We start from the raw sequence: 143,473 nt of genomic DNA on the forward strand, positions 1-143,473 counted from the left end.
GACTTTGCCAGCGTGACCCAGACGTTTTCCTTGGGCTGTGGCACGAGCCAGCTTCCTGCCAGGTGGAGCCATAAGATGGTGACGAAGGCAGCTGCAGGAAGCCGGTCGCTGCGGGGTGTTCTGGCTGATGTAATTGCCATCTGGGTGGTCGGTAATCTAATAACTCAGACATACAAAAAGAAGTAAGACCAAGGGTCCCCTCAAATCCCCATCCTCCCCCGTTTAAATTAACATTGAAACAGAAAAAATGTGGGGTCAGGTGTGAGGGTAAGGGGGGCGGGGAAAGTGGTAGGACGGGAAAGGGTAAGGAATGGTTGGGGATGGGGTCAGGGGGTAAACTGTCCAAGCTGGTGGGAAGTATCGATTAGTTATCAGAGTCCTTGTGGCGGTGTCGATGGGTCTGCTTCCCTTCCTTTTCCTCCGACTCCAGGCGACGGTGGTATCCGCTGGAGCTGTCGTCTCGGGGGAGTGGTCCGGGGGGTGGCTTTCCTTCACGATGTCTTCCCGGTATGGTTTTATAAACTTGCCTGGGATCCACCTGGGACCCTGTTCTGTGGAGACACAGCCATACCCTCTCCCCCACGTTATCAGCGGGTATGGACCTTTGATGTTCCTGGACTCAGGGTCTTTAACGAGCACTGGTGGTCTTTCTTTCAACTGCGACCTGGTGTTATTGTGAAAGTGGCGTAGTATCGGGGGGTTTGGCTCGCGGTCCGAACAGTTCATGAAATTGAGAACATATAGGGCTTTGCACAACCTCTCTACAGGGCTTGTGGTAAGGGCCGAATCGTTTTGCTGCTCTAGTAGTTTTTTAATTTCTTGATGTTTTCTCTCCACAATTGATTGTCCTGTAGGGTTGTGTGGGATACCTGTAATATGGTCAATGCCCCATTGTTGCACGAATTCCATGAATTGTTTGGACACAAACCCTGGTCCATTATCTGTTTTGATAGTTTTAGGGACACCCAAGGTGGAGAAAGCCATGTATAAGTGTTTGATGATATCCTTTGTTTTTTCCCCCGTGTGGGTGGAGGCAAACACTGCCCCCGAGAACGTGTCTACAGACACATGGATGTACTTCAGCCGCCCAAAGGAGGGAAAGTGTGTTATGTCTGTTTGCCAGGTTTCCAATGCCCCCAATCCCCGAGGGTTAACCCCCGTCGCTAAGGATGGTAAGGCGTGGGATTGGCAATTGGGGCATGTGGCTAAGATGGCCCGCGCCTGCTCCTTGGAGATTTTAAACTGACGGCAAAGTGCCGGAGCATTCTGGTGGAAAAAGGCGTGGCTCATCTTAGCCTGCATGTGGACGTCTGGCAAGGTGGGTCTTAGAACTGTAGGGTTTACAGAGGTGGAGGTGGCCAGCATCGCCAGGGCGTCTGCTCTCCGGTTTCCCTCAGTGATGTCACCTGGCAGGTCTGTGTGTGACCTAACATGCAGAATGTGATACGGTTGCTTCCGGTGTGAGATAAGCCAAATGAGTTTTGAGAGCAAGCTGTACAATACTTTGTTTTGAATTTCTTTGAGCAGGGCGTGTTCAGCCCTTTCTGCTATCCCGGCCACATAAGCTGAATCAGTGACGAGATTGAAAGGTTGTTGAAATTTTTTGAAGGCTCTCACGACCGCTGCAAGCTCAGTGATCTGGGGGGAACCCTGAACTATTTGGACGTCAGACTCCCACTTCTGACTGTCCGGGTCCTTCCAGGTGATCACCGACTTGTGGGATCTACCTGACCCATCGGTGAACACCGTGAGAGCACCTTTCAATGGAATCTTACTTTTGAAAGATTTTGGGGCCAAATACAAGGTGTCTTTAAAAAGTTTGTGTTTGGGATAATGTATTAAAATTTGACCAGGATAGCTGTCTACCGAAATCTGTAAATTTTCATTTGTTTGTAAGAGGAAATCCAATTGGTCCAAATTTAATGGTAAGTAGATGCATGCTGGGTCACACCCTGCGAGGGTCCAGAGGCGCTGGCGGGCCTTGATAATAAGTTTTGCCATTAATTCCGGAAAAGGTGTAACCATTTTTGCAGGCCGATGTGGGAGGAACAACCACTCTATGATTAAGAGTGAGTCCCTCTGGCTGTTGTCCCACTGGAATAAGAGGGCATGTAAGTTCGGGGACTTACCTAAGATGGCACAGTTGATGGGGAGGGACCGCACGACCCGATGTGCCTGGCGGGACTTGATGGCAGCCGCGACTCTCTCCAGGGCCTCACGGGCATCCGGGGTGAGATGGCGTGGGGATGCCAGGTCGCTGTCGCCTTTCAGCAGTTGGAACAGCGGCGACAGCTCCTCTGTGGTGAGTCCTAGGAGCGGTCGGATCCACGTGATGGTGCCGCAGAGCTGCTGCAAGTCCCGCAGGGTTTGAGGGTTGTCCTTGATGGTGAGGGACTGGGGCGCGACGGTTCCTCCCGTGATTAGGAAGCCCAAATATTTCCAGGGGGATGACAGCTGGATCTTTTCCTCCGCAATTTGGAATCCTGAGTCTTTGATGGTCTTTACTGTCTTTTCCAAGGCCGCTTTCAAGTAGGTCGCGTCAGCGGCGCAAATTAAAATGTCGTCCATGTAGTGCAAAAAGATTGCCTCGGGAAAGAGGCGATGAACCGGGGAAAGGACCTGAGCCACAAAAGTTTGGCAGAGCACAGGGGAATTTTTCAATCCCTGGGGCAGAGTGGTCCACTGATAGCGTTTATATGGCTCTCCTCGGTTGATGGAGGGAACCGAGAAGGCAAATCTGGGAGCATCTCCGGGATACAAAGGGATGTTAAAGAAGCAATCCTTGATATCAAGGATTGCAAGCTGCCAATCCCGGGGCAGCATGGAGGGAGAGGGAAGGCCTGGTTGCAAGGGGCCCATATCTTCGAGGACATCATTAACCCTGCGTAGGTCTTGGAGCAGGCGCCACCTGTCTTTGCCGGGTTTCTTAATCACAAAGACAGGTGTGTTCCAGGGGCTGGTGGAAGGTATTAAATGCCCCAGGCGCACCTGCTCCTCCACAAGTTCATTGAGCGCCTTTAATTTTTCAGATGGTAAGGGCCACTGGTTCACCCACACCGGTGTGTCTGTTTTCCAATTGAGCGGTGGGGAGGTGCGCTCTGCAGTGGCCCAGACTAAAAATCCCACGCAGGACTAGGGATGTCAAGTCGGGCACCCCATTGGGACAAAACGTCCCTACCTAACAATTTGATATTGGAAGATACCACAAAAGGCCTAATCGTGGCAACTTGACCCTCCGGCCCCTCCACACATACCAGATGCTTGCTCCGGCGGGAATTGACAGCACCTCCCACGCCGGAGATTGTGCCACAAGGGGACACCAGTTCCCAGTCGCGAGGCCACTCTGCCTGGGGAATGATGGTAACATCCGCGCCGGTGTCTGCCATCAGGTCTAGTGAGATGGACTTTCCCTGTAAAACAAAAGAAGTCTTAATAATAGGTCTCTGTCTGCTTATGTTTTGCATGAAAAAGGCAGAAGAGTCAAGATCCGAAGGAAGGTCCATTAAAAGGTCCATGCCGGTGTCTTCTGTGTGGACATGCAAGATGTAGCAAAGGGCTAAAGGAGACCCCTTAGGCAATGAGAATGGAGGCTGGTAACATACCACGGAGACGGTGAGCTCTGTCCCCGGCTCGAAGTAGACGACCTCTGGGATGATGGTGAGGTCATCCGGCGTGTTGGCGGTGTCTCCTAACAGCAAGACAGTGGTGGGGTAGTCACAGTAGGGCGGTGGCAGGAATCCCGCCGGGACGCAAACCAAGTCCTCATCTGGAAACATGACGTGAAGGCTGAGCCGGAGCCCGTCCTCCTGGCTGCGGACGTCCGGAGAAACGTACCGTTGGGGCCGTGGTTCTCCGGGAGGGATGGCAGCCCCAGGCGCTGGGACGGGCCATTTGGTGTCATGGCGCGGCCCTTCATCGCGCTCTGCCTTCCATTTCCCGGCCGATGGAAGCGGGGATTCCTGTATGTTGGTCTCGGGGAGGGGTTCTAAGGGTGGTAAGACCTATCTGGCGGCCAGTGTGGGCAGTTCGCTTGGATGTGGCCCAACTGGCCACAGCCGAAACAGCGAGTGTTCATCAGGTCTACCATCGCCTCCCCCACCCCTTTGCTCACCGTAAATGCCACTGTCTGCTCCATCGAAGTCGCCTTGGTGCACGCCTCTACCATCTTAGCGATGGTAGGCTCTGGATCCTGGGGAAGAGCCCTCAGGATCTCCTTGCTCTCCGGGTTGGCATTGGTCAGGGCCATCTTTCGCAGAAGTTCTTCTCGGGCCTCGACGTTCTCAATCTTCCTGTCGATGGCCTCCTTTAACCTGTCCACGAACTTGATAAAAGTTTCATAAGGGCCTTGAAGAATTGATGAAAAGTTTTGGAGAGGGGTGGTACCATCGGGGATTTTCAGCAGTGCCTCCTTCCCAGCATCCCTTATGTCACTTAACAAATTCTCGGGAAGGAGGATTTGGTCCTCAGGTCTGCTAAATTCCCCCTCCCCTGCCAAAGCTTCAAGTCCCTCCGCGCCGTCTCCTAACACCTCCCTGAGATCATACTTTGTTAGGAGAGGCTTAATCAATTTTTTCCAATGTATCTCCCACAGAAGGAATTCTGTGGGGGACAGCAGGGCCTTCGCTATATAGCGAAGGTCATGTTGTACAAGGGAATGTCCCAAAAGGTAAGGTCTAAAACATTTTTAAAGAAGGGAGAATTTCTCCCATAATCCTTTGCGGCTCTCCTCAACTCCTTCACTTCCACGTATGGTAACTGTTCCCACCTCGGCTCTGTCGTGGTTTGACATGGAAGTGAATTTTTTCCAGGAAGTTGGGTCAAACCAATCAGTGGTCAGGTTTGGATATTGGCACCTGGAGTGACCACTGAAAGTATGGACACGCCTCTGAGAACACAGGGGGTTAAAAGCAAGAACTCCCAGGAGAACTCTCTCTTTTGGTTCCGGTCGTCAGAGAGTGCAGACACTCCCCTGCCCAGCTACGGGCTGGGTGGGGGAGGGGAAGCCACGCGGCCTTGCCCAGGTAGGCCGAGGGGCTGAGGGTCTGGAAACCAGCCAGCTCCTGTGGACGGAAGGGTGGAGAGAAGCGGAGATGCCTTTGCCTCCCCCCCCCCGCCAAGAGGGAAAGAGACAGAGAGCCTGGCGGCACCTGGAAATTTGCCGGCAGAGGAGAAGGAGAAGGGGGGGGATGGTGCCCAGCATGGGAGGCGGAAAGCCGGACCGAGATATCAGCCGTCCAAGGAGTCTCAACATTTAACCCTTTCCAGGAAATGAGGGCTTTTTAAAAGTATTACTCCTCCTTGATTTGTAGTGGAAGAGAGATGGTCCGGGACCTGAGATGTTAGAAGAAGAAATATTTAGGTGGGAGGAGATGATGAAGTAGCTTTTAGCTGGACTTTTCTTGTTAGCCATGGACTGAACTAAAATCTCCTACAATAGAGACTGCATTTTAGGGGGATGCAGTGGTGACCCAGGGAGACCTGTTTCACCTTCGAACAGCACAAGAATGGCGAGAAACGAAGAAAGCTGAAGAGGGAATGGTGATACCCTCTGTCTTCGGGAAGAAGATGAGTCCTGTTTTTGGACCCCTCGGCCCCAGGGGAAAATGGGGGGGACTGTAGTCCCAGGATGAGAAACTGAACTGTTATATCTTTGGGTCTTGTGGCAAAGCATCCTTAAAGGAGCCCTATGAGCAGTCTGTCCATGCACGGTGGTGAGAGCACTGTGACATGGAATGGAGAGTGTCACACTGGCAGATTTTTTCTTCCGGGCGGTGGCCATGTGTGACAGGGAAACACAGGGTGGCAGCTGTGTTTCCTGGGGGGTCTGTGGTGCAAGAGAGACTTCTCTCTCCCTTGATAGTTTGAGTATGGATTACCTGAAGGGTGGTAATTTGATCAGGAATCCCGGGTGATGTTTCATGGCTAGGTGTTTTTGGAAATTGGGAGGAGGAGGGGTGTTTTAAAAAGTCTTCATCCTAGATTTAGTTTATGTGTTTTCTGTATTAGTAGTAGTTTAATAAAGTTTTTTTTTCCCTTTATTATTAAGCTTGAGCCTGCTCTGCTCTGTTCCTGGTAGCATCTCACAGCATTTATTTAGGGAAGGTGCATTTTCATGGGGACGCTGGCATTGCGCCAGTGTCCAACCATGACAGCTCTTTTCCCCTCTTATGCACAATTGGTGCCGCAAATGGACCTAGATCCCTTGCGAGATCTAGGTCCCCATCCTTAATGGCCTCAGCCCGGATCCGGGCCCAGCCCTCCCCCGGCTTGGTTGTGGGCCGGGGGTTGTCACTGTTTTCATCCTCTTCCGATGATGAGGCAGGACGGGCTAGGGCGCGGAGCCTCTCCCTTGCCGGTGGGTCCTGGTGCAGGGAGACCCTGCAGGTGAAGATGGCCTGCTTCCGGCCGTGCCTACTTTCGGTTCCGGTAGCGTGGGAACCGGGGGCGGCATGAGAGGGGGCGTGGCCTGACCCACCCACCGGGGCGTGGCCTTCCAGCAGGCCTGTCCCACCCACCAGGGGCCCACCCGGGGGGGTGGTCAAGGAGGCAGGATGGGAGGGTCCCGACGTCACCGAAATCGACGCGTGATGGGGGGCGGCACCCTACGCGGGGGCGGCAACCGACGGAGGGGGCGGAGATGTTACAGTGGCGGGAACCCGAGGGGGTGAGGAGGAGGCGCCCTTTTGTGCTGTGCGGCGACCGGCCACGAGGCCGTCGCCATTTTGAGGTATTAAAACAGCATTGGAACAACCATGACAACTGGGGATACAACTGGGGTCAGGGACTCGTGGAACGAGGGAGTGGGTAGGGCTCGTGCTGGGGTGGCCAGTCCCAACACAAGGAGAGGACAGGGTGGGACGGGAGGCAGCAGGGAGACGGCAGCAACCCTGTGCCTCATTCTGGCAGGATCTGTCTCCCGATCCATCCTTAGGGGAAGTGGGGTTAGGAGCGGGGAGGGGGCGGAATGAGGGGTAGGAGAACTGGGACCCAAACTTTCCCTTTTTGATTTAACTAAATTAAAAATGGAATCATAAATTGGAAAAAATCTCCCCACTTTAAAATTCCCCGTAACCTGAACATCATAAATGTAACGTCCAACTTTCCCCCAAAACGAAACAGAAAAGACGTCGTCCATGGAGACGTCGGGAAAATGGTCAAAAATAAATTTAACAAAAGTTTTTGAAACCCCTTTTTAAAATGAAACATTCCCCAACACAAGGGCGGACTTAACTTGGATATAAAACTCCCGTCGTGCAGGGGAAAGGCGGTTGCCCATTTTTCCCGCTGCAAGAGAGATCCCCGGCCAAAGCAAAAAAGGAGAAAAGAAAAGAAAAGCCTGCGTCGGCTGCTCGCCTCGAGCAGCGAAACTCACCAACACCGGGACGCAGCGAAAAGAAGAAAGCTGTGGCGGGGCGGTGGAGTGCTGCCGATCTCGTGAAATCCGGCGCTTCCCTCGAAGCTGCAGGGTCGGATATCCACGAGTTGTCAGCAGCGCCAGGAGGCAAAAGCCTTCTAAGAATCGAAGTACAGCTGCCCCTGGAAGCGGCGGCAAACGGCGCTTGAAATCCCGGAGCACGGGGTCACGGATCCGGACGCTCACGGGAGACGCTCCTCGGTGACCTGGGCAGTGGTCGCCGTGTTCGGGACGCCACTTGTATTAAAATACAAGTCCTCCGGGCTTCACCCGGGTGCCCAGCCTGTCCGGGGGAAAACCCTCAGAGGACTGGTCCGCGGGGAGGATGTGGCGGGACCCGGATAGCTCCACCGTAAGGACGAGAGGGCTCCGAAGTGGCTTTATTCCTAGAGGCTTTATTTCAGGAGCGTCGCAGGAACAGGAGGGTGAAACGAGGAACACGAACTCTCCAGAATGGAGCGAACTCCGGAAGCCCCGAGGAAAGGCGGGGCTGGGTATTAAGGGCAAAGAAGTGGGTGTGGTTAGGGTACAAAACAGCCAATAGGCGACGGGTAAAGGGGGAAGACAGAGTGGGGTGACATACAGAGAACTAATCAGGGTACAGAGGAGGAGTGGTATTCTAACAGGAGCCAATGGGGGTAACAGAATAACTGAACTTTCTGGAACTGGGGAGTATGCTAAACATTGATGGACAGCTCTTCTGGGGTGGAGAGCAGCAGCTGATTTCTAAACTGTTGCTGCCTCCCAAGGGAGAGCAGGAACCCCTCCCACATTAGTAATAAAATTAGAGTAATAAAAATTTGGACAATGAGGATTAGGACACTATGAGACAATAAAAAGCAAAGAATTATGGACATCCGGATGTTTTTGGGCACTAAGTTGCCAAAAACATGCCTTGCGAACAAAGGAATAACCCTTAAAAGCAATAGCCTGTTGCATATTCATATATCTCATACATGATGCATAAATTCCTTGCAAATTAGGAATTTTTCTGGTTTTTGTCAACTTCTTCCCCTTAATCCTGGTGGTTCCATAAAGATGGAGAGAAGGTGGAAGAATGTTTGTCTTTTCTGATAAGGAGGCCATAACTCTTAATGTGCCCTGTCACTGTTATCTCTGTGCAAAGAGTTTCTTGATTATCTTATCCCTTTTCTTGAGCTAGTAAAAGATATCTTACACTGCACAGTTTCTATTTTAACATTATGTTATAACCTAAAACTATATTTAACACACTACTTAAGAGAATTAATACAGCATAACTTTCTAACATTACACATATAATATTCATTTTAATATTTGCGAAAAGCCAGTCATAAAGTATGCATTTTTCACATATGTGTAGTGTTAAAGTAACTTTGTTATAAAGATATAGTATTTATTTCTGTTGTTAATTAAGCTTAGTGAAATAGCTGATATAAGTATGCTTGTGTTAAAATGCCTGCTTGGATGGTATAACATCCAATGAACATAGGATGAGGACACCTGCTACAGATATGTCAATTATCATCACTCACCGTCTGAAGACAATGTGGGCCGGGGCCAAAACTGAAGATGATGATAAAAAAGGACTAAAACCACAACCAAGGAATATGCATACTCTAAAAAGGCGGATCCAAGGAGGAGATATGCTAAACAATTCTTGGAACATGTAAACTAGTTTGGGGGAAAAGTTTACTATGCACAAGTGTCTATGAATATGCAACAGGCTGGTGTAAGGAAAAAGGTATTTAAGGGGTATTTCAGAAGATAACAGTGTGCTCTTGGCTGAGTGCCGGCCGTAATAACCTTTGCTCTATGGTCCTTGTCTCCTATTGTCCTTTATTAAAATTTTTAAATTTTCACAGGAGAATGAACATGTTTTTCACATCGTGAAATACACTTCAAAGTAGCTTCGGATTTCGAAATGAAGTTTCCTGGGTTGTGACTCGGAGACCTGCCCGAGGCAACCCCCTCGAGAGCCTAGAAAGAACAATAGAGAGCGCTCTCTATGTCTGTTGCCTGTTTTAAAGGGACCCTGCACCTCCACCCCCACCACCCCCCTCCCCCTTCTGTGAACTTGGGTAAAGCACAGAAGTTCCGCTTCCCGAGTGCGGGTCTTAAAGGCAGTAAACAAATTTGGGCGGATTGACTTAGAGAAGATATGGAATATATGATTTTTGGTCACCCTTCATGTTAAACTCTTCCTCTTATCTCTGTGACACCCACACAATTATATTATTAATGTATTGCAGGTGTTCTAGAGCTTCACCCTGTTCCAGTACAGTCTCTATCAGTCCACGGCAGATGGTAAGGCTGTGTTTCCACCCCTGGGGTAGTCGATTCAAGGTGTACTGGACATCCCTTAAAGAAGACCTGAACCATATGCAGCAACATGCTGGCTCCTAGCAAAAAGACTAGATTAGTTTCAAAGGTATTCAAAATCTTCAAAGTCCTCAAATGTTACTGCAATCAGCCTGGAGGAGAAGGAAGGAAAGAAAGAAGGAGAAGAAGGAGGGAAGAAAGATGTAGGAAGGTGTCTCCCCCATATGTTGTTCCTCTGAGGAGAAAAGGCTGAAGTTGTGATTATTAATCATTCCCTATAGGTGCCTCCCAAAGTACAGAGGTGCCTGCAATACTGAATACATACACCAGATTGGTGTCCTGACCAGTGATGTTGTCATATCATAAGCCAATACTAAAAAGTACCCCACAATGATAGTCTTAGCCCAGGCCCCAAGGACAATAAACATTATGCCAGGGAACACATACTGCAAGTAAGGTATTACTGGTATTACAAAACACAACCCCGAGACAAAATTCAACAACTGTGAGAGCAAATAAATCCACATTGTAACCTGCAACTATTAAACCAGTACAATTAATGTTTATAACAATCTTGTTTTAACATGCTCTGGTCAGATCTGTTGTTATCTCAACCCTTCAAGCCCCACACTGGGCACCAAAAAGGACTGTCGTGGTTTAAGCCCAACTAGCAACTAAGCACCACACAGCTGCTCGATCATTCTCCCCCACCTCCTCCTCACCCTGGCGGAAGGGGGAGGAGAACTAAAAGTAAAACTTATAGGCTGAGATAAGAACAATTTAATAATTGAAACAAAATAAAATATTATAATAAAAATATTTTTTAAAGTGAGATATGAATATTGTGTGAATATTAAGAGAAGCTTTATTGATGTATAGTTATGTTATTGTAGTTTAGATGTCCTCTGTTCTCCCCATAGTTCCCTTTCCCCACCCCTCCCCTGTATTGTTACCATCAGACAGCCTGGGTTGTCTAGGACAGGTAAAAAGAAGGCATGCACATGTGCCCCTTCCACGGGGCAGTTAGGAAAAGCTTCTTGCTTAGGAGGTGCGACATGGCAACACCTGACCTCCAATTAAGTTACAAGAAAGCAATCTCCACCAATAAATGGCAAAGAAGAGCTGACTGACAGACTTTGGGAGGGGCCAGGGTTGGCTGATGCAAACCCCCCCCCCCCCGGGGTATAAAAGACTGAGCATCGATCTTGAAGATGAGGTAGTTGTGTGGTACCCGTGAGGGCAGTTTTCAGCACTGCAAATTTTTCCTTATTTAGTCCCTTTGTTGTATTTTTGTTAAGGTTTAATAAACCTTTTGAAATTTTCAAAGTGAATAGTTGTTTTTCGCGCTGACTGATGCCAAAAGCTGTCCCCAAAACACGATTGGCCTCCCTTCTTAGTACCTCTCCCAGTTTATATATTGGGCATGATTTCTATGGTGTGGAATATCCCTTTGGTCAGTTCAGGTCAGCTGTCCTGGCTGTGCTCCCTCCCAGCTTCTTGTGCAGCTCCTCATTGGCAGAGCATGAGACACTGAAAAGCCCTTGACTCAGGGTAAGCACTGCTCAGCAACAACCAAAGCCATCAGTGTATTATCAGCATTATTCTCATACTGAATCCAAAACACAGCACTGTACCAGCTACTCAGAAGAAAATGAACTCTTATCCCAGACAAAACCAGGTCACCTGTGTTTCAAACTGTGGACAGTTTAGCTCATCGATTGCTAGCCTGCACCCACAGCTCCAGTCTGTATTAAGAGCTTCCCCATGTGTTTGCTCTGAGAGACCATGGGCTGTAGCTTTGCAGGACTCCCCAGGGCACAAAAGAGCTGACACCAAGCCAAAGCCGGGTTCTGTGATGGCAAATGGGAGGGCAGAAGTTGGGGGCGGGGTAAACTTCTTAATGCTGCGATACTCCCTCTCTTTCAGGCCTTTCCCTTTGTACGTGGTTTCGTGTCTGTGTGAGTTCACAGAGGCAGGCAGCCGGAATAACCACAAAAACATGGCTGAAATGTAAAGAGTAAATTTATCTCATTACCTCGCTATCCGGAGGATCCCAAAGCAACACCTGGGTGGAGACACTCAAACAGGAACACAGCACCTTCAGGCTCAGTCCACGCTAGTAGGCAGTGAGGCTGCTGTTTGCACCCATTTATCAAGGGCCTGCGCACACGTATTTTACCACCATGCTGTGATTTCTGTGCTTTTTTATGATCTCTGAGCTTTGCTCTTCTCTCTCCCAAAACAGGGAGCTCAAGCATGTCCGTGAGAGGGCCTCCAAGTCTCTTCAAAGACCTACGTTATCTCTACACAGAGATTCTACTTCTCATAACAGACAGAAGATAAACAGCAGTAGGCATAATACATGGAGTTTCCCACACTGTTATTCTCTAGGCATTGGCATTCCCAGCTACAAGGTCCCTTGAGGAAATCTACCATCCTTCTTGAAATGAACAGGGCTAATGCCTTTATTAATGTTCAGCTCTTTATTAAAAAGATCAGCTGGGCAGGGGGCTCGACGCAGAGCTCGCCCCCGCGGTTGTAGCTTTCCCAGGCAGCCGGAAGGAAGGCGGCGTGCAGAGTCGGTCACTGGAGTCCCGAGCAGCAGCTGTCCCTTCTTCTTTCCTTGTAGCACACCGGTGGCCCGAGGATGAGGAGGCGTGGCGTGCAGAGTCTGTTGCTGAAGTCCAGAACAACGGCTGTCCCCACTCCTTCCGCGGTGGCAGCACCAGGGCTCTCTGTCTCTATCTCCCTGCTTCTCAGAGCCTAATATAGTCTGTTCTTTCTTAGGTGATGGCGATGGTTAAAAGCCAGTCAGGGGATGTGTTTCCCTCTTCCTCAGCTAGGGCATTTGCCTAGACTCCTCTACTGTGTTCAGTTTTTGATTTATATTCTTTTTTTCCTTCTAAAAATACTCCCATGATCCTAAGGGGTTTCTATTAGCATGTTAGTCTCAGAGTGGCAGCGTGGAGGGGTGGGGAGCCGGTTGTCCCCAGGTAGTTTAGAGAAAACAAACAGAGCAATTAGCTAATTAGCATTTCAATATCGGTACTTAGCTAGAGTTAGTAGTTTTCTTTTAGTGTTGCCATGGGAACTAGGAAGGCCCTGCCCGCGTCTCTGGGGAACACCTGGAAACTGTTCATAACACTTCTCACCATTCTTCTACTTTTAAACCTTTCCTCCCAACAGTGTCTGAAGCAGACAACCTTTCCACACAGTGAGTCTCTTGTCAGGAGCATACAGGTTTACTTTGGGACTACAAGCCAGGACCCTTTGAGCTAACCCAGTCAGTCTCCCCATCCCCAGCTGCTGAAGTCCCCCTGCACCAGGTTGGCATGAGACTCAAAATTACTCTCGGATAAAGCTTGATTCCCAAAGGAGTGAAACAGACTAGATCTTTTCTAATAGAGCTGAGGCTTTATTAATTTAAGTTTTACTGTGTCCTTTTTCCAGAGTGAACATTTGCAGTCATGGCCTTGATGCTGCCTAGAGCTGCTGTGAGCCTGTGGGCTATGCCCTGGGTTTGTGGGAGATCAAGGACAGAAATGTCCTCATTCCTTTGAAATTGGCATTGACTGTGCTGCTGTATACAGTGGGGCCAGCTCTGTTCTCCCTGCTCCAGGGAGCTGGTATCAGAGCCAGACCATCTCATAATGCAAAGGGTTTGTCAAATTGTCTGTCCTACCTGTGCTTTGTATACCGGTGCTTCACTCGATCACTGTAGTTTGGAGCTCAGAGAAGTGGTTTTGCCTGAAGCACGCAGCTCTAGGTCCGACTTCAATCACCTTGCACTAGCCAGGGAAGGTGGCAGTGTTGAGACCTGTGCCTGTGTGTCCCCTCTATCCCTGGGGTGGAGGGGTCGGTCCTAACCAGACTGCATGGCTCTGGGCCCCTTTGTGTGACAGTGAGCAAGGGTGAAGGGGCACCTGCTCCCACTTGGTGTTTGGTGCAGCTAATTTTGTATGAGGAAGGTCCCACAACCGCATTAGCCAAGCTTTTGGCAAGCCTTTTCTCCCACAAGAGGGAAGAAATAGTTTGGAACTGCAAGGCAAAGGGTGAGTTGAGGGAGAGGAAACAGGACATGACAGAGAAGTGCGAGGTAGGAGCTGCTGTGGCCTCCTCTGAATGCTGAAGGGGCCCTAAGTGGACTTTGCCCTGCAATTCTTTCAGAAAAAGTAACTCGGACAGTGAGGGATGAACAGAGGGGATTGAAAACCCAGATGCTGGGGGAAAACCTGGTTCTGGCCAGGACAGGGTTCACTTTTGCAGTGGTCAGGAGGGAGGTTATTCTATACCACCTCACATCATTGCTGGGTGTGGGGGAAAGGGATTCTTGCTTCTGAGGAGAAGGAGTTCCTCCAGGTTGAGAAAACATGGCAGACTAGTCTGGCATTTGTTTATTGTTGGGGGCTTTCCATGTAAATTGTTTCTTTTCTTATACCTTTTGTTATTAATATTGTTGCTGCTACTGTTCAGTTTTCTGATTTCATTGTTGTTTCCAGTAAATTGTTCTTATCTCAACCCATGTTCTTCACCTTTTGTGCCTCAAAGTCTCAACTCGATCCTAATGACCTAGTGGGAAGCGGGAGGGGAAGAGGGAGAGAGAGAGAACAGCCTGTAGTTTGGGAGAGTCTAGGTGGGGGCACCAAATTGGGGAGTACCATTCCTAAACCATGACAAACACCTTGCTGGGAGAGGTTTAATTCAGCAGACAGACTCATCTGGGCTGGAAGAGCCCAACGGCTGCTCTTCTTCAGTCCCACCTTACTGCTTGGGCTTTAAAAAAAGGAGGGCAGATGAGAGGAGGCAGGGTTTAAGTACTAGTCGGCTCCTTGGAAGAGACCACCAGATAATTAAATTATTCATAAGCATCTAGGAGAAAACAAGGCAGTGCCTGCCAGCACTGGATGCTTGAGAACAAGCATCATACATGTCTGGTTCCTCCTGATATGAGCAGGGCTGGGGCTGTAGATGCAATGCCACTTGGCTGCAGCAATGTTTCTAGCCCTAAGGAAATGCCACCCAGGTGAGGATGTGAGTGCCCAAACAGACCGAGAAGTGGTTGTGGAGGGGTGACTGGTGATGGAAGAGCTGTGGGATGGCTGTTTCAGGTGGTTCAAGGGGAACTAGAGCTTCAGCCCTCTGGTAGAACAGGGTCTGTGCTGGGACGAGCGGCTAGGAACGAGTCCTGCAGTGGGGCCTGGTGGGGCAGTCCAGTCTTGCCTAAAAAATCAATCAGGGAAAAGAAAAACCTGCAAAGAAAAAAAAAATGAGGAAAGGAGTCCTACAGGTACCTTTGGGTGGAGAGGAAGGGCTGTGTCTCTATACACACCTTTTCACTCGAGGGGAAAGCCTCTGGGCCATGTTCCCCACAAAGCCTCGCCGAGGCAGCAAAGAGACCACCTTCTACGGGTCCAAACCTGCCTCACTGCCCGAACCTAGGCGCGCGGTCCAGTCAGCCGAGCCCGGGCGCGCAAAGCGCACTCGAGCACTCACCTCCCGCCCCTCCTGCTTGGCTGCAATCCTTCCCACACGTTTCCCTTTCCTCGGGTGCTTAGCCAATCGCTAGGCGAGAGTAGCTCGGATGGCTGTCGTAGTGGGACTTTCCGCCTGGATTTTCGCGTTGGTGGATTTTTGCCATTGGCTGCTCGACCCGTATTGCCCTATAGAACAGCCACAGCAAGGAAGGCGCTGCATTTGGCTGACGGGTGTTGCTATTGGCTCGTGATGATTGGGAGAGAATAGGAGCGGGGCGGAGGAGGGAGAGTGCGCGTTTTTTTTTTTTTTTTTTTTTTTTTTTTTTTTTTTTTCCCTCGTCTCCTCGCTTCCACCTTTCCGATTGGCTGAGATGGTGGCCGGACGAAATTTCCGATTGGTCAGCGCACGCTGTTGTTAGGCGGGTGAGGCAGCGCGAGGCGGAGTTTCCTCTTCCGATGAGTCGGTTCCGAGGTTCAGTAAACGCGAAGCGTCCCGACGTACCATCGCTTCTGCGAGTCTGTCCGAGACCTACCGTCACCCGTCTTGAGGAGCTGTTGCTGGCCGCCTCGCCTCTTTTCCTCTCAGCGCCATGGCCTCAGGATCCGAGTAAGTGTGGGCCGTCCGCCGGCAGGCCGCGGCCTAGGCCCGGCTGCGGTGGCGCTGGGCCCGGCTCGGCCTAGCTCTCCTTATCTCGCCTTCGCGCGACACTACCCAGGCTGGGCCTGACGGCGGGCCCAATCCTCCTCCCGATCCCGCTGTGTCATTCAGGTTCTGAGGAAGTGGGGGTGGGGCCAGGAGGGGGATGGGCTGCTCTTCGTGTTTGCCCAGCCAGAAGCTTGTCCGCAGCGGGGCCCTGGGTACCGCCGCCCCTCGCCTGCCGGGCTTCCTCGGGAAGTGTTGAGTAATGGGGGGCGAGGCCTGGCCGGGGCCGTCTCGCCTGGGCTAGGCCTCATCCAGGGAAGGCTTTGTTTTCCAGAGCCCGGAGCGCTGGGGTGAGCGGCTGGCCGGGACATGAGGGGGAAGAGGCGTGTCCTGGTTTCCTCCCCGCAGGTCCGCAGCGGCCCTCGGATCCGGGGCTGGAAGAGACTTGGCATTGGAAGAGGAAGATTTGTTGTACCGGACTAGCCCCTCTGGCAGCTGAAGCAATCAGTTATATTTTTGTCTCTAGTGTCTTGCCTCACTGTCTTCAGTTCCAGGCTGAGGATCATATTTTGTGCTCCTCAAAAGTCAGTTGAGTAATACTGGCCTCTCTGTGCCCAGCCCATGTGTGCAAGTCACTTCACAGTCCCTTGAGGGGAGTAAAAATAAAACCTAAAGCTAATTTCCAAATCCAAGAATACTTAAGTGACTTGTTGGCTTCACCAGACACTCTTTCAGTCCCTTTAGTGTCTGTGGTTTATCTTCTCCTTTTCTTTGGCAACTTCTGCAATTTCGACCCACTTGGTCTTATTAAGTCAGTCTCAGCAAGGTGTGCCAAGAATTTAAGGTCTGTGGTAGAGCTTGTGATGGAAGTGATGGTCTCAGAGGTGTATTTTGAGTCTGAGGTGAGCAGTGTTATTAAAAAAAAAATATGTTTTTACAAAGTTGTTCTCACCACATAGGAATCAAAAAAAGTTCCTGTACAACTGGAAAACAGTTACTTAGTTACAATTTTTGGGTCAATGCTGTTGGCAGCCATCTTCTCGAATTGAGCTTTATCACAGAGTATAGCATTGCAAGACGTAATAGAGTGTTTCTGAAAAAATTCTTGGATTCGTGTGTGTACCTGTCTGAAACAGTATCTGAGAATTTGGCATCTTGAGCATGGGTATGAACTTGCTGCTTGTCATGTGGTGTTCCAGTAAAGTGGCTGCAATCATCAGATATTCCACTCATTTACTTCAAGGGATTTTTAAAAATACTTAGCCAAAGAAAGTAGTTCAGACTGTAATTAGGATGTTCAGGGTGGTAAAAAAACACTGACAGATTTTATCTAGGAAGTGAGTTCATGAGGGTATTGATAAAAAGGTACACCAGCATACAGGAGGCATGACTGTTTTCACTTTTGTTACTAAAGCTGGAATAATTTTGAGTTGGTGACTTTTCATTGTATATTTAACACAGACATGCAGGAACAAGTTAGTTCCCTACTTTATGTGGAGCTCCAAAGGTTGGTGGTTGTTTTCAGAAGATTCAGTAATTACTTTCTGATCTCAGTCTTCATACTGTCTACCACAATGCATAGCCTCTGGGCATTATCACATGCTGAACAAGGAAAGCTCTGACACAGAAAAGTGATGAAGTGATGTAATTGTAGAATCACAGACTGGTTTGGGTTGGAAGGGACCTTAACAATCATGTAGTTCCAACCCCTCTGCCATGGGCAGGGACACCTTTTGCTAGACCAGGTTGCTCAATGCCCCATCGAGCCTGATCTTGAACACTTCCAGGGCTAAAGGCTGGAACTAGATGATCTTTGAGATCCCTTCCAATCCAAAGTATTCTATGATTTTATGAACCCTCAGGAGAGATGTAGTGATAGCAAATGGTGATAATAATATTCTAAATTGCTATTGGAAGATGGGTAGTGCTTGTCTGTCAAAGTCCTTACTCTTGTCTGTAAGAGAAATAACATCACTTTCCTGTGTAGCTGTCATAATTTCTTAACACCTTTTTTTCTTTTCAGCAGAACTGTTAGGTCAGATAACTGAAGCTGACCCCATGCGTTTAGATGCTTACATGCTGTGTTTCTTGGAGAGCTTTATTCCATTCTTAATGCCTCCAAGCTTTTCAATTGCTTTAAGTGCAGCAATGTACTGGCAACATTGATCCAGTTTTGCTTCTTACTTAGGAAACTGCAGATTCAGTTCTTCAGTACTAAAACTTTTTTTCTCACACTCAGCAGAACTAAGTGGACATCTTGCTGTGCTCTTCAGCACTGCTGTGTGTTCAAAGGTATCTGAACTTTTTTTCCAAATATATATAATACAACTTTTGATTTATTGGAAGTTTTGGTCCAAAAGCTTCCACTTGCTGCCCAGTTCCTCTTCCATTTATTTTTATCTTGTATCCCAGACCATTTTTTAGGCTGCACAGCAATTTCTGCATTCTGAAAGACAGCTGCTCAGTTTCAGTGATGACTTATATAGCCAAAGTCTGGCAGTGGTTTCTTATCAAAAGGCCTTTGGATCCACATTTCATGTGCAGAAGGATATGATTTGCATTTACACTTTGAATAGGCTAAATAGGCTAAATTGTTTTTTTTTGTGTCCCTTAGCTTAAGTTTTAAAATATACATGCTAAATTAATTTCCAGTGTCCAGGAATGTTGAGGCAAGGTCCTTGCAAGTAGGTGGTTGTTTTTATCCACTGTTTTAAGCACAAGATCCTGTTTGGCCTGATGATGTATTGGTTTCTTGTTGCACTCTCAGTTTTCCTGGAAATCCCAGACCTTTTAGGACTTTACCAGGACCATATTTTAGGTTTAAGATGGAATGAATTCATGAGCTCCTCCCTGGAGGTATCCAATAGCCTTTCTTGTGTCTTCTTTGGGTTTAGAAAATGAATCTGTAACATCTCACATGGTCATTGAAAGGGATGGATGTTGATTTCTTACCTCTTGCATTCTTTAATGAAGAGAGGGAAAAGGTGGCTTTTAAAAATGCAGTGAACATGTCAAGTGATGCACTACTGATACAGTCTGTGTTTATGCTGTGTAGCTGCTTGCTCTGCCACTTCCACTCAAAGTTTGATTTCTTCTGGTTATTTTGTCCCTAAAACAGCAAAATGGAGCCAAAGTGTACATCCAGCACCATTGTCCGCAAAGCTTCCTACTCTTTGCTGGTGCTTGCTGTTTGCTTAGGACAAAGGAAGACTTTTTTTTTTTTTTTTTTTTTTTTTTTTGTGAGAATCAAGCCAAACTGTGCTAAGTTTCTGTTTCGACCTTAGTCACTGGCACATCTGGACTGCTTTGAGAGAGTAGTCAGATGCCCACCAAGGCAAGTTACAGTAATCTGCTGCTTTTGTGGCTGGCTAACATACAACTTCTAAGAGCTCCTTAGGAATCAGTTGGTTCAAGTTCATATTTATTTTGTAAAATGAACTATTTGCTATATTAGATTTTGAAGTAAATAAATTAATCTGCTTTTCTTCCATTTCCTTGTTGTTTGGTGTGCTCAATTTTGTCAAGGCAAATGAATTATGTCACATATCTTATGGCGTAGTAGGCTAGAGCTGCAGTGAGTCCTGTGAAGGTATTATGAAAAGGTGCTTATATCCAAAAAAAAAGCAAACCCGATTTTTCATGAGCACTTGAATATTTCTACTGGCTTGCTAGGTTTAACTAATAGGCTTTGACAGGCTAAACTCTTACAACTCTTCCTGTCAGGAGAGCTACAGCATTGTCCTTTAATTCCCCTATTTATCTGGGATTTGACACTAAATAGACTTGAACTTTTGTTTCTGTGGCAGCAGTTATATGTGATTTCAGATGAGTCTGACCAATTCTTTTAGGCAAAGCATCTTAGAGTCAACAGCATCTCACTGACCACTTCTTTTTATAGATAGCTTCATAGCTTGTATCCATTTCAGTAGTAAATTGACTGATGCCAGATCCCCTTCCCAAACTCAGATTGGCTCCTCTTCCAGGTACCTCCCCCAGTTTATATACTGGGCATGACATTCTATGGTGTGGAATATCCCTTTGGCCAGTTCAGATCAACTGTCCCAGCTATGCTCCTTCCTGGTTTCTTTTGTGCAGCTCCTCACTGGCAGAGCATGAGACACTGAAAGGCCCTTGTCTCAGGGTAAGCACTGCTCAGCAACAACCAAAGCCATCAGTGTGTTATCGGCATTATTCTCATACTGAATCCAAAACACAGCACTGTATCAGCTACTGAGAAGAAAATTAATTCTTATCCCAGACAAAACCAGGACACTTGCAAACAAGTATAGTTTCTAAAAGACAAGACAACAAAGAAACCTGTAGAAAATGGAGAACAAAACAGGGGTGGGTGTGAAAGGGAGAGGAATATCACTTGGACTCCTTAACTTCTGTTTTCTCTCCCAGCTCTAAAGCCGATGACTTATCAACTGCTATTCTGAAGCAGAAGAACAGGCCTAATCGGTTAATTGTTGATGAAGCCATCAATGAAGACAACAGTGTTGTGTCACTGTCCCAGGTGTGTCACCCATAAAAGCAAAGCATTTACTCTAACAATTTGCAAGCTGTTGTTGTCTTTTAACTTGAAATCTAATTTTGCAACATGAATCTAAGTATTTGTGTCAGAAGCTGCAGCAGTTACAAGTGAGGCAGGTGGGTTAAATAAATAATCATATATAATAATTATTAATAAATGATAACATACGTTCTGATTCTAACTTTTAGGATTCACTTGAGCTCATGCCCTTAGTCTGGCTTTAGGAGTAGATCTTGACTAGTGTAGTGAAAACTCCTGTCTTTGTTGATCTAGTATATTGCTACTAAGATGTAATCCTTCAAAGTCAACTCGCTCTCCTTCAAATGCTTGAATTCATAGAATCATTAAGGTTGGAAAAGACCTCCAAGATCACTGAGTCCAACCTTTGATGAAACAGCACCATGTCACCCAAACCATAGCACTAAGTGCCATGTCCAGTTGTTTCTTAAACACTTTCAGGGATGGTGACTCTATCACTTCCCTGGGCAGTCTGTTCCAATGCTTAACAACCCTTTCCGTGAAGAAATTCTTCCTGATGTCCAACCTGAACCTCCCCTGGTGCAGCTTGAGGCCATTTCCTCTTACCCTGTCACTGGTTGCCTGAGAGGCCAACCCCCACCTGGCTACAACCTCCTTTCAGGGAGTTGTAGAGAGTGATAAGGTCTCCTCTGAGCCTCCTTTTCTCCAGGCTAAACAACCCCAGCTCCCTCAGCCACTCCTCATATCACTGACTCTCTAGACCCTTCACCAGCCTTGTTGCCCTTCTCTGGACATGCTCCAGCATCTCAACGTCCTTCTTGTGAAGGGCCCAAAACTGGACACAGTACTAGAGGTGTGGCCTCACCAGTGCCAAGTACAGGGGAACAATCACTTCCCTCAGCCTGCTGGCCACACTATTTCTGATACAAGCCAGGATGCCATTGGTCTTCTTGGCCACCTGGTCACATGCTGGCTTGTGTTCAGCTGCTGTCAACCAGCACCCCCAGGTCCCTTTCCACTGGTCCACTTTCCAGCCACTCTTCCCCAAGCCTGTAGCACTGCATGGGGTTGTTGTGACCCAAGTGCAGGACCTGGCACTTGGCCTTGTTGAACCTCATACCATTCACCTCAGCCATCAATCCAGCCTGTCCAGATCCCTCTGTAGAGCCTTCCTACCCTCCAGCAGATACACACTCACACCCAAGTTAATGTCATCTGAGAACTAACTGAGGGTGCAGTTGATCTCCCCATCCAGATTATCAATAAAGATATTAAACGGGACTGGGCCCAACACTGATCCCTGAGGGACACCACTGGTGACTGGCCACCAACTGGATGCAGCACCATTCACCACTACGCTCTGGGCCACACCATCCAGCCACTTCTTAATCCAGCAGAGTGTACCTGTCCAAGCTGTGGACTGCAGCATTCTGCAGGAGAATGCCATGGGAGACAGTGTTAAAGGCTTTACTGAAGTCCAGGTAGATAACATCCACAGCCTTTCCCTCATCTACTAGGCAGGTCACCTGGTCAGAAAAGGAGCTCAGGTTGGTCATGCAGGACCTGCCCCTCCTAAATCCATGCTGGCTGGGCCTGATCCTCTGGTTGTCCTGTATCTGCTGTGTGATTGCACTCAAGATGATCTGTTCCATAATCTTGCTGGGCACCGAGGTCAGGCTGACAGGCCTGTAGTTCCCCAGATCCTCCTTCCAACCCTTCTTGCAGATGGGTATCCCATTGGCCAACCTCCAGTCCTTTGGGACCTCCCCTGTTAACCAGGACTGCTGATAAATGATGGTGAGTAGCTTGGTGAGCTCTTCCACCAGCACCATCAGTACTTTCAGGTGAATCTCATCTGGCTCCATAGACTTGTGAGGGTGTAAGGGGCTCAGCAGGTCACTAACTGCTTCCTTCAATTGTTTTGTCAAAAGTTTGTTCTAATGCTGTTATTGGTTACAGGCAAAAATGGATGAACTGCAGCTGTTTAGAGGAGATACTGTCCTGCTAAAAGGAAAGAAGAGGAGAGAAGCAGTCTGCATTGTTCTGTCAGATGATACCTGCTCAGATGAGAAGATTCGCATGAATAGGGTTGTTCGAAACAACTTGAGAGTGCGCCTGGGTGATGTCATCAGGTGAGGACTAGTTTGTTAACTGTTGTGTATCCCTGGGTTGCCTAAATAATTTGTGCCCTGGCTTTGAATTGTTTTGGTCCGTAGCAGGTTCTGCAGGAAGTATTCTTGAATCTTCTGGAGGAGGTCACAGAAATGTTTTCAAATGTGTCTTACATCAGGGATCTCAGTTTACTTTTGCATGTCTTTCTGGCTGTATGCATATTCAGATTAATACTAAGATTCTTGAAGACTTTTTGGGACCTTCACAAGCCCTGGTCCTGTCATTAAGTAGTTGAATTACCCCACTGTTGTCATAGTATTCTTCCCAAATCTACATTGTCAAATGAATTCACAAGTTTTTTCCATCTAAATTTTTTATGTTCGCAAGATAACGGAAAACTAGTAAGCAACACTGTAATTGATCCTATAGTATGGCTAGCTCAAGCACTGAGCTGCACTATAGCAAACAGAAGTTAAAACTTGAAGCAGTCAAATATCCATATTAAAAATCCCTGAAGGTTGTTTATATACCAATTTTTGTTATAAAATGATTTTAAAATTAGGAATGCCTGAAGTGTTGCAGGAATTTTGTACAATGCTTGAAGAAGGTAGTGGGAAAGCATTGAAGGATACGTTTTGGCTTACAGGAGGCAGGTTCCATTCTATGATGGGAGTGGAAAAAAAGAATATGTCAGCATTTCTTAAACATAAAAATGCTAATTTGCAGGTTTAGATATGTGAGAGCAGACAGTTATTTCTCCTGAGCATTCTTCTAATCTGGAATATTGTGCATGTTCTGGGAAAATTGGAACCTGATTTCTGACACTAGACTTTCCTGGGGTGATATATGAAATAATCTTTAAATAAAAATGTGTTTCATATGAACTGTAGAGGAAAGGGACAAGTCTGTTCCACCCATCTCTCTACCATTAGAAAATGCAAGTTTTAAACATGACTGTAGTTGGAACAGTGTTTTGAGCTAGTCTGTGGATTTAAAATAAAGGTGAATCCTTACTTTATATGAGGTTACTGTTGGAGTAATTTCTAGTGTGGCAGTTCAGCTGGTGCTATCCCCGTCTCTGCTTGGACTGTCTGTAATAATTCTCAGCCTTTCAGATGTGTTACTGATTGTCTTGGCTTCATTGCAAGGGTCAGAGAATTTTCACATCTTTTGCCCTCAAAGTTTTTCTTCCTGATCTTTAAGTACTTATTGTGTTCATTTCTTTGGCTTGGTTTCTGCCAAAATCCAGATTCATGCACTAATTGCTTCCTGTTTGTAGTCAGCTGTTTTCCTTCTGTGGGTCAGTCTGTCTTTTCATTTACTCTTCTGCTATATCCTCACTGTAAAGCATGTAGTTAAAGAATCTCCTTATAGTCTCTAACAAACTAACATATGAAACTTGTGTGCTCAGCTGCAGTTGCCCGTAGGCTTTTTTTCGCTGGCAAAGCCAGTTTGAGCTTTCTGCCTCTGCCACAGCTTGATGCTCTGATGTATTGCTACAGTAGGCTGTTGGCCTACGTTGTGAAATAATAGCTGAAATTTTTATTTAAAAAGGGGGGAGGGGCCTTCAGACTTTAACCTAAATGTTAATTTCCACAAAAAGGGATTGACAGACACCTAGCTATCCCTGGTTGGTACTGAGAACCTTTGTTCAGAATCAGGTTTATCAGCAACAGGAACTCTATTCTAAGTTATGAGGAAGAGAGGAAGGAACAAAGATTTCCTCTCAACTCCCTTTCCCTTACAGTTAGTTAGCAGTAGCTCATGGAATCACAGAATGGTTTGGGTTGGAAGGGACTTCAAAGATCATCTAGTTCCAACCCTCCTGCCATGGGCGGGGACACCTTCCATTAGACCAGGCTGCTCAGAGCCCTATCTAGTCTGGCCTTGAACACTTCCAGGGGTGGGGCATCCACAACTTCTCTGGGTAACCTGTGCCAGGGCCTCACTACCTTCACAGTAAAGAATTTCTTCCTATTATCCAATGTAAATCATCTCTCTCTCTGTTTGAAGACATTCCTCTTTGTCATGTCACTGCATGCCTTTGTAAAAAGTCCCTCCAGCCTTCCTGTAGGTTCCCTTTAGGTGCTGGAAGGTGCTATAAGGTCTTGCTGGAGCCTTCTCTTCTCCAGGCTGAACAGCTCCAACTTTCTCAGCCTCTCTTCATAGGAGAGGGGCTCCAGACCTCTTATCATCTTTGTGGCCTCCTCTGAGCTTGCTCCAACTGGTCCATGACCTCCTTATGTTGGGGGGGCCAGAGCTGGACACCATATTCCAGGTGGGGTCTCACAAGAGCAGAGAGGGAGAATCCCCTCCCTTGACCTGCTGACCACGCTGCTTTAGATGCAGTCCAGGACACAGTTGGTTTCTGAGATGCAAGTACACATAACCAAGTCACATCAAGCTTCTTGTCCACCAACACTCCTAAGTCCTTCTCAGCAGGGCTGCTCTCAATCCATTCTCCACCCAGCCTGTACTTGTGCTTGGGATTGCCCTGACCCAGATGCAGGAGCATGTGTTGAAACAAAAGTTAGCTCATGACTCTTACTGGTCTTGAGGCTGCATTAGTAACTTGTGAATGTATCTTGGGGACAGCAAAGGGGAGCTACAGAAGAGCGGGGATTGGGGGGGAGATAGTACAAAACCCTTCAGCAGTTTTGGATAGGGCTGAGAGGAGTGAAGGAAAGCATGTGTTGAAAAGAGTAGCTCTTTGATGGGCATGATTTTTGCCTTGTCAGCATTCTTATGCATGTGGGAAGTCTCCATAGGGCTTTGGAGGGTCCTTTCTGGCATTTATACTGGCCTGAGAAGGGACATCACTGCCTTTCCCAAACTTGGGTTTAAGTCCAGCATGATATGGTTAACTGGAGTTTTCTTCTGTTGCAGCATCCAGCCTTGCCCAGATGTCAAATATGGCAAACGTATCCATGTGTTACCAATTGATGACACAGTAGAAGGGATCACAGGGAATCTGTTTGAGGTCTATCTCAAGCCATATTTCCTGGAAGCTTACAGACCCATCAGGAAAGGTAATAGCACCTGTTATTGAAGTCCTGATGGCAGTGAATGCAAGCTAGTCCTGAATCCAAATAAAAAGAATTTCTGGAAGCTTGCACAGATCTCCATGGAGCATTAGACTGACAACTGTAGAGTAAGATTTTGCTGTTGTGGATTTAATTTTTTCCTAAACTTCAGAAGAAAGAGTAATATCTGTTGCTGGCTGGTAGAGCAGCTTGATAGTTCTCTGTTATGGTTTAATCCCAGCTAGCAACTAAGTACCATGCAGCTGCTCGCTCACACCTCTTCCCTCCTTCCCAGTGGGGAGGAGAATTGGAAAAAAAGTAAAACTCATGGGTTGAGATAAGAACAGTTTAATAATATTATAATAATACTAATAATAAATTGAGAGAGAGAGGGAGGGAGGAATAAAACCCAAGAGATACAAGTGATGCACAATACAATTGCTCACCACCCACTGATGCCCAGCCCGTCCTCAAGCCGCAATATGTGGCTCCTGGGCAATTCCCCCCAGTTAACATACTGGGCATGACATTCTATGATGTGGAATATCCCTTTGGCCAGTTCAGATCAACTGTCCCAGCTATGCTCCCTCCTGGTTTCTTTTGTGCAGCTCCTCACTGGCAGAGCATGAGACACTGAAAAGCCCTTGTCTCAGGGTAAGCACTGCTCAGCAACAACCAAAGCCATTAGTGTGTTATCAGCATTATTCTCATACTGAATCCAAAACACAGCACTGTACCAGCTACTCAGAAGAAAATGAACTCTTATCCCAGATGACACCAGGACATTCTCCTGTGGATTTTTGCTACGTGGGATGGGAGGACATCAGAAAAGGCTTAGGTCGAAGTCAGTTTAATGAGATTTTTCTCCTGAGTTGCTACCACTTGATGGGATTGGGGAGTTGCCTACATATTAATCAATGGGTTAGATATACTAGCTGGCACCCTGACTAAATGCACTTTTTCCAAAGTAATTTAATTAATAACTGGGAAAGTGCATAAAAAACAAATATACGTTTAGAGTTGTGCTAGTAGCACTTCTGCTGGAACAAATAGGTCCTAATACAATATATACACAAGTTGAATTTATCCAGCTTCTGTAGTCCAGTTTACCTAGGATTCATAGTGCAGTATCATATATTATTCTGTTTTTGGAGACAACCAGTCTAGTTATAATAACTTCAAAATTAATTTAGATTAAGTCAAGGCTTTTTGCCATTTTTAGAAATGTTAAATTGAAGCTGGATGAAAAAGAAACATGATTCCTTGCCTTTATGTTTTGTATTTAAGCAGAATATTATTTTTCTATTGTTTACTGTTTGTTTCTCGAAATTTGATGGTGCTCGAGTGGTCACAGTACATGCAGCTCTTGAATTTAAAATGCAGAGTAGTGTTAAAAATGCCAGCAGTGTATACCTGTGTAACCCACTTTGTTGTTCTCTGGGGCTGCTGGTAGTACAAGGGTTGACATTTTGCAGCAGGCTACTGAAATGTGGGGTTTTATAGGTGACATCTTCTTGGTGCGTGGAGGGATGCGTGCAGTGGAGTTCAAAGTGGTGGAGACAGATCCAAGCCCATACTGCATAGTGGCTCCGGACACAGTGATCCATTGTGAGGGAGAGCCCATCAAAAGAGAGGTGAGCAGAATCCTGCTGTGCAGTTCTACTGAATACCCTCTGAAATTGTTTTAGTGACACTCCTTAAGAGCAGCAGTGTTTGCAGTTCCTGTTTTGGCATTTTGTGTATTGAATGTAATGATTGAAACCTCTGGTTTCAGGAGATGAGCTGCTGCTGAAGATAGTCAGAGAAATGTGCTTCCAGCATCCTTCCTCATATGCTGAGATAGCACCAGCGCATAGGTTTGCTGATAAGATGCCATACTTTGGCAGCAGCTCTTTTGCATCTGCTTCCATATATCTCATGCTGGACTTAGATTAATCTTTTAATTCCAAAGTTCCCTTGATACCTAGCAGGGAGGGCTTACAATGTTGCTGAATTTCATGCCATGTGAAAAGAAAGCAATTGATACTTTTTCAGTGAGAAATTTGAAATGTAAATTATGGATTTTTTTTCTTTTTTCCTCCCAATCCCTTAAAGGTGTATAGCCTTGAGTGTCCCAAGCTTGAGGCAGCCTGAGTGGATTGTGTGTCAGGTCTTGGCCACCTTACTGTTACAGAGTAGGAAAGCTCAGAAATGGGCTAAGGTAGCTGTATGCTTCATAAAGTAAGTGCCTTTTTACTGCCTGCAGATCGGGGTGAGTCTTAGTTTGTAGTTAGCGCTGCCTTTTCAAAAAAAAATCACCTCTATTTGACACTTGTGAGGGCAAATATGTCATGTCTGGGCACTAGATGAGTCCAGTTTGGGTTCTTCAGGATACAACAGAGACAGGAGCAAGTTCAGTCAAGGCCACCAAATTTGATGAGGGAGCTGGAGGTCAGAATGAATGAGGAACAGCTGGGAGTGGGTTGATGCAGCAGGAAGGGAAGGCAAAAGTTCAGGGTTACTGGCAACTGCCTGATAGGAAGGTGTGGATAATCAGGCTCTCCCAAGAGCTGCACCCAGGGACAGGACTAGAAGCAATAACACAAGCTGGATCAAGGAAAATTCCCAATGGAAAAAGGTTTCTCCAAACCCTGGAACAAGGCCTGGAGAGGGCAGGAACCTCCAGACCTGGAGACCTTCAGAACTTGGTAGGGCTAGACCCTGAACAACCTGCTTGAAGTGTAGTAGTTCCAGTTTGTGGGACTCGGACTGAGCCCCTCTGAGATTCCAGGCTGTGTTATTTTATTTTAGCATGGCCTAATGTTACAGATAACTAAGGCAAATAGAAATTTGGACAGCCAAATTAATGGATGCTGTAGAGCTATACTGAAAGAGTTGGTTACAGGTGGTCTTATCTGCACATCTGGATTGTAACATTTTCTGTTAATTTGAGTCAATCCCAAGAGAAAACACTATGTTGGAGAACTGTATGGTAGCTAGGGTATGTCAGGCAGTTAGAAATACCACTTAGAGTTTAAGGAATAAGTATATTTTATGCTGGGCTTCATTGTCTTATCATCTTTGCTAGCCAAATCAGAGGGTCACACAACTTGTTTTGCACTAGTCTGTAGGGGCCCTGGCAGCAGAAGCTGTCATTCAAGAGGGTAGGCTTCAGTGAGGAATTTCCCTCTGCATGTCTAGGAAGAGAGAACTAAGAAACAGTTGTAGAAGACAGCAGAAAGACTTGAAAATGAGAATCTCAAGACATCAAAGAAATGACAATGAGCAAAAACATGGGTTCTATAGACTAGGATGGATTGTTGAGCTACTGTTTTAACTCAGATGTTTAATGTATTTCCTCCTGGGTAGGATGAAGAGGAGTCGCTGAATGAAGTGGGCTATGATGACATTGGTGGCTGCCGGAAGCAGCTGGCTCAAATCAAAGAAATGGTGGAACTTCCCCTCCGACACCCTGCTCTCTTCAAGGCCATAGGGGTGAAGGTATGTCCCCATGTGCACCAGGTAGATGAGTGGGCTTGCCCTTGAAGATGACTTGATATCAGAGGTTCATGAGGTATTGGGAAGGGAATAAGTAATTTGGGGTTTTTTTTGGGGGTGTTTGGTTTGCTTATGTTTGGGACTTTTTTAAATGCTGGTGTTAGGAAAGTATCTCCTTACATGTTTTGGACACAGATAAAAGTACTGACAACTTGCAAAGCAGAGGGGTGCTTTGAATCAGTGCTGCCAGTTACTGGCAAGGTTTTTGTTGTGTGTTGTGTGAAGTAGTAAGGGTGTTGATAGCAATGTTGACATGGCAGCTGTTGCATAAGATTGCATCACAATTTCAGACTGGCTTTATCAAATGCTTACAGATTTGCTGTGAATCTACTTAGGCATTCAGATACCACCTAAATCCCTTGCCTTTGTCCTCAGCCTCCACGTGGGATCCTGCTGTATGGTCCTCCTGGCACTGGCAAAACACTGATTGCCCGAGCGGTGGCCAACGAAACAGGGGCTTTCTTCTTCCTGATCAACGGTAAGTTTTGTGACTGCTTTGGCCCCAGGTCTGCTGTGTGCTCACTTGTCCATCTTATGGTAAGGAATGGTGTCAATAGGGCTTGTAGAGCCTGCCGTCTCCCTGACAACCTTTCTTACCTCTTTGAAGTGTGCATCTGGGGACACTTAGAGGCCATTTGTGTGGAAGTGTCTGTAGTGGCACTTCCCTTAAGCTTGATTGTTTTGTAGCTGGCTCATTGGAAAGACTACTTTGCAATACAGGGACCTGGAATCTGTCTGGCTTAGTGTTCGCATATGTTGTTGAGGGCAGAGCTGGGAGTGGTGAGATTATTCTATGAATATGGATGCAGAACGCTTGTTTCTGTTGCTGCCAGCATGTTCCATTCAGAAAAGAAGCTGATCTGCTGTGGATTTGTTTTTCCCTCAAGTAAAGCACAAGACCTGTTCTGTTTCATATAACATTAATTGTGAGGAACTATCCTGAAAGCTATGAGTACCTTGGGACTTAGCTACAAGTGACAGAACCTCCTATTGATCACTCTTCACCTGTAGCAGTTGAGGTGGATACTGGTTTATGTCCTGTAAGGGTCAGACTGTAACTTTTCCTCAGTGCTTTTCTGTGCCATTTTACATTCAGTGTTGGAATAACTGAACATTTGTACTTAAGGAGTGATGCTTTTCTTCTCTGATTTCAGTCACTTAGACCCATGAAGGTGAAAGCAAAGAAGTATATAGCACAGTATAGCCGTGAACAGCAGTAGGGAAGTGACTTGCTTTATATCTCAAGATATCAGATGTAAATTGACTGTTTTTAGCCATATGTTGTCCTTGTCATATACTTTCTAAGTATGTGGAAGGTGTTACTGCATGCTAATGAACCAGACATTTTAGACACTTGTATTTCTATTGCATAATAAAAATAACATTGTCAGAGTTAGCAATGCATTCTCTGTCTGTTAGTCCCAAGCATGGAGCTGCAGTGTTGTAGATGAAGCTGGTATGAATTAGTGAGTTACCTGTAATGAAGCATTCTTAGTACCTGCTTGTACCAGTGTCTGCAGCTGGCCTGCTTCAGTCAGCTGGCAGCCTTGCACTTCCAAGGGTCAGGTTTCTTTTTCTTGGATCCTTTAGAAGCATACTTTTTCTTCATTACCACTCCCTTCAGCATGATGGAAAATCTGTAAAAACAGAATAAATCTGTGAGCCTGCACTAGTGTTCAGCAATTATAGGAGATCTCAGAGGAATGCTGCCCTTCCTTCTGGGATTAATGTGGTTGCACATTTTTATTATTTATTCTTTGAGAGGAGATGGGGTTTGGGGTATTGTTTTTTTTGGTGGTGGCTTGTTGTTTTTGGTTGGTTGGTTAGTTGGTGTGTGAGTCAATACAGACAGGCAGCCAGGGCAACCATAAACCCATGGCTAAAACATAGAGTAAATTTATTTCCATTACCTCACTAACTGAGGGATCCCTGAAGCAATACCTGCACAGGGGCACACAAGCACAGACATGGGCACTGTTAGTTCACGCCAGAGGATCACTGGCTACTGTTCACACACGCTTATCAAGGGTTATTTCCAGCTGCAAGGTCACTTGAGCATTCACCAGTGTTTTGCTTTTTAACCCATTCCTCCCAACAGTTGGGTTTTTTTGAACTCATTTATAAAATCTTATAGAGGTAAATGCATACCTGTGTAATGCATGCTATAGACAGCTTTGGTATCTTACAGCTTTTTCTTTCCCTACCCTGATAATTTGTCACCATATAATTTGATTGCTTCCATTATGAGCATTAACTGTGTGTGGTGGCACATTACAGAGAAGCTCACCGAGTGTGAAATAGGGTAAGGGAAGAGGCAGCTAATGGTATCTCATTGGCGAGTGTTGCATTCTGTTAAACTAAAAGCACTGAAATGATGATAGTAAGTAATTCTGCATGCTGGCCTTGCCTGTTCAGATGTAAATTTAATGAACTTGGTTGATAGTATTTGCTTTGGCTTCAAACATAGATACATGTGAACCTTGTACTAAAAAAAAATCAGCTGCATGTTTTTGGGGCTAGCTGCCTCTCTTCTGGGTGCCACAGTTGCTATTTTTTTAGGTCCTGAGATCATGAGCAAGCTGGCTGGTGAGTCTGAGAGCAACCTGAGGAAAGCCTTTGAAGAAGCAGAGAAGAATGCTCCTGCCATCATCTTCATTGATGAACTGGATGCCATTGCTCCTAAAAGAGAGAAGGTAAAGAAAGCCTTTAGAAGGTAAAGGAGTGCATCCCTTTTGTTAGCAGCTGGCGTGAATCTCTGCATTTGACTACAGGGTAAAGCAGTATTTAACTTAATGCTTGAAAGCAGTTGGATGTCAGAATTTGGGTATCAGAAGAATCTGATGTAGTTCACAGTATTTCTTAACAGCTCATGTCTGTTGTATCTGTCTGCTTTGGTGCAGTACTAGCTCCTGTGCTGTGTTTTAGAGCTTTTGGTCTAAATATTACTTTCTCTCTCCACAGACACACGGAGAGGTGGAACGTCGCATCGTGTCTCAGCTGCTGACTCTTATGGATGGACTAAAACAGAGAGCACATGTGATCGTTATGGCAGCCACCAACAGACCTAACAGCATTGACCCAGCTCTCAGGCGATTTGGTAACCATGATTGCCATCTCTTTTTTTGTGTATCAGATACTTTGTTATGGACTGTGCTTCAGGGGCCTTGGAAAGACTGAGTAGAAATTAATATTAAGCATCTTATGTGTTATATAAACTTCTCTCCAGCTACTTGTTTGGGAATAATTTCTAGATTTCAGCTTTTGGTATAATCTTTTGTGCTTTATTAGATTAGAACTTGTAGAAATAATAAAATACTTAGAGGGTAGCACATTTTTTCACTGCATCAGTTAGGTGAGGCTATTTCAGGACCAAATGCTTAAGGGGTTGTTCATGCCTCAGGCTGCAGGAGGCTCTGAATTGTCCCATTTATCTTTTATTGATGAAAAGTCTGGTAGTTTCTGAGATTCAGGTTTTCAAAACTTTGCAGTATAAATGAACGTCTGTTGTATGACCAGTTGGTAAAGTCAAATTTGCAGGAAAAATGGCCTCTTAAATGTCTAGTGAGGCATTTGAATGCACAGCTATAGCTAGAAGAAAATGATAGATGTACATGCCCTAGTTAATATTGCAGTAATACATGAATTTCCTGCTTCCTCAGATATTGGGGCAGTTAATGTTTTTCACCACTTGGGTACTGCTGTGAAAGTTCTGAAAAATGTAATCTCTCAGTATTTGTGGACACAAAGGTAGGAATAAATAAAAATGTCCCATGGTGTGTTGGTTAGGATAGCATATTTTCCTATAAATTAGGCTTGGAAAAAAACAGAAATCCTCTGTGTTTATATAATCCTGAACTGTACTTAATGCAGTAGTCTCACTTTCCCTAAATGGCTATAAGCCTTTCTGCCTTCTCTGATCTGACTCTGCTACTGTGCTGATTGATGCTGCAGAGAAACTCAAAGCTCTGGCATTTTCTGAAATTATTTGTGGCTTGTCATCATGTTCCTGTGTCAGAGGAAGGTATCAACTGTAGCTCCCTTAGTTTGCAGAACCAGCAACTCAATGTGTGCTTGTACTCCCCAGGTCGTTTTGACAGAGAGGTAGATATTGGTATCCCAGATGCCACCGGGCGCCTGGAGATCCTGCAGATTCACACAAAAAATATGAAACTGGCTGATGATGTGGATCTGGAACAGGTGAGTAGCATGCTATTATGAAAGCTTGCCTCTGCTCATTTAGGACAGTGTGAAACTGAGCAAATATGTGATCTCTGAGCTTCCTTCTGACTAGATTACCAGTGACCAAAAATCCTCACTTGCTAGTTAAGAATGCTGTGGCTAAGTGAAAGAAATGTGTACCAGTTCAGTCTGGAAGTGCCTTGCCACTGTCCTGTGTTTGTTTGCTGTGGCATTCTCTTTAAAAATAAATCAAGCCTGAAACAGCACTCACAGAGCTGGTTGAACATTATAGTAATACTGGATGGATCTAATCTCTGTCCTGAATGAAGAACTGCAGTCCTCAGGGTTATCTTTCTGCACACTATCTATTCCAGTTGCAACTTTGTTCTCAAGTAAGAGGTAGAACAGCAGTGTCTCTGTCTGCTAAATGTGATAGCAGTTATCTTGAATTTGCAGCAAAGCACTAATGTTTCTGTCCTTCAGAGTTTTGTTGCACCTCTGAATGAGGGACCAGAGCATGCATTGCCCTTGCAGAGTGCTTGCTTGTGTTCCTGAGAGTCATAGTTAATGCTCTGCTTTCAGGTGGCAAATGAGACCCATGGCCATGTTGGTGCTGACTTGGCTGCTCTTTGCTCAGAAGCTGCTCTTCAGGCTATCAGAAAGAAGATGGATCTCATAGACCTAGAAGATGAAACTATTGATGCTGAAGTGATGAACTCGCTGGCTGTGACCATGGATGACTTCAGGGTAATGGAGGAGTGCCCTTCTTTCTTTTGTGTGCAATGTCTAATTGCTTATCTGAAGCAAGTGAACATAAAATATTAGAATTTATATAATGCTGTTTCTTCTAATGACAGTGGGCTCTGAGCCAGAGCAACCCTTCTGCTCTTAGGGAGACTGTGGTGGAGGTGCCACAAGTTACCTGGGAAGATATTGGTGGTCTAGAAGATGTAAAGAGAGAACTCCAGGAACTTGTACAGGTAAGGGTTTCCAACAGATTTTTTCCTAGTCAGCTTGAAAAATAATGATTGTCATGGTTTAGGAATGGTATTCCCCAGTTTAGTGTTCCCATTGAAACACTCCAAACCACATGCTGCTCACTCACTCTCCCCTCCCCTGTGGCAGGATGGAGAGGAGAATTGGAGGCAGAAAAGGTAAAGTTCGTGGACTGAGATAAGAACAATTTACTGGAAACAGCAATGAGATAAGAAAATGAACAGTATTAATAACAGTGTACAGGGCAGGTGAATGATTCACATGTGAGTGCTCACCATACGGAACATGACAATATCCCCAACTGCTTGCTTCACGCTATCCGACCAAAAGGGACCCCCTTCCTCTGCCCCCTGCATGACATGAGGTGGTACCCTGTCCTGGCCAGAACCAGGACAATAATAAAATTCAGAACCTCTGCACATTCCTGTTCGGGCTGTGACCAGGGTAAATGCAAAGTTTATATGGTATTTTTGTGTAATGGACTGAAAATATCATGCTGTTCCATCTTAGTGAACCTGGGGAGAGGGAGGTGCTGGGAAGCAGCATCAGGCTTTCCTGAGCTGAGTATACAGGGACATCTTGGGTGGGTGTTGTGCTACATGCAGGAACAGCAGCAGTTCTGCTTCTCTTAAGTGGAGACTAGCAATAGCACTGCTGCCAAGAATCCTGTTATGTGATGGCTTTAATATGCTAGAAAGTAGATGAAGATTCTCATGCAGAGAGCCTCTGAAGTTTGCAGCAGTGTTAGCATAGATAGAGGTGAGAAGTAATTGAAGCCTTCTATGAAAGGAGAAACTGGAACAAAGTCATGAACGGTCTGTGGAATTGGGGTGGTTTGGGTTTGATACATCCCTGCTTTCAGTTGCACTGTAGAAACAGCCTGTCTGTGAATAAAAGAATCTACTTTTCAATCTAACTTCTGGCATTAAAATCATCACCTATCTCTGATCATGTTGGAAGGATAAATGCTCACATCAGACATCTTGACTGTCTTTGGAGGGCAGAGAAAATAGGTTAGATAATGACCTAGCTGTTCTCATTTGCTTTTGCAGGGCAGACAGAAGTTGGGGTTAAATGTGCTGGAAAACTACCTGAACTGGCACTTAGTTCATAGGCTTTACAATTTAGCTGTGATGCTTTTCAAACCAGTGCCCATTTAAAAACACCAGTGGCACTGAGCAGGCAGACTCTTGTGTTTAAACCACCAGAAATCGAAATTATTTGGGTTGGAAAGGACCTCAAAGATCATTCCAAACCTCCCAGCCATGGTGTAGTGGGTTGACCCTGGCTGAATGCCAGGCACTCGCCAAAGCTGCTCTCTCACTCCCCTCTGCAGCCGGCCATAGGAGAGAAAATTTAACAAAGGGTTCATGAGTTGAGACAAGGACTGGGAGAGATCACTCATCAAATACCATAGTGGGCAAAATAGGCTCTAATTAGAGTATGAATTGAATTGAATTTATTGCTAACAAAATCAGAGCAGGACAATGAGAAGTAAAATGAACCCTTAAAAAACCACCTTCCCCCCACCCCTCCTTCCTTTCCAGCTCTACCTCCTACCCCAGCAGTGCAAGGAGACAGGGCATGGGGGTTTTGGTCAGTCCATTACCCGTGGTTTCTTCCACTGTTTATGGAGAGGAGTCGTTCCCTTGCTGCACTGTGGGGTCCCTCGCCATGGGAGGCAGTTCTCCATGAACTTGTCCAATGTGAGTCCATCTCACGAGCAATAGCTAAATGTGAACTGCTGTAACGTGAGTCCATGCCATGGGCAACAGTCCTCAAACTGCTACAGCTTGAATCACTCTTCCATGGGGTGCAGTTGTCTAAGGACAGGCTGCTCCAGCAAGGGCTCTTCTCTCCACGGGCCTCCCACAGGGTCACAGCCTCCTCTTAGGCATCTACCTGCTCTGGCATGGGTGTCCTCTACAGACTGCGGGTGGATCTCTGCATCCCCATTGATCTCCATGGACTGCAGGGGGACAGCCTGCTTCACCATAGTCTTACCCACAGGATGCAGGGGAATCTCAGCTCTGGTGCCTGGAGTACCCCCTCCCCCTCCTTCTCCACTGACCTTGATGTCTCCATAGTTTTTCTTCTCACATATTCTCACCCCACTCTTCTCTGGCTGCAATTACATCTGCACAATAACTTTTCTTTCTTCTTAAATATTTTATCATGGAGGCGTTACCACCATTTCTAATTGGGCCAGCCTTGACCAGCGGCATGTCCGTCTTTGGAGCTGCCAGGGATTGGTTCTGCCAGACATGGGGGAAGCTTTTAGCAGGTTTTCACAGAAGCCACCCCTGTAGCCCTCCCGCTACCAAAACTAGGCCATGCAAACCGAATACACATGGACAGGGATACCTTCCACTAGACCAGGTTGCTCAGAGCCCCATCCAGCCTGGCCTTGGATACTTCCAGGGATGGAACATCCACAACTTCTCTGGGCAACCTATGCCAGTGCCTCACCACCCTCACAGTAAAGAATTTTTTCCCAATATCCAATCTAAATCTATCCTCCTTTAGTTTGAAGCCATTCCCCCTTGTCTTATCACTACATGTACTTGTAAAATGTCCCGCTCTGGCTTTCTTGTAGGCACCCTTTAGGTACAGGAAGGCTGCTCTAAGATCTCCCCAGAGCCTTTTCCAGACTGAACAGCCCCAGGTCTCTCAGCCTGTCTTCATAGGAGAGGTACTCCAGCCCTCTGATCATCTCCCTGCTGTGTTTGCATCAGCAGGTCTACATCCTTATTTTGAGGGTCCTAGAACTGGATGCAGTACTCCAGGTGGGGTCTCAGAAGAGCAGAGCAGGGGGGCAGAGTCACAGAATGGTTGAGGTTGGAAGAGACTGCAGTGGATCATCTGGTCCAACCCCCCTGCTCAAGCAGGGTTATCCCAGAGCACATGGCACAGAATTGCATCCAGACAGTTCTTGAATACCTCCAGTGAGGGATACTCCACAACCTCTCTGGGAAATCTGTTCCAGTGCTCAGTCACCCGCACAGTAAAGAAGTTCTTCCTCATGTTCAGGTGGAACTTCCTGTGCATCAGTTTCTGCCCGCTGCTTCTCATCCTATTGCTTGGCACCACCGAGAAGAGCCTGGTCCATCCTCTTGATGATCCTCTCTTCAGATACAGATACACATTGATGAGGTCCCCTCTCAGTTGTCTCTTCTTAAGGCTGAACAGGCCCAGCTCCTTCAGCCTTCCCTCATAAGAGAGATGCTCCAGTCCCTTAATAATCTTTGTCACCCTCCACTGGACCCGCTTCAGGAGCTCCATGTCTCTCTTGTACTGAGGAGCCCAGAATGGGACTCAGCACTCCAGATGTGCCTCATCAGGGCTGAGTAGAGGGGCAGGACCACCTCCCTTGACCTGCTGGCAGTGCTCTTCTTAATGCACCCCAGGATCCCATTTGCCTTCTTGGCCACAAGGGCACTGCTGGCTCATGGACAGCTTGTTGTCCACTAGGACCCCCAGGTCCTTCTCTGCAGAGCTGCTTTCCAGCAGGTCACCCCCAGCCTGTTACCAGTGCCTGAGGTTATTCTTCCCCAGGCGCAGGCCCCTGCATTTGCCTTTGTTGAACTTCAGACAGTTCTTCTCTGCCCATCTCTCCAACCTGTCGATGTCCTTCTGAATGCCTGCACAGCACTCTGGGCTATTGGCCACTCCTCCCAGCTTTGTGTTGTCAGCGAACTTGCTAAGGAGGCACCTACCCCTTCATCCAAGTTATTGGTGAACAAGTTAAACAATACTGGGCCCAGTATTGAACCTTGGGGGATACCACTAGTGACAGGCCTCTAACTAGACCCTGTGCTACTGATTACACCCCTCTGGGATCTGCCATTCAGCCAGTTCTCAATGCACCTCTGTCCACTCATCCAGTCTACACTTCCTGAGTATTGGGGATACCAATATTTCCTGCAGGAACACGCCTGGGCTTGCCCCGTTGCTGAGCTCAATGGCGGCAGCTGGGGTGGTTTAACCCCAGAGACACCCTTTGGCTCACCCAGAGGCTGCAGGTGGCTGAAAGCTTGCCAGAAACCCCAGTGGACGGTATTCCTCAGTGGAGAGACTTTGGGCTATGGTGAAGGAAGGAGTCACTTCTGCCAGAGGGTTAAATCCAGAGTGTTTATTCCAGCTACGAGCTTCTGAACCCAGTAACAGCTCCAACAGAAGACCCGACCGCATGGCCGGTGCCCGGTTTTATCCTGGGGGCAGGGGGGAGGGCAGGGGCAGGGGATTAACCAACCAGGTGAGGGGAGATGGGTCCCAGGGAGAAAAAGGCACCTAGATTGCCCAATACTCCCTGGGGGGCAGGGGGAATCTTTTGAATCTACCAATCACTCGACGCCCTGTCTGGACTTCTTCCAAGATTGACAAGTAGGGCTCACAGCAGGGGTTGGAGTGGGGGAAAGGGGAAGGGCTTACATATCTAGGAGGGAGAAGACACACCGCAACACTGAGTTTGCCTATGAGGATGTTGTGAGAGGCAGTGCCGAAAGCCTTGCTCAAGTCAAGGTAGACAATATCCACTGCTCTCCCCTCATCCATCCATGTAGTTGTTTCATCATAGAAGGCAATCAGGTTGGTCAAGCATGATTTCCTTTTAGTGAATATATGCTGACTACTCCTGATCACCTTCTTGTCATCCATGTGGATAGAGATGGCCTCCAGAATGAGGAACTCCATTACCTTTCTAGGGATTGAGGTGAGGCTGACTGGCTGGTAGCTCCCTGGGTCTTCTTGCTTGCCCTTTGTGAAGACTGGGGTGACATTTGCTTTCTTCCAGTCCTCAGGCACCTCTCCTGATCGCCACAACCTTTCAAAGATGATTGTGAGCAGCCTCTCTCTGGTGTCCATCAGCTCTCTCAGCACTCGTGGATGCATCCCATCAGGGCCCATTGACTTGTGGATATCAAGTTTGTTTAGGTGTTCTCTGACCCAACTCTCCTTGACCAAGGGAAGGTCTTCCTTCCAACATTCCTTTACCCTGGTCTCCTGGGTCAGAGATCCCTGAGGGCTGGTCTTGTCAGTGAAGACTGATGCAAAGAAGACGTTCAATAACTTTGCCTTCTCTGCATTCTCTGTCACCAGGGTCCCCTCTCCATTTACTAATGGTCTCACATTAGCCTTAGTTTTCCTTTTGTTACTGATGTATTGGAAGAAGCCCTTCTTGTTGTCCTTGACATCCTTGGCCAGATTTAATTCCAGATGGGCCTTGGCCTTCCTTGTCTCTTTTCTACTTACTCTGACAACCTCTTTATATTCAGTCCAAGTGGCCTGACCCTGCTTCCATCTCCTGTGTTTCCTGCTTTTGCTTGGGTCCCCTTTGCCTGATTTCTTGCTCATTGGGATGTACCATTCTTGAGCCAGGAGGATATTGACCAAGTCTCTTGGGCTCCTCTTCCCTGCAGGACTTATCCCATGGGATTCTTCCAAGAAGATCCCTGAAGAGGCTAAAGTTAGCTCTCCTGGAGTCCATGGTTACAATCTTACTTGTTGCCCTGCTTCTTCCTCGCATGATACTGAACTCATCAATCTCATGGTCACTACAGTCAAGGCTGCCCCCAACCTTTACATCTCCAAAAAGGCCTTACCTGTTTGTTAGTATGAGGTCAAGCAGCACATCATTCTGTTACCAAAAATTTGGTAAAATAAAAAACTCCTTAACACCAATGTAGCATTAAGAAGCAGGCATTCCTTATTTGGCCAGATGCATGAAGGGATAGCTCCTCCTGAAGTTGAGCACAGTGAGTACAGGAAAGTTTCTGTTTATATACTGTATTTTACATACATATTCATTGATTATCCCAGAATAAACATGCATATCATAATCATTTTCCTGAAATCATTAACATATTTTCCCTCCCCTTTACGTATGTGTTCTTTTGTCCTGGGGGTCTCTGGTGGTTGCTAGTGATTGAGGACCCCAATGTAATACCTGATCTGGTCAAGTTGGCAGGGCACTGGGACTGGTGATCTTCCAGTTCTCCTTCTTACACAATGGGCATTGTGCAGTTCCATAGGCCAGTGGGTTTTGGAGAACAAGCATTGTGTTAGCTCAGCAGGTGTAGACAATTTTTCATCTGGCAACATTCCCCCCCTTTGAGGCTTGTGAAGATTGTCTTGTTAAGCCTTCATAAGCCTTACTTTGATTTTTAATAACATCATATAAGTTCCTTGCATTGCATTAGCCATCATGTTTTTTATGCAGCTTAAAGCAAACATCATAATCACAATTATTACTACGATCACAATTATGCTTTGCAAAAGTGAGGCCAACCAACCACTCAGAGAAAATGCAAGTCCTTTAAATATTTTATTTAACCAGTTACTTTCTAATTTTGTCCCTAATTTTCTGCTAGATGCAGCAACTGATTTTATCCTCTCTATCTGATCATACAATTTAGCAGTCACATTCAGAATGTGCATGCAACAAATATTGTTTAAATTCAAGTATCCACATACTCCATGTTCATGTAGTAGCAATAAATCTAAAGCAAATCTGTTTGGTAAGGTCATTTTAGTTGTGCCTTGCAATTGGTCATTTATTTCAGCAAACCCCAATTGAGTTGTATTTGCTAAAGCTTCCATTTGCAGAGTCAAATTGTGTATAGCTAGTCTGTTCCTAAAGGTAAATGTTTGAGGAGGAGTAAAGATGGATTTTTATATCCATCCCACTATAGTTTTCGTATCCTTCTCACATGTGTTCCCAGATTTTTGTCAAATTGCTGACTAAAGTTCCCCACAGAACTGGATTTTCTGCAGAGATTGGTATTGGTAAACAAGCTGTTATAGAAGTTACATTCTGTAATCTGACTTTAGGACCATATTCCCCTTCCAAGAATTTAAGATTGTCGTTTCTATTATTATTATAAATATGCAATTATTTATCATCTTCATCTAGGTCCAATAAATAGTATCCCCCTAGAAAATCATATTCTATACCTGAAATTTTAGGATTTAGATGAAAAACCTCCAAGGTGTTAGTCAGTCTTGTTTCTGCTGTGTTTAACGTATGGTTGATGGTTTTACCCACATGTGATGAAGCCAGGGTTTGATTCCTTTTACCTTGAGTGCAGTGTAGGTTACCAGGAGGACTTGATATGGTCCCTTCCACTTCTCCTGAACTGGTCCAAAATTCAAGGTTCTGATATACACTGTATCTCCTGGTCAGAAAGGATGTACAGGCAAGTCTAGCCCAAATGATCTGTTGACAGTGTTGTACCTTTTAAGACTTAAAAGAGTTAGTTCCAGTGCTATTAAATATTAATTTCAGCAAAATCTTTGAGACTTCCCTTGCCTTGTTGGTGCAACATGGGAAAGCTTCTGGCCATCCAGAAGAAGTATCTACCAATACCAAAATGTACCAGTCCCCATTCTGCCTGGGCAGTTCTTCAAAATCAATTTGCCAATTATCACCTAGTGAATTCCCCTGTTTTACTATCCCGGCGGTGGCCTTTTTCCTTTCTTGGAATTATTTTGCAAAACAAATCACACATTTTTCAACAACTAATCTATTATTTTCTGTCATCTTTGTGCTATGTTCCTTGATAAACTAGTTACCATATTCTCTATTTCCTAATGTGTTTCCTGATGTTTTAGTTCTGTTACCTTATACATTAATTGTGGAGGTACAATTACCTGCCCACATGAGGTTACCAATCACCTGCTGAGATTTCCCATTGCTTCTAATGATGGGGCTAACTGCCTGTCCTGATTACTATAATTTGGTTTTTGTTCCCAGACATTCAACTTTTTGCTAGGTATTAGTGCAAGGATACCTTTTTCAGCAACCTCTTTAGTTGTTTTGTCAGCTAATTGAGTCCCTGTATTAACTGGGGAGTCTCCAAACTGATGGGCTTTACAAGGGCATCATGGCCACTTTTTCTGAGTTTTGCACACTGTAGTAGTTGACTATTTTCTTCTTTGTACTTAATAGGAGACCTCTGTGCCGATAACAATCCCCTTTCCTTGCATATGGTTTCATGGGTGTGTATTATTCCAAAAACATATTTTAAATCAGTCCATCTGTTTACTCTTTCAGTGATTTCTAGCACTCATTGTAAAGTCATTACTTATGCTTTTTGTGCTGATGTGTTAAAAGGTAAACCCTGGGCTTCTATTGTCTGGGTAGAGGCTCCCACTGCATACCCAGCTGCCCGTTTTCTGTTTCGTACCATGCTGCTCCCACTGGTGTATAGGTGCAGTTCCTGGTCCTGGATGGGATTGCTCTTGAGATCCAGTCTGCCAGAACACACTTGTCCAATGGTTACCAGGCAGTCATGGTTCAAAGGTCTCTGGACTTCTTCTGAAGCCTGGAGAAACATGGCTGGGTTCAAAGCAATGGTTACCTTAAGCAGCTCAACAATGTCCTGCTGGTATTTCAGCATCCTGCTGGCAATATCCAATGTCTTCCTTTTTGTTCCAATTGTTTGGACAGGCTGCTTCCATGACCCCAAATGCTGCACCAGTCCCCCTAGTGCCAGGTGCATCTTTTCATGCCCAAATAACTCAAATGGTTTGGTTCAAATGTAAGAGTCACAGTGCAGGCATTGTCATTAAGGTTCTTTTAGGGCTTCAAAGACCCTCTGACTCTCAGGAGTCCATACCAAGTATTTTTCGGTGGAAGATCGTACAAGGGTTTTGCCTGTACCCCATAACTGTCAATCCATAACTGACACCATCCAGCCATACCTAAGTAGGCTTGTAGTCCTTTGCTCTGGAGTCTGACAAACGGCTTCTTTTCAGCTACTTCCCAAGCTTCTTTTTTCCTGCAAGATCTCAAAACAAATATATATTACTGCTTTGCTTGAATCCTTACCCAGCTCCTTGGCTTGGAGGGCACTAAACCTGTTTGTTAATAGCAAGTCTTCAGGAGGAAAAAGAGAATTCTTCCTTGTACAGAGTGGTTAGTTTCCAGCATTCTTTTGACTTTGGATTTCTTGAGACATGATGCAGAGCCTACATGCATCTCCAATGTAGAGCGGGACTGAAACTCCTGAGTCTGTAGGGTCTCTGATAATATCCTATCTCTTTCTCATCTTCATGAATGCTGTGCAGTCTGCTTGCTTACTCACATAACTCCTTGACCTGGTGACATAGCTCCTTGACAGGGACACACCTTCTGCAGAGAAGATGACTCAGCCCCAGCTTCCCAGACAGGCATCAGGCACTCCTTACAACCAGAGGCCTGCAGAGCTACATGTACTGTCAGAAGGTCTGCCACTGGTGCAGCAACTCCAACAGCCACTGGGGAATGAGCTCTACAGTGTGTCATCACCATAACGTTGGGAGCTCACACTAGTAAGACTGGGAAAGAAGGGGCTTCCTTTGCTCCTTGCCATTAACTGCTGCTCCTATTTCCTGCTCTCTGGTACTGCTACTATGTTGGCCCTCCTATGGAGAGGAGCCCTTCCTTGTCAACTGCAGTGGCAAATTGCTGTGCCCCACCTTGACTGACATGCCATGTCCTGTTTGCCCCCTCTGTTTGCTGTGCTCCTGGTCTCTCATGCTCCCTGGGGGCTCCTGCACCTGAGCTGTTCACCTCTGTGAGTGACAGACTGAGCTTAAATCAGCTGCTGTCACTCCTGGCCCTACCCATGCTGAGTCAACTGCTCTTGTTCAAGCTCCACATGGGTCTTGATGCTCTCCTGGGGTTACCCTGCCTTTAGAAACGCACTGTTTGCTGCAATCTCCTGCTCTGCTGCAGGATGTGCCTGCACAAGAGCTGTTTGCTCCCTCAACCTGATAGCCATGCTTTGATGCAGCCCAGGACACAGTTAGTTTCTAGGCTGCGAGTGCAGATTGCTGGCTCATGTTGAGCTTCTCATCAACCACCACCCCCAAGCCCTTCTCGACAGGGCTGCTCCCAATGCATTCTCTTCCCAGCCTGTACTTGTGCTTGGGATTGCCCCAACCAGGTGCAGGACCTTGTGTCGCCGTTGAGTTAGGAACGACAAGGAAAAGATGACACAGACTCCAATGCTTCCTAGAAGGCATGAAGCGAGGTTTATTAGAAACTTCACATATTTATTGACAGGATCGTTCACCCAGAACGTGATTGGTCCTTAACACCCCTCACACCATTGGTTAATTAGGAACAACACCTTCTTGTAAATACCTTTCCATAAACATAATGTACAAACATTCCACATGTTCACAAACACCAGGTGCAGAGATTAAGATAAGAATTGTTTTAATTCTTTCTCTGAGCTTTCTTACAACTTCCCCAGGATGATGCCTGGGAAAGTTATCTGTTTCTCTCTCTGACTAAACTGTCAGCATCCACAGGTCCCCCTTTTTTGTTTAAAGCGGAAGGTGGTGTTTGTAATCCTCTGTGGGGCCCTTTGCAGGAAGAAGAACAAACATAGCTCAAGAGGTCCCTTTAGCAATTTGCCAGTTATCAGTCAGAACCTCAATCAGACGCTGACTTAGAATGGTCAGGGAGATTCTCCAACACATACCATCGAATTCTTTACAATCACATCCTTTTACCAATATCAAGTCTTGTTGTTCCTTCTTACAAGAAATCCTTACTAATTCTAATACGGTAATAAAACATTGTTAGTCTGCTCAAAAAACTGGCAGTCTAACTTGTCAACAACCCTTTTCCAGAAACAAAGAAAAAGTTAGAATGCTCATTCCCTACTCGTAGAGGGACCATCTGATTGATGATTGTCATCTTGATCATCGTTTGAAGGTTGCCTGTTGGCCACATTCTGGTTTTGGTGTCGCAATTCAGGGCGAACACATCTTGCAGGTATCCACCATACCCCAGTATCTGTGGAAATGCATGCAATACCCACGACCCCAAGTGATAAGCTCACACAGGCCCTCCCACTTATTAGTGGTTAGGTCCCGTATCCAGACTTTCACTCGAGGCAGGTGTGTCTCACCTGAAGACTGCAATGAGAAAAAGTGATTTAAAATGACAGGATTGTTTGAATTTTGTGGCACTGTAAGACGATTGATTGTATATAGAGCTTTTTCCAATTGGCTGTGTGGGGTTTCTCCGGGCATTCCACTTTTTTGTTTTTCCAGAACATGCTTTAAAGTACCATAAGCGTGTTCAACAATAGCTTGACCAGTTGGAGAATGCGGAATACCAAGTTTATGTGAGACTCCCCATAAGCGCAAAAACTGCTGCGTCTTCTGCGAGACATGGGTGGGACCATTGTCAGTTTTCACAGAAGAAGGTATACCCAAAATCACAAAAGCCATCCTCCAATGGGCAATCATGTCGCGACCCTTTTTTCCAGTGTGAGCAGATGCCCACATAGCAGAGGAGAAGGTGTCAATAGACACATGCGCATACTTAAGTCAGCCAAATTCAGCAATATGAGTGACATCTGTTTGCCAAAGCTGCAAGGCTTTTAGGCCTCTGGGGTTCACCCCGGCTGGTAAAGGTGCAGCAAGTCCATGACAGTCAGCGTAAGAAGTGACAATGTCACGACCCTCAGTTGGTGTTAACTGAAATTGTTTCTGCAGGGTATGTGCACTTTGATGGAAAAAATAATGTGATGCTTTGGCTTGCGCAATCTTGTCAGGCTGAGGTGCTACCCACGCAGGGTTAGCCAACCTGTCAGCCCTGGCATTACCTTCTGTTATGAAACCTGGTAAATTGGTGTGACTCCAAATGTGCAAGATGTAATATGAATGAACTTGGGTCTGAATTGCACACCACAAAGTTTTCAATAACTGAAACAAAACTGCGTTATTGACTTCTTTCAGAAGTGAACAATCCAAATGTTTGGTTATGTCTGCGACATAAGCAGAATCAGTGACCAAGTTCAGAGGCACCTGAGAAAATTTCTGGAATGCCATGGCAACAGCCTTTAACTCAGCCAATTGGGCCGAGCCTGACTCATGGCCTTCCAGCACTTGCCACCCAGATTGATCCTTCGAAGTAACAATGGCTTTCCCTGTTTTTCCTGAGCTGTCAGTGAAGACGGTGGGTCCTTGCACCGGCACCCGACTATTTTTTGGCCTCAAAGACAGATTGGTTGATTTTGCCAACTGCAATAACTTATGACTGGGCAGATGATAGCAATCTGCCCTGAAAAATTTTGCAGTGCACTTTGCAAATGAGTACTGTTAATGAAGCTCCATTCAAAGACTTCCCGCTCTATTGGAAGAATAATTTTTGAGGGATCAACTGCCATTAATTGCAAACACCGTTGACGGCATTTGATTATCAAATGAGCGATTAATTCAAACAATGTGGGTGCTGTCTTTTTTGGTTGATGGGGCAAGAAGACCCATTCCAAAATGTGCAAAGGATCAGACTATTTGTTACTCCATTGGCCAATGATACCTGTAGGATGAAAATCTGGATTGGTAATGGAAACAGTGATATCAATGGAAGGATCTGCTTGATAAACCTGACAAACAGAAACAGCTTGTTGGACTTCCTCCAGCGCTCGTCACACCTCAAGAGTCAATTTCCACGATAAATTCAGGTCAGGGTCCCCCCTTAAAATATTATGCAGCAGGGACAATTGTTTCGTGGTTAGCCCTAAATAAGGACGTAACCAACTGATGACACCTAGCAATTTCTGGGCATCATTCAGAGTCTTAATAGAATCTGTGAATTGCACCTCTTGATGCTGGATGGTTTGATCCAGAATTTTGACTCCAAAATATTTCCAAGGAGGATGCTGTTGAACCTTCTCCGGAGCCACTTGCAGTCCATAAGAATGCAGAGCAGCGAACAGCTGAGGCTGTATCCTCAGCAACTCATCCTGGGTGGATGCTGCCACCAGGATGTCGTCCATGTAGTGATAGCAATATGCATCAGGAAACTGCTCCCAGACTCCGGACAAGGCCTGAGCCACATACCATTGACAAATAGTCGGGCTGTTTCTACAGCCCTGTGGCAACACTTTCCATTGATATCTCTACACAGGTTCAGCATTGTTAATTGCAGGCACAGTAAAGGTAAACTTTGGTTTGTCATCAGGATGCAAAGGAATTGTGAAGAAACAATCCTTTAAATCAATGATCAAAATTTCCCATCCCATAGGGAGCATGGTGGGTGAGGGCATACCAGGCTGCAATGCTCCCATACTTTCCATCACTGCATTAATTTTTCAGAGGTCCTGTAACAGCCTCCATTTCCCACATTTTTTCTTTATCACAAAGACAGGAGTATTCCAGGGACTAGTAGAAGGCTCAGTGTGTCCCTGTTGCAATTGTTCTGAGCCAATTCATGAAGGGCAACCAATTTTTCTTTTGTCAGGGGCCACTGGTTCTCCCAGATGGGTCTGCTCGCTAGCCACCTGTGATGGGTTCGGTGCTGGCTCATCACCAATACACTCACTTCCTGCTGTGAGATAGGATTAGGAGAAAGGCAAAGCAGGCTCAAAACTTTAAAAGGGTACAAAGAGAATTTTATTAAAAGTAACTAGAAGGAAAAAAAAGGTAGTAAGAATCAAAACAAACCCTTCAGAACACTTCTCCTCTCCCCCACAACCTTTGTTTTCCCACTGACAATGTAAAGAAACCAAACCTAAGATTTCCAGTCAGTTTACCACCCCAAAATAGTCTTTCTTCAGTTCATGGAGAGAGAGAAGTCCCTCTTGTTAAGGTTATGGAGACTTCTCCACAAGAGGAAAAAACAGTTCTCTAGTGGTTCTCAATTTCATCACGAATAGCAGCCACCTGGGGAACCCTGCCATCCTGAAATCCTTCCCATTTCCACAAGCCTTCCCACAGCTTGTCTATGGGCCATGTTGACTTATGGGGTATTGTTTTAAACGTGAGCTTTTCAAAGGCAAAAGTTCTCATTATCTATTTCTAAAATCATCTTCATCCCTGGGAACAGAGATCTTCTTCTTCTCCTGGAAGCAGAAGACTACTCTCTGTCTCTGTTCAAACTTCAAGTGGGATCACAGCTATTTCAACATCTGCTTATCTTAGCATGGAGGCCTTTGCTCGATATCAATTTGAACACTTTAATCTCCCCATAGTTTCATGCATTATAAGGAAAAAGAGTCCTTTCTCCATAGCTTACAAGAGGATTTCAGCTCCAAAAACAAGGCATCTCCTCCTCCCTCCCATCTGGGACTTAACTCCTTCCTCACTGACCTTGATGTCTTCATGTTGTTCCTTTACATGCTTGCATCTTGTTCCTTTCTCGCACTCGAGGGAGGATTGAAGCACTGAAAGGGTTAACATCACACCTGGGCTCTTCAAATGGTCACCTGACCCCCAGTCGAGCTGGGTCTTCTAGATGGCATAGATGGCAGCTGGGGGAGGCGGCTGGGATCTAATCAGCTAGGCTAAGACTCGGCAGCAGCACGCCGGGATTGGGGGAGTGGCCTTTTCTTTCCCCCCTGCCCGATGGTTGCTGCGGGCAACTTCCACGGGGGTAAAATCCCGGCATCGCCCCGGGGCTGTTCCCAGGGCGCAGTTGGTGCAGCTGGGCCCCGGGCTGGGGAGTTGTAGTAAGCAGTTAGAAGTTAGTAATGCCAGTTCCATCCGGCCCGCGGCACCCCCTCTCCCTGTCCGGGAGCAGATGGGGGAAGGGAGGGGGACCCGGCAGGCGGCCCAGGGAAAGGGAGCCCAGCCCCGCAGCAGGGCTGGTGAGCCCAGCCCAGGACGGGGCCCACCACCCAGCTGTGTTACCTTGCTCCTGACCGGAAAGGAAAAGGGAGAGTTCCTGGGTTTTTTTGTCTTTAACATGCGTGTTTCACAGAGGCATGTCCAGCTTCTCAGTGTTTCAACAGACTGTCAGTTACACAAAAAGCTTTGCATCACTTCCCTGAATTTCCTCCCATTCCAAACTATGACACCACCGTAAAGGCAGCGTAGGATACTTTGCACCCTTCAGCGCAGTGACCCCAATCAAAAATGTGTCCCAATCAAAACCCCCCAGGCTACCAGTACATCCCACCCCCAGAGGTTGATTGGAGCTGCAGTGACACGGCCGAACTATAGCTGTCTGCCCATCTACGTTTTTCATCAGCACAGACTGGTGACTTACAAAGGTCTGTGTTGCACCCCCCACCCCTTCAATGGACGAACCTATGGAAGCCAAAGGCCACGTAGGAGGCCACGCAGAGAAGGAAATGACTTGTCACATCACCCCCTGTGTCAATCAAACCTCAGAGCTGGATCTGAGGCAGGCTGGCACTCGGTAGAATCAGGATACATGTCATCTGTGGTCGCTGAGCAGAAATATCTGCAGTCCAGAAGACTCTTGGCAGTCCTGTGGATCTGAAGCCGCCATCTCCACGAGTCCGCTGGTCAGTCCTGGGGACACATGACTGAAAAGGCACAAGTTGAGCAATACGAGTCCCTGCCGGGATAGTGACGGGGGGGTGGGCATGGAAACCATAGCACAAATTTGACCTTTAAAGTCAGAGTCAATGACACCTAGATGCACAAAGATTCCTTGGAGGGTGGCACTAGATCTTCCCACAAGCAGTGCACTCAATCCTTGACCCAAAGGTCCAAAGGCATCCACAGGAACCTTATATACACAACAAGATTCTAAGATGATTGTTGCTGCAGTGTGCACATCCACCCCGGCTGCTCCGTGGGTGCTACCCCTAAGCTGGCTGAGTAAGCCTGTGCTGGTACCATGCCCTGGGGAATCATTTGTGTCAGAGCGCAGTTCCCCTTTGCGCTTGTCTTCCCGTTTCCTGAACAGTAAGAGCCTGAGATGAGAGATGCGGGACTTCAGGCGGGTCTTCAAAATGCAGTTTATTGTATCCAAGATTTTACAACAGTCTGGGGTCGTGAGTGACAGAGCCTGCGCCTACAGCTGTCAGCTCCAGCTGTCGACAAGCCTGAAGATGCTTTAGTTTTGGTTACATTGCATTATATACTTTGCTGACCATCTTAATACATAAGAACCAATCTATACCTTTACTTTTACCTATAGCCTATCATAACTACTGTCATTACCATATTATGGTTAATACTATCCAATCACATGAGTTAGTATGTTACAGTTTAAGCTAGAAGTTGTTTTTCAGTTTTCTTGCAGTGGAAAATTCTGAGACCTTTTTTCTACTTGCCAAATCAACATGTCTTGTTTGCCTGTGGTATCTTTCTGCTTGGTAAAGACACCTTTCTGTTTGTGGTCAGCTTATCCTTTGCTCTAAGTCATAAAGCCTCTTTCCAACTCGACATAATCTTTGCCTTCTTAGTTGTCCAGCAAGACTGGCTCAGCAAACCTCAATTTATACATCTATTGTTCTTCTATATCAAAACTTGCTTCCATCTCTATTCCATTCTCAGGTTCTACATTCAGAGATCTTTCTGCCAAGCATACATATCTGTTAAACTTTCTTGTCAAACTTTCATCCTTCCCAACACCGAACCTACCAAAAGCTGACCATTGGCATGGTATTTAGAGTTACATTGGTTTGCATAATGATCTGTATTTGCACACTTAGCACACAAGAAATTATTCTTATTTCTTTTCTGTTTCTGTGTTCCCTGGTTTTGCTTGCCCTTATTTTTCACCTGTTTCTGTTGTCCATCCCCTGAGGATGTCTGGCCTGGCTGTAAAGCAGCCACCAAAACAGACATTTTGTAGTCTACAGAACCTACTTGTGAACATGCTTGGACCATGTCTGTTAATGTTGAGTCGCCTGGAAGAGCATCCATGATCTTCCTACAATTGTTGTTTGTGTTGTCTCTTGCTAATTGCTTACATAAAATCTGCCTCAAATTATCATCCTCAACCTGCTTTTCCAGGGCTGCTGCAATTTTCTCAACAAATGGTAGAAATGGTTCTCTTATTCCTTGAGTTATTTTCACATATAGTGTTTTGGGAGCGGCTGTTTCTATAGTTTTTAACAGTGCTCCAAAGCCTATCTTTTGACTGCTCGAGAATGGCAGGGTCCCGGGTAGCCTGAAGATCAGGATTAGAGAAGGCATTCTTCCCCATGAGAGCATCCACTCCCACAGCATACCTGGGATCATTCGGAGGCAATCACAGGTTCTCTGCTGCAGCCCTATCAGCCATCTTCCTCCAGTTGTCCTTAAAAACTTTAAATTGTACAGGTTGGAACAATCTTTGAGTTATATGTTTAATATCAAATGGAGAAAGCAGGTCAGTGTTTATCACTCAGATAATTTGCATAACTTGTGAAGAACCAAGCCCATATTTTTCTACTTTACCTTGCAAATCCTGCACGACTCGCCATTCTATGACACCGTGCTTGTCGGCTTGTCCTGTATTTGGGACAGCTTTATACACGGGAAAGGCTTGGACTCCCCCTTGTGACGGAGCATTGCCTCCCTGATCCACCTGTGTCCCCTCCTCAGATGCTGGATTAACTACTTGACTGTCCCCTGTGGCCCCTTCCTCCGCATTTATCGTGTTGATGAGTCCGCCCCCGGGCATTCCCACCTTCTCTAACAGGTCTCAATCCCCATTCTCCAGAGCCCGCAATTTGACCAATTCCCAAAACCGGCAAGGGTTCGTCGGTCACACGGTCACCCGACAAGGGGGCAATGTCCAGTGATGACTCTGGTATGATGTCGCTGCTTGTCGGTGCCGGCATTCCGCCACCAGGCCACGCCCCCGGTGGGGGGCAGGTTGCCGATCTTTGTAGCTGTCACTGTCCGTGTCCCGGGATGGGGGCGGGCGGGACAGCCTGCGGGAGGTAGAGGATGGTGGGCTGGCTAGAAGCACCAAAGCGGTGGAGCCGGTTGCAAGCCCTGAGGCAGGGAAGTTGGCAGCAGCCAGCGGAGCGGGGGACCCGGCCATGGCGGGCGGTGCGGGCTGTGGCGGTGAAGCTGCAAGAGGTATGATGCCTGCTGATCCGCACGCAGCAGAGGGAGGAGGAGTAGGCACAGGCAGTTGCACCATTTCTGCAGGTGAAAGCGGAGGGGCAGAAGAGATCGCGTCTCCGGTCGCATCATTTGTCGACAGTGAAGGTGCTGCCGCTTGCGCTTGCACCGCAGAGGAGGAGGGGACTGGCGGGGGAAACAAAGTCGGCAGGAACAAAGGCACAACGGCAAGCGATGGCGATGCGGGGGGGGGGTGGTGCATACACTTGCACTCATTCCGCAGATGGGAACGGAGGAGCTGAAGGGGTGGTCGTTCCAGCCACGTCACTCGCCGGTGGTGGAGGCGGTTGCACCGCCTCCTGCAGTGCAAGGGAAGAAGGAACCGGCGGCAGGGTCTGGGAAGCTGGCTGGCCGTACAAGGGCTGTCTCCCGGCCAGCTGTGGTGCAGAGAGGGGAGGGGCCGGTGGGTGGAGCTAAGCTGCTTGTGTAGCAGGCCGTGACAAGGACATGCTGCTTACCGCTTGCGGAGCAGAGAAAACTGGCGCTGACGGGGAGGGCGAAACCAATTGCGGCGAGGGCCTCCCGTGATGTCTCGCAGTGCAGGGGGAGCCAGAATCACTGGCTGTGGCAGGGACACCCCGGCCGCCACCTGTGGCGCTGGGGGAGGCAAAGGTGGCGCGAATAGAGGGGAACGCTCTGCCAGGTCCAATCGGGACACGGCTACCGAAGTCGTCGGGGGCGGCGTCACAGGAGAAGGATATTTCAGCGGAACACAGTCCCTGGGCGAAGGATATATTCTGTGGGGAATCTCCATGACTCTCGAGGGTCCGGGCGGAGCCGATAAAGAGCCGGCAGCCCCCTGCCCGGCTCCCTCTCCCGCCAGGGTGTGTGTGTCCATGGAGAGAGCATCTTCACTTTCTCAGTCCCCCATCTCCGTTTCACTTCCCCTTGGGGTCCAACCTTGCAAAGCTCTCGAAAAGACTCCCCAGGTAACTGCTAACTGAGGTGTGGTCTTATCTCCGCTGATGACCTCGTCCCACAGGCAGTGGCCAAGTCTCTGGATTAAATGCAGTGTTTGCGTCTACTGAAAAGTCATGGGACCTCACCCAGGCAAGTAAGGCACACAGGGAATGATCTGACACAGGAACCCCCTTACGTGGCAAAGCATCCTTCCATGCAGAAATAACTAATCTCTTCCGTAGAAAGTTGGTTCCCCATATTGAAGGAAACCCTTCCCAGCAGCCCGCACGCAGCAGTAGTCTACCCCGGGATGTAAACACTTTAGCTATGCTGGGAAAAGCCGTTCCACCCTAGCTGTTTGGCATTGGGCTGCTACCCGTGGTCATGAAAAGACCAGCTGTCTCAAGGAGGCACGGGGAAAATCACTGTTACCACTCTTAAATGGAGGACAGAGGACATCCAGTCTGTCCTGCAAGGACCGGCGGGGCCACTGCGGCGTCTCCCGGTGGGGTCGATCCGAAGCATCCCGTTCATCCTGCAGTTTCTGGAGGGGTAACCAGATGTTGCTGTTGAGTTAGGAATGACAAGGAAAAGATGACACAGACTCCAATGCTTCTTAGAAGGCATGAAGCAAGGTTTATTAGAAACTACACACATTTATAGACAGAATCATTCACCCAGAACCTGATTGGTACTTAAACAACACCCCTCACACCATTGGTTAATTAGGAACAACACCTTCTTGTAAATACCTTTCCATAAACATCATGTACAAACATTCCACATGTTCACAAACACCAGGTGCAGAGGTTAAGATAAGAATTGTTTTAATTCTTTCTCTGAGCTTTCTTACAACTTCCCCAGGATGATGCCTGGGAAAGTTATCTGTTTCTCTCTGACTAAACTGTCAGCATCCACAACCTTGCACTTGGCCTTGTTGAACTTCATGAGGTTTGCACAGACCCACCTCTCAAGCCTGTCCAGGTCCCTCTGGATGCCATTCCTTCCCTCCAGCATGTTGACCGCACCACACAGCTTGGTGTCATTGGCAAACTTGCTGAGGATGCACTCAATCCCACTGTCCATGTCACCGACACAGATGGTAAATAGTGCTAGTCCCAACACTGGTCCCTGAGGACACCACTTTTCACTGGTCTTCACTTGGACATCGAGCTGTTGACTGCAACTCTTTGAGTGTGACCATCCAGCCAATTCCTTATCCACTGAGTGGTCCACCCATCAAATCCCAATCTTTCTAGTTTAGAGCCCAGGATGGCATGTGGGACACTGTCCAATGCTTTGCACAAGTCATCTCAGGTAGTGCTTCTGGTAGGAGCAGAAACAAAACTGGTCTAGTGGAAAGTGTCCCTGCCTGTGGACTAGAGGATTTTTGAAGGTTCCTTCCAACCCAAACAATTATGTGATTCTAAGATATAGTCCTGTTCTAGCTTATATTGAGAGATTTTAATTTGTTTGTTTGGTTCTCTTTCAGTATCCTGTGGAACACCCAGACAAATTCCTCAAATTTGGCATGACCCCATCAAAAGGGGTTCTGTTCTATGGGCCACCTGGTTGTGGTAAGACACTCCTGGCCAAAGCCATTGCTAATGAATGCCAGGCAAACTTCATTTCCATCAAGGGGCCAGAATTGCTGACCATGTGGTTTGGTGAGTCTGAAGCCAACGTGCGTGAGATCTTTGACAAAGTAAGTATTTCTTCTACTCCTTGTGTTATGTTTGTGCTGAGGTACTCCCAAACCCTCTACTGCACCCATCTTACTGGCCTGGTTTTGTTTTCCTTGCTTGCACTGAGAGCAGAGGCTGCTCTTTTGATGTTAGGGTATTGTCTTGGTTTGAAAGACAAGTGTTTGCTAAGGAAGGCAGGAGCCTTGCTTGGAATGGAAAATGCAAACTCCTTTCTCCCAAATTATTATAATTTTGAAATTAAGGGGCTCTCAGGCAAAGATATGAGAATAGGAATAACAGTTCTTTACTAGTATGTATAAATAAAAAAAACCCTACAACTTATTAGGAAAATTAAAATAAAATGCAGTAGTACAAAAAACACTGTCAGAGACAGAATACAACCTAACACCTTTGATGCTGTTGAGTAGGACGGGAACAGAGAATTCTAGATTAGAAGGCTAAGAAAATGAGTTCTTTTTTTATTTTAAATGTACTGCTCTATATATAGAGAACATCGAGAAGACTAATTTCATTGGTCTTAGAGTAAAAACATGTCACAACATTGGTGTGCAGTGAATGACGCACAGTAGCAGAACATATCTATAAACAATGTGAATAACAAGATAGATTAGAGATTTATTTACATTCTTTCCCAACTGTTTCCCAGGCTGTCGCCTGGTTAGAAAACCTTTCTCTTTCTCTCTGCCTGAGCTGAGAATACCCACACACCTTGTTGGTCAGGGTGTTGGTAGAAGTCTGGTTAAGTGGTGGCTGCAGTCCTTCTGGAGTGACAGATGTAGTTCTGTTGAAGCAGTGATCCTGTACAAGGGTGTAGGTTTCCTCTGAAGGTCCAGTGGTGATGTAGAAGGGTCTGGTCTTCTGGGAATCTAGTCGAAAAAGGCTGCCTGTGGTGTTCCAAATCTCTGATTATATCCAGGTAGGAATGCTTGGCTCCTCCCCTTGGGTGGAGCATCTCACAATGGGATGGTGTAATTTTATCAGTCATGCAGTGAGACTCAATGGCTCATTAACAGAAGATATCCCCCTGGAAGGAGGATTGTTTGTGGAAGAGATAAAGAACACTGCCCGACCTGGTTTTAAGAGATAGTAATAGAATACATACTTTTGGTTACACCTTGCATTGCAACTTAAGACAGGTATGAATTCTCTTTGGCAATATAGATATTTAGATGGTTTTCTCCCACTGGAATTTGTATCTGTTGTTACAGGATTATAAATGCCCCAGTGTCTTAGCAGGGAGGCTAGCATTAGGATGGCATAGATATTCTCTGCATCCCTGAAAACTTATTTCAACACCTCATTAACCATCACCATCTACAGATTTTTAAAGGATGTTATGGGTTCTTATTTTTCTACAGTTGGACGAAATGATAATTGGAGGCCACTTCAAACTGAAATTTTCTTTTCTATTCTATTCTATTCTATTCTATTCTATTCTATTCTATTCTATTCCTGCAATATATATGGCTTGCAAAGGAGCCCACTTCCACTGCCCAGTTTCCCTGTAGATAGTGTGACCTCCTGTCCCAGGAGGTTATCTGCATGGATTATCCTGAGAATCCTCATTCCTGTGGTCAGGGAAGGTGCTGAAAGAGCAAAGTTGGAAAGAGAGTGAGAGAGAAAAATTTAGCTTGAGAGGGAACCTCAGAGGCTATCTGGTTCAGCTGTTTGTCCAGAGCAGGGAGGTAGCTTGGAAATTCAATCAGATTGCTTAGGACTGTCTTGGTTTGAAAGACAGGTGTCTGCCAAGGAAGGTGGGAACCTCTGCTGGGATGGAAAATAAGACCCCCTTCCCTCTGAATTACTATAACTTTGAAATTAAGGGGCTCTCAGGCAAAGATATGGGAAAAAATAACAGTTTTTTACTAATATGTATGTGTATAACTGACGCTGTTGAGCAGGACAGGAACAGAGAACTCCAGATCAGAAGGCAAAGAAAATGAACTCTCTCTTTATTTCAAATGTACCACTCTATATATAGAGAACATCGAGAAGACTAATTTCATTGGTCTTAGAGTAAAAACATGTCACACCATTGGTGTGCAGTGAATGACGCACAGTAGCAGAACATATCTATAAACAACGTGAATAACAAGACAGATTAGAGAATTATTTACATTCTTTCCCAACTGTTTCCCAGGCTCTTGCCTGGTTAGAAAACCTTTCTCTTTCTCTCTGACTGAGCTGAGAATATCCACATATAACAAGGCAAACAAAACCAGAAAACCCAGTAACAGCCTTCTGTCGGCTGTCAAGCATGTTCCCCTTTGGTGTAGTTACGGTCACGGCCGGCAGGGGCACTGTTGACTCCTGTCTGGGCAGGGCAGGTGCAATGATTCACTCGCGGCTGCAGGAGGCGCTGTGGCATGACCTCAGCTGTCTCTCACGTGGGTAATGGCAGGCATAGCCGGCAGAAGAGATGGAAAAGGGGCTTCCTTTACAAACTCACGCAGGGGCAGTTAGTCCTGGTGCCCCTCTGGATAGCAAAATGAGCTGTAGCAGGAGCCTCGGAAGCAGTAAGCTGGAATGGCAGGGACGAGCAGACCTGGGGTAGCAAACAGAATGTATCAGAAACTCCTCATCTGTAGCAGGAGCCGCGGGGTGTCCTGGTAGGCACAGTGCTGGGTTGCAGTGTAGCGAAAACCCCAGAGCAGTGGCAGAAAAACGGTGGGGCTGGGCAGCAGCAAGCTGGGCTTCCAAACGCTGCCAGGAAAGGCTCCCTTGGAGGGGGAGGGGCTCAGGGGCCTGGGTTTTCCCCTGAGGCACCTGAGTAGATGGTGAAGGTCCTTTCCAGAGAGATAGGGTGTTAATAAGGTCTCAGTGCAGACTCACTTGCAGTAGGATAGAACAGTAATGGGCTGGACTCTGCAGTGGCAGCGATTGCAGCAGCTCAACTGTTCCCTCTGATCTCAAGCACAAGAGAGAGAGGAGTTGAGCCCAGCCCCTCACCCCCAGGCCAAAATCTCGCGGTATCTCTGCCCTTCCCAAGAGAAAACCCCTCAGATAAGAGAGTAGCCAGCTGCACCCTTCCCTCTCCTCCTCCTCCCAGCCACATCTTTTGTCTCTCAAGTATTTGTGGTTATTGTCTCTCAGCAACAAATGGGACAAAATTCCATGAGAGAAAGAAAAAAAAAAAAGAGAAAAACCTAACCTCCAACAAGGGCCCTGTGTTATGAACATGTGCTAAAGATGGAGAATCCCTGACCTCTCTGGTTCCTGTGCTAGTGTTTGAGCTCTCACATTGTGAGGATTCTTTCCCCCCTTATTTCTGACTGCAATTTTCTTTGCAGCCATTTGTGTCTCTGGTCTTTCATCCTTTTGCTGTGTGTGAGAAACAAGGCTCACTCTTTAACATTTTTAAAAGTTTAATAAGGGATAAAAGGGACAATATCCAGTGCTGGGGTGCTTGGCAAACTGCCAAAAGCACACCGTTAGCTTAAAACAAATTTCTTATATACTTTTTCATTACATTCGTTAAATGCATATTCATGAAGATTATACATATTCAAACATTCCTCTGAGTACTTTTACATGTTCCGGAAATTCTTTAGCTTTGTTCGACCCCTGACCCGTCGTGCAATAGTGTAGCTTTGATTTTTGGGAGTCGTGTATGTCATTTCCTCACAACATGTATACCATTTCCTCACAACGTGCATGCCATTTCCTCATAACGTCAAACGGGGAATTATTGATAGCCCCAGGGTCAGTGGCAGAAGTCCTTTTCACATCCTTTCTTTCGATGTTATCTGTGTGGTTCCTTCAATGTTATCTAATCATACAGTTTTAGCTATTTCCACAAACTTATCTAAGTTATTCTCACTACTGTCAGTTAGCTAAAAATAAAAGCATCCTGCAAAAGTTAACATTCCATAGTCTCTATTTTAATATTTTGCGAAAGCCTAAACTACAATATATATTTATCACATTAATACATAGATAAGGTACACATGGCCAGGGAAATGGCCACAAAAGCTGACAAATTATATCTAAAACAGTTTAAAAGTGATTACAAACTGTACTACATCAAAATCGTTGTTAATAATAATTTGCAAAAGCTAATACATAATAGCGAAAGCAAACAAATACATAGTTATTTATAACACTGTGCATTTTGAAGAAGGATATAGCTCCCTTTTCCCTATAACTCTACATATTAGGTAGCTGAAGACAGATTGGATTTCCCCCTTCCATTTGATATTTCTTACCTACTGATACTCAAGTGCCTAAATGTCTTGGTTTGAGACAAGTTTAGGAGGAAATGTCCCAAAAGGAACGTCTTCTCTGAAGAAGGCAGGTTTTGGCACTCCCTCCCTGTAGTGGGTTGACCGCTGGCCAAACGCCAGTGCATTCACGAAAATCGTCTAGTCATCTTCCTCTGCTATAATTGGAGCAGAGGAGGGGGGAAAAAACCCAGTTACACTAAAGCTCATGGGGTTGAGATAAGGATTAGGAGAAAATGCTTGAGGGGCAAAATAGGCTCAAAATTTTAAAGGGTATAAAGAAAACTTTATTAACAGAACTAAAATAAGAATTATAAGAACTAAATAAACTTTTAGAACACTTTTCTTCCCCCAGCCCCTCTTTCCTTCTCACTAACAACATAAAGAGATAAAACCTGTGATTATCAGTCAGTTTGCCACTTCTAAAAAAGAATTTTTTCAGCTCATTTAAGGATAGGAGTCTCTTCTGTCAAGCCACAAGAAACAGTTTCCTTGTGGTTTTAAGTTCACAGTTAAACAATCTGCCCGTTAAAAACTTGTTTGCTTCGTGAAAGTCCCTCCCATTGACTTACAGTTTTTCCCACAACTGCTGTCGAGGGCCATTTTGGCTACTGGGGTATAATTTTAAGGATGAGCTGTTCTATTATAGAAGCAAAAGTTCTCTTCTTCTGTCTCTGGAAGTAAAAATTCTGTTTTTCTATTTCTGAAAGCAAAGGTTCTCGTCTGTCTCTGAAAGCAAAGATTCTCTCTCTCTGTTCAAGTCAGATCAGAGCTTGGCGTCTGTAGGCTTTATCTCAAGTGGAATTTTACAGCACGGAAAGGGTTAATCTCGTCCAGGCCCTGCATCAAGGAATTGCGTGTTCTGCCTCTTGCTGCTGGTCATGTGATCTTCCCAGGCGCGGCACAAGCCGCTCCGGGCGCTGTTTTCTGTCCTTTTGTCTGCAGTGAGGCAGATTAGAAGCAGACACGCACGCAAAGTCTCTTGCTGGCTGGGCTAGGATGGCGGCGGCCGCTCTGGCCGCATGGCTGTTTTCCGGCCCCGGCCGCTCTCAGTTCCAGCCATGGCGCCATTTCCTGCGCAGACTGCAGAGCTGCTCATTGGTCTCAGCCGCACGGTGCCCCGTGGCGCCAGGACAGCCCCCAGCAGGATGGCTCGGCAGCTTGCATCTGGAACGGGGCCCGGCCGGCCCGGAGCCCAGCAGAGCCGGCCTGGCCCGATGACTGTGGGCGGAGCTTAGCAGCAGCAGGATTTCAGCAGCCGCGCCGTAGCCCGGCCTGGCCTGGGCTTCCCCTCCTGCTGCCTGGCAGCCGGGCCACGCGGGCCCGGCCTGGCCTTACCGGGAAGGGTAGGGGGGAGGGCCTCCACTCTTTTGCAGAAAGCAGGAAATAAGAGAGAACTTTTCGCGGTTTCTCCTTTCTTAAATATGGTATTCATAGAGGCGGTTCTAGCTTCTCAAATTGGCTAATTGGTGTATCCGTTATCAAAGCCAGCCAGAGATTGGTTTTGCCAGGCATGGAGGAAGCTGTAGTGTTCTTTACAGAGAGAATTACTTCTGTACCTGATGGTTTTTTCCCTTAACTAAAACCAAGCTATTTCAAACCACAACACTCCCCCACCACTGATATGAAAGGAATTTCTTGGAAGAACGTGAAAAAAACTGTTTATTTAGCACACACACAGAGTGCACACAGGCACGGGAAAAAAACAAATAATGTTAAATAGTAAAACCTTCTCGCTGCAGAGAAAGCTGGTGGATTCAGAGTTCTTTCTGTAGGTGTGGCTCGGCTCCTCCCAAGGTCCAGAGCCAGAATGCAGCATCCTGGGGCCTCCCCCGCCGGCTCCCGGCGATGGTCTGTTCTTGGACCAGAGCAAAGCTGAACAGTTCCAGAATGTTACAGATGAGTAATGTAATGGTTGTCTCTCACAATTAAGAGATAGATATTATGCGTATGTTAAGATGTATAGTGATGTTATTGTAATATGTCCTCCCATAGTCCTCTTTCCTCTCCCCCTTGTAATAGCCTTAGTAGTCAAGGCATTTGGAAAGTGCCGGCTTATTACTAGGAGGTGCGACATAACAACATCTGACCTCCAATCAAGACAAAACTTTGGTATAAAAGGCAGAGCATCCATTTTGTAGACGAGCATGTGGCTGCTAGTCACAAAGACTCCCAGCGCTGCAATTTTTCCTTATTCAGTCCTTTGTTGTACTTTTTTGTTAAGGTTTAATAAACCTTTTAAAATTTTAAAAGTGAGGATCATTTCTCACAAATGATCTCCTGGATCATTCGGGAGAGCCTGTAGTTAGATAAGACTGAGAACAAATAGGAAGTCCCCAAAGAGAGAAGGAGGAAATACAGAGATGTCAACAGGTATACCTCCCGATAACCCACTGAGAGGAAAACAAACCTGGTAGAGATGTGACCCCAACACCAAAAGTATGCAATATTATGTAATAAAATACACTAAGAAGGAGATTGAATATATGTACTAGCCATGGTGTGAGTCAAAAGAAAAGTAGATGTATCAAGTTTTAACTACTCTACACTCCATCCAAACAAAATCCTAGACTCCAGAAAAAAACCCACTAGCTTAGAGTGTACTTTGTTTTCCTCCTCTCTTTTACCACCTCCTGCCTTCTTGTCTCTTTCTCTGTGAATACTATTTTTCGATCTGCTCTTGTAGCATACTGTTGAGTAGTACTGGTAGGTCATTACTGCAGTCACTTTTATTTTAAGCTCTACTTAGATTCTCTGTAAGGGGACAGAAAATTGGCAAGTCTTTGCTAAGCTTCTGCTCTTCCCTCCTCTCCCTGAAAAAGCTGAGTCTTACAGTACACTGTAATGCTCTGTTTCCCTCGGGCAGTTTAGTTTGTGTACATCATCTTAAAAATGTGACTGAGAAAATCCCTGAAATACAGTGTTAATTTTTTAACACTTTACCTGAAATTGTTGTTTTCCAGTTGATTTTGATGTTGAAACCGTTCATTGTAGCTGCTCTCCATACAAAGAAACCTTTAGACAGGTTTACTCTTACTGCCAGTAGAATTTTCAATAATTTCTGCAGTTTTGTGGTGGTGGTCTTGGTATTTGTGTGCTTCAGTAGTGTTCATCCAGCCACACTTCATGTGGAAATGGAATTCCCAAGAGACAAATGTTTCAGGTTTGAACCCAAAGTGTATCTATATTTTATGTTCTTGTCATGGTTGGACACTGGCGCAATGCCAGCGTTCCCATGAAAATGCACCTTCCCTAAATAAATGCTGTGAGATGTTATCAGGAACAGAGCAGAGCAGGCCCAAGCTTAATAACAAAGGAAAAAAACTTTATTAAACTACTACTAATACAGAAAACACATAAACTAAATCCAGGATGAAGACCTTTTAAACCACCCCTCCTCCTCCCAATTCCAAAAACACACAGCCATGAAACATCACCCGGGATTCCTGATCAAATCACCACCCTTCAGGTAATCCATACTCAAACTATCAAGGGAGATCCCGGACTATCTCTCTTCCACTACAAATCAAGGAGGAGTAATACTTTTAAAAAGCCCTCATTTCCTGGAAAGGGTTAAAAGTTCAGACTCCCTGGACGGCTGATATCTCGGTCCGGCGTTCCGCCTCCCACGCTGGGCATTCCCCCCCCCCTTCTCCTTCTCCTCTGCCGGCAAATTTCCAGGTGCCGCCAGGCTCTCTGTCTCTTTCCCTCTTGGGGGGGGGCAAAAGCATCTCCGCTTCTCTCCACCCTTCCGTCCACAGGAGCTGGCTCGGTTCCAGACCCTCAGCCCCCCCTCGGCCTACCTGGGCAAGGCCGCGTGGCTTCCCCTCCCCCACCCAGCCTAAGGCTGGGCAGGGGGGGAGTCTGCACTCTCTGACGACCGAACCAAAAGAGAGAGTTCTCCTGGGAGTTCTTGCTTTTAACCCCCTGTGTTCTCAGAGGCGTGTCCATACTTTCAGTGGTCACTCCAGGTGCCAATATCCAAACCTGACCACTGATTGGTTTGACCCAACTTCCTGGAAAAAATTCACTTCCATGTCAAACCACGACAGTTCTTTTGTGTCAGAGCTCACGTGCTTTGTTACACTGCAAGGATGCAGATGCTCATGGAATCTCTGGCATTGCTGTAGAAAACTAAATATATACCTTGTAAAAGTGTACCTTGAGTCAGCACTGACAGCTGTACATCAGGAAGTGATTTTCTGTCAGACTGAACCAAGCTTCTTTAGAAAACAGGAGACCTTATATCGATGAGAATTATTTATTAGAAATTACAGTTGTTTTCCACTCAAATTTCCATGCATAACATAGATACCTTTCCCTCTTTCAGTCCGAGATTAAATATTGATAAAAAACTTTGAAACAAAGTCACTGTCACCTCTGCAAAGAGGCCTGAAGCTTTCCTTAATGTACCCCCAGAGGACTGTGAGCTACCCTCCACAGTAATAAAGGCCACAAATACCCCTCCTCAGTTAAGAAGTAAAAGGTGCCCCTTGACAAAACACAAGCTTCCAAGGCAGTGGAGTAAGGCTGTTGTTAGTTCCTACCCCAACATCCCATCATAATGTAAGGGGTGAGAAACACCACGTGTGCTATGCTCTAGCAGTGATCCTCAATAAATCCTTCTAATCCTCTCCTTTGTGCTAGTCAAGCTCCTAGAGAAAACAAGGCAGCAAAAAGTGCTCAGTTTTGCCCTTGTAGAGTGAGAGGCAAAAAGCAAGAATCCAGCATAGTCTCCTTTTGACCTTTCCTTTAAGACAGGCCTGTCTGTTCCCACCCCAAAGGCACAGAGGGTGCTCTTTAAACTGTGCCACAATGTCCCACCCATACTCCCCTCTCCTGTCCCCATCCCCACTATGACATGATCCCACGAGGAGAGACCCACGGGGGCATCTGGGCCAGGAGAGCTCTGAGAGAGCACTGTACATGTGTATGCCCATGTGTACGGCTCTGTGTGCACATGTGTTTTCTGGTGTGCCCAGATGTGAGTGTACATGTCCTGCTTTGCACAGTGTACATGTGTGTTAGTGTGCACAGCACTATTCATATAGATTTGCTGACATGTATACGTGATGTGTGCACTGCTGTTTACATGTGTGTTAAATTACACACTCTCAGGTATGAGTGGGTCTATGCACAGCTCCGTGCTTGTGAGTGTGCACAAGCTGTGCAAGTGTGAGCATGGCTCTGAGTGGGACATGCGTGTATTAATGTGTATGACACTGCACACATTGGTGTACTCAAGCTCTATGTGCAAGCAGGTCTTCTGCCTGTAGGCATGTGTGCATTAGTAGGGACTGTACATAAGTGAGTGTCTGTGTAGCACGTGTGCTAGTGTGACAGGTTAGGTGTACACAAGTGTGTGCTGCTAGCAAGTACCATAGTGCACAAGAGCTCTGTGCAGGTGAGCAGGCACCTGTGTGTATGTGCACTAGCTCTGCACATGTTCCTGTGTGCACACACAGGCTGGGCACGTCCAGGGACATAGCTCTAGATACACAGCTCTGTGCATCCGACTGCTGTCCCACCTGGAAAAACAGATGTGTGTATATATATGTATTTGTGTGTGTGTCACTACCTAGCTCTGCTGGCTAGAGTGGCCCCTAGCTCTCTGTGTAAACTCTGTTCTTGTAAGGAGAAAAAATTTGCCTCTATGTATAAGTTTGCCAAAAAGTTTATGTAAAGTTGTGTACAGTGATTTCCATCAAATTTAATAGTGTTTAAGTTTCCGTTAAATCCCTATAAACAGGGGTATCTACAATCACTGTGATCCACTGCTGTTCTAACCCATGTTCCCTAAAAACTGCTGCCATCAAAATGGGATGCTAGACCAAGTACTAAACCTCTCTGTGATTCTAATGCTTCCTAGGCTGCAGTTCCCTTGTGTCAACAGTAGTAACTACTTTAAGACTCGATTAAACATATGAGGCAATGCTATGTGCATTGTCTTCAATTTAACCCCTCAGTGGGGAGGTCCCTTTCAGGTACTGCTAACCACTGAATCGTCTGTGCAAACCGCAGAACAAGAGTGGACTCATGTCAACAGAATTAAAGCCTGTCGCCTTCTGATGAGAAGGCTGGCGACCTGGTTTCAAGACACAGCACGGCAACCCGGCCTCCCCCAGGTCACTCGGGCCACAGACATGCACAGACACCAATGTGGTGGATGGTCAAATGGCGTTTATTATCTTATCTCATGGGGTTAAATAGTCAAGGGGGCTTCACTACATCAGAAGGGGATGGTGGGTCTGGTTGGGGTTAGTAAGGAGTGGAAAACTACTGAGTTTAGGAGGGGCTGCATGCTTTAGGGGTAATTGATTAACTATAGCAGGAAGAGGAGGGAAGGGTCTAGCTTTCCGTCACATCCCGAGATCTTCCGTTCGCCTGTCCCTATCTACCACATCTCCCCCCCCCTTTTTTACTAATGAATGAGGTAGTTATAAACATAGGCACTAAGGTGAGGTATAAAGTTGTAATGTGATAAGGGAAAAGGGTTTTTTGGTAAACCTGAGTAATCTTCGCAAGGGAAGTTTAGAGAACCTCTGCGACTGGCAGCGTCCTCGGTTTTTGGTTCACAGCATTTGTTGCCGGCCTATGAACAGGATGTTGGTCCGTTCTAGGCGAGCTTGAACAAATGAGACCAGCTTGTTTAGCAGGCAAGGTCCGAATGTGAAGGTTAAAAGCAGTATGGCTAGCGGACCTACTAGGGTGGAAATTAGAGGGATGAGCCATTGTGATTGATTGAACCAGGACTTGAACCAGCTCTGTTGGGTTTCCCTGTCTCTCTTTCTTTGAGCCAGTCTATCTCGGAGTTCCGCCATGGAGTCTTTAACGACTCCTGTGTGGTCCGCATAGAAGCAGCATTCCTCCTTCAAGGCGGCACACAGACCTCCTTGCTGCATGAACAAGAGGTCCAGTCCCCGCCTGTTCTGTAAGACCACTTCCGAAAGCGAGGAAACTGATTTCTCTAGAAAGGAGATGGATTTCTCGATCCTCTGCAGGTCCTCATCGATGGTCATTTGCAGCTGAGCAAGCCCTTGGTGTCGGGTCGCGAGGGCCAAGACACCTGTGGCTGTGCCAGCTGCTCCCAGGCCGAGCAGCATTGCGATAGTCACTCCCGTTATTATTTCTCTTTTGTGGAGTCGGCCGGGCTCCTCGAAGATGTGGTACACCTCCTCGTCTGAGTGGTACAGGACCCTAGGAACAATTAGAACTTGGACACAGAAATCGGTAGCGTCATTGCATTTGGCAAGGAACACGCAAGGACTCACCCCAGATTTCTGACAAACCCACATCCCAGATGCGGATGGGACCGCCCACTTGTTGCTCTTTCTGTTGGGCTTGACGACTTCGGTGCAGAGGTTGCCTTTCTGCTTCGCCAAGGCTGCATTGCCAAAGCATTTGCCCCGGCCTGTGACTTGGCTCAGGGTGATTCCCCTACGGGGGGTGTCCCATCTGCACTGGTGAGGGGCTTCGGCTGTGGAGTAACTGAAGGGGGTGTCTAGAGCGACTCCTTCGTAGAAGGGAGGTTTAACATCGTAACAAAGCCAGTAAGAATTGGTTAGGTTTGGGTTGGATTCGTTCAAGGATAGAAAGGTAGCCTCTAGCATGCGGAAGATTGGGTCTGAGTCCGACTCGGCTAAGCGGCCTATTTGGAAGGCATCTGCATGGCCGGTCGGGATATCAGTGGCCTTTGTGGGTAGTGGTTTGGGATGGGTAACGTTTCCCCCTTCCAGCACGTCCTTAATAATCATATTGGGTCCTACCGGTCGGGGTGCCGGTGGTTGGAGCCTGACAATTCGCACGTTCACCCACTCCTTTGGCGCCTTGAGGACTACCGTCCACGTTCTGCCTGTGGCCCAACTAGGGTGTTCTGGCTGCAGAACCGTCATGTTATAGTCCGTGCACTTCCGATATTTGGGTTGTGCATGATGGTTGTCATAGACCCCTCCCTTGAAGGCGGGCTTTTTACAGCCGGTAGGTGCCCAGGTGAACTGCAAGAATCTATCGGGCTCTTGTGGTTCCCACCCTTCTCCCGATGGTCTGGCGTCTGTGACAATGGTTTCACAGCCCCAGTGTCTGCAATATCCCCACCCCGGGTAGTTACAGTACTTCTTCCCAGGGTTGGAGGCTGGACACCAGTAGGATAGGTACATGTACATGATGTGCGGGTGATAGGGTTGTAGTTTTGGTCGTCCTGGAAACAGGTCGGTGATGTGGAACACGAAGGATGGGGTGCCTGCCGTGGTGATTTCTTTGAACACCTTGTCACTTGAAAGATGCTGCATGACCCACCTGAATGGCTGATGGGGGTGATAGTCTGGGTTGGCTCGCCCCCCGGCGATGAGCCCTAATAGCAAGATCACACAATGCCACCGTTGCTGTCTGGGTCTCACCGGTGTAGGATTCTTGGGTGCTGTCTGGCGTTTTGGTGGTTCGTCGCTTTTCTCTGGAACCGGGATGTACGCGTTACGGGGACGACCCACGAGCATGTCCTGTAAACAGAAACTCGCAATTCTCGTTAGTCCCCCGGGTTGTGGCTGTATTGAAGAGAAGCAGTCCTTGATGTCCAGCACTGGGCATGGCTGCCCTTTGGGGTTTACCAGATTATATACCCGTTGTTGGTTTCCCTCTGGTCCGGTGATCCTCACCGGGAAGGCTTTTACTGCCCCTGAAGGAGCCCATTTTGCACAAGCTATCTTTATTCTAGCCCAGTCGGTAAACTGGGCTGGTTCGCATTGTGATTGCCTTTCGATGTGGCTTAAGGCTTTATTTGGTTTTGTTTCAAACCGCGTCAGCTCCGCTTTTTCCGTTTCTGAGTCCCCATCAGCGTCCGTCAGCTCTCCCGAGCTGTTGGAGCTGGTGGAGCTCGACTCAGAGCCGGAAGTCGAGTGCCAGCGCGTTTCCGGGTCCCGGTGCCTTTTCGTGCAGCTCCGGCCCCGTCCCTCCCCCTCCCTTCGGGGGTGGTGCCATTCCCGCCCCCTGGGCTTGCCCTGCCGCCCGCAGGGGGAGGTCTCTCCCTTAAATGGTAGTGGCTTTGAGCATGGCTCCTGATTGGGCATGCGCTCTCTGCCGCCCCCCTCCTCCTCCTTTCCTCGCGGCTGCGCACTAGCGAGAATCCGGGTATTTGGGGTCTTCCCGCAGGGAGCATGCGCGCCCCACCCATCCTCTGGGTCGCCGGCGCCATGTTCGGCTGGGTAGGGCGGGGGTGCTGCCGGCGTCTCCTCCCGAGCCGTGTTTCCCGCGTCTCTGGCTTCCCTCGCCAATTCCTCCCAAAAGGACTGCGCGCGCTGTCGCGCCCCCGGCGCCGAGTCGCCGATCCACGGTGAAGGGACGTACGGGGGGTCCGCGAGTTTTCCGGGAAGTCCCACGGGGGGGGTTGGGCTCGGGCTCGGGCTCGGGGAGGGGGGGAACGCGCCCGATCCCCCCGGGTCCCCGCTCCCGGGTACCTCGCTATCGGGGGCGGTTTGCGTTGCCGCTCCTACCCCCAGTTTGGGTGTAGCTAATAAACATGCGCTCGCCGCGCTCCATGTTTCTTGTTCCTCTAACGCCTCGCGCAGAGCCCGCTCGACTTTTCCCCAAGCCTTAAGGCTTTTCCCGCTGCCTGAGGTTTTTGTTTCCTCGGCTAATGCGGCCGTACATCTCCCCCACACCTCCGGGTGTAATATATCCACGGGACGTTCAATCGTCCCGAGTTCAAGGAGTCTCGCAATAGCGAGGTAAAAATCCTTGAGCTTACACTTAATTCCCCACTGCTTATAAATCGAACTCACGACCTTCGCGATGGCCTCCATGTGGATCGCTGGTCCGGGGACGTCTCCCCCGCCTAGAATCGGCTTGGCCGTTCTGGCCGCTGTCTCTCGTCCAGGAGATTCCCGCTACCCGAGGGTTTCGGCACCATATGTCGCCTTCTGATGAGAAGGCTGGCGACCTGGTTTCAAGACACAGCACGGCAACCCGGCCTCCCCCAGGTCACTCGGGCCACAGACATGCACAGACACCAATGTGGTGGATGGTCAAATGGCGTTAATTATCTTATCTCATGGGGTTAAACAGTCAAGGGGGCTTCACTACGTCAGAAGGGGATGGTGGGTCTGGTTGGGGTTAGTAAGGAGTGGAAAACTACTGAGTTTAGGAGGGGCTGCATGCTTTAGGGGTAATTGATTAACTATAGCAGGAAGAGGAGGGAAGGGTCTAGCTTTCCGTCACATCCCGAGATCTTCCGTTCGCCTGTCCCTATCTACCACAAAAGCCCCAGTAAAAGAACCCAAAGAATATACTATAACATCCAGACCAGGTGAGAGATAACCAAAGAAGCTCGAAGACATCCAAAAAGTAGAGTCGAGCTTCCACCAGTCAGCTTGAAGATTGTTTTAACTAACACTTTGAGCGGGGAGTTTGAACTGTAACATTTATTGATGTAATTGTCCTGTTTTAATAGATGGGAATTACAAGCATCTGTTGAGGGGAAGTACACAGGGAACTGTAAGAGGTATTGGGACGGTTTCCTTAAGAACCAACAAGTAGAGTAAAACAAGAAATAGATGGCATGACCGAGTTGGCCCCTGTGTTCGCCACCGAGAAGATTATAGCCCTGTTGCGGGCAGCAATCCCATAGGCATGGTAAGGTAGGGGCAAGAAAGCCATACCGGACCTCTATCATTCCTCAGTTATCTTTTAATACAACAGAGACTAGAAGGCATGACTGAGTTGGCCTTTGTACTCACCACTAAGATACACCTGCTATGAGTAGCCAACCCCATAGGCACGGTAGATGGGAGTAAAAAGGCCATACCAGAGCTCTGTGATCCCCTTTTGTCCATTCCAAATAAGTGTGTCTAAGGAAAACCTAGGATTTTTTTTCCTGTTCCCACTGTCCTCGCCCACATCAACAGATGCTAGTATGACTCATTAAAAAAAAATTATTTCTTTATCATTTTTGAGAAGTAGGACTAGATTATCAGAATCAAAAATGAGAGTTAATTGTTCGAGCCAAATGGCTTATAGAAAAGGAAAAGGAGAGTTTGTTATAGATGAGTAATGTAATGGTTGTCTCTCACAATTAAGAGATAGATATTATGTGTATGTTAAGATGTATAGTGATGTTATTGTAATATGTCCTCCCATAGTCCTCTTTCCCCTCCCCCTTGTAATAGCCTTAGTAGTCAAGGCATTTGGAGAGGGCTGGCTTATTACTAGGAGGTGCGACATAACAACACCTGACCTCCAATCAAGGCAAAACTTTGGGAGGGGCTAAGGGTATAAAAGGCAGAGCATCCATTTTGTAGATGAGTGCATGGCTGCTAGTCATGGAGACTCTCAACGCTGCAATTTTTCCTTATTCAGTCCTTTGTTGTATTTTTTTGTTAAGGTTTAATAAACCTTTTAAAATTTTAAAAGTGAGGGTCATTTCTCACAAAAGAAGCAACAGAAGTCAACAGAGAAGCTGTATGCAGTCCTGGGAAAGCTTCTTGCCTCAGCTAACCAAAATAAGCTAGCTAAATGCAAAGATGTACTTTGTCTTCGTGCTACACAACACAACTGAGAAAACATGGCAGAGGATGTGTGTTTGAACAGAGACCACCAAAAGAATTCCCCCGGCTCCCCCCCCCCTCAGACCCAGCTGAAAGTTCCAGGACCCATTCCTGGGCATAAAGCATACAATAGAGGATACAGTATTATAAAGCCACCCCAAGACACTAAATAACCAATTGATGTCCCCAATCCTGGAGGGAGATCTGGTCCAGGCAAATTGGCTCCAGCTTTTCCTCTAGGCATTGGAGTTCCCACCCTTCTGCCTGGTTCACAGTGCTCTTAGCTTTGGGGAAATGCAGCTTGTTTTTCAGGAGAATTTGAGTGTTTGTGTGGCAGGAGACTGTTCCATAGCAACTCCTCCAAGCTGTCCTTGTGGCAGCAGAGCTCTGCTGTACTCTTCTAAGCTGCTTTAAATGTAGGGTAGGCTTACTGTGAAGTCAGCGTGCTCCTTGCCTAGTGGTATAAACTTGGAGTAATTGTTCCCATTTGCTTTTTGCAGGCTCGTCAAGCAGCCCCATGTGTGCTCTTCTTTGATGAGCTGGACTCCATCGCCAAGGCCCGAGGTGGGAATATCGGTGATGGCGGCGGTGCTGCAGATCGTGTTATCAACCAGATTCTGACCGAGATGGATGGCATGTCCACCAAGAAAAATGTATTCATCATTGGTGCCACCAACAGGCCAGACATCATTGACCCAGCCATCCTGCGCCCTGGCCGCCTGGATCAGCTCATCTATATCCCCCTGCCTGACGAGAAGTCCCGGGTTGCAATTCTTAAGGCCAATCTGAGGAAATCACCAGTTGCCAAGGTAAGGATCTGTGCTTTGACTGTGTCTGGCTTTGGTTTGCTGTAAGCTGCACATGCTCCTCACAAGCTGGGGATAGAGCAGAGGGCTGGTGACTGCTCAATGCAATCCAGACCTGGGAAACCTTCAGTCCCTGAAGGATGGAAGTGAAGAAGTAGGGGGAGGCTTGAGCTCTGAGAGTAGGTATTAATAAAGGTTGGTGTTGGTGTGTAAGCACAGCAGGTCTTTGTCACATGGTGGAGTTCTGCCCACAGTGTGGGAACAGGAAAGCCTGTTATGGCAAGATGGAAAAGAATATTGTACTCTGAAAGAAAAGTAAATGTAGAAAACAGGTGGGAAATGGAAACTGAAGAGGAACTACTGAAATTAATTGTTGCTGAACTGAATTGTTGCAAGAGCTATGTTCCTTGCATAGGGAGCAGGCAATAATGAAACTGATAGCTGATCAGAGAAAAACAGATGTCAAGTGAGAGCTCAAGCTATTTCATGCCAAGCTTACCTTTTTAGGTGCTGCTGGGAAGGAAAGCTTCAAAGGAGGTTGCAGTACTACTCTCTCAGTTGAAGGGAAGGAGCAGAAGATTGGTTGTCTTGGTCTGCCTGTGTGTCATTCCTATTTCTAGTCTGACAGTGTTTCATTTGACTCCTTATGCTGAGACCAGAGTAAATCATATCCTAAATCCACAAGACAACCTGCATCTTCTTGAGGGTAAACAATGCAGAGGCATTTTTCCCCTTTACTCCACTCTCATGATACCCCACCTGGAGTACTGTGTCCAGCTCTGGGCCCCCCAGCATAGGAAGGACATGGACCTGTTGGAGTGAGTCCAGAGGAGGCCACAAAAATACTCAGGGGACTGGAGCTCCTCCGCTATGAAGACAGGCTGAGAGACCTAAGGCTGTTCAGCCTGGAGAAGAGAAGGATCTGGGGAGACTTCATTACAGCCTTCCAATACCTAAAGGAGGCTTACAGGAAAAATGGGGAGGGATTCTTTGTCAGGGTGTGTAGTGATGGGACAAGGGTAAATGGCTTCAAACTGGAAGAGGACAGGGTTAGATGGGATACTGGGAAGAAATTTTTTACTATGAGGGTGGTGAGGCCCTGGCACAGGTTTCCCAGAGAAGTTGTGGATGCCCCAGCCCTGAAAGTGTTCAAGGCCAGACTGGATAGGGCTCTGAGCAGCCTGGTCTAGTGGAAGGTGTCCCCGCCTGTGGATATTCTCAGCTCAGTCAGAGAGAAAGAGAAAGGTTTTCTAACCAGGCGAGAGCCTGGGAAGCAGTTGGGAAAGAATGTAAATAATTCTCTAATCTATCTTGTTATTCATATTGTTTATAGATATGTCCTGCTACTGTGCATCATTCACTGCACACCAATGGTGTGAGTGTTTTTACTCTTAAGACCAATGAAATTAGTCTGCACGATGTTCTCTATATATAGAGCGGTGCATTTGAAATAAATCTGAGTTCATTCTCTTTTCCTTCTAACTTGGAGTCTTTCGTTCCCGTCCTGTTCAACAGCGATACCCGCCCATGGCAGGAGGGTTGGAACTAGATGATCTTTGAGGTCCCTTCCAACCCAAACCATTCTGTGATTTACAGCTGCTTCCCAGGATCTTATTGGGTGTGTGGGGAGTATGGCCTGCCTTTATATGTGGTTAACTTTTCCCAAAACCAAGAACCTTAACAGCTCATCTTTTCAAAATTGGCCAAAGTTGAGGCAGCACCTTTATACCATGAGATCTAAAGACACTTTTTTGTCACCTGAGGATGTAAGGTATAAAGGACAGACCTCTCTTGAGGGTTGTTTTTTTGTTTGGTTTTTGTTGTTGTTTTTGTTGTTTTGTTTGGGTTTTTTTCCACTAGGATGTTGACCTGGATTTCCTAGCTAAGATGACCAATGGCTTTTCGGGGGCTGACCTGACAGAAATTTGCCAGCGTGCCTGCAAACTGGCCATCCGCGAATCCATCGAGAGTGAGATCAGGCGAGAACGTGAGAGGCAGACCAACCCTTCTGCCATGGTGAGTGGGATACTCCGAGCTTTCCCCACTTATGACACAGGCAGCCCACCCCTGCCTGTGGGTGAGGCAGGATGCATTCCTCTTCATAATCCTCGGTTGGGGATGAGTGGGGTCTCAGAAGAGAACATGGAATGGGAGCATGAGGTCCTCCTGGGGTACCTCACTGTCAGCATTGCTCAGAAAGCCAGCCCCTGCTGCAGCCCTGACTTAGTCTGCCATAGTGTCTCTCTCCAGCTCCAGCTTTGGTGGGTGTTGGAGCCTCCTGATCTAGTAGGAGGCTGTGGATGGCTGTTGGGCTACAGAGCTTGGGCATGCAGCTCACCTGGTTCCTCTGTCCTGCTGCAGGAGGTGGAGGAGGATGACCCGGTTCCCGAGATACGCAGGGATCACTTTGAGGAGGCCATGCGCTTTGCTCGCCGCTCTGTCAGTGACAACGACATCAGGAAATATGAGATGTTTGCACAGACCCTACAGCAGAGCCGTGGCTTTGGCAGCTTCAGGTAAACATGAGAAGGGCAGTGTGGCTCAGTTAGCCCCAGAACAGAGCACTGAGGCACCTTTCTGCTGGATTCTGGATAAAAAATTCCCTCTTCCACTGCATTTTCCCCAGCATGTACAGCAGAAAGCTGAGTGTGTGGCAGGTGTAGGCTGTGCTGCAGGTTGGTTTTAGCTGCTCTGTTAGTACTCCTGGAGTCCAACAACCCTTTTTCCTTTAACGCAAGTGTCTTGGTTTAAGACAATTTAAGGGGAACACTCTAAAATGAGTTGCCTTCCCTTATAGCTTTAAATAATCCCTTTCTACCAATGAGTTACAAACATGAGTAGATATAAGTGAAAAAAATAAAAGTTTACTAAAAAAACAAAACAGCAACAGGCAAAAAAAAACCGGTGATAATCACTAGTTACAAAGTTGCTAAATCTCAGAGTCCCCAGGAAGAGAAACTCAAAATGGCAGAGTAAACCCCCTGAAGATGGTGCCCTCCACAGATGACCACGTGTGGGGAAACAAAGGCAAAACGGTTTAATCTCCACCCATAAATGCAGAGGAGGTCCCCCTAATTGTCCCATGGAACAATGACAAAATGGCAGAGAATCCTCTTTCTGGGCCATGCGTTTGAGCGAGAGAACAAAGGAATCAACGTGGCAAACAAGCCTCCACAGTTCCAAAGCTCCCTCCCCCCCGCCTCCCCAAACGAACAACCAGAGCAGGGGCAAACAAAACCTGGGAAAACTATTTCTGTCCAAAAAGAGTCAATGCTTCTAGGGAGCTGACACAGGCTCTCATGGTGGCTCAGCAGGCTTCCTCTCTCTCTCTCTCTGCCTCTTTCTCGGCCAGCTGGATCCAGCCAGTGTCGGCACTGCAGCCTCCAAGCCGCTGGTGTTGGTGCTGCTGTCTCGGGTCCCTGTTCTGATTTATGGGGGAGAAAAAAAATGGACTTCTGAGCACCTAAGAATGGTGGCCCAACCTCGACTGGCAAAATTCACTCTGTAGCAGTTTTTGATTGCGAAATGCAGCTTCTCATGTTGCTACTGTTGCTAGTAGAGGCAAGAGAGAGCTCTGCCTTCATGCCCCAACCTCAAAAAGCCCAAGCATCCCCCAGCCCCACAGCTCCATTTCCGGCCGCAGGGTTTTAAAGAGACAGTAGCAATCTTTGGGCACAGATAGATATGGACTACAATAACATTTTGGGTTACCCAGGACAAGTGATACCCAGAAGTCATATAAACCTTTTGCATGATCTGCTGTAAGGTTTCATCCCATTCCTCCTGCCTGTCCTACTTGTCACTGGGGTTTGGCACAGAGGGAGGGTATGGCACTGAGCTGCAAGGAGGCTTTTGAACAGCATCTTTTCTCTCCTGTCCTGCACTGCTGCATGCAGGTTCCCATCAGGCAACCAGGGCAGTACCGGTCCGAGCCAAGGCACAGGAGGTGGCAGCGGGGGCAACGTGTACAGCGAAGACAATGACGACGATCTCTATGGTTAACTCTCAGCTTTGTGGACCAGCTCCACATCAGGCCACATTGTACAGCAAAAAAATCCAGTGTTCAGTGGACTCTTAGCTTCTTCATTCTTCAGTCAGAACAGTGTAGCTGCACACCAGACTTTGTACAGGGAATATTTTCTGCAAACACAAATCCAGAGTGGTGTTCAATTGGGAGGCAGACAGTGAATTAACAAGGAGGGGAACTGACTTAATTTCAGAGAAATTTCTGTGCTAGTTTATGTGGCAGAATCAGCAGCTTTAGTAAAGAATAAAATGCTAGCCTGTATTAAAAAAAATCCCACAAAAATGATAAAAAATAATAAAAATCCCACAACACTCCTTTGCGTGTGCCTGGTACAGTGTAGTTTGTGTTGTCCCTGTAAACTCCATGTCTCATGCTATCTGAGCACTCCTCAGTCTGGTGGAGCCTATCTATATGCATGCTTCCCTGATGTGTTTGAGGTTGTTTTTCATTGTTATGTCTCTTAGCCCAAGTTAACAGAAGAAATTGGTTTGGCAGTCTGTCTCTTCCCTGCTTCAATTTGGCAGGAAGCACCAACTAAGAGAGCCTGGTAGCAGGTATCTCTTGCTTCTCTGATGCTGGCCCTGAGCTGTCGGGTCTCCTGCTGCTTTGGCTCCTCTGCAGCAAAGGATTTCAGTAATCCTGGTTCTATCTGCCCTGCCTGAAGGTTGGTAGAAGGGGGCTCTTCAGCTGTCTCTGAAGTTTGTGGTGCAGCATGACCCTACTGTTAGAAAAGGGGATGCTACAGCACTGTTCATCAGGCTTTGTGGAGAGATTTTCCCCCTTCCCCTGCAATACTTTTGGAGTTCTGATGACAGACATGGCTCTCTGCTGCCAGCCTGCCCCTTTTTTTGCCTCATACTCTGTAGTTGGGTTCTGATCATAGTTCTTATCCTTCCTTTCTGGTTACAGGTTGCTGCCTTGCTCCTTGGTTTATTTTCCCTTCTCTTAACTGTACTGCTGTACTTCAGTGTTTTATATGAGAGAAGCCCTGGGTCTGGTCTCATCATGCACACAGGAGCAGTGTGGCATGCTGGATATGACCCAGCTGTGAACTGAAGGGGAGAGCCTGTTTGAGACAATGGCCATAAGATGTGCAGAGTGGTCATGTGCTATTGACTTGGAGAGAGTGCAGGAACTGAGGATTTCTGCAAAGTTTAAATGTTGATTGTGTGGCAGAAGGGTGCCCTAGGCTTTCGGGCTGAGCCACACTGAAGAGGGCAACTTCCCCTGTGGCAGGAGTTATGTGGGGCCTGAGCAATGTAAGTTTCAGCCCCAGAGCTTGGCAGACCTAGGAGAACTTCAGCAACCTGGCTATATTTAAGGGGAGAGGGGAGACATGCAAGAGTCTTGTCTCAAAATGATAGAAGGATGGGACTATCCATGAGAGGGGGACTAGTGCATACCAATGGGGAAAAAGAACACCTGTTGTGGTAGAACATGTAAGCCCCTGGGAAGCAGGGGGTAGCCCCTTCTCAGGTCCTCTGTCTTGCTTAAGAGCTGTCTCCCCGCCAGCACCACTCTTGCCCTGTCCTTATGCCACCTCTGTTCTGCTTTGCAGAGAAAATGCTGGCCATTGTCTATAGCAGCAGGGTTAAGGATAGCCTGTCCCTCTCAGGCTGGCACTTCCCTTTCTGGGGATAACTGGCACCTGAAAACCTTTACTCCAGGGCTGCTTCCCTGCCTGTACTTTTCTCTGCTGCTCTGTGCTCCTTCAAGCAGGGTGGATGCAAGTACTGGCTTTGCTTTCATTGTGTCCTACCTGTTCATCAGTGCAAGCCCAAGAGAGGCAGATCCAGCCAGGGAAGGAACCAGCCACCTGGGAAGGTTCTCCATCCCTGCTGGGAGCTCTCTAGGACTCTTCCAAAAACCTTCCTCAGCTCTGGTATTTGGGTGAATTTCTTCCTGCCAGTTTGGGGATGTGACCATTCAGCAAGCCCCCAGAAGATCTACCCTGGCATCTCTGCTGTGGAGGCTGGGACAAGCAGTGTATAGGAGAGTAGGGTGCATGTGTCCCAGCTCCCCAAAGCCTTTCCTGCTACCTCTCATAATTGCAAATGCTAATTAAATCCATCACAAGGGCTGGAAACCCTCATCTTTTTTTTTCCCTGCCACCTATGGGACATGGTTCCATGGTTCCTTGTGGGGACAGCACCCACAGTGGCACTGAGAGCATCCGCCCTGCACTGGAGCTGTGTAAAACTGCTGGGGGGCTGAGGGTGTCCCCCAAATCAACACCTGCATCTATCAGGGAGCTTGACTAGGGTCTCCCTCACCCCCATGCATCTCCACCACCAGCAGCCCCAAGGACTGTATTTGGCCCCAGTCTGTGCTCTTTTCCAGGGGCCATCCCTGCAGCAGGGACCCCTGGGAGCTGCATGGGCAAGAGCCTTTCCACAGCATACTTCTCCCCTGCCCAGGATCTTGCTGGGGAGACTGGGCAGCCCCAAAGGTGCTGGCAGGAGGAAGGTGCTGTCAGCTGGAGCTTGTCCTGAATGGAGCAAGATTAGTGAGGTGAGCAGCTGAGGGAGGCCCTTTCTTCACTGCAGTGGTCGGCATCTTCTCGTGCCCCCTGGGGTTCCCCGTGTGGCCCCAGAGCTACATCCCCATGTCCTTGTGTGTCCCGTGTCCATCCCCTGCCCCCAGCCTTACAGCCAGGCTCCACAGAGGGCCATGTGTTGTGGATGCTGACAGCATCCACAATGTGTAGCCCAGCCATGGTGTATGCAGAATGAAGGATTGCATCCCCTTGCCCCGGCCAAGGCATTGTCATTAGAGGTTGGTCCCTGACCCAGGAGACTGGGGCCCTGCAGCACCCCAAGTCTCCGGGCTTAGCAGGGCGCTCCTGACAGCAGAGGGCAGTGAGCCATGTCCCCCATTTGGGGTTTGGCAGCCTCTGCCCAGGCCCCTTCCAAACACAATGCCCATGGGATTTTGTTCAAACCATCTGCCTTTACGGCTGCTCTTGCTTGGTGCCTTATGAGCAAACATTTTTCCTGATTTCAGTGGGGAATGTCCCTGGGTACATGTGCTGCTGCCTCTTACCCAGCCCCAGGGCCACCTTTTTCAAGAGCTGAGCACCAGCATCTCTCCAGCCCCCTCAGGCACTCTGTCAGCAAGGAGCCCCCTTCACTATCCCAGCTCCACCACCCTACCATTCATAGATTCTCCTCAGCTGGCCCCCACTCCTGCCTTTGTTGGCCACATCCTGGGAGCCCCAAGGGGATGCAGAACCCCCATGGGGTTGCCCTGGTACCAGTGAGAGACAAGCCCCTTCCCTAGCCCTGCTGCCTGCACCCAGGCCAGGGCAAGCACAGCCCCAGCATCTCCCATCACAACACACCCCAAGGAGGTATATTTTTTACTTTATTTTTTCTCTCAATACTGACATTTAAAAATATTTTTTAAAAAACCTACTATAAAACATTCAGGTCTCATTAAAACTGAGAAAACAAAGGAGCTTGTATCTGTGCACTAACTTGTCTTCTCCCTCCAGGTTTCTCTATGTCAAACTCCACCAGGACCAGTGGAGTAAACCAGTGGCATACCCTTGCCTTTCAAACCAGGTGATAAATTAAACAGTGCCTAATGAAGTCTCCTTACCCTGTGCCAGAGCTGTGGCAGCAGCCAGCCTCCATGCCCTGTACAATGCAATATACAGCTGTACACCTAGCCCCCAATGGACACCTGATGCTTGCCCTTCCTCCCCTGTCCAAAAGGACCTCCTGTTTCAAGTCAGTGATTCCTCCTTAAAAAAAAAGGATTCCTGGCAGATTATTCCAGAAGTTTTCTCTGTGGTACTGTAGTGGAAGAATACAAAGGTCAGTCAAATGTTCCTTCCACTTTGTAGGAGCCCTTCCCAGGAAAAAGGCACAAGGCAGAGTGGGTCAAGAAAGGTAAGGACTATAAAAATTCTCCCAATGGAAATACAAAGGTTTTTTAAAAAAATACTGCATTTAAAAACAAAGCCAGATTGCCTCATGCGCCTCCCAGTTCCACCTTAACACCCAAAAATGCCTCCTGAATTAATTGTTCCTGTAGAAAAATATATACATACATTTATCTTCCTAGTAAAATCCTGAAGGTTGAATACAAACACTATTGAAAGACCCCAGCTCTGCTCACGTTTGGCTCTACTTTTACACCCATGCTTGTGGTATGTATGTACATATGCACGCACACATGCACACACACAGTGCACCACTCCAGAAACCACAAAACAGGCAGGGAAAAAACCTTATGGAGTTTATCCAATGAGCTCTCTATATATGTGTATAATTTAAAAAATCCCAAAACACAGCAATGCAAATTCAACATATCTGAACAAGAAAGCTCCGCCCTGGGCTTTACGTCTTTCTCCTGCTGGCTGGGGCTTTGTAGGCAACAAGTGCAGGCAGATGCTGCCCAGCTGCCCTCAGACACTGGGAACAGCCCCAGCCCTGTGAAGAGGCAGGAGGCTGGCCAGGGCCATCCCCAAGTGCTTTGCACTCCATTGTTTGGCATAGCTGAGGCTCAGCTGTGGGCTTGGCACAGGAGAATGGACCATGGTTGGACATGGTACAGTGGTCCCAGGTTAGAAACAGTCCAGCTCCAGGATGGGACCACTGTGGGCAGGAATGATCAATTTGTCCTAAGTGCATGGGACAGTCTCCTCAGCACCACAGTACAGCTGGTACCCCAAACAGCAGCAAGCATCAGAGGGGAAGATAAAACTTACAGTGGAGATGTGGGATCCTGTGGAGTCCTATTTACACTGCGCTGAACCCCAACAAGTCCAGGCACTGAAGCTGGGATTCCTCTGCAGCCTGTGGTGAAGACCATGGTGAAACAAGCTGTCTCCCTGCAGCCCATGGAAATCAGTGGGGATGCAGAGATCCACTTGCAGCCTGTGGAAAAGACCCACACTGGAGCAGGTGGATGCCTGAGAGGAGGCTGTGACCCTGTGGGAGACCTGTGGAGAGAGGGGCCCCTGCTGGAGCAGCCTGTCCTTGAAGGACTGCACCCAGTGGAAGAGTGACCCATTGTAGTGGGTTGACCTTGGCTGGGTGCCAGGTGCCTACTAAGCTACTCTATCACTCCCTTTCCAAATAGGACAGGGGAGAGAATAATAACATGGAGAACAACCAGTGAGTGAGTTAAGGCAGTTTTATTACAGTGAAAGGAACTAAATAAGCGAGAGTCTGCATGCACATAAGCTAAGGGGAAAAAAAGTCAATCTACTTCCCATCAGCAGTGATGTTTGGACACTTCCCAGAAAGCAGAGCTTCAGCACATGTAATGGTTCTTCCGGAAGGCAAACATTGAAGAATCACAAATGCCCCCCCTTCCTCCTCTCTCCCTTAGCTTTATATATCTGAGCTGACGTCTTATGGTATGGAATATCCCTTTGGCTAATTTGGGTCAGCTGGCCTGGTTGTGTCCCCTCACAGGATCTTGCCCAATCCCATCCCCTTTGATAGGGGAAGGAATGTCAGAGGGACAACGCTGCTTGGCAGTAGCCAAAATACTGGTCTGTTATCAACACCTGTCCAGCTACTAATGCAAAGCACAGCACTGTGAGGGCTGTGAACTTTACCTCAGTCAGACCCAATTCAATCTCCACCCATTTTTCCATACCATTTGCATCATACTCAGATCCCGTATAATCTATATATCTTCCAACTCTTCCATTATATGTATTTCTCATTACTGGACTCCTTTCTTACCTCCACATACAGCTTAAACTACATCCTTAAACCATCTCTATACCATACATACATTTTTTCATTAACTACTATAGCCAGTCCTTTCACATCCCTCCAGGTCTCCATTACAGCAGGATGAGGGGTCAGGACAGGAGAAGTAGTACATTTGATGTTTGGCCACTGACACTGTCCCAGCTCATCATTGCATTCTCCTTGCTCCGCAAAATTCCTTCTTCATCAGTTCATGTTACTCCTGCTACTTTACCTCCTGCAACATACAACTTACACCATAGATTATTCTTACTCTAAGGTTAAATCTCCTTGAGGCACATACCAGGTCTCCCACTGGATCACAGCCTCCTCCAGGCATCTGCCCACTCCAGCGTGGGCACCTCCCCCAGGGGCTGTGGGTGAATCTCTGCATCCCCCATGGACCCATGGATTGCAGGGGGATAGCCTGCTTCACCATGGTCTTCACCATGGCCTGCAGAGGAATCTCGGCTCCAGCGCCTGGAGCACCTCCTCCCCCTCCTTCTCCACTGACCTTGGTGTCACTGTGTTGTTTTCCCTCACATGTTCTCACCTTCTCCTGTTCTCTAGCTAGAAAAAAACTGTGCCCCACTTTGTTTTGATTTTCTTCTTAAATATGTTATCACAGAGGTGTTACCAACATCTCTAATTGGCCCAGGCTTGGCCAGCGGCATGTCCATCTTCAGAGCCATCAGGGATTGGCTCTGCTGGACATGGTGGAAGCTTCCAGCAGCTTCTCACGGAAGCCACCTCTGTGGCCCCTCCTGCTACCAAAAATCAGGCCATGCAAAACCAAGACACACATGCTGCACCAGTTTGAGGAAGACTTGTTGCCTGTGAGATGGACTCACATTGGAGAAGTTCCTAGAGAACTGTCTCCCATGGGAGGGACCCCACAGGAGAAGAATTCTCCTTGAGCAGGGGAAGAAATCCTGGGTGATACACTGACCGTAACCCCCATTCCCTGTCTCCCTGCACGGTTGGTGGGAGGAGGTAGAGCTGGAAGGAGAGAGGGGTGGGGGGGAAGGTGTTTTTAAGGGTTTCTTTTACTTCTCATTATCCTGCACTGATTTTGTTAGTAATAAACTTAATTTATATCTCTAAGTTGAGCCTGTTTTGCCCATGACAGTGAAAGGAATGAGGGACTTGTCTTTACAAACAAACTGTGGGTCTGCTGATAAATAAAGGTAGATACTGAGAGATAAAAGAAACAATGGGAAGGATTCCACTGATTGATAAATTGAATGAGAGATTTGTCTTTACAAACTGTAGGTCTGCTGATAAATAAAATTGAATACTGAGAGATAAAAGAAACAATGGGAAGAACCATAAATTCCATAAGGAATTCCACTAATTGACACAAGGAAAAGACAAAGGAGGCGAAGTATACATTAGAAGGGGGTCTTAGGCATTTCGGGGAGTCTGTACCTCTCAAGTACCTCAGCCAGTGGGGAAAGAGAGAGGGAAATGCAGCCAGGAAATTAGGATAAAAAGGAGGCTGCGTCCTCCAAAAATTTGAGAGACCCCAGGGGAAATGCCCCATGGCCTCTCCCTTTATACGAATAAAGTAACTCTGTCTCCTTTTTGGACATAAACCTCTGGTGTTTGTGGATTAATTTTCCTGACAACAGTATTTGATGAGTGATCTCTCCCAGTCCTTAACTCATGAACCCTTTGTTATATTTTCTCTCCCCTGTTCAGTTTGCTGAGGGGAGTGAGAGAGTGGCTTTAGTGGATGCCTGGCATCTGGCCAGCATCAACCCACGACAACACAACCCGTGTTCCATCCCCCACCAGCAACAGCCCCCACAAGGCTATGCTGTCATGGGACAACGTTGCCGCTGCAGCACAGCACCCAGCTTTCTTGGAAGCTGAGGTCTCAGGGGCTGGTCCCCATCTCCAGTCCCCAATACAAAGCCAAGAGCAGGTGTCAGCAGTGCCACCCGGCTGTACCCCAGCCCCTGGCAGCAGCCGGGGCAGTGGGTGCCATGGCAGCTGCATGCCGCCTTGCATTGGCAAGCTGTGTGATGTGGGAATGCAGCAAGAAAATCCTTGTGCCCTTAAATAACTCAGCTTTAGGGTACACGCAGCTGCAATCATCTTCAGGCTTTCAGCAAGGGAAAAATGCTGAGGAAGAGAAGTTGAGAGCAATGTTTGGGGAAGGGACGGGGTGGCAGGGGTATAGCCTCGAGCTTCCCAAGTAGTGGGCTGGCACAGGTTCATCCCTGCTCAGCAAGCTAAACACTCACCCCTCTGATCCAAGTCTGGGAGAGGCCCAGCCCTCCCCTTCTTGCCTTCACCAAACACTCTGCAAAAGAAAAGGAGGAGGATCTAACTTGCTGTTTCTGAGGTATATAGTAATATATTCTGCATGCCCTTCCGCAGGAAAAGCCTCTGGCGTTAGAGCAGGAACAAGCACCAGGAGAAACATCACTTCTCATGCTGTCCACTGGCTGAGGGCTCATGGCTGCAGCTTTTACAGCTGAACCAGGGCTTTACACCAGAGCAATCACAGAGCACCTGTGTGTTGGAGACTGAATGTTATAATTTATGGCTTAAATATCTTCATGAAGGACCTTTGCCTATTATGGCAAAGCTGTATTACAAAAGCTGCAGAGAAGACCACCACACCCTGAATAGGCCTTCTGTCTGAGGCCCTACACTGCTCCATGATGGAGATAAGATAAATTCAGGACTGGAGAAAGAAGAAATGCATTCACAAAGGAATCGAGCTTAGCACCTTTGGGGTGGAGACCACAGCCCCAGGTCTATCAGCTGCCAGGCTGGAACAGACCCTCACAACAAAGGGTGGGGGGGGGATGTGTCACTGTTGAGGCAGGGACGGGAATGGAAATGACTCCAAGTTCAGAAGGCAAAGAATGATGATCTTTATTCAAATACATTGCTCTTTAATAAAGCACATTGTGAAGACTAATTTCATTGGTCTTAAACTAAAAACATTCCACACCATTGGTGCACTATGAATAGCACACGGTGGTAGAACATATCTATAAACAATACGAACAGAAAGAGAGATAATAAATGGTTTACATTCCTCTTGGACTTTTTCCCAGGCTTAACCTGGCAGAGATATTTCCTTTTCTCTCTGACTGAACTGAGAATATCCATAGGGATGAGAGGTTTTGGGTGTGTGGTGAAAAAGCCTCTAGTTAGAGACAGCTAACATCCATCTTCCATCCTCCGCTGTGCAGAGGAGCTCAGCTGTGGATCCCCTTCATCCTGGGAAAAGCCGCATCCACGAGAAGGACAGCAGAGTCATGGCCCATCAAAGGTCTCCTCAAAGGGGTCCCCAGGACCCTGCACCAGAGCACTGCAACATGATGCAACAAATAGACAGTGTTGCAAGGGACAGTGTCAAACCTAACCCCCTCAGGATGGCTGTTCAGATGGGTGTTCCCATCTGGCCCAAACATATATTGATCCATTGGATTCTATACTTTTCAGCACGGCAGCGGCAGCAGCATTGGACCCTCACTACCAAGAAGACCAGATGGAGGGGAGAAACAAGACATCATTGGGACCCCCAGAAGTGTGATATGCTTCTAACTAACCCCTGTCACTCTCTCCCTGTTCCCCACCCCCCCCCATCTTTTTCTATTTCTTTGTTTTCTCTTTCTTTCTCTTTGCCTCTTTTACGATTAAATAAAATATATATATATTTTCGCACCAACATCTAAACTAGTTTGGTTTTAATCACATTTTTTGGGTAATTTTGTCTTAGGTTGGAAATGGATGTGTGTATTCTATTCCTATCTGTGGCACAGTTATCTTCTGTTAACTGGGCAGTTTTCTTTATCTCTTCCACAAACAATCCTCCCTCCAGGGAGATATCTTCTGTTAATGGGCCATTAAATCTCACTGCATGACTGATAAAATTACATCATCCCATTGTTAGAAACTCTACCCAGAGGGAGGACCCAAGCTTTCCTACTTGGATATAATCAGAGATTTGAAGACCACAGGCAGCCTTTTCCCACTGGATTCCCAGAGGAGCAGCTTTCTTCTCCACTGGATTCCCAGAGGAAGACCAGGCTCATCTAAACCACCACTGGACCTTCAGAGGAAACCTACACCCTTCTACAGGATCCCTGCTTCAACAGAATGACATCAGTCACTCCAGGCCGACTGCAGCCATCATTCAAACGGCCTGCTATCAACACCCTGACCCACAGGGTTTCAGGTAATATTCTGACTCTGTCAGTAGTTTTTTTTGTTTGTACTATTACATTTTTATTTTTAGTTTTCCTAGGTAAATAACTGTTATTCCTATTCCCATATCTTTACCTGAGAGCCTTTTAATTTCAAAATTATAATAATTTGGAGGGTTTACATTTTCCATTTCAAGGAAGGCTTCTGCCTTCCATAAGCAAACACCTGTTTTTTCAAACCAAAACAGTATTTCAAATCTTTCTGGGATCAATCCATTTTATTCACAGAGACTTAGCTTCCTTTGGTCTTCTGTGTTAAACCGGTTCATAACACTGTGCCAGAGCCAGCTCATATCACTTCAGAAGGCTGCAAGCATCTGCCCTTCTTGTTCTTTAGCCCAACCTTTTATACCCCTCTGTTATACCTTGGAAGGGGAGGAAATTTAGAAAAGTGATGTAAAGCTTTTTGTGTAATTGATAGTTTGTTAAACTATTGAGAAGTTGGACACGTTTTTGTGAAATACACGTGTTAAAGACAAAGAAAACCTTGGAAACTGTTTTTTTTTTTACTTTCTGGTCAAGAATGAGGTAACATGGCTGGATGGGTTTTGTCTCAGGCTGGGTCTACTGGTTTTGCTGTGGGGCTGGGGTCTTTTTTTTTTGGGCTGCCTGCTGGTTTGGTTTTATTTTTAATCTGTTTTTGGGCAGGGAGAGGGGGTGTTGTGACTTGAATGGAGTTAGTTTTATTAATATTTAATTGTTTATTATAATTTTTTAATTTGGGGCCCAGCCCCACCCGCTGCACCCTGGGAGCAGCCCCGGGTCAGTGTTGGGATTTTACTCTTGTGGAAGTTGCTTATAACTATTGGGCAGGGGAAAAGAAAAGGCTACTTTTTTCTCTTAATTTTGGTGTGTTGCTGCTGAGTTTTAGTTTAGCTGATTAGATGTGTGCTGCTTCTTTTAGCTGTTATTTAGAACACTTAGCTTGATTGGGGGTCAGGTGACTATTTGAAGAATTTAGGCATGATGTTAACTTTTTTAATACTTTAGTATTTTTTGAGTGAGAGAAAGGAATAAGATGTAAGTATGTAAAGAAACAACATAAAAATATTGAGGTCAGTGAGGAAGAAGTTAAGTTTTAGATGGGAGGGGTGAGGAAATGCTTTTTTTCTTTAGAACTGAAACCTTCTTATAAGCTATTGAAAAAAGACTTTTTTCTTTATAATGCATAAAACTATAAAGAGATAAAAGTGTTTAAATTAATATCAAACAAAAGCTTCTATGCTAAAATAAGCAGATGCTAAAATGACTGTAATCTTATGAGAAGTTTAAACAGAAAAAGAGAGAAGTGTGAGAAATGGCTACTCAGTTCTCATAATTTTAGAAAGGTTTATTAAACCATACCAAAAATACAACAGAAGACTGAATAGAGAAAATGTTATGGCACCAGGAGCAATGAATTTTCCTCAGCATGTGCTTGCCCACACAATTGAGGTTTCACCTTTTAACCCTTTAACCCCTCCTAAGGTTCTGTCCATTGACACCTTCTTTGCTGTCCAGTGGTGGAGATCACTTCCTCAAATCCTGATTGGAGGTCAGATGTTGCCATAGTGACAAGCTGACCCTCCCAGATGCCCCAACCCCAGCTGTCTCTTGATAACAATGCAAGGGGGGGGTAAAACATAACTAAATCTATAAAACTTTTCTTAACCTATATACATGATAATTGTGAGAGTCAGTTTAACAATTTAACCCAATATGTCATACTAGCATCGTTTGATGTGGGAAAGGACAGAGGGAACCAAAGGGAAAAGAAACAAAAGCTTCCTTAGACACCGTTATCCAGATTGAACAAAAGGTCATTACAGAGGTCCGGTATGGCTTTTACCCCCACCTACCTTGCCTATGGGGTTGCTACCTGTAGCAGCCTGTAGCAGCAGTGACAATCGTGTCCAGAGAGGCCACAACCGATGGCAGGGAAAACAGACAAGACAAGGCTCTTTGTTGTTTATCACAAGAGTCCATTTTATTTCCCCCCCCCCAATCCCGTGCTGGGGGGAGCAGGGGGCGGGAGGCCCAGGAGTCTGAGCAAAGCCCAGAGAGCTTGAGAGCAGAGCGAGCAGACCCAGGGCCGTGGGGTTTTATCAGGTGTCCCATGTGTCTTGGTTTGGAAAGACAGGTGTCTGCTAAGGAAGGCAGGAGCCTCCCCTGAAATGGAAAAGAAAAAAAAAAAAAGTAGACCGTGTCCCTCCGAATTGTTATAAATTTGAAATTAAAGGGGGCTCTCAGGCAAAAATATGGGAGCAGGAATAACAGTTCTTTATTAGGGAAGAAAAAAAAAATGCAGTGAACCAAAACAACACTGACAGAGTCAGAATACAACCTGACACCCTGTTAGTCAGGGTGTTGGCAGCAATCCAATTGGGAATTATGGCTGCAGTCCTCCTGGAGTGGCAGGTGTGGTTCTGTTGCAGCAGTGATCCTGTAGCAAAGGGTGTAGTCTTCCTGCAGTGGAAGATGCAGCTGTTCCTCTGGGAAATCCAGTGCAGAAAAAGCCATGCTGGTGTTCCAGAAACTCAAGATTATATGCAGGTAGAAATGCTTGGCTCCTCCCTCTGGGCAGAGCATCTCACAATGGGATGTTATAGTTCTTATCAGTCACGCAGTGACATTCAATAGCCCATTATCTGCAGATGTCTCCCCTGAGAGAGGATTGGTTGTGGAAGAGATAAGGAAAACTGCCCACTTAACAGAAGACAACTGCCATATAAATGGCAAATGGAATACATCTTGCCTTTCAATCTGGGACACTATGGGAGGAGTCTTAAGATCAGATAACAGCCTCCTCAGAACGGGAAGGCTCCACAGCTACCCATAGGAGGTGTCTCTTAGTGGTGAGTACAGACGCCTAGTCAGTCTTGCCCTCTAGTCCCTTTTGTATTTAAAGACAGTTGGGGAATTACTGAGGTCCGGTATGGCCTTTTGTCCCTACCTTACCATGCCTACGGGGTTGCTACCCACAGAAGGGCTATGGGGTCTTCTTGGTAGCAAACAAAGGGGCCAACCTGGTCTTGCCCTACTTCCTTTGTCTTATTTTCTAAAGGAAGCTGTCCCATTACTTTTTATGGTCCCTTGTGTACTTCCCCTCAACAGATGCTCATAATTCTTCGTCATTAAAACATGAAAAACAAACAAACAAAAAAACAACAGTTCTTGGGGTGGCTGGTGAAAGCTTGATTCTACTTTTTGAGTGTCTTGGTGTTTTCCTGGTTGTCTCTTGGTCTCTGCTTGAGAGTCAATCTCGTTTCCCCCGGCCTGGATGTTACAGTCCATTCTTTGGGTTCTTCCACTGGGCCTTTAACTCTGTTGGCACGAGTCCATCCCCGCTCTGCAGTTCGCACGGCCGTTTCGGTGGTGAGCAGTACCTTCCCACTACGGAGTTAGAGGCTGATCTCTCCATGACTTAATCATCATCCAATTCCCAGGATTAATATTATGGATTCTGAAATCCAGGGTGGTAGTTTGAGGAATTGCCCCTTTATGTCTTAGCCTTTCTAAGGTTTGTACTATAGATATAACATTTTTTTTGGCACTGGTTTCCCCTTCCTCACAGGTGGCAGCCTTCTGGGGTGAGGTTAGGAAGGGTAACCCAAACATCATTTCATAGGGTGACACCCCCAAATCTGACCGGGGTTGGGTTCTAATTCTTAATAAGGCCAAAGGGAAACATTTTATCCATGACATTTGGGTTTCAATCAGTAGCTTAACTAGAGCTCTTTTAAGAGTTTGATTCATTCTCTCAACCTGACCAGAACTCTGGGGATGCCATGGAGTGTGTAACTCCCATTTCATTCCCAGGGCTTGAAAAACTTTCTGCAATATCTTTGATGTGAAATGAGTTCCCCGGTCTGAATCAATCCTATTCACCATCCCATATCAGGGAATGATTGATTCTAGGAGTGTTTTACTCACAACATTGGCATTGGCTTTCACAGTGGGTACCACCTCTACCCAATGAGTCAAGTGATCTACTATCACTAGCAAAAACTTCCGCTGTTGTACCTGGGGGAGTTCAGTAAAATCTACTTGGATGTTTTGAAAGGGCCTTAAGGCTAGTTCTCGCCGTCCCCTGGGTGTTTTTTTTAGGACCTTCTTATTTACTTGTTGAATTATCACGCACCGTTCAGTCACCTGCTTAGCTATCCCAAAAATTCCTATGCAGCCCCAATCCCTTAGAAATTGATCACTTAGCACTTGAGTACCCCAATGTGTTGTACCATGCATGCCTTCTAGCATTTTCTTGGCAAGAGGTTTAACACTTGCCTCCCATCCGCTAATCTCCACTTCCCCTTGTTATCTTTCTTGGTTCCTATTTTAAGGAGTACTCTCTCTTCTGTCTCACTGAATATGGGGACTTCCTGCATTTTTTTAATGGGGGTTAACACTACCATTAATTTTTCTGTCCCCGATTCGGCCACATTCTTAGCTTCTAAATCTGCTAAATTATTCCCTTGTGGCTCTTGAGTCACGCCTTTTTGATGTCCTTTAACATATACTACTGCAACTTCCTCTGGTAATTGTAAGGTTTCTAATACCTCCAAAATAAGCTTTTCCTGAATCAGTCCCTTTCCCTTTGAATTTAATAGCCCCCTCTCTTCCCAAATTTTTCCAAAGGTATGCACTACTCCAAAAGCATACTTTGAGTCTATATATATTGTTCCTCTTTTTCGTATTAATAGTTCTAGAGCTCGTTTTAGGGTATACAACTCACATGCTTGGGCTGACCAGTTGGAAGGTAACTTTTCCTTCTCTATGGCCACAAACCCTTCATCTACTATAGCGTACCCCGATACCCGGTGCCCCTGGATTACCCTTGAAGATCCATCGATGTACAATTGTTTTCCTCCTTGGAGTGGTTGATCCGTTAGGTCCTCTCTTTAGTTTTATAGTTTATAACCTCTAGGCAAGTATTTATTAATTCCTCACCTGGTTCCCCATATAAAAACTGTGCAGGGTTGAATTGGTTACTCACGATTAGCTCTAAATCACTATTTATTAAGAAGGCTTCATACTTTAACACTCAGGAATCAGTGAGCCATTTCTCAGCCCTTTGGCTTAGGATACTTCTAACTGAGTGAGGAGTATATACCTTCAATTTTCCCCCAAAGGTTAATTTTTTGCTTTCCTCTATGAGTACAGCAATTGCTGCCACTGCCTGAATGCAGATAGGCCATCCCCGGCTGACAGGGTCTAGCAGTTTTGATAAATAGGCCAACGGTTTCCTGGATCCTCCTCAGTCCTGGGCTAATACTCCATGTGCTACCCCTCTTTCTACATCTACAAAGAGATAAAAAGGTTTGTCTAAGGCAGGAAAACTCAGTGCTGGTGTACTGACTAATTTTTGCTTTAAAACTTCAAACTTTTGTTCATCATCTTCTTCCCACCTAATCTCTTCTTCTACTAGCTTTTCATACAAGAACTTGATGGCTTGCCTGTATCCTTCAATCCATATCCTACAATATCCCAACAAGCCTAGAAACTTTCTAACTTCCCTCAGTTTCTGACCGTGGGAGTGAAGCTATCCCTGTGATTCTCTCAGGGTTCAACTGCTGGCTCCCTTGACAAATCACATGTCCTAGGTATTTTACTTCCCTCTCTACAAATTGGAGTTTCCCTTTTGATACTCGAAGTCCTTGGTTCCCCAGAAATTTTAACAATGCTATGGTGGATTCTCGAACTTTCTTCCCGTCCTGAGAGAAGCAAATCATCTACATACTGGATGACCTTTATCTCAGGTTTGATGGAGAAGAGTTGTAGTACTTCTCCCAAGGCTTGACCAAATAGGTCTGGGGATTCGGAAAACCCTTGGGGTAACCTAGTCCACCGAAGCTGTTTCTTCCTCCCGGAATCGGGGTCCTCCCATTCAAAGGCAAATATATCCCTACTTTTCTCTGCCAATGGACATGCTCAAAAGGCATCTTTTAAGTCTAGCACACTAAACCACTGGTGTGATGGAGGAATATTACTCAGTAGTGTATAGGGGTTAGGCACCTCTGGGTACCAATTCACTGTTCTTTTGTTTACTTCTCTTAAATCTTGGACAAGCCTATAAGTCCCATCTGACTTCTTTACTGGTAATGTGGGTATATTATGAGGGGACTTACATGGTTCTAAGGTCCCGTCCTCAAGTAGGTCCTGGATCACCTGCCATAGTCCTTGTCTCCCCTCCAGGGAGAGTGGATATTGTCGTACCCGACTGGATGGCTCTCATCAACTATTTTTATTACTATAGGTTTCATGTTCAATTTTTGATACAGACAGAGCTATTCTGAGAGCACTACCATGACCGAGACAAAGAGACCAGAGAGGCCGCTTGTTTGCAGTCCGAGGAATATTGTATTTGCTCGAACGCCGCAAGGATAAGTGATGGGAGGAGGGGTTTTGGTTACAGTTTTTATAGGGAGTACATAGGTGATAAGGTTAAACCAATAGAAACAATGTCCAGTCTGAATACATTTACAGGTCAAATCCAATGGGAATAGCTTCAGGGGGAAGGATGAACTTACAGAAAAATACAGAAACGAAACTCCAACTTCAGATTCACAAAGCTTTTTGCCCCTTTTGCGTAGCTACGCACTACCACAATAAGTGACGTCAGCTCTAGTATCTAAAATACCAGTGAGTGTTATCTGTTCCCCCTGTAATGACAGGGTACATTTGCAAGTGGGACATTCATCAGAAATTGTCTGCACCTCTAATATTTGTGGGGTTCCTGAAGAACCAAATCCTCCTACCCTTGTATTGCATTCTGTTTAGGGGATGACAAATTGCGTGAAAAAGGAATCAATTGTGTGATATGTGTACCTTGAGGGACAGTACAGGGTGGAAAGGTGTGGAAACCCAGGGCACTGGGAATATTTTTCTGTCTGCTCTGGGGTGTCCTGACCCCCAGGGGAGCACTGACTTTGACCCTCATTCATGGAGAAAACTTCCAAAGCCTCAAGGTAAACTAGAAACCACAAAAGTGTGAAATAGATTGTAGAGATTGTAGAGAGTAGTTTAGTATGTCACATGGGTGAGAAATTTAGGTTTTAGGATTTTTTGTATGTTACAGATGGGTTCAAGATAGAGGATATAGGGTGTTGTCTCGAGTTCCTTTCTTCTTTCTTCTTCTTCCTCTTTCTTCTTGGGTTTAGGTGGTATCTTGTAATTGGGTAGAAAAATCCGCATTGCGGGTCTTTAGGGGTCAGTTATTGGGTTAGAAAGGAAAATAATTTAGGTGTCACTTCTTAATTGGGTAGCTTAGTTTTTGATTAGACTTAAAAGGCCTCATAACAAGAGATTGTTAGCCATTTTTGTGCTGTTTTTCCTGCACGCAGAGTCTGGTGCAGAGAGCGTGCTGAAGTTTTGATAAGATAACAATAAACAGAAGCTGAAGACCAAAAAAGTCCAATGTGTCTCTCGTTCCTGACACAGAACTGCTCCAGGAGGGTCTCCCCTGCCAGGGGAGCCCCCAGGGAGTTGCCCAACTTGGGGCCCTCAAACTCACAGAAAGGGAGTCCAAGCCATGATTTTAATTTCCCCAACAGAGTCTGAGTCTAACTCCCAGGAGGAAAAAAAGACCTAAAAGGGTAGTTGAAGACCTCCCCACCAGCAGAGCACTTTTCTGGGGTCCTTGTGGGCCAAAAATTCCTGTAGGGAGTAAATGAACAGAAGAGTTGAGCAACGTTACTGTGATTGAGGTTGACAGGTCCGGTCCGACACTGCCTGCAGTTGCTGGGTGAAGACTTGAGGCAATCCTCTGCTGAGTATTCTTGGTGGCTGCACTTCCACAGTTGGCATCTGCGGTGGCGGCATCTGCGGTAGCAGCATCTGCGGTGGTGGCTGAGGTATTTGTGTCAGCTGGGGTATTTGTGTCAGAGCGCGGTGCAGGTCTGTGCTGCAGTTCCAGTTTCCCTGGATCGGGCGACCTTCAGAATCATACTTAGAGTGACACTGGTTAGCAAAATGACCACCCTTATGACACTGTGGACATGCATCAGGGGTTTTTGGCTTAGGCCCTTTTTGAACAAAGCAGTCTTTTTTTAAGGTGGCCATGTTTGCTACAGCTGAAACAAACTGCCAGAGTTCCAAAGGCACCTTTGGTGGCTGCAAAAGCTGCGGCCATGGCTTCATATTGATGTTCTATTGTCCTAATATGGTTGCGCGCTTCAATCATTTCAATAAGAGTTGGTTCTTGGTTAGGCAGGGACTTAAGGAGTTTTTTACAGTCTGTGTTTGCATTTTCAACAGCAAGTTTTAAAAGCAAAATTTCACAGGCATCTACATTATTGACCATCTTAAGCAAGCACTTGAACGCCAAATTGATAAACTGCATGTAGGGCTCCTGAGGCCTCTGGACAATGGTTGTGAATACTTTCTGAGGAGTTTTTGCATCAGGGACCTTAAAAAAGGCTTGGCGAGCTGCATCCCGGATTCCATCAAGGGCTTCCCTTGGGCAGTCTCGTGCCTGGGCGGCAGGATCTGTGTACGGTCCCGTTCCTATAAGCTGTCTCATTGTGAGGCCTGCCAGGGTCTAATTAGCATGACCCATATAAGTTTTAAGAAGGTTTTGCAAACCTTTCTCCCACTCCTTTTCGCACAAGCTGTATTGAACGGGGGATAGCAGTAGCCGAGTGAGAGTTTTTAAATCGTGCAGGGTCATTATGTGAGCAGCAAACACAGAATCTAGCATGTTTGTAAAATGAGGTGAGCTTATACTGAGCTCTGTAACTGCCCATCGGAGCTCTTTAATTTCTGGGAAAGACAGTTGTTCCCAATAGGCAGTTCGCTTTTGGGGTCCCAAATATATTACCAGTGCCACAATTCTTTCAGCAATGTCAAAACCCCCCTCCCTTAATGCTTGTTTTAAGCATACCCAGTTGTCATGAGGGTCGGGGGGATATAAATCAGGTTCTTTGTCAGGATCGATGTGTCTGGGATCAAAGGGATCCTCCTTGGGATCCTCTTTTTCGTTTTCCTCACTGTTTTCTGGACTGTAGCAAGCAGCGAAAGCCCCTTCAGAGTGCAAAGGGCCCTCCTCTCTTTCCCTCATAAGAGAGGGTACTGGGGCTGTGGATTGTGTTTGCTATGGTGGGAGAGATGCAGCAGTCTCTTTGGAATGTAAGGCATTCTCAGACGCCGCAGTAAAGGGGGAGCAAACGGCAATCTGTTTGACTTTAGCAGCAGTCTCTTCAGATTTTAAAGAGCACTGAGCTTCTGCCACAGTGGGAAGGCAGGCATTCCCCGTAGCCTGGGAGTTTTCTTGAGCCTTTAAGGCCCCAAAAATCACCCGCCAGAAGGGTAGCATTTCTGCAGCCACTTTATTTCTCTTGGTAGCAGAATCCCATAGCTTAATTCCTGCTTTGTCCCACAGATCTGTTGTAAAGACCATGGACTCAGTGACTCCTAGCATATCAGCTGCTGTCCATCATAATAGGACTTTTAAGTCATGTGAGGGCAAAATTTTGCCATGCTGTCACAGCAACTTAGACGTAAGTTCAAAAACGTCTCTCCTGGGCAGACATCCCCTGACCCATTGTCCCCTGCAGTGGCTAACCTTCTATATCCCAGAGGGGTTTGTCACTGGCCGGCTTTTCTGCTTCCTCACAGCAGCACTTTGTTCTGCAGGGCTCATCACCAGTCACTCAGCTAGGCAATCATCACTTCCTCACCACGAGGGTACCATTTGACGGCGATTGATTAGAGATGTGGACTCCATGGTTTGCACACATTAAGCCATTTATTGATACACAAAGCTGAGTTTATATACCTTTTCGGCAGTAACTAAAAATAGCACAACTATAACATTTATGTAACTAGGTAACATTGCTTAATTCAAAGCCTCATATAAACTAGTGCAGGTATGTACCGTCTTACATAAGTTCTGCTTACCAAGCGCACCGCTAACTTCTGCATTCCTTCTTCAAAGTTCTGCTTTCTGTTGCCAAGGCTTGCAGCCTACTAATGCTATCATATCCACTTCTGTCATGAGCTGAACAGTGCTCCCAGCTCAGCTTTCTAGCTGTATTCCTACACAGGCCCTCCTCATGGGAAGAGCTTTTCTGGCTGCAGGATGATGCCCAGTGCCATCTTCATAAAAGCAGTGAATGCTTGGCTAGATCTCTAGCAGGTTGGGGGGCAAATGAAGGACAGTCTCCCCATGTCAATGCATTTCTGCCCCATGCTTAGCCAAGGATGCTGGATCCCTCATACTTTTTGGTGTCCACTGTTATGCACCATACAAGGCTGTATGGGTTCATGTGTGCCAGAGAAAGGGCATTTTGAAAAACACCTGGAGGACAACGCAGTCATTGGTCACACCCAGCACAGCTTCATGAGGGGAAAGTCCTGCTTGTCAAACCTGATATCCAAAAGCAAGGCTTTTGATACTGTCTTTTGTTGCTTTCTCTTTGGTTCCTGTTTCCACAGGGCTTCTGTTTCCCGGGTGCCGACCAGCGGCTTCTGGGAGTGGCCGTGTTTGTGAGCAACAACCACCTTGTTGTTCGTTGCTCCGATATGGACAGAATGGTTTTGCCAGCGCGACTAAGACCGAGATAAAGAGACTCAAGAGATTGGACACTTGTGTGTCGTCCGAAGTAGGTTGTATTTGCTCGAACACCGCACGTACAAGTGACGATGGGAGGGGGTTGCGTCACAGCTTTTATAGGGAATATAAGAGATAAGGTAAATCCAATAGAAACAGAGTCCAGTCTAAATACATCACAGGTGAAATCCAATGGGAATAACTTCAGGGGGGAGGCTGAATATACGTAAAAATACAGAATAGAAACTCCAACTTCAGATTTACAAAACAAAAACTCCAACTTCCAATTCACAAAGCTTGTCTGCTCATTTTGCGTAGCCACGCACCACCACAGTCTTTCACTGGATCCTTCTGAACAAAATGTCCAGCGCACAGCTGGATAACTATATTACATGATGGGCGAGCAACTGCCTCATGGGTCAGGCACAAAGGGTTACAGTAAATGAGGTAACATCAGGCTGGTGACTGGTCACTAGTGGGGCTCTGCAGGGCTCCGTCCTCAGCCCAGTGATCTTCAACACCTTCATTAACAACCACGATGCAGGACTCAAAAGAATACTAAGTAAATTTGCTGACAGCACTAAATTGGGAGGAGCTGTCGACTCCCTGGAGGCAGAGGGGCCCTCCAGAGAGACCTGAACAAATGAGAGAGATGGGCAATTATGGGGAAGCAGCTGGGCAGTGGAGCAGAGAGTATGGAGAGTTGATGGATGAGGTGGACATCTTGGCCTTGGTAAGCCAAAAGCCTTGGGAAACAGAAATCTGAGGGAGGAAGGAAAAGGAATGTTGTGCTTTGTTTTAAGGAAGCCATGTAAGACTGCAGGTGCAAGATTGTATTAATAATGTAGTTATTGCTTGGCAGCGGAAAATTTTATTCAAAGCTGTAAGAGTATATAAACCGAACTTTAGAAACAATAAACGACTTCTTGATTGCACTAAGTGGAGTCCTGTAAAAGCCAGAGGCCCTGCAAGGCCTCCCTGGCGGTCACTTGCCTAAGATAAATGCCTAGTCATGATGACTGGACCAAAGTAGCCCCTCTTCCACCTTCAGACCCTTGTTATCTCTCTGTAAGACTATAGGTCATATTCACCTCGACCCTTACTATTGGACCAATTTCTAAAACCTCTGTACCCTATATAAACCTCCATTTCTTCCCAGTTTGGCAGAAGAGCTGTCACTGAAACCCTTCACTGGAGCTGCCAATAAAGACACCACTGTGGAGCCTCATGCAGCCTTCTCCTCTCTCTCCCCACGTGTCTGCCTGTGGCACTTAGCAAGCAAAGAGCTGAAATCACTAAAGAGCTGAATTCACCAAAGAACTGATCTCACTTAAGAGCTGAGCTGCTTGCTAAGATTGCCTGCGGCTGGGAGCTTGCCTGAGGGACCTGGACAGGTTGTGCTTATCAGCCCAGTGCTATCCAGGACACCTACGGCAGCCGGGGTCTGATAGACCCTGGGAACCCCAGGCCATAATAGAGTCCCATCTCTCAATCGCTGACAGGCAATCACAAACTTTATGAAGTTCAAAAAGGGCAAGTGCTGGATTCTGCACCTGGGACAGGGCAACCCTGGTTGTGTGTATAGACTGGGGAACGAAAGGCTGGAGAGCAGCGCTGCAGAATGGGACCTGGGGATCCTGGTTGATGGCAAGTTGAATAAGTCAGAAGTGCCCTGGCAGCCAGGAAGGCCAACTGTATCCAGGGGTGCATCAGGAACAGCATCACCAGCCGATCAAGGGAGGTGATTATCCCACTCTGCTCTGCACTGGTGTGGTCTCACCTTGAATATTGTGTGTAGCTTTTGGCATTACAATATGAAAAAGACATTAAACTATTAGAGAGCATTCAAAGGAGGGCCAGGAGGATGGTGAAGGGTCTGGAGGGAGAGCCATACGAGGAGTCGCTGAGGTCACTTGGTTTGTTCAACCTGGAAGAGACTAAGAGGAGACCTCATTGTGGTCTTCAGCATCCTCATGGAGGGGAAGCAGAGGGGCAGGTTCCAATCTTTTCATTCTCTTGACCAGTGACAGGACTCGAGGAAACAGCATGAAGTTGTCAGGGGCGGTTTAGGTTGGATATCAGGAAAAGGTTTGTATTGGTTTGGCATGGCCTGGTTTTAGGTATCAGGGGGGCCACAAAGATGGCTCCTGTGAAAAGCTGCTGGAAGCTTCTGCCATGTCCAGCAGAGCCAATCCCTGACGGCTCTGAAGATGGACATTCTGCTGGCTTAAACTTTGCCAATGACAGAGGCTAGTAACGCCTTTGTGATGACATATTTAAGAAGAAAATCAAAACAAACTCAGGGGTTTTGCTTCTAGCCAGAGAAGAGGAGGAGGAGGTGAGAACATGTGAGGGAAACAACATGGAGACACTAAAGTCAGTGGAGAAGGAGGGGGAAGAGGTGCTCCAGGCACCAGAGCCGAGATTCCTCTGCAGGCCATGGTGAAGACCATGGTGAAGCAGGTTGTCCCCCTGCAGCCCATGGGTCCACGTGGGATGCAGAGATCCACCCACAGCCCGTGGGGGGCGGTGCCCAAGCCAGAGCAGGGTAGATGCTTGGAGGAGGCTGTGATCCAGTGGGAGACCCAGTGGAGAGAGAGGGCCCTTGCTTCCAGGCTAGAGGAGCCTGTCCTTGGAGGAATGCACCCCATGGAAGAGTGACCCACGTCACAGCAGTTTTGGGAGGACTGTCTGCCTGTGGGGGGAGTTCACGTTGCAGCAGGTGCAGTAGGGCTGCTGCTCGTGAGAGTGGGCCCATGCCAGAGAAGTTCACGGAGAGCTGTCTCCAGTGGGAGGGACCCCATGGCCTCACAGGGGAAGGACTCCTCTCCCTAAGCAGCAGAAGAAAATCTCAGTGATGAACTGACCAAAACCCCCACACCCTGTCTCCCTGCACTGTCGGTGGGAAGGAGGAAGGGGCTGGGGGGGGGAAACAGTGTTTTAAGGGATTATTTTATTTCTCTTTATCCTCCTCTGAGTCTGTTAGTAATAAATTCACTTTTCAACTAAAGTTGAGCCTGTTTTGCCCTTGAAATATTTCTCCCAATCCTTATCTCACTCATGAAACCTTCATTAACTTTTTTTCCTTTTCCTTCCGTCTAGGTTTGAAAAGACAGGAGTCTGTGAAGGAAGGCAATGGCCTCCCGTGAAATGGAAAAGGTAAACCCCGTCCCTCTGAATTACCACAATTTCAAAGTAAAAAGGCTCTCAGGCAGAGATATGGGAATGGGAATAACAGTTCATTACTAGGAAAAAACTAAATTAAAAAAAATGTAATTAGTACAAACAAAACTACTGATAGAGTCAGGGTGTTGGTGATTGTCCAGTTAAATGGTGGCTGCTCCTCCTGGAGTGGCAGATGAAATGCTGTTGAAGCGGTGATCCCATAGAAAGGTGTAGTTTTCTCTGAAGGTCTGGTGATAGAGTAGATGGGCCTGGTCTTCCTCTAGGAATTCAGTGGGGAAGAAGCTGCTCCTTTGGGAATCCAGTGAAGAGGCTGTTCTGATGTCCCAAAAAATGCTGATTTTATGCAGGTAGGGATGCTTGGCTCCTCCCTCTGGGTGGAGCATCTCACAGTGGGATGATGTAACTTTATCAGTCATGCAGTGAGTCATTCAATGGCCCATTAACAGAAGATATCTCCCCGGAGGGAGACATTGTTCTTGGAAGAGATAAGAAAACTGCCCAACTTAACAGAAGATACCTGCCCCACCTCCGACAGATGGCAAATAGAATATATGCTTATCTTACAAGCCCGGACACCCTCCTTTGCCCAGCTGTGGCAGGGGAGGGTGAGCGAGCGACTCTCGTGGGTGCCTGGCATTGGGTCAGTATCAAACCACGACAAGGTTCTTCACCCAGAGGTTGGATGGGCACTGGAATGCACTCCCCAGGGAAGCAGTCACAGCACCAAGCTTGACAGAGTTCAAGAAGTGTTTGGACAATGGTCTTAGGCATATGGTGTGATTCTTTGGGTGTCCTGCATAGGGTCAGGAGTTGGACTCAATGATCCTGATGGATCCTGTGAGAAACTGTGGTAATCACATATCCTCTGAACAAAGAGAGAGATAGCTTTCCCAGGATTTTCCTGGGAAGCTGTGAGAAAGCTCAGAGAAAATAAACAATTCTTATCTTTACTTGCTGCACCTGTGTCGTGGTTTGACACAGAAGTGAATTTTCTCAGGAAGTTGGGGTCAAACCAATCAGTGGTCAGGTTTGGATATTGGCACTTGGAGTGACCACTGAAGGTATGGACACGCCTCTGAGAACACAGGGGGTTAAAAGCAAGAACTCCCAGGCGAACTTTCTCTTTGGTTCCGGTCATCGGAGAGTGCAGACTCTCCCCTGCCTGGCTACAGACTGAGTGGGGAAGGGGAAACCATGCAGCCTGTGGCTGAGGTAGGCCGGAGCCCCAGAGGGAGAAGGGGGGTGAAGGGAATGGAACCAGGCCGGTCCCCCCTGTCGTGGTTTGACATAGAAGTGAACTTTTTCAGGAAGTTAGGTCAAACCAATCAGTGGTCAGGTTTGGATATTGGCACCTAGAGTGACCACTGAAGATATGGACACGCCTCTGAGAACACAGGGGTTTAAAAGCAAGAACTCCCAGGGGAACTGTCTCTTTAGTTTCGGTCGTCGGAGAGTGCAGACTCTCCCCTGCCCAGCCATGGGCTGGGCGGGGGAGGGGAAGCCATGCGGCCTGGTTAAGGTAGGCCAAGGGGCTGAAGGACTGGAACCGAGCCAGCTCCTGCAGATGGAAGGGTGGAGAAAAGCAGAGATGCCTTTGTTCCCCCCCCCTCCTCAAAGCGAAAAAGACAAAAAGCCTAATGGCACCTGGAAATTTGCCATCAGAGGAGAAGGAGAAGGGGGGGAGGGAAGATGCCCAGTGAGAGAGTTAGGAGTTCTGGGCAGAGATTTCAGCCATCCGGGGAGTCTGAACTTTTAACCCTATCCTGGAAAATGAAGGCTTTGTAAAATATTAATCCTCCTCAATTTATAGTGGAAGAGAGACAGTCCAGGACCTGAGATTTTAAAAGAAGAAATTTTTAGGTGAGAGGAGATGATGGAGTAGCTTTTGGCTGGACTTTTCTTGTTAGCCATGGACTGAACCAAAATCTCCTGCAATAGAGACTGCATTTTAGGGGGATGCAGTAGTTAACCAAGGAGACCTGCTTCAGCAACCACCAGCACAGGAATGGCAAGAACAGAAAAAAGCTGAGGAGGGAATGGTGATACCCTCTGTCTTCAGGAAGAAGATGATCTTCTTAGACCCTTGGCCCCAGGGGAAAATGCGGGGGACTGTAGTCCTAAGATGAGAAGCTGAACTGTTGTCTCTTTGAATCCGTGACAAAGCATCCTTAAAGGAGTCCTATAGGTAGTCTGTCCATGAATAGTAGTGAGAGCACTGTGACATAGAAAAGAGAGTGTCACACTGGCAGATTTTCTCCAGGCAGTTGCCATGTGTGACACAGAAACACAAGAAGTCGCAACTGTGTTTCCTGGGGGTCTATGGTGCAAGAGAGACTCCTCTCTCCCTTAATAGACTGAGTATTAATTATCTGAAGGGTGACAACTTGATCAGGATTCCCGGGTGATGTCTCATTGTAGTTGTTTTGGAAATTGAGTAGGAGGAAGAGTATTCTGGAAGGTCTTCATCCTAAATTTAGTGTGTGTGTCTTGTACAGTAGTAGTAGTTTAATATAGTTTTTTTAAATTTGTTATTAAGCTTAAGCCTGCTCTGCTCTGTTCCTGATAACATCTCACAGCATTTCTATTAAGAAGGTGTATTTTCATGGGGGCGCTGGCATTGTGCCAGTGTCAAACCCTGACACCCCCACAGGACGGAAGGGTGGAGGAGCACTGAGATGTCCCAGGCAGCCCCCCCAGAGAGAGAGAGAGAGAGAGCCCGTTCCATCTGGAAATCGCTGCAGAGAAGACAGAGGTGGCGGGGAAGCCGGTGCCCAGCCATGGGAGTTCAGCAGCCTGCTGTGAGATTTCGGCAGCCTGCTGTGAGATTTCAGCCGTCCTGGGAGTCTGAGACTTTTAACCCTTTCCTGGGAAAAGAAAGCTTTGCAAAACACTACTCCTCGATTTGGAAGAGAAAAGAGACAGTCTGGGACCTGGGATGCCAGAAGAAGATGGGGAAAAGAAACCCTAGGTGGGAGGAGATGATTGAGTGGCTTTTGGCTGGACTTTTCTTGTATAGCCATAGACTGGACCAATCTCTCCTGCAACAGAGACTGCATTTTAGGGGGATGCAATGACTTGGGCCAAGAAGAGTGCAGGAGTGGAGTGAACAGAGAAAAAGGTTGAGGAGGGTATGGTGGTGCCCTCTGTCTTCAGGAAGAAGAAGATCTCTGTTCTTGAGACCCTCAGCCCCAGGGGAGGAGAAAATGGGGGGGAGTGTTGTCCCAAAAATGAGAAACTGGTGTTCTTTTGGTCCTTGGCAAAGCATCCTTAAAAGGAAACCCTATGAGCAGTTTCAGTCCATGCACAGTGGTGAGAGCACTGTGACATGAAAAGGAGGGTGTCACAATGGCAGATTTTCGCCGGGCGGTTCCATGTGTGACATGGAAACACAAGAAGTTGCAATTGTGTTTCCTGGGGGTCTATGGCACAGGAGAGACTCCTCTCTCCCTTGATGAACTAAGAATTGATTATCTGAAGGGTGGTAACTTGATCAGGAATCCAGGGTTGTGTCTCAATGTGTTTTGTTGGAAATTGGGTGGGGGGAGGAGGAATGTTTTGGGGGGTTTCCATCCTGAATTCTGTGTGTCTTTTATTATAGTAATAGTAGCTTAATAAAGTTTATCCCTTTGTTTTTAAGCTTGGGCCTGCTCTGCTCTGTTCCTGATCGCATCTCACAGCACTCATTTGGGAAAGGTGCATTTTCATGGGGACACTGGCATTGCGCCAGCATCAAACCATGACAACCTGTTGTGCACATGTGGAATGTGTTATGGAGATTTGTTTACCAAAGGGTGATTTCTTAATTGGCCAATGGTGATGGTGTTTGGATTTCAATTAACCAATCTGGTCTGTCTGTATCGGACTGTCTGCAAGAGCGATGAGAGTTTTTATTAATAGGTATAGTATAGTATACCATGATGCAATAAAGCCTTCTGCAATCATGGAGTCAATGCTAATTATTACCCAGTGGAGACCGCTGCTACGATAAGAAACGACGCCTCACTTTTAAATTTTTAAAATATTTATTGAACCTCAACTAATACAACAAAGGACTGAATAGGGAAAAAAGGGCAGTGCGCTGGGAGTGTGTGACTGACTGCCACATACTCGACCATAAAATGGCGGCTCCACCTTTTATACCCCTGGTGTTGCATCAGCCAACCCTGGCCCCTCCCAAAATCTGTCAGTTAACTCTTCTTTGCCATCCATTGGTGGAAAGTGCTTTCTTGCAATTTGATTGGAGGTCAGGTGTTTGCATGCCACGCCTCCCTAGCAACAAGCCTTCCCAATTCCCAACTGCCCCATACAAGGGGCACATGTACACGCCTTCCCTCTACATGTCCCCGACAACCAAGGCTGTCCAGTGGCAACAATACAGTGGGGGGAAGGGTGTAAAAGTGTGAGTTGGATGGTGGGTGCTGCTACCTATTATCTGTTCCCAACAAGCATCTCGTGTGGAAAAGCCGGTTGGATTAGCATTCAGGCAATGCAGTCAGATCCACACACCAGACTCACTGCAGCTGGCTCAGCAAAGAGAAGCAGAAGGCTCTTTTGTAAGGGTTAGTTCCAGCGAGATTTATTCAGGGTATGCCAAAGGGAAACCCAGGCAAAAAGAGGACTAGCATGTGCTGTGGACAGCTTAAGAATGGGAAGGGATGGGCTGGCAGAGCTAAGAGCAGGGCAAAGGGGATTGGTCTCCAGGGGAGAGGGGGCAGCCACCAGGGGTACCCAGCCAAGGAGGAAACAGGGAAAGGAGAAACCAAGGAAGGTTGCAAAATATGGTCAGATGTCCATGAGGGAGTCTTGTCTGTCCCACAGGAGGAATGAACTCTATGGTAAGTCTTCCCAAGGTAATGCCCTTGGGAATTGGTTGTGGGGACGGAGTTCATGGGATACTACAGAAGGGGACTATGGGGAGAACAGAGGACGTCTAAACAACAAACTACAATAACATAACCATACATCAATAAAACTTTTCTTAACATACACATGATATTTATCCCTTAATTGCGAGAGCAAATAATCACAATATCCACCTATAACAGTCCTTTCCAACTCAGCCTCTTCTATGATTCTATGATTTTCAGCCATAAAATGGGAGGGTGAGCAGGAACTCCCCATGGAAGCATGTTGATGAGGCAAGCAAAGGGATGCAAGCAGAAGCAGGCAGTAACCATCAAGGCAGACATGACCTTAACATTTCCTTCCTAAAGCCAAGATGCAGGAACCAGAGGTAATTGTTCCTCCGCTGTATGTTCCTGCTTTTGTTCTTCTTGCCAAACTTCATTGGCATTTGGGAAACTGATTGCTGAAGTAACACCAGTAAACCACAAGATCTGCCCTGCATCCTATAAAGAGGCTTAGTATTATTATTAAACCACCACAGGTTTGATAGATGAGCTCTGCACTGCGAGTCATCATCCATTCCCAGCCAAGCTGGGGGGGGGGGGGAGGGGGAGGGGAGAATTGTCACCACTGATGGCATCTCAGCCATAGATGCTTTGAGGAAGGTTATACCAGGTAAATGATGCAAAGTGAGTAGCTGTTGGGCACAGATGCTAGGCAGGCAGCCAGGCAGATGCAAGCCCCTGCTGGCAGTGCTTCCTGAACATCTGCCTCCCAGGAGAGGCAGCTACTGACAGAGCAGTGTCACTCTTCCCTCGCTTGATCTCCTCCTGTTATGCACACCTGTAATTTTAAGAACAGACACTTACGTCCCTACAGCCTACAAATGCCTTAGGTTGCAAATACAAGATGTGGCTGGGGGTGTGTATTCTATTGCCATCTGTTCGAGGTAGGGAAGTTATCTTCTGTTAATTGGGCCACCTGTTAAAACCAGGTGGGGCAGGTTTCTTTATCTCTTCCACAACCCATCCTCCCTCCGGGGAGATATCTTCTGTTAATGGGCCATTGAGTCTCACTACATGACTGATAAAATTACATCATCCCATTGTGAGATGCTCCGCCCAGGGGGAGGAGCCAAGCATTCCTTCTTGAATATAATCGGAGATTTGGAACACCACAGGCAGCCTTTTCCCACTGGATTCCCAGAGGAGGACCAAGCCCATCTATACCACCACTGGATCTTCAGAGGAAACCTACACCCTTCTACAGGATCCTTGCTTCAACAGAACCATATCTCTCACTCCAGGAGGACTGCAGCCGCTATTTAATTGGACTGCTACCAACATCCTGACCAACAGGGTGTCAGGTCGTTTTCTGACTCTGTCAGTAGTTTCTTTTGTACTATTTCATTTATTTTCAATTTTCCTAGTAAAGAACTGTTATTCTTATTCCCATATCTTTGACTGAGAGCCCCTTAATTTCAAAATTATAATACTTCGGAGGGAGGGGGCTTACATTTTCCATTTCAAGGAAGGCTCCTGCCTTCCTTAGCAGACACATGTCTTTTCAAACCGAGACAACAAGTCTCTAGGTGTGGGAACCCAGGACATACCTCTGGCTGCCCTAGCTGTCTTGAGATCCTGGCAGGGGGCTCGGAGGCCTTGGCACGAAATCAAAAACATCTGTGGCTTCTATTTTAGCCCGTGGAAAAAAGCTGCCTACTTTGTGTGAAGATTTACAGGTCACAAGAGTTTGAGTTAATGTAACACAGGGTGAAAAAGTAGAATTTTGGGTTTTTTTAGAATGGGGTTCAGGAGGCAAGATGGAGGAATTTGGGTGTGTCTTGTCTTTCTTCTCCTTCTTCTTGTCCTCCATCTTTCACTGTGATGGTTACACTTTTCATTGGTTTAGAGTAGAGACACACTGTCTAACATAGGTGATAGGTATTGGGAATTAATTGTAAATAAAGTACACGTCGTTCATAGTATAAAATGTAAACACCTCCCTAGAGGGCAGACAGAATGCCACAACCCGACTTGCTAGACAGAGCTTAGCAGGTCAGAGAAAGAATGTTATAGATAAGAGAAAATAAACAACCTTGAGAAGCAAAACTGACGCATCTGGACTTCTTTGGCTGCGGGGCTGGGAGGATAAGACTTTTTACGATCTCGGGGTCATCTTGACCACAGAACCCCGAGATCTAGGGAAGATTTTTTACACCTCTGTCTTCTGCAGCCGCCAGGTAGTGGCAGCCATCAGACAGCGACCACTCCATGCTGCCCTGGCTGGGAGGATGTGGCAGCCAGCAGGGCATTGCCTCCCCAGGCTGCTCTGAGGAGGGGAGTTTGTGGGATGGGGGAGAAGGATTGCCTCCAGTATACCCGGTCACAGCCCCAGCTGAGATGTAGAGCTATCACAAAGCTCTCCCAACTCATTGGCACACTAATGAGTTAATGTTTCCCTATCCTGTCTGGCCCATTGAGCTTATTTCTATCAAATGCATTTGAGAACATAAATCTGTCTTAAAAAAAAAATCATCTCATTAAGATGACATGTTGTCTACAGTCTGAAAGGAACAGCAAATGGTAGGTGCCAAAAACATTGATGTTAAATGCAGCGGCCAGCTGGGATTTATTAAAAGGCAATTATACAGTAGTGGCAGTGAATGGCACATCTTGTAATTGGGTACTCTCCCCTTCCTTTACCACCTTTGCACAGATTGCTGGCTCTGATGCATCCAACCTCCAGGACTGGCAGCCTGTATGTGTTGGAATATGATCACTGCCTGGATATTTTGTTTATTTGTGTTTTTATCTAGAAAAGCCAGAACCGAAGAAAAGGCTAAAGCATTGCTCAGTGAGGGCGAGGTACCACCTTTCTCCCCATGACAATGACACTGCTCTCTGTGGGGAGAGGTAACCTGTGCTATCTTGGACAGTAATTAAGCCACAGCAGGCTTGTCTCTGAGAAAAAACAGCGACCAGACACTCATGCCAGCAAACTTGTTTTTTCCCTTGTTCCTGCAGAGGATCTGGGCTCTCTTCCACATGTGAATACACTAAAATAGAGGGACAAGACATATGGGGATGGGAGAAAATGGGTAAATACCACTTATTGACTAAAGAAACAAGACATGTTCATCAAGGACTGCAGCACCCATATCCTACACTTGGAACACAGGTTGAGCATCTCCAAAACAAACTATGAGCTAGTCTCTGCACCTCGTCTCTGCAAAGGTCTTTGCTCATGTCTCTCATGACCTACCTGGTCCTTCCTCATCAGTACAGGACAAGGACTGACTCCCTTCTTGGTTCCACATGCCACAATGCAGTGACACTTCCCACCCCATGAGTATTCCCACTCATACCCACCTCTTTAAGACTGATGTTTGCGGTATAGACCATGTTTGTCCCATCCCTCTTGAAGTGTGAGTGAGGCTTGTCCTTGAGGAAGAAGACGATGTTGGTAGGGATGTTGTCTGGAGTGGAATTCCCTTCCTTGGGGAATGTGATTTTGGTTCCCTCCTTCTAACCTTGTTTGATGACAATGTTTATGATCTTGTCCTCAGTCCACATGGTCCGGCCATCAGCGTTGAGCCTTCTGCAAGTGATCTTCATCCCCTTGGTGGATCCATGGTAGATCTCTTCCAGGAACACCTTGAGCTCGTGGATGACAGGTGAGTCTTGGACCTTTCTCTGCATGTGCAGGGACTCCTGGTGCCGCTGGTGAACCCCATTAATGCCACTGTACCCAAACTGAATGAAGGTGCTGAAAGGGTTGTCGTTGTCATCCATATCCATGTCTTCCTGGTCAAAGCCATTGAACACTCGTGAGCAGCTGTTGGTGAAGAAGATATCAAAGGGGCTAGAGCCTCCGAGGAAGGATATGAAGGTGGCATGGGAGTCTCCATGGAAGGTGTAGTGGAAGGTGTTCCCTGAGCCTGATGCCTTGAGAGGCTACCTAGAACAGAGGCTAGACAGTGTTAAAGAAATAAAGTAGGTATTTATTAAAAAGGCCTTCAAAGGATACACCTTGGGCAGTACAAGAGCCTGGCCAAGGCGACACCCAAGATGGACGACGGGTCACACATTTTCACACTTTTATAAGTTTTAGTCCATTTACATATTGGGGTTAATTGTCCAATTACAGCTTCAGGTTATGAAGTCACATCCTCCCAGATTGCTCTCCTCAATTTGCTGTTGTTTATACTTTTTGGGGCCTGAAGCTCTAACGGTGTCCTTGGTTCTCAGGCTGGAAAAGGATTGTTTTGTCTAACTAAACTGTGAAGAGAACTTGCTAACACTTTCTATGAAGCTCAGAGTTATATACTAATGCAGTACAGAATCTGGAAAATATAAAAGCTAAAACTTAAGGCATCAAGGCACCTGGAGAGCCACCTCCAGTTTTGAGACCTGGAAGCGAAGTGGAAAGATGAGACATTAACACTCCCTGCAGGCAGATGCTATGCTGGGACTGTACTTTCCACAGAGGAGTATGGTCTCTGCTGGCTCCAGGCAGCCCTTCCAGCAGCTCCTGGAGGTGTAGCTCACCCCCTCCAGCCCAGCCACCTGTGGACACTATGGTCCAGGAAGGCACCACCCCAATCCATGAAACACAGTCCTGCCCCTACAACCTGCAAGCTCAAAAGCTGTTCAGAATTTGTCCCCACTACCCTGACTAAGCACTTGCTTTCTTCTCTCCACCTAATTCATGGCCTTTTGATTTACAACATTTCCTGATCAGCCCATCTCCATTTTTCCCCATGGGCAGTCTCCCTTCTGCTCAAATAGCACTGTCCTTTGGGCTGCACTGATATCTGCGGTCCAGAAGCATCACATCCTGCAGGTGAGGACAGGCTCTGAGCTCAGTGAGTGACTATGAATCTTGCTGTCAAAGAAGGTCAAGGTCAGCAGACCTCCAGGACAGCACACAGTAGAAGGGATACAGCTCTTTGTATAAAATGTCAGGTAAGTTTAAGGTTTGGATCTTTTGGTAATTATTCCCACAGGAAACTCCCCTTCCAGATGTTGGGCAGAGCCTTATGCCACTGTATACACACACACACCCCCCAAAGTCCCAAGCAGCCAAGGCACATGACAAGTGGCCTCCAAAGAGGTCACATGCTCTGCAAGGCTATTTTTGACCAGTAAGGCCTGGGAAGGGTTAAGCCAAGCCTAGCTCAAGGACGTTTTTCAGGGCATGCTGGTGACAGAAAAAGGATTTTCTGACAGGCTGTCCATTGGACCACCTTCCGCACAGCTGGAGAAGGGAGGGTGTCCAGCACAAAGCATAGAGTGGGCAAGTTTGGAGATCAGTGATTGTCTAGGTTTGGAAAGACAGGTGTCAGTTAAGGAAGTCAGGAGCCTCCCCTGAAATGGAAAAATGTAGACCCCTTCCCTCCAAATTGTTATAAATTTGAAATTAAGGGGAGCTCTCAGGCAAAAATATGGGAGCAGGAATAACAGTTCTTTATTAGGGAAGAAAATAAAAAGATAAAATAAACAATGCAGTGAACCAAAACAACACTGACAGAGTCAGAATACAACCTGACACCCTGTTGGACAGGGTGTTGGTAGCAGTCCAATTGGAATTGTGGCTGCAGTCCTCCTGGAGTGTCAGGTGTGGTTCTGTTGGAGTAGTGATCCTGTAGAAAAGGGTGTAGTCTTCCTCTGAAGAGGCAGTGGAAGAAGCAGCTGTTCCTCTGGCAAAATCCAGCGCAGAAAAAGCTGTGCTGGTGGGCCAGAATCTCAAGACTATATGCAGGTAGGAATGCTTGGCTCCTCCCTCTGGGCGGAGCATCTTACAATGGGATGTTATAGTTCTTATCAGTCATGCAGTGACATTCAATAGCCCATTATCAGCAAATGTCTCCCCGGAGGGAGGATTGATTGTGGAAGAGATAAGGAAAAACTGCCCACTTAACACAAGACACCTGCCATACAGATGGCAAATAGAATACATCTTGCTTTTCAATCTGGGACAGTGATGAAGTTTCTATCGTGGAGTGGGGAATCTTTCACTTCACTTCGCCCACCCCAGCATGTGGGACCCAAAAGCCCCTTGAAATGCCAATGTCCAGGACATACTGCGCAAAAAAAACCCCCAAAAAAACCAAAAAAACAAACCCCAAAAATGGCATCTGATGGAAAACAAAAGGTGTGTGGGGCCCCCAACCATGTTTTCACCCATTTCTGCCTCAGCTTTTTGTGTGTGTCCAGTGCTGGTTCCCCAAAACACCAATGGAGTTTGGTTTTACTGGTATTCCCCTTCCTGCTAAAAGGAAGGGTCTCCTCTTCCTTCCCTCCTTAACTTGAAATTATTTTAGCTGCCTTTGGCCATGGAGATTTCACCAAATCCCCAGTGAGTCTCTGTCCCTAACAGACTGTACAGCCAGGAGGTTTCACCTTTAATCTGGTGATGCCAGCCCAAGCAGGGTCTGATTTCAGTGGTAACTTCAGGGAAAGGCTTGTTTCCCACTTGAGACAATCTCTTCTCATTTTACACCACAGCAAATCAAGTGCATCCATCATAGCCCTGACATAATAGGTCAAGAATTAACCCACTGAAAGAAGTTGATCAATAGTTAACTCATGTAAGCATGAGTGTCGTGGTTTGACATGGAAGTGAATTTTTTTTCCAGGAAGTTGGGTCAAACCAATCAGTGGTCAGGTTTGGATATTGGCACCTGGAGTGACCACTGAAAGTATGGACACGCCTCTGAGAACACAGGGGGTTAAAAGCAAGGACTCCCAGGAGAACTGTCTTTTTTGGTTCCGGTCATCAGAGAGTGCAGGCTCTCCCCTGCCCAGCCATGGGCTGGGTGGGGGAGGGGAAGCCACGCGGCCTAGTCCAGGTAGGCCGAGGGGCTGAAGGTCTGGAACCGAGCCAGCTCCTGCAGACGGAAGGGTGGTGAGAAGCGGAGATGCCTTTGTTCCCCCCCCACAGAGGGAAAGTGACAGAGAGCCGGGCGGCACCTGGAAATTTGCCGGCAGAGGAGAAGGAGAAAGGGGGGGGGGATGATGCCCAGCGTGGGAGACGGGATGCTGGACAGAGATTTCAGCCGTCCAGGGAGTCTGAACTTTTAACCCTTTCCAGGAAATGAGGGCTTTGTAAAATATTATTCCTCCTTGATTTGTAGTGGAAGAGAGACAGTCCTGGACCTGACATGTTAGAAGAAGAAATATTTAGGTGGGAGGAGATGATGGAGTAGCTTTTGGCTGGACTTTTCTTGTTAGCCATGGACTGAAACAAAATCTCCTGCAATAGAGACTGCATTTTAGGGGGATGCAGTGGTGACCCAAGGAGACCTGCTTCAGCTTCTAACAGCACAAGAATGGCAAGAACAGAAGAAAGCTGAGGAGGGAATGGTGATGCCCTCTGTCTTCGGGAAAGAAGATGATCTCTGTTCTTGGACCCTTGGCCCCAGGGGAAAATGGGGGGGACTGTAGTCCCAAGATGAGAAGCTGAACTGTTGTATCTTTGGGTCCGTGGCAAAGCATCCTTAAAGGAGCCCTATGAGCAGTCTGTCCATGCACAGTGGTGAGAGCACTGTGACATGGAAAGGAGAGTGTCACACTGGCAGATTTTCTCCGGGCGGTTGCCATGTGTGACAGGGAAACACAGGAGGTGGCAACTGTGTTTCCTGGGGGGTCTGTGGTGCAAGAGAGACTTCTCTCTCCCTTGATAACTTGAGTATTGATTATCTGAAGGGTGGTAATTTGATCAGGAATCCCGGGTGATGTTTCATGGTGGGTGTTTTGGAAATTGGGAGGAGGAGGGGTGTTTTAAAAGGTCTTCATCCTGGATTTAGTTTATGTGTTTTCTGTAGTAGTAGTAATTTAATAAAGGGTTTTTTTTCCTTTGTTATTAAGCTTGGGCCTGCTCTGCTCTGTTCCTGATAACATCTCACAGCATTTATTTGGGGAAGGTGCATTTTCATGGGGGCGCTGGCATTGCGCCAGTGTCAAACCATGACAATGCGTTAACTTTTAAGAGTCACCAAATATTAATCACAAGCCTAAGAAGCAGGATGTGCCTTAGCCTTGTCAAGATAAGAGAAACAGAATGTGCCTTGTCAAGATGAGAGGAACAAAACCTACTGTCAGCAGAAAATCCTGAACCAGCCAGCAAAGGACTGCACATGCTTCAGAAAGAAAGGTGAATAGGGCAGAGTGAGGAAGACTGCTGGCCTTCATCAGAAAAACCCCTGAGAAAGACTCAAAGCCTTCCTCAGAGCGACCACCACAGTACACTGTGCTTGCAATTGTGGGTCACATATGCTAATGATATTAATGACTTCCAAAAAGTAATTTGTATAACCACTCCTATCCCAAGGAATTTAATGAATATGCATTAAATTTAACCATATATTGTGCTGTGTAAAAGTGCTGTGTGTGCATGTTAGGAGGCGCAATCCCCAACATACCCAGTGCCAAATAAAGCAAATACCCACCTCACTGAGTCAGTCTCTGAGGTGACTCCTGGCTCAGCATTGGAGCAAATCACCACCACTAGTTAAATTCTGCTGGTAGCTCGTATGGGGATGCACCTGCCTGCTGGCCCCACAAAAAGGGCTTCATCTTCCACCCAGCATCCTGATCCTGCCAGACCTCCTGCTCTTTTAAGCACCCAAGCCCTGGGCTGATTAATGCAGATGATATTTGCACTCTTCCATTTTTTACTAATAAGGCCACCTGTGGTGGAGTGAATCTCCTCCTCTGTGCCAACCCCTCAACAACAGCAGCCACTTGGTTTTCAAAACAAGGACCTATTACTTAAATTGGGAAAAGTTTTGAGTCCTGTAGATCAGCCTATACTGGGGAGGACAGTGGGGCTGGTGCCCAAATGTGGGGGGAAATGCAGGCAAAACTATACTGGGAAATTTAGGTTGCTATTTGTGGGAATCCAGGGCATCCCTGTGGCTGCCCTGGAAGGTCTGGAACCCTGGCAGGGGGTCAGAAACCCCTCTGTACAGAGCCCCGAGAGATACTGTCTCTGATCTCTATCCATGGAAAAGAGTTTTCAATCTTACAGGATGAATTACAAGCTCTGAGTGTTTGATATAAGTAGTAATTAGTGTGGCACGGGTGCAAAAGTAGAATTTTAGGATTCTAGATAAGGGGTTCAAAGGGGGCAAGATGGAGGAAAGTGGGCGTGCCTTGTCCTTTTTCTTCTTCTTCATGCCCTCCATGTTTCACTGTGGTGTTGGCATTTTTCTATTGGTTTAGACTGGGGACACACTGTTCAACATGGGTGATAGATATTGGCACGTTGTTGTAAATATAGCACACGTAGTTTCTAGTATATCATGTTTGTAACATCCCACTGAGGGGCAGAGCCCCGCACGCTGTCCTGCGAGACAGACCTGCTGCAGGTCAGAGAGAAAATATTTTAGATAAGAAGAAATAAACAACCTTGAAAACCAGCACAGATGAATTACGACTCCTTCTTTGGCAGCGGGGCTGAAAGACAGAGACTTTCTACAATCTCAGGAGCATTCAAATATCACAGATCCCGACAGCTATTGAATTACCCCAGGTATGACCTAGGAGATGAGCTCCTTCCACTTCCATTGTCTCAGCTGGCTGCCAGGCTCTGGGGCAGAGGGCAGGGAGACTCTAGCCATTCTGGGAAGCAGGGTGGCAGGTTGGAAAAATGGAGCAGTCTGGGGAGGAGCAGGTTGAGAGGTGATTTCTGGCATTGGCAGAGCCTTTGCTCTCCCTGAGTCTGCAGCTATCAGCCTCATTTCAGAGGAAGGCATGAATTATGAGGACAACTCCAGCTATGCTGAGGGTGAGACAACACTCCCTCACCTATAAAAGCCTATTTGGACCAAGCACCCCTACCTTTGAGTGACAGCACTCATCCCCTTACCTTCTTCCCCATACCAGTCATAGATGGCTCATTTCTTGGGGTCATTTAGGATGTCACAAGCCTCTGTGATCTCCTTGAACTTCTCCTTGGCATTGGGGTCTTTATTCTTATCAGGGTGATATTTCAGGGCCATTTTCTGGTAGACTTTCTTGATTTCATCCTCATTGGCACCAGACTAGATGCCCAAAATCCTGTAATAGTCCTTTCCCATGATGGCAATGCTGTTGGGAGCCAAGTGCTTATTCCTGAAAGCAGAAAGACAGCTCTTCATAAGGTGAATATCAAAGTCAGGGATCAGACCGGCACACACATCGCACAGCTGCCGTTCACTGTGTTCCACCAGCCAACAGTAGCAGAGCCAGCTCAAGTCCATGCTTCCCAAGAAAGGTCAGTGACCCAGTGACAGGACATTCCCCACAGTCCTCCAATGACACTTCCCACTACTTCTTGCTCTTCGGTTTTCTAATGGCAAACTCCCGTCCCTCCCAAACCTGGCCTGACATGTCCTGCCTCATGCAGAGAAGCTCAATGCTTGCTCCTGGCTCTTTGACTTCTCCAGGCATTGCCCCAGCAGATCCACTGCTCTCTGCTAAGTCCTTGTGCTCATGTCCTGCTCCCTGATATGGTCCAGGTTTTATCCTCTCACCCCATCCTTAATCCAAACACCCCTGGGCAGCCCCAGACAGTCAAGCCCCTCCAGCAAACAGATTTCTGCATCAGATGTGAGCTTTGGGCCCTTTCCTTCACCATCATACAAGTTACCAGATGTTTGCCCTGTTCTTACTCTCAGTGGAGGTTACAGATGGACCCCTCCCCCAACCACAGCAGCTTAGATGAGGGTGGCTGGGTACCCCTGGGGGTGCACATCCACAGTGTTGCACTGAGCCCCTGGTATCCATCCCAAGCATCCAAGGCTTGCCTTGAGTCATGCCTTCAACAGTAATCCCTCTACAGCTGGGTAGCTGCAACAGGGGCTTTGGAATTGGCCCTCTCAATCCAAACCCCAAGTTCTACTCTTTTTTACCCCAGCTGCAGAGTGGCTACTTTGCTGTAACCAGGAAGGAGAGCTAAGGCACCCAACACAGAAGGACGGATTGACACAGCAAAGAAAGATGGGGGCACCCACCAACATGCAAGGCAGCCTGGGAGGGCAGGGGGGGGCACATAAGAAAGAGAAGGTACCATCCAGAAGTTAGTATAAAGTGCAGACCACTTTTCTCTCTCAGCAATCTCTAGGGCTAATTGAATGTCTCTCACCTCTGCAAATTGGCTTGATCTGCTTTCCCCTTCAGCAGCCTCAATGACTTGTTGTGTGGGACTATGGATATTCTCAGTTCAGTCAGAGAGAAAAGGAGAAAGATTTCTGCCAGGCTAGGCCTGGGAAAAAGTCCGGGAGGAATGTAAACCATCTGTTATCTTGTTTTCTGTTCATATGCTTTATAGATATGTTCTGCCACACTGACATAAGTCCACTGTACCAATGTCTTGGTTTGAAAAGACAGGAGTCTGTGAAGGAAGGCAAGGGCCTCCCGTGAAATGGAAAAGGTAAACCCCCTCCCTCTGAATTACCACAATTTCAAAATAAAAAGGCTCTCAAGCAAAGATATGGGAATGGGAATAACAGTTCTTTACTAGGAAAAAAACTAAATTAAAAAAAAAAAAGTAATCAATACAAACAAAACTACTGATAGAGTGTTAGTGATAGTCCAGTTAAATGGTGGCTGCTCCTCCTGCTCCTGGAGTGGCAGATGAAATGCTGCTGAAGCGATGATTCAGTAGAAGGGTGTAGTTTTCTCTGAAGGTCTGGTGGTAGAGTAGATGGGCCTGGTCTTCCTCTGGGAATCCAGTGAAGAGGCTGAGTTCCTGTCCCAAGAAATGCTGATTTTATGCAGGTAGGGATGCTTGGCTTCTCCCTCTGGGTGGGGCATCTTACAATGGGATGATGTAACTTTCTCAGTCATGCAGTGAGCCATTCAATGGCATATTAACAGAAGATATCTCCCCGGAGGGAGACATTGTGTTATGAACAGTTTCCAGGTGTTCCCCAGAGACGCGGGCAGGGCTTTCCTAGTTCCCATGGCAACACTAACAGAAACTACTAACTCTAGCTAAGTACCGATATTGAAATGCTAATTAGCTAATTGCTCTGTTTGTTTTCTCTAAACTACCTGGCCTCCCACCCCTCCACGCTGCCATTCTGGGACTAACATGCAAATAAAAACCCCTTAGGATCATGGGAGTATTTTTAGGAGATAAAAATGAATATAAATCAAAAACTGAACACAATAGAGGAGTCTAGACAAATGCCCTAGCTGAGGAAGAGGGAAACACATCCCCTGACTGGCTTTTAACCATCGCCATCACCTAAGAAAGAACAGACTATATTAGGCTCTGAGAAGCCGAGAGATAGAGACAGAGAGCCCTGGTGCTGCCACCATGGAAGGAGCGGGGACAGCTGTTGTTCTGGACTTCAGCAACAGACTCTGCACACCACGCCTCCTCATCCTCGGGCCACCGGTGTGCCACAAGGAAAGGAGAAAGGACAGCTGCTGCTCGGGACTCCAGTGACCGACTTTGCACGCCGCCTTCCTTCCGGCTGCCTGGGAAAGCTACAACCACGGGGGCGAAATCTGCGTCGAGCCCCCTGCCCAGCTGATATTTTTAATAAAGAGCTGAACATTAATAAAGGCATTAGCCCTGTTCATTTCAATTTGGGGGCTCGTCCGGGATAGCCACGCCTGAAGAGGACCCCCGGACAGCTGGACAGCTCGACCACCTGCTTCGAGGGACCCTCGGGAGTTGCTGGCTACCTTCGGACCCTAGGATCCGCGTGAGACGAGCAACGCAGAGGAGCATCGGATGGGTAAGAAAAACCGGGAGACGAGCGAATGAGTGAGTGAGTGAGACGGGGGCCGGCAGCTCGGACCCCCGAAGTGAGAGGGACCCGCTAGTACCGCGTTTCCGGACTCCTGCGAAGGGGCCGGCCGGGAACGGGGGGAAGCGAGTGGAATAGAGGAGCGACTGAGGCGTCTCCTTAGAAGTAAAGCAGGCCCTCCTCCGAGCGTGTGGAGGTACCCTATGGGCAAAGTAAGTCCCTGGCAATCAGGGCAAGGGGAATATCCCCAGCAGGGCAGGTGGGATGTGGAGGTCCTAGAGGACATGTCCCCGGCGCCGGCAGGATGGGATAGGACGGCAGGTGGAATGTCCCTGGCAGGTAGGGTGGGGTGTCCTAGCAGGCAGGAGTGGCATGTACCTGGCAGGTAGAGTGCATGTACCTGGCAGACAGAGAGCATGTCCCCGACAGGCAAAAGGCATGTCCCTGCCAGGCAGGACAGGACAACAGGGCATGTAGGGCGGGATGTCCTAGCAAGCAGGAGCAGCAAGTCCCGCCAGGCAGAGGGCATGTCCCCACCAGGCAGGAGAGGATGACAGGGCAGGTAGGATGTCCATGGCAGGCATGGATGGAGGTCCCCGTCAGAGCAGATAGGGGAATGGCCCTGGAAGGCAGGGCAGGATGTCCCCGTCAGAGCAGGCACTAACCTGAGTAAGCAGAAAGGCAGGAAGGCAAGGAAGCTAAGTCTAGTAGGAGAGTCAGGCAAGGGGGCTTGGCCGGAGTTCGAGTGTAAGGCTCGGCAGGACGTTCGACCTTACCTCGGCAGGGAGACCAAGCCTCCCAAGCCTAGTTGGGTCAGGCAAGGGGGCTTGGCTGGAGTTAGAGTGTAAGGCTCGGCAGGACGTTCGACCTTACCTCGGCAGGGAGACCAAGCTTCCCAAGCCTAGTAGGGTCAGGCAAGGGGGCTTGGCCGGAGTTAGAGTGTAAGGCTCGGCAGGACGTTCGACCTTACCTCGGCAGGGAGACCAAGCTTCCAAAGCCTAGTAGGAGAGTCAGGCAAGGGGGCTTGGCCGGAGTTCGAGTGTAAGGCTCGGCAGGACGTTCGACCTTACCTCGGCAGGGAGACCAAGCTTCCCAAGCCTAGTAGGGTCAGGCAAGGGGGCTTGGCCGGAGTTCGAGTGTAAGGCTCGGCAGGACGTTCGACCTTACCTCGGCAGGGAGACCAAGCCTCCCAAGCCTAGTAGGGTCAGGCAAGGGGGCTTGGCCGGAGTTCGAGTGTAAGGCTCGGCAGGACGTTCGACCTTACCTCGGCAGGGAGATCAAGCTTCCCAAGCCTAGTAGGAGAGTCAGGCAAGGGGGCTTGGCCGGAGTTCGAGTGTAATGCTCGGCAGGACGTTCGACCTTACCTCGGCAGGGAGACCAAGCTTCCCAAGCCTAGTAGGAGAGTCCGGCAAGGGGGCTTGGCCGGAGTTCGAGTGTAAGGCTCGGCAGGACGTTCGACCTTACCTCAGCAGGGAGACCAAGCTTCCCAAGCCTAGTAGGGTCAGGCAAGGGGGCTTGGCCGGAGTTCGAGTGTAAGGCTCGGCAGGACGTTCGACTTTACCTCGGCAGGGAGACCAAGCTTTCCAAGCCTAGTAGGGTCAGGCAAGGGGGCTTGGCCGGAGTTCGAGTGTAAGGCTCAGCAGGACGTTCGACCTTACCTCGGCAGGGAGACCAAGCTTCCCAAGCCTAGCAGGAGAGTCAGGCAAGGGGTCTTGGCCGGAGTTTGATTGTAAGGCTGGGCAGGACGTTCGACCTTACCTCGGCAGGGAGACCAAGCTTCCCGAGTCTAGTAGGGTCAGGCAAGGGGGCTTGGCCGGAGTTCGAGTGTAAGGCTCGGCAGGACGTTCGACCTTACCTCGGCAGGGAGACCAAGCTTCCCAAGCCTAGTAGGGGCAGGCAAGGGGGCTTGGCCAGAGTTCAAGTGTAAGGCTCGGCAGGACGTTCGACCTTACCTCGGCAGGGAGACCAAGCCTCCCAAGCCTAGTAGGGTCAGGCAAGGGGGCTTGGCCGGAGTTCGAGTGTAAGGCTCGGCAGGACGTTCGACCTTACCTCGGCAGGGAGACCAAGCTTCCCAAGCCTGGTAAGAAGGTTAGGCAAAAGGCCAAGTAAGAGTTTGGGCAGGACTTAGCAGGGGTACAAGCCTAGAAAGTCCATCAAGAAGTTCAAAACTTAGGCCAAAGAGAAAAAGAACAGAAGTCAATAGATGAGGGTGTGACTAGTGATTGTCCTGGCCAAGAGACAATGTAAAGTGCCAAGAGGGTAGGACCAAGAGTGGGAATTTAGTTAAAAGAGATTAAGTTTAGTCAAGTGATTCAAAATACGAAGTTGGGAGGGGCCAGATGCGCTTTACCTGCCTGTCAGTATATTCCATTTTAGATAGAAGCACCATTTAAGGTATATATATATTTTTTTGTTTTTGTTTTTGAGGCCTGAAAATGGGAAGAGGTTATAGTAAAGGAGCAAATCCTTCCAAAGCAAAGAGAATTCCCCCTAACAGCCCCTTGGGGCAACTGTTAGACTAATGGGATTCTCGGGAGACTATGAAGGGTCTAGACAAGAGTAAGATGATACATTACAGTATAGGAAGTATGGCCGAAGTTAGAATTACAGGGAGAGTGGCCGTGGTATGGAACCCAAGATCAGTGGATGTGTAATCAGTTAAACCAGCACCAAAAACAAAAAAAAAAACAAAACTGAGAGGGCCTTGATATAGAACAACTATCTCATGCAGCTTGCTGGCTGGAGAATTCTATAAATAATGAGACTGTGAGAATATGCAAGTTACAAAGAAATAGAGAGGAAGACAAAGGGAATAGAGAGGGGGAGACTAGAAAAATAAAGGAATGAGACCCCCTCGATTGCCTGTCCCCTTCTGCTCCTGTTACTTCCCCAACAGTTTCCCCAGTTGGTCCTTCAGCCCCTCCTATTAAGTCCCTGTTTCCTTTCCCCCGTTTTCCCACCTCTGTTTCATCGTCCCTTCCCTTAGTTTCCTCAACCATCTCCCCAACTCCCTCTTCCCCTTCTCCAGCTGGAGTTTCCTTGCCTCCTCCCACTTGGGAGCTGAGGCCACCTTTGCCCAGGGTTGGTTCATCACCTGGCATGCCCCCTGGCCTCCAGTGTCTCTCTCCACTACTATTTCCCTGCCTGGTGTCTTAGAAAAAGGGCTGTATTGTGGCACCCAATCCAAAGCACCAAGGGTGGAGGGGCTCTTTCCCCTTAGAGGGGTTCCTATGGGTAGAGCAGCTGGGGGAGTTAGGTTTGTGGATGCACCTTTGGCAGCTTCCGAAGTCCGGGGATTTGGGATAGAGCTAAGAAATTTAGTGGAAGACCCCGTTGGAATATCTAGCCAGTTGGACCAATTTCGAGGGCTGAGTATTTGTACCTGGGGAGACCTGAGCTATTCTAAGCATTCTGTTCTGAGAAAGGTCCAGATGATCTGAGTGGCAGGGGTGAAGATATGGGAAAGAGAGGGTGGATTGGGGCCCCCAGGGAACCAGGGGATGCCCTTGGTGGACCCCAACTGGAGTCCCAGCCAACAAGAAGGTAGGCAAAACATGAGAGACTATAGGTCCCTCATGATAAGAGGGATCAAAGAGTATCCCTAGGGGAAGCAACACGAAATTGGCCTTTGATGGTACTCAGGAGAAGGATGAGACCCCGGCAATTTGGCTTAACCAACTAAAACGAAATTTCCAGTTATATTCAAATATAGACCCAGATAGCCCAGAGGGTCAAGTCCTCTTAAAGGTCTAGTTTGTCACCAAATCCTGACCCGATATTAGACAAAAACTAGAAAAAATAGAGGACTGGCAAGAAAAGAACATGAATGAGTTGCTCAAAGAAGCCCTAAGAATGTATTTAAGTGGGAAAAAAAAAAAACAAAAAAAAAAAAACCCAAAAAAAAAAAAAAACAATAGCCTACCTCTCAAAACTACTAGACCCAGTAGCCAGAGGATGGCCAACTTGCCTGCAAGTAATCGCAGCAGCAGCAGCTATCCTGATAAAGGAAGCCCAAAAGTTGATCCTGCATGGGAAAATTAAAGTACAAACATTTACTAGTGATCATGGATCACCTCACTCACTGGGTGGAGGCTTTCCCAACCAAAAAGGAAACTGCGCAGGAAGTTGCATGAATAATCTTAGAAAACATCATACCACGATATGGGCTAGTCAATAACATTGACTTGGACCAAGGTCCACATTTTGTCGCTCAAACTTTACATCAAGTAACAAAAGCCCTGGGGATAAGGTGGAGATTGCACACCCCATGGCATCCTCAAAGCTCTAGAAGAGTGGAAAGGATGAATAGAACTCTTAAAAATGTGTTAACTAAATTAATTGAAGAAACAAAGACGAATTGGCTCAGGTGTTTACTTCTTGCTCTCTTGTGCAGCAGAATCAGACCTCGGTCTGACATAGGGGTCTCTCCCTGTGAAATAATGTTTGGACTCCCTTTTTTTTTAAATCACCCCTTTCAGTACAGCAGATTACCTGGAAGGGGAGGCAGCAACTCAGAAATATTTAGAGGTCATAGGAAAATCCCTAGAAGGCCTCCGAAAGAAGGGGTATCTCTCCCAAACTTCCCCTCTGGATGCCAATGCCCACATCAGTCCTGAGGATTGGGTGTTGATAAAGCCCTGGTACACTACCACTCCATTAACCCCCAAATTCAAAGGACCTTTCCAGGTACTACTCACCACACACACTGCGGTGCGGACCTAAGAAAAAGGCTGGACCGACGTCACCAGAGTCAAAGGACCAGTGCCACCCCCAGACGCCAGACCAGACCCAACAGTGTCACCCGCCTCCTCTTGTGCATGGACAGTAATTAAGAAACCAGAGGACTTAAAATTAACTTTAAAGAAGACTTGCTAGAGGCTGATATACAGTAAGGTGTTAATAACTGTTTCTGAGTTAAAGTACCATAGAAAAGGTTTAAGTACTTGGTAATTGTTTAATAAGACTAAGTGTCCTTTAGCCAAAGGAGTTACCTAAAAACTTGGTTTCTAAAGAACACTAGAATTACCCTCAGGCCTGAGTAAAGCATACAAATGCCAAAAGAAGGTAGCCCTCAAAAGCCAAAGACTGTAAGTTGATGCGGGCTTAAGCCCGATCAAAGAAGTAGAGGAGGGATTTGTTATGAACAGTTTCCAGGTGTTCCCCAGAGACGCGGGCAGGGCTTTCCTAGTTCCCATGGCAACACTAAAAGAAAACTACTAACTCTAGCTAAGTACCGATATTGAAATGCTAATTAGCTAATTGCTCTGATTGTTTTCTCTAAACTACCTGGCCTCCCACCCCTCCACGCTGCCATTCTGGGACTAACATGCAAATAAAAACCCCTTAGGATCATGGGAGTATTTTTAGGAGATAAAAATGAATATAAATCAAAAACTGAACACAATAGAGGAGTCTAGACAAATGCCCTAGCTGAGGAAGAGGGAAACACATCCCCTGACTGGCTTTTAACCATCGCCATCACCTAAGAAAGAACAGACTATATTAGGCTCTGAGAAGCCGAGAGATAGAGACAGAGAGCCCTGGTGCTGCCACCATGGAAGGAGCGGGGACAGCTGTTGTTCTGGACTTCAGCAACAGACTCTGCACACCACGCCTCCTCATCCTCGGGCCACCGGTGTGCCACAAGGAAAGGAGAAAGGACAGCTGCTGCTCGGGACTCCAGTGACCGACTCTGCACGCCGCCTTCCTTCCGGCTACCTGGGAAAGCTACAACCGCGGGGGCGAGCTCTGCGTCGAGCCCCCTGCCCAGCTGATATTTTTAATAAAGAGCTGAACATTAATAAAGGCATTAGCCCTGTTCATTTCAATTGTTCTTAAAAAAGATAAGAAAACTGCCCAACAGATGGCAAATAGAATATATGCTTATCTTAGAAGCCAGGACAACCAAGCAGGTGAAATGTTTTTACTCTAAGACCAATGAAATTAGTCTTCACAATGTTCCCTATAAAAGAGAGACATACTTTAAATAAAGGGTTCATTCTTTGCCTTCTGAACATGGAGTCATTTCATTCCTGTCCCTGCCTCAACAGTGACATCTGGTGGACCCGGACATGACCACAGCCTCGGCTGAAGACCCAAGACCCTGACAGATCGAGGGCGGGGGGGAGTTGTCAGCCGAGGCTGAACACCATGAGTCTGGAGACTCCGGTCAGACATATTTGCCCTCTTGAGTGAGGTAACGCTGAAACCCCGTGTCTTCTGGAAAAGACTTGGTCCTGTTCGGACCGCAGGTCGGCTCTTAGAAGCTGAGAACTGAGCCGGATGGTTTTCCCTGAAATAGCAGACTGTTTGTCTCATGAAGTGGACGTCTGCTAAGGGAGGGTTTCCTTGGAAATGGGGAACCAACTTTCTACAGCTGAACAGCTGGTTCTGTCCTCCTGGCAGGGTTATATCCCTCAGCTGGGGATCCCAGTGTCCAATGCCGAGCTCGTTCTCCTCCTGGGTTGGGCTCGGGACCATGGATTTTCTGTGGATCTCGGACACGCCTTGGATGGGTGAGTTTGGTGTGACTTGGGTCGTTGCCTCATGATGAAGTTGAACAAGGGGGACGCATTAGCGTCCTCACTGTTCACAGTCTGGGGGTGCATATACACGGCCCTGTGATAAGTTAGAGAAGACTCTTTGTTCATCAAGACAGAATGGAGAAGCCTTGTGTAGATAACAGAAAATCAAAGGAGAAGCCTTGTGTAAGATAACAGAGAGCCAAAGGAGAAGCCTTGTGTAGATAACAGAAAACTGCCAGACAGAAACTAGCTAGTATGTTGATTACTTAAGCTAGTTGAGTAATTAGAACTTAGGTGCATATAACATATAACCTTATATGGAAAAGACCATTACAGGGCCGTGGACTTTCACCAAGGAAGAAGAGAGGAGCCTTCCTCAAACGCCCAACAAAGAGTAGAAGACGACCCCCTAGCAACAGAGGGCGCAAGCGCAGAGTACACCCAGAGATACCGCGGCCCCGGAGAAAAAAAAGGGTACAAAAACACTGCGGGAAGGGGGAAACGGGGTGGGCCGTTTGCGGAGCGGGGACTCCCCGGCTACACCCAGCGCTGTTTGCTTGCCATCGCTTGCTGTAATCAATAAATTTATGATTGACTCTTGAAAGGCTGAACAAATTATTCGCCTCAATTTATAACAGCCCTACGGGGCGAGACCCCGAGAGGCAGCAATTCTGACAGGGAGCTCTCGGGAAGTGAAGATGCCATCTCGGTATGCAGCGGCATCTCGGGATTCAGCAGGCAACAGGCAGGCAGGGTCATGCCCAGTCCCACCCCGGTGCCGCGCGGGGCAGCGAGAGACACCGGGACGCCCCGCGGACTTTATATGTCACCAGGAACTTATGTTAAGCCCAAGTATCCCCATCCTTGTGACTACGTTCAGCAGAAATATCCTTTGCCGACCGATCGGACACTGACCGCACCGCAGCCCGTGTCGCGGTCAGTCGGGCTGGACCATCCCGCCCCGAGAATGTAGCCGGCGACTTTCTCCGCTTTTCAGGCGGCAGCGGGGGTGCCTTTGTCTCAACTATCAGTTTCGGCACAACCGACATTGCAGGGGTTGCACGGGGCGACCCCGGCCCGGCAGGAGCCACCACAGCCCGCGGCTCTGCAGCCTGGGTGGCTGCCGGGGTTTTTTCCGTCTTCACCGCGGAGGACTGAAGACCGCCCATTTGTTGAGCCGGCAGCTTCACTGCTTCAGCTGCTGCTGACCCCCCTCTCCGGAATGCAGTTGGGAGGGGGGCCAGCGCCGCCCACGGCCCGTGACAGAGTGGGGGCTGCTGCCCCCCCGGCTCCTTCGCTATCGACTATGGAACCTGCGCAGATGTACGGGTCCCGCCCCCCTGTACTGCTGGGACCAGCAATGGAGCCTTTGATCCATCCCCTGGCACACCCCCCGCTGCCCGCGGGGGCTCCGGCTTTGCCGACGGGACAGACGCAACTACCTCCCGTTCCGCCCCCCTCCGCGCCATGTGGATTGGCTGACTTCATGTCCTTTGCGGTGCCAGCGCCTGCTGTGCTGCCCAGCGCTCCGGCAGCCGCAGCCTTGCCTTTTGCTCCACCCACCGCTCCGGACAGAGCAGTCAGTTTTTTCCTGTTTCGGCCGGCAATGATGCGACCGCCGCCGCCGCCCACCCCGGGCCCGGCAGAGTTGCTGCGGCCACCGCCGCAGCCACCAATACCAAGAGAAGCTGCCGCAGCCACCCCGCCCGCTTCTCTCAGACTGGCGGTGTGCCATGCTGCAGGGGGGGCAGCGCCCACAGGGCGCGGCGGCTCCCGCCACAGCGCCGGGGAAGACTGCGTCCCCCACTCCACTCCGGCTCATCAGCAGCCACTCCGCCCTGTGATCTGCCGCCGGCAGCGGCCGGCAGCCCCGTGCTGGACACGTTCATGAAATGAACAGGGCTAATGCCTTTATTAATGTTCAGCTCTTTATTAAAAAGATCAGCTGGGCAGGGGGCTCGACGCAGAGCTCGCCCCCGCGGTTGTAGCTTTCCCAGGTAGCCGGAAGGAAGGCGGCGTGCAGAGTCGGTCACTGGAGTCCCGAGCAGCAGCTGTCCTTTCTCCTTTCCTTGTGGCACACCGGTGGCCCGAGGATGAGGAGGCGTGGTGTGCAGAGTCTGTTGCTGAAGTCCAGAACAACAGCTGTCCCCGCTCCTTCCATGGTGGCAGCACCAGGGCTCTCTGTCTCTATCTCTCGGCTTCTCAGAGCCTAATATAGTCTGTTCTTTCTTAGGTGATGGCGATGGTTAAAAGCCAGTCAGGGGATGTGTTTCCCTCTTCCTCAGCTAGGGCATTTGTCTAGACTCCTCTATTGTGTTCAGTTTTTGATTTATATTCATTTTTATCTCCTAAAAATACTCCCATGATCCTAAGGGGTTTTTATTTGCATGTTAGTCCCAGAATGGCAGCGTGGAGGGGTGGGAGGCCAGGTAGTTTAGAGAAAACAATCAGAGCAATTAGCTAATTAGCATTTCAATATCGGTACTTAGCTAGAGTTAGTAGTTTTCTTTTAGTGTTGCCATGGGAACTAGGAAAGCCCTGCCCGCGTCTCTGGGGAACACCTGGAAACTGTTCATAACAGTTCAGACCGCTTGTTTCAGAGCCTGCACCCAGCCCACCACCCCCTCCACTTCCCCCAGACTGCCCCGAGCTGTGTGCCTCTGAGGCAGAGGCAGGGGCACCGAAAGGGAGTACCCGTTTGGTCCGCAGCAGCATCGCTGCTGCTGGTACCGTGCCTGGGGATGGGAGTGGGGCTACAGATCAGGGAGCGAGGATCAGCCCCTTGTACTGGGCAGGCATGGGCGGTGCCAAGAGCCCAAATCCAGGGTGGAATTTCATATTCGCGGGAAAACCTTCCCTGCCCGCACCCTGCGCATCCTGCTCCTGTTTGCAGAGCGGGAGGAGCGGGATCTCGAGAAGCTGTGGTTTGATCCATGGCCTGGTGGGGCGGGGGGAGGGCGAAAAGCCAGAGGAATTGCCGAGACTCTGACTGCCTGGTGGGGGTGGGCACCGAAAAATAGGGTTGGAATGGGTCGCCCATCTGCGGGTGGCCATGGGGTGTCCCAGGGGCCCCAGATCCAGGGGCCCCAAGTGATACCAATGAGAAGCTGGGGGGAGGGACCGAGCCGAGTAGATCTTGGCTCAGCAGAGGGGCTGGGCTCCCCGCCTCCCTGGCCGGGTCTGGGGCACTTGGCCCGTCCCCCTGGGTCGGGTCCCCCGCCTCGCCCAGCACCACAGGGTCCTAAAGCCCGCCGGTGCTGCTGGCTCTTTTGGAAATAAAAAAAAGGTGGAAAGAGCTGCATCTTCACTGACAGCTCAAAGTACTGGAAAGCCACGAGTCAGCCTCGGCCCAAGTGACTGAATTAAGGGCTGTGGCCATTTCAGAGATTTCTTAAGTGTTTCTGAATTTGGTCAATTCTACTCAATAGTTTTGAAAACTTTGAGGATGCAATTTGGACCTGAGTTCAATTTTATCACTCAAGTTGTTCATTGAGGACATGACTGCATGGGCCAAAAGCCTTGCATGATTCTTCTATCAAGTGCACACACCTTGCAAAAAGCAATTTTGGTGAATGCCAACCAAAACTTGACCTGCTGCACCTTACTGGTTGGGATAAATGCCAGAGGCCTAAAGGGTTTGCAGCTGCAGCAACCAGATATTACTAATTTTGCCAAATTCCAAATTTGGCTGATTTGGGTATGTGCACCTGTTTGTTAATACCTTCTTTTCTGTTATGTGGGCATCTGCTCACACTGGGAAATGGGTTTTGACAAGTTGGACTGCCAGGCCTTTGGCAGACTGACAATGGGTTGTTACTATACTAGAGTTGGTAACTGATTTCTTGGAATTTATAATATAAGTTTGGAATCTCTTCGACCGTTCTGAGCCAATATCTGATTGAGGTTTTGATTGACAGTTGATAAAATGCTTGAGCTGTGTTTGTTCTCTTTCCTGCAAAGGGCCCTGCAGGAGGGCAACATACACTGCCTCCTTCTTTAAACAAAAATGTGGAATTATGGATATACTCAGTTCAGTCAGAGAGAAAAGGAGAAAGATTTCTGCCAGGCTAGGCCTGGGAAAAAGTCCGGGAGGAATGTAAACCATCTGTTATCTTGTTTTCTGTTCATATGGTTTATAGATATGTTCTGCCACACTGACCTAAGTGCAGTGTACCAAGCAGGTGAAATCTTTTTACTCTAAGACCAATGAAATTACTCTTCACAATGTTCTCTATAAAAGAGAGACATGCTTTGAATAAAGGGTTCATTCTTTGCCTTCTGAACATGGAGTCATTTCATTCCCGTCCCTGCCTCAACAGTGATATGGGACTCCACATAGAAGCTTTCCACCTCCAATGGTTTCCTATCACTCGGCAGGATCCATCAGTAAATAAAGCATAGCTTATTTCATTTTCTGGTAACTCATTATATGGTCGTGCTTCTTGGGCACGGGTCACCTTCTCAGGCAGTGCTCCAAAATCTCTGGCTTCTGGCCAATCCAAAATGTCATCTAGGATTCTTGGGAAATTGGGTTTTCCCATTCGGGCTTGTTGTGTAATTAATGCTACCCACTTACTTCATGTAGATCTGGTTGCATGATGTGTTGAGGGAATGTTTCCTTTGAACATCCAGTGTAGAATGGGCAATCGTGGCGCCAAGAGGAGACATACTTCTGTCCCAACAACTTCTGAGGTGGCTCAAAACCCCTTATAGGTTCCTAATATCTCTTTTTCAGTTGGAGTATAGTGGGCTTCTGATCCTCGATAACTCTGGCTCCAAAACCCAAATGGTCAAACTCTGGTTTCTCCTGCGGTCCTTTGCCAGAGGCTCCAGGTGAGGCCCTGCTCCTCAGATCAAGTGTAGAGTATATTTTGCACAGCTGGTCCTGTCCAAACAGGCCCAAGAGCTACCGCATGAGCTATTTCCTGTTTGATCTGCTAAAAGGCCTGTTGCTGCTCAGGGCCCCACCTGAAGTGGTTCTTCTTCCAGGTCACTCGATAAATGGACAAGGCAAGTTTCAGGCCCGTACCACCAATTAGTAAGGGAGGAAGAAGAAGAGGAAGAAGAAGAAGAGGAAGTAATAGTAGGAAAGAAGGGGTTAGATCAAGAGGCAGGCCCTTCAACAAAGAAATCAAAGGGAGTGAGGCAAGTCAAATAGGAAACTGAAGTTACTTGGTCCCTGATCTCATCAGAACTTGGAGACTTATGAAAAGATTATAGCCGCCAGCCAGCAAGCAGCTCCTGGATGGTGGCTAATGCCCTATGGGGATAGCTGCAGCAGTGGAAGGGCCTTCAGTTACATTTCAGGCAGACAAAGTCCCCCCAGGGGCTACACCCAAAAATGGACGACGAGTCATGAGTTGTAGATGTGATGTGACAACCTAGTCAGACAGCGAGAAAACTAGATAAGTTTTCCCAAAAATCAGCCCGAGAGACTTCAGGGAGTTGAAGATAAACAATGATAGCCTATTATTATAAACAACCTACAAGTGTTGTTTTCCTACTCTCTGTTTCCTTGTTTTTCTCAAAGATTGTTTATAAGAAAAGCATCTTGTTAATTAACCAATCAAGTAAAATGTATTAATTAAATAACCAATCAAGTCCACCTAAATCAGAACAACTTATAAAAAAGAACAGTCCAAAATAAACAGCACGTTATACCAATCAACCTTCTAGTAAGTCTGTATAATTTCTTACTCAATGGTGACAATGAGTTTTCACACCTTTATAAGTTTGGTCCATTTGCATATTGGAGATTAATCTTCCAATTACAGCTTCAGGTAATGAAGTAATTTACCCCAAGTTTGCTCCCCGCAACTCACTTTTGTTTATATCTCTTGGGGCCTGAGACAGTAAGGTGTCCTTGATTCCCAGGCCTAGAGAGGAATTGTTTTGTCTGACCAAAATGTGAAGACAGTAGCTAGCACTGTATATGGAGTTTAGAGCGATACACTAAAGAATTACAGGATTACAAATACATATATATAAAATAAATAAAAGCTAAAATCCTAAGGCATCACCTGGAGCCATAAAGAGCATCTAACAACATCTCCCTCAACAGCTCCTGAATGCCAACACGTTTCTGTACCAACTTCCCAGCAGGAGCCTACCAGCTCCTGTACACAGAGCTGACATCACCACTCAGCCCACATAGGTGCTAGGGCATGTTCTACCCTCTGCCCACCTCTGCCTTCCTATCTGCCCTCCCTGTGGGCCTGGGGGCTTCAGGAGACCCCAGGGCAAGCAATAGGGGAGGATATCTGAGAGGTAACCTGCCTATCCCCCTGCCAAAGGTCATCCCAGAATCTCCCTGCCCTGCAGCAACCTCAAGTGTGGTACAGGGGCTCCCCAGGACCAGGATTTGGTCCCTCTGAGGCAGCACTGAAGACAACCCCATTGCACTGCAGCTGAAGAGACACAGAGGTCACAAATTTTCAATTTTTTCCCCCTGGGGATTGCAGCAACTTGGCTCCAACTCTGCACAGATCAATCTAATGGCACCACCAAGACCACCCTGTGCATCCACAATGCCATGGCACCTACAAAAGTATGTCTCACCCCAGGAGAACACTGTTGCCCTCCTCAAGATCTCTGGTCTTGATCATTTGTTCTGGGGTAATCCATAATGTTATTGTATTCCATATCTATCTCTTCCCAAAAATTGTTACTGTCTCCTTAAGACCCTGCAGCCAGGAACCTTGTGTGGGGGCTGCTATTGTGGGCACTTTTAAAGTCTGCTGAAGCAGGCTGCTCATTCCCTTCAGCCACGTGCTTTTTGCTTTGCTGGCTGCATGGTCTTTGCTTAGGCAGAGACTTTTCCCTTTCTGGGTTCTCTTTGTTTTTTTTTTTTTTTTTTTTTTTTTTGTCTTAAAGAGACTGCAGCTAGCGGTTTTGAGCTGCCTTAGGTTGAATTTTGCAGCTGCCTGTCTGTAGCTGGAGGCATCACACCAACAGTAGCAGAGCAGCTGCACTTCGGTCCGAGTCGCTGGGGGCTCAGCAGCAGTGCCCGGCCAAAGAGAGTGTTATAGGTAAAAATGACCAAGACGAATTAATAATTAATAAAATAGATTTTTATTTCATGACCAAGATTCGGTCTTAGATAGCCACAATCAAAAGGGCAGTACCAAGGCCGGGATCGGCGCTGGGTAAACACAGATCAGACCTCTGTTCACAAATGCTGTCTCTGTCCAGTCAGTTTTTATACATTTTTTTTTCGTCTGAGGCAGAGGTTCTCCTATTCTTCTCTTTGCTTCACATATTCATGGGTCTCCTTTTCTCTGTGCTGAGCTGGACAAAGCTGTTTCTGGGAACCGATGAATGCTGATGTTGAGTTACAGGAAGCTGGTATTGAGATGCGTGTTCCTGACTATGCTCCTGACGACTCTATCTTGATCGTAGATATCTCCCATGTATTCATTGCTGGGTGTCTCCTGGATGGTCCAGGAAAGTGCCCATCTCCACCCAGAGCCATGTTTTTTTGTTTGTAAATGAGGTCTTTCTGCTTGCTGCCATCTGTGTGTCGTGGTTTGACATGGAAGTGAATTTTTTCCAGGAAGTTGGGTCAAACCAATCAGTGGTCAGGTTTGGATATTGGCACCTGGAGTGACCACTGAAAGTATGGACACGCCTCTGAGAACACAGGGGGTTAAAAGCAAGGACTCCCAGGAGAACTGTCTCTTTGGTTCCGGTCTTCAGAGAGTGCAGACTCTCCCCTGCCCAGCCTCAGGCTGGGTGGGGGAGGGGAAGCCATGCGGCCTTGTCCAGGTAGGCCGAGGGGGCTGAAGGTCTGGAACCGAGCCAGCTCCTGCAGACGGAAGGGTGGAGAGAAGCGGAGATGCCTTTGTTCCCCCCCCACAGAGGGAAAGTGACAGAGAGCCTGGCGGCACCTGGAGATTTGCCGGCAGAGGAGAAGGAGAAAGGGGGGGGGGGATGATGCCCAGCGTGGGAGACGGGATGCTGGACAGAGATTTCAGCCGTCCAGGGAGTCTGAACTTTTAACCCTTTCTGGGAAATGAGGGCTTTGTAAAATATTACTCCTCCTTGATTTGTAGTGGAAGAGAGACAGTCCGGGACCTGACATGTTAGAAGAAGAAATTTTTAGGTGGGAGGAGATGATGGAGTAGCTTTTGGCTGGACTTTTCTTGTTAGCCACGGACTGAAACAAAATCTCCTGCAATAGAGACTGCATTTTAGGGGGATGCAGTGGTGACCCAAGGAGACCTGCTTCAGCAACCACCAGCGAAGGAATGGCAAGAACAGAGGAAAGTTGAGGAGGGAATGGTGATGCCCTCTGTCTTCAGGAAGAAGATGATCTCTGTTCTTGGACCATTGGCCCCAGGGGAAAATGGGGGGGACTGTAGTCCCAGGATGAGAAGCTGAACTGTTGTATCTTTGGGTCTGTGGCAAAGCATCCTTAAAGGAGCCCTATGAGCAGTCTGTCCATGCACGGTGGTGAGAGCACTGTGACATGGAAAGGAGAGTGTCACACTGGCAGATTTTCTCCGGGTGGTTGCCATGTGTGACATGGAAACACAGGAGGTGGCAACTGTGTTTCCTGGGGGGTCTGTGGTGCAAGAGAGACTTCTCTCTCCCTTGATAGTTTGCGTATTGATTATCTGAAGGGTGGTAACTTGATCAGGAATCCCGGGTGATGTTTCATGGTGGGTGTTTTGGAAATTGGGAGGAGGAGGGGTGTTTTAAAAGGTCTTCATCCTGGATTTAGTCCATGTGTCTTCTGTAGTAGTAGTTTAATAAAGTTTTTTTTTTTCCCTTTGTTATTAAGCTTGGGCCTGCTCTGCTCTGTTCCTGATAACATCTCACAGCATTTATTTGGGAAGGTGTATTTTCATGGGGGCGCTGGCATTGCGCCAGTGTCAAATCATGACACTGTGGTTTTGCAACCTTTCCCCGTCTGCGGCTTGTGGTTTAAAACTTTAAGAATTTTTTTGTACAAGCACCATTTATTACATATATATATTTTACATAAGCACAAATTATTCCATAACATATATTACAGGATAAAACGCTGAGTGGCCCCAGCCCAGCTGCTTCCCCTTGCCATGCCTGCTCTTCTGTGCCTTGTGTGAGGAGGGTGCTGGCCACAGCTCTTCGTCTGCTGCTGGAACTTCTTAAGCTCCTGTCTTCCCAGGAGGAATCTGACACCATCTTGTTGATGCCTTTTCCTTGGTCCTAAAATTGAGAGCCAGATGCAGTTAAGGGATAAAGGGTTTTTACCTCGGTATTTAATAAGGATCCTTATGGTGCAACACTTTGCCACGGTGAAATACGCCAAAATGCACACACGATAGAGCACGTATACAGTTTTACAGACCTTGCAAATTAGCATATCTAACAAAGATGCTCCAATGAGAGGCTTGAAGGAATAGTGTGATATCCCCCCATCCTGAAGAATTCCCCCCCGATGGGCCTAATCCTAGTTTAGAGGATGTATTCTAGAGAGGACCTTGGTTTCTCAAGATAGTGTAGGGCTTTCCAGCCTCCAGCTGTGAGGCCTCTAGGATGTTTGGTCTTCTGGCCTAACAGAATACTAGGACTATGCTAAGTTATCAGACTTAAGGAATTACAAGTATGCATGCTAAGAGCACTGAAGATACATAAAAGGTATATAAAAGGTATATAAAAGAAAAGGCAAAAAATCATCATGGCATCATTTTCCTTTTGTCCTTCAAGCCATGAGGCTGCCCCTGCTGCGTGCTGTCTTGGAAAGAGTATTTCCAGCATTTTGTGTCTCTCTTTGTTCCCATGGGGTTTGTGAAATTTGTCAGTGTTGCGGCCTGAATAGCTGCTAGTAAAGTCCAGGGTAAGGAAGCAAAAAGGACCTTTGCATGGTATCCACAGACGTTTTATTCAGCCACGCAGTAAGGTGTTCAGGGTCCCAGGCACACTCATGGGGACTCCAGGTTTTCTCTCTACCCAGAGGTCAGGACTAGACAGTGGCATCCGGGCAGTACAAAGACAAGGGCCAATGGGGGAATAGGGAGGGAGTGGTTCAGGGACATAAGAAGAGACATAGGAACAGGGGAAGGAGCCAATGGGGTCTTAACTTTTTGAGGGAAGCTTCTTGTGTCTCCCTAACCTAGGGGATGCCCCCCAGGGTCCCCACATGGCAATTTTGTATTTATCTGTTATTTACTGTTATTTTTGGCCTGTTGACATTCTGTTTGTTAGTAAACTTATTTTTTTCATTTATATCTACTCATATTTTGTTCCTTATTGGTGGAAAGGTGTTGCGATCCACTCTAATCACAGAAGAGCAAAGATAACTAACTCTCTGTGAATAGAACAGAATGAACCCAGAAGGTTTGAATATTACCCAAATGAGATAAAAACCAAATAAAGTTAGATGTTGATACAAAAAATTGATATATTTTATTTAATAGTAAAAGAGGCAAAGAGGAAGAGAGAAGAGAAGAGAAGAGAAGAGAAGAGAAGAGAAGAGAAGAGAAGAGAAGAGAAGAGAAGAGAAGAGAAGAGAAGAGAAGAGAAGAGAAGAGAAGAGAAGAGAAGAGAAGAGAAGAGAAGAGAAGAGAAGAGAAGAGAAGAGAAGAGAAGAGAAGAGAAGAGAAGAGAAGAGAAGGAGGGAAGGAAGGAAGGAAGGAAGGAAGGAAGGAAGGAAGGAAGGAAGGAAGGAAGGAAGGAAGGAAGGAAGGAAGGAAGGAAGGAAGGAAGGAAGGAAGGAAGGAAGGAAGGAAGGAAGGAAGGAAGGAAGGAAGGAAGGAAGGAAGGAAGAAAGAAAGAAAGAAAGAAAGAAAGAAAGAAAGAAAGAAAGAAAGAAAGAAAGAAAGAAAGAAAGAAAGAAAGAAAGAAAGAAAGAAAGAAAGAAAGAAAGAAAGAAAGAAAGAAAGAAAGAAAGAAAGAAAGAGAAAGAAAGAAAGAAAGAAAGAAAGAAAGAAAGAAAGAAAGAAAGAAAGAAAGAAAGAAAGAAAGAAAGAAAGAAAGAAAGATTTATTAACGAAATATGGATATTGATCTAGTACTGATATCCAACTGTGACGGACAAAAACTCTCTAACAGTTTAAAGTTAGAAAGTGTATGTTTATTACGATGCCGGGCAGTGTGCGGGATAGCTCCCAAATACACACTGCACCTTTCAAATGATTACAGAGCCCTTTTATCCATACAAGTATTGAATACCCAAAATACAAATACATATTCATAATTTTGGTACATCCCATTCCTCGCTTCGTATGCTAATAATTTCAAAAGCTATTAAGCCTGCATAGTTTGTTCCTTGAAATGGGTCAGTGGTCCCTTTCATGGGGAGGGGTCCCAAAATGAGGAAGTAAATGAAGTCTTCCTCATTCTGACCTTTCTACCTTTTCAATGCAAATATGACAAATGAACTCTTGGTAGAACTCCCATTCCCTGTCTTTAATTGGTTTCAGAACAGAGGAGGCCCACAATTGTCTTATGTTCCTAAAAGCTATTTGTCACTTTCTATATTCTTCATTATAAACCCAGCTAACTAAACATTGTGTTGACAAGCAATCAATTATTAGTTAACTACTAACTCTTAACTTCATCAAGGCCTACTTACAGAGTCCTTTTATTTTAATTAACTCTAGTAAGGCTTATCTCTAACTAAAATCTTAGCTCCTCTAAAATCTCTAAATCCCTTAAAGTTTATGTTTCAGGTGCCTGGGGATTTTAGATTCCTCTGGAAATTACTTTCTCGCATAGTGGTTACCATAATTTTTTCTTTCACTTCAGCTTTTTCTTCATCTCTCCGGACATAAACTTTCTGAGTCTCCTTTAATAAATTATCTAGTGATCTTTCGTGACAGTCTTCCATTTTTTTCTAGTTTTTTCCTAATATCTGGCCAGGCATTAGTGACAAAATTAATTTTTAACAGGGCTTGTCCCACAATAGTCTCAGGGTCTATTCTGGAATATTGTTTCATATTTCTCTTAAGTCTGTCTAATCATTCATTTGGAATTTCTTCTTTCCCCTGCTGTCCCTCAAAAGCCTTTTTAGCATTTTGCCGTCGGGGTGCCACCTCTTTGATTCCCTTGATTATTAAATTACGATAGTCATTCATGTGTTTCCTCCCCTCCTCATTATTTTGAGCCCACTCAAGAGGTGCTGGTGGCATTTTGTCTTCTCCTGGAGAGCCCTGTGGGTTTTCCCTTTTCCAAATTTTTATTCCAGCAGCCCTGATCATTTGCCTTTCCTCCTGAAAAAAACCTATTTTCATCTCAAGTCGATAAGGTGCTTCTTCTTCAGGGAGAAAGTTTTCTTGAACATCAGGAACTGTTGTTACCAAGGGAACGGGACGCAGGGCAGAGACGGATGGAAGTGTCTAAGGAAGGGGGGTGAGGGGAGGGGTCCGTGCCGAGGCTTGGTCCTCTAAGGGGAGGGCGTAGGCAGGGTCTGCTGCAGGAACCGCGAAAGGAGGGGGATATTCCGGTGGAAACCAAACTGGAGCGTGGATGGCTCGCATGTGGTTCATGGTGGCTGGGTCGGCAGCTCCCAGTGCAGCCGGCGTAGACAAAGCAGGCAGGGCGGGGGCTGCAGCAGTGGTGGCGCCCAGTGCATTCGGCACGGGCAGAGCAGCCGGGGGTGGGGCAGTGGGGACAGCCACGGGAGAAGCCGTTGGGGATGGAGCGGCTGGAACAAACGGGGCCCCCGGCGCAGCCGGTGCGGCGACCACAGACCACGCTGCAGGCGGGACCCCCGGCACAGCTGGCGGAGCGGCCGCAGGCCAGGCGGCTGGGACTGGGGCAGACAAATTCACTGGCGGGGCTGGAGCCGGCACAGGGGCTGGATCAAGTGGTGCAGCTGCAAGCAGCGGGGCCGGGACGGGGGCTGGGGCAAGTGGTGCAGCCGCGAACGGTGGGGGAACAAGCGGGAACGGAGGAGGCAATACTTGCAAAGGATCCCAATCTTTTTCTTTCTTTTTTTCCTCGTTTCCAGCCTTTTTCTTTCCCCTTTTTATTTTCTTGCTTTTTCTCGAGAGTTTCTGATATTTTAGATTTTTATTTGCCTAAGACCTACCATCCAGCATGTGGCATATTCTCTTTCTTCTGGATTAAACGGTTCTTTTGAATTTACAAATATATTCAGAGCCTGACAAATCCAAACTTAAAAAAAAACTGTATCTAGGCCAACAAACGTGGTCAGATATTATTTCCTTCTTTGTCCATTATATCATATGTGAAAAATGCATATTTTATGATTGGCTTTTTGCAATAGTTACAATGAATATTATATGTGTAATGTTGGAAAGTTATGCTGTATTAATTCTCTCAAGTAGTGTGTTGAATGTATTTTTAGGTTAAACACAATGTTAAAATAGAAACTATACTATGTAAGATACTTTTTAACTAGCTCAAGAAAGAGATGAGATAATCAAGGAATTCTTCACACAAAGATAACAATTACAGAAACCCCTAAATTTTCCAGAGGAGAGGAATTTATGGCTTTCCTTATCAATAGAAATGAACTTCTTCAAGCCTGACTTCGACTCGAAGGCGCCTGGAGATTAACAGAACCTTTTTGACAAGTACCAGACGAATTTCTTGTTTTAAATAAAATATATGCATAATCATGAAGTGTTTTCTATATGCAACAGGCTATTGCTTTTAAGGTTATTCCTTTGTTCACAAGGCATGCTTGTCGTGGCTTAAGTGCCCGAGAGCATCCGGACGTCCGTAATTCTTTGCCTTTTATTGTCTTGTAATTGTCCTAACTCTAAATTTTTATTACTCTAATTGTATTACTATTTTTATAACCATTTTATTATTATTAAACTTTAAAAATTTTAAAAACCAAGTGATTGGCATTTTTCACATCATACAAAATTGGATCATCTTTACCTTGTCCTTTGTCCTTGTACAAGGATTTTTATCCCAGTTAGCTAACATAACTCTCAGAGGGCTATCTTGAGGTATCTCTGCTGGTACCCTTTTATCGCCTTTTTTATTTTCCTATACCCAGCTTACTGGTTTTCTGTCCCATTTTTTCAAGGTCTTATCTATTCGTCCCCTGCCTCTGTTTCCCACTTTCTCTAACAACCTAAATACCACCTTCTTCCCACAACACAAAAACATCTTTCTCTCACAATACAGTTCAATACAATGCATCTCCCTCCAAGGAGATAAAGTGAAGCTTAATATAAACAGTCTACATTACATATACCTTCATTCATCTACATTTACTCACTTATTTCTCACTCACTCTCACACACATTCATTCACACCCTCAGGCCTGTTCATTCATACTTCTCGACTTCTGCTTAGCCAAGTTTTTGGTTCTTGCTGCCTTGCCCACCCAGACTATGCAAAGTACCTTTTTTTTTTCCGACACCCCAGAACCTTAAGTACTGATACCCCTAAGTTTCCCCACTGACCTAGGTTCAGCACTCCATAAATTTCCCTTTATTTTATTGGACAGAGGAAGGGAACGTTAACAAACCTCTTAGACTTACATGAAGCAGGCCCCTGTTGCCAGAGAATCACTGGTCCATATAGGCCCCCACCCTGACCCCTTCCACCTGCCCCGAGGTTTGGCTATCCCTCTTCCCTAGAGATAGCCTCAGAGTCAGGGGTTCAGACCTCCGCACCTTGCCCAAGCTGGACTTCCCACTTCCCACACCTCATACCTTGAGGAATGGGCCACACGACTACCCCTCGTAGCCGTGGTGCTAAAAAGTCCTACGATACTGTAGCCCCCCTTGCCTTAGGGTTGGCCTCTCTGGGCTTCAGTACTGCCGGGCCTCTGGGAAGGGCCCTGAATCTGGTCACCTCTGGTGCCAGTTCACCTGTGAGGCTGTCTGCGTGTGACTCACTCTCCCCACACTCCCTGCATGCCCAGGGAACAATGGCTTGTTTGCGGGTCACATACACCTTTTGCCACAGTCCCCCCCACCTGCCCGGGAAGCTGAAGCTGATTTTGCGTGTGACTCACTCTCACACACAACAAGACAACAATAAGGTACCTTTTACTTAAAATCTCAGATGTTATTGGCCATTTCAAGGTGCTCTTGGATCCCACACCCCTGAGTTTCTAGTGTGTCTACTCTCAACCTAGCAGCTTTTAAGCCTAGGTGCTCTTGAGTTTGGCACTCCCAAGTCTCTTGTGTGGTTTAGACCCTCAACCTGGCAAAATTTCTAGGGGCCCCTCCCTTTTGTCCTGTTTCCTAGTAGATTGTGCTAGGAAACTCCTCTGCTCCCTTCCTCCGAGGGGTCCAACTCCTCCCTGGGACCCCATCCCAGTAACCCTGGGGGATTCTCTCACTCCTTTTTTCTCTCGCTTCATCTCTTTACGGGTCATTTTTCTTGTGAAAAGATGGAACCACAGCATGGGAGACACATCACTCACTTAGCAGGTCTGGGACAATCAGCCCGCCTCTCATTCACACACACATTCATCCCCTCGTACCTGCCCCCCCGAAAAGTTACTTAGAATAATTTTTCCTTTCCGGGTCTTCGTGTACACCTAGTCTTAGGGGGCTAATTACCACAGTTTTAGGGAGCCTTTTCCCTTTTCTTTGTTTTATTATCTCTTTTTGTCCACCGGGTAGGAACCTGCATCTGCCGATCACACCAGAAGAAACAGAGTGAGGCTGCCAAACTTGACAGGGCACACCTCCTTCACTCAGAATCCTCTGAGGTTTCGGCAGTGAGGTGTTAGATCTGAATCATGGCACCAATTGTGAAAAACGCGATTCACTTGTGTTAAAATTTTAGACATTTAATAGTGATGAAAATATTAATGAAAATAGTAATAAAAATTAGGATAATAAGAGACAATAAAAAGCAAAGAATTACAGACGTCCAGGTGCCTTGCACTCTACCACAAAGCACACCTTGGTAACAAAGGATTACCCCTTAAAAGCAATAGCCTGTTGCGTATTCATATATCTCATACATGATTCAAACATTCCTTTCAAACTATGGTGTTTCTGCTTAATTTTAGCTTCCCCCCCTCATCTTGTAAATCAATCATCTTTGAATCCTCGAAGTCTGGGCTTTCCCAATAAGGAGGCAATAATTCTCCTCTTGGAATCTTGGTGTCTGTTGCTGTTATCTCTATCCAGAGAGGATAATGTGAGGAATTTCTTGATTATCTTTCCCTTTTCTTGCACTAGTTACAAAAAGTATCTTACATCACATAGTTTCTATTTTAATATTATGCTATATCCTAAAAACTGTATTTACCACACTACTTAAAAGAGATTAATACAGAATAACTTTCCAACATAACACATATAGTATTCATTTTAACATTTGCAAAGAGTCAATCATATAATATGCATTTTTCACACATGTGTAATGGGATGGTTTTCACTGCACCACCTGGGCAATGTGTGGATGAAATAATTTCTATTACACATCCTGGCCAGAATAAAGTAATGCCTTGATTCTCTAACACTAAAAAGATGTTGTTGGAGAGTTTCTCTTTTCCCCGCAGTTTCAGTGACAAACACACAGGGGCAGAGGCACCAATTCCTTCCTCCCCTGCCTTCAGCCCCATAGGGACGCCCTGTCACTCCATGGGGGCACCAGAGCTAGCCTTCGTTCCCTACCCACAAAAGGGCAAAGGCACTTAACCTCCCCTTCCAAGCTCCCCAGCAAAACTCTGTCATGCCATGGGCAGACCTCCCTTAGCCACAGAGGGACACTGTGTCACTCTAAAAGGCAGAGGTTTAAACCCCCTCCTACCCCTGCATGTGAGAAACGACCGCTCACTTTAAAAATTTCAAAGGTTTTTTAAACCTTAATAAATACAACAGGGGATTGAATAAGGAAAAAGAAGAGCAGCACTGGGAGCATGTAACTAAACCACCATGTGCTCACTCACAAAATGGCTGCTCTGCCTTTTATACCCTTGGTGTTGCACCAGGTAACCCTAGCCCCTCCCAATGTCTGTCAGTCAACTCTTCTTTGCCATCCATTGGTGGAGACTACTTTCTTGCAACTTGATTGGAGGTCAGGTGTTGTCATGTCACACCTCCTAGTAACAAGTCTGCCCTCCTCCCAAATGCCCCAATGTAAGGGGCACAGGTACATGCCCTCCCTCCACATGTCCTGACTACTAAGGCTGTTCCTTGGCAACCATAAAGGGGGGAGAAAGGGGACTATGGGGAGAACAGAGGATGTCCAAACAACAAATCACAATAACATAACTGTACATCAATAAAACGTCTCTTAATATACACATAATATTCATCCCTTCATTGCGAGAGCCAATCATCGCATTACCCATCTATAACACCCCCCATTCGGACATCCTGTCACCCTGTGGGTGCAGAGGGGCTTACCTCCATTCACAGGGGGTAAAGGGGCCAAACCGTCATTCGCGGCAGAACGCCAGTGCCATCGACAGTCTAAATAGTGGCATTGTGGGGCAGTGTCACAGAAACTGTGTGAATAGCAAAAAATCTTCAACAACATTTTTAGTGTTAGACAATCAAGGCATTACTTTTTTCTGGTCAGGATGTTGTTCTGGCCAGGATGTGCAACAGAAATTATTTCATCCACACATAGCCTGGGTGTGCAGAGAAAATCATTCAATGACACATGAATTTTACTAGATATTTCACAAACTTTATACAGTCAAAACCAATAGACATTCATTGGTTCAATGTTCATTGGTCCCAAGTTGCGTAAATCTTAGTATTTGGCTTCCTATTGGATATTAATTTATTCGCCCCCAATGCTAAATAGGTCCTCATTCTTATCTCTCCTTTCCCAGACCAGGTGTCTACGAGTATGCCAGGGGCAATGTTTGGAGTTGATGGTCCTTAATGGTCATTGATGGCCATTATCTTTTATGTATATTCTATGCTACTCCCAGTCTGTTGAGATGTTAAGCTCATCAGGCCTCACCTGGTGGAACAATGCCCTGGAAAGAAACTTCAATTCCCTTCCCCCAGGGCAAAGGCGAACATAGGATGGACTTGATGATCTCAAAGGTCTTTTCCAACCTAGTTCATTCTGTGAAAAGTTACTAAAGTTACATAAAAGTTTTAAATTTTGTATCATCTCCAACACCAGCACTCACTGCTCACTCTGTCCTACCATGCTGTGCACTCGCAAACTTGAGCCGGCTTAGGCCCCAGCCCGGCCCTAGCCCCTTGGGCCAGAGGGTGCTCATCATTGCACCATGTTTATTGGCTCGCTCCACCTCCCTATCACCACCACTCATTGGGAAGTTCGTGCTGGTACCGGCCCTCAGGGCGCTTTCATTGGTCACACTCCCACACTGCTGCGCTGAGCTGCTTTATAGTGGCGGGATTGGCCAGGAAGCTTTCTAAAAGTCTGTGACATCACTGGGCTGCTACACATCAAGGCCTTCCCCCCACCCCACTAATCCCTCTGATTATGCTGCTTCCTGAACATCCTGTCTCCTCAGTCCAGGAGGATCATGGATGATGAGTGGGTAAAGCCATGAAGAGTCCCTACACAGAAGGAGAAGAGAAAGAAGGGAGATTTCCAAGCACACCCTCAGGAGCACTGGAGGTTGCCAAGATGCTCCAGTCTCATCTTTGTGAGTTGGGGCAATGCTTAGGGCTTGGTTAAGAGAGCATTTAAAGAGGAGCCAGTGGCTGGCAGGGCTGTGACTTGCTGACCTGTGCTTCCAAAGGGCATCCCCTGACCTGTGGAGCTGGGTTTGAGCAGCAGAGATGTTTGGGGGTGTCTGGTCCTGCCTGTTTCAGCTCATCTTTGTGGGACTTGCTTGCCAACCCTTGGCCCTACTGTAAAGTACTGTGCCAGTCCTATGGTAGTGTGAGAAACTATGCCCACATTTAAAATGTCAAAGGTTTATTAAAACCTTATCAAAAATACAACAGAAGACTGAATAAGGAAAATTAAAGCACTGGGAGCAAAGGACTCAACCGCCATGTGCTCGTCTACAAAATGGATGCTCCGCCTTTTATATCTCTAGCCCCTCCCAAAATCTTGTCAGTTGACTCCTTCTTTGCTGTCCAGTGGTGGAGATCACTTTCTTACATCTTGATTGGAGGTCAGGTGTTGTCATAGTAACAAGCCGATCCTCCCAAATGCCCTGACTACTAAGGCCATCCCATTATAACAATGCAAGGGGGAGGGGAAACATAACTATACATCTACAAAACTTCTCTTTACATATACATAATATTCACCCCTTAATTGTGAGAATCAACCATCACATTACTTATCTATAACAAAATCCCCTTTTTCTTTTTCTATAAGTCATTTGGCTCCAACAATTAACTCTCATTTTTGATTCTGATTTAAAAAAAAATTCTCTCTCTCTTGAATGAGTCGAACTAACATCTCTTGATGTGGGCAAGGACAGTGGGAACAGGAAAAAAAGGTCTCAGGTTTTCCTTAGACACACTTATTTGGAATGGACAAAAGGGGATCACAGAGCTCTGGTATGGCCTTTTTTTACCTACATCTAGTGTGCCTATGGGGTTGCTACCCATAGTAGGTGTATCTTAGTGGTGAGTACAGAGGTCAACTCAGTCTTGCCCTCTAGTCCCTGTTGTATTAAAAGACAATTGAGGAATGATAGAGGTCCAGTACGGCCTTTTGTCCCTACCTTACCATGCCTACAGGGTTGTTACCCGCAACAGGGCTATGGAATCTTCTTGATGGCGAACACAGGGGCCAACCCGGTCTTGCCCTCTATTTTTTGTCTTATTCTACTTGTTGGTTCTTAAGGAGACTGCCCCAATACCTCTTATGGTTCCCTGTGTACTTCCCCTCAACAGATACTTGCAATTCCCATCTACTAAAACAGGAAAACAGTCCTCGAGCTGGCTGGTGGAAGCTTGACCCTACTTTTTGGACATCCTGGTGTTTCTCTGGTTATCTCCTGGTCTCTGCTTGAGAGTTAATATTATCTCACCCAGTCTGGATGTTATAGTCCGTTCTTTGGGTTCTTCTACTCGGCCTTTAACTCTGTTGGCATGAGTCCATCCCTGCTCTGCAGTTCGCACTGCCAATTCAGTGGTGAGCAGTACCTAGAAGGGACTTGCCCACTGAGGAGTTAGAGGCTGATCTCTCCATGACTTGATCATTACCCAATTGTCCTGGTTCAGGGCAAATTTGGGAGAGAACCCCCAAAAGGGGTTCCTCTAGAAGGCAGATTCAATTGGCCCCTCCCCCCAACCGCTTCAGGAAAAAATACTTCCTTGGAGAAAAGTGGAAAAAACTGTTTATTAAACAAGAAAACCTAAACAATATTAAGCAATGAAACTTCTTGCCGCTCCAAAAGAGGGACAAACTCGGAAAAATACCCCCCCACCCCGGGCTGCAGCTTGGCTCACTCAGTCTCTTATCAGTTTCTCTGGCGCTGGAAATGCCGCGGCCCAGGCCCAGCCTGCTGGGCCACAGGTGTGAGCTGCCGCTGCTCTTCTTGGTGTTCAGTCCAGAGCAGGTTTGAGCAGGTCCAAAGAAAAGGAAAAGCCACAGTCCAGGGAACTTCTTTGCCTCAGCTATCTAAAACTAACTAAAAAGCAAAGGAGAGCTCTGTCTCGCTGTCTGTCTGTCCGCA

The 143,473-nt window shown here is 47.1% G+C and overlaps 1 protein-coding gene and 1 pseudogene across 2 annotated transcripts; one reads left to right on the forward strand and one right to left on the reverse strand.

Annotated features, from left to right (window-relative positions):
- Window positions 1–15,681: 15,681 nt before the first annotated feature.
- LOC128822737 (transitional endoplasmic reticulum ATPase-like) lies at window positions 15,682–75,513 on the forward strand. 2 transcript variants are annotated; one of them, XM_054004551.1, is made up of 17 exons: window positions 15,682–15,796; window positions 20,237–20,348; window positions 22,305–22,477; window positions 25,344–25,486; window positions 26,984–27,114; window positions 28,829–28,960; window positions 29,393–29,495; window positions 31,577–31,710; window positions 31,979–32,114; window positions 33,102–33,214; window positions 33,779–33,943; window positions 34,054–34,176; window positions 54,399–54,611; window positions 70,867–71,175; window positions 73,033–73,188; window positions 73,534–73,688; window positions 75,069–75,513. In XM_054004551.1, the coding sequence occupies exons 1-17, from the start codon at window positions 15,780–15,782 to the stop codon at window positions 75,172–75,174; spliced, it is 2,421 nt and encodes an 806-aa protein (XP_053860526.1). In that variant the 5' UTR covers window positions 15,682–15,779; the 3' UTR covers window positions 75,175–75,513. The 2 variants fall into 2 exon arrangements, with proteins under 2 accessions (XP_053860526.1, XP_053860527.1); XM_054004552.1 differs by lacking the exons at window positions 15,682–15,796; window positions 20,237–20,348; window positions 25,344–25,486 and having other exon boundaries at window positions 22,442–22,477.
- Window positions 75,514–92,807: 17,294 nt separating this feature from the next.
- Window positions 92,808–113,782, reverse strand: LOC128822730 (dnaJ homolog subfamily B member 5-like; annotated as a pseudogene).
- Window positions 113,783–143,473: the final 29,691 nt, after the last annotated feature.

This window comes from Vidua macroura (assembly GCF_024509145.1).
Source record: "Vidua macroura isolate BioBank_ID:100142 chromosome W unlocalized genomic scaffold, ASM2450914v1 whyW_random_scaffold_38, whole genome shotgun sequence".
NCBI lineage: Eukaryota > Metazoa > Chordata > Aves > Passeriformes > Viduidae > Vidua > Vidua macroura.

Excerpts from the sequence above, each read along its gene's own strand:
- LOC128822737 (XM_054004551.1), top strand. Across the intron at positions 25,487-26,983 it reads TTACAGACCCATCAGGAAAG|GTGACATCTTCTTGGTGCGT; the intron begins GTAATAGCACCT and ends GGGGTTTTATAG. Across the intron at positions 34,177-54,398 it reads AACTCCAGGAACTTGTACAG|TATCCTGTGGAACACCCAGA; the intron begins GTAAGGGTTTCC and ends GTTCTCTTTCAG.